The sequence below is a fragment of the Xyrauchen texanus genome, chromosome 14 (genome assembly GCF_025860055.1).
Source record: "Xyrauchen texanus isolate HMW12.3.18 chromosome 14, RBS_HiC_50CHRs, whole genome shotgun sequence".
Taxonomy (NCBI): Eukaryota; Metazoa; Chordata; class Actinopteri; order Cypriniformes; family Catostomidae; genus Xyrauchen; species Xyrauchen texanus.
This window is the reverse complement of record NC_068289.1, coordinates 41,358,412-41,502,590: the sequence shown is the minus strand read 5'-3', so window position 1 is coordinate 41,502,590 and position 144,179 is coordinate 41,358,412. Positions and strand designations below refer to the sequence as shown.

Here is a 144,179-nt window from a genome sequence, read left to right as displayed (position 1 = left end):
CTGATTCATTTGAGCCTTAAAGGTACAGTGCCAAAAGTTATTGTTTTCTTTTTTTTCTCCCCTTTTCTCCCCAATTTGGAATGCCCAAGTCCCCGTGGTGGTGAAGGACGAATCTCAGTTTCCTCCACATCTGAGACAGTCAATCTGCTCATTGTATCACGCGGCTTGTTGAGCACGTTACAGCGGAGACATAGTGTGTGTGGAGGCTTCACGCTATTCTCTGTGGCATCCACACACCACGCGCCCCACCGAGAGCAAGAACCACATTATAGTGACCACAAGGAGATCACCCTATGTGACTCTACCCTCCCTAGCAACCGGGCCAATTTGGTTGCTCAGGAGACCTGACTGGAGTCACTCAGCACGCCCTGAATTCAAGTTCGTGACTCCAGGATTGGTAGTCAGTGTCAATACTCGCCGAGATATGTTGTTCTTTAAATAGCTTCAATGTACTTTTTATTAGTAACTTGTGATGTAGTGAACAACAACTTTAAGTGATGAGTAGCTTGTCTTGAGTAGTTTTGAAATAGCTTCCACAACACTTTCCGAAACATATACTGCAAACAATTATTTTGTATTAATTCCCAGTTAAATTATTGAAAAATCCTTAAAACAAGATAAAAACTGCATAAGATATTATATTAAAGGAATATTTCTGTTCAATACAAGTTAAGATCAATAGACTGCATTTGTGGCAGTACATGTAATGCCATTACAATGCATTATAAATATGGGCTTAATAGAAAGTGTTTCCATAATTTGTGGTCATCAATATTATGCCTGAAATCCTGTCAAACTTATAGTGAACTCGGAATATTCCTTTTTAGACATATTTTATTAAATTAAGTTTATTGGGGGCCTGGGTATCTCAGCAAGTATTGATGCTGACTATCACACCTGGAGTCGTGAGTTTGAATCCAAGGCATGCTGAGTGACTCCAGCCAGGTCTCCTAAGCTACCAAATTGGGTTGGTTGCTAGGGAGTCACATGGGGTAACCTCTTTATTGTGCATGGATCATGGAGAGCAGCATGAGCCTCCACATGCTGTGAGTCTCCGCGGTGTCATGCACAGTGAGTCACGTGATAAGATGCGCAATTTGACTGTTTCAGAAGTGGAGGCGACTGAGACTTGTCCTCCGCCACCTGGATTGAGGTGAGTAACTGCGCCACCACAAGGACCTACTAAGTAGTGTGAATTGGGCATTTCAATTTGGGAGAAAGAAAAACAAGCTTATTTTTTCTAACCCCATAAATAATACACTGAGCTCAAATACTGAAATCAAAGAAAATCACATGCAGGATAACCTGTGATCAATGCATATAATACAACCATACAGAAGCAAATGGTTAACAAACTCCAGAAATATATCACAAATGTCCTTCACTTACCACTCCCCCTGTATTACTGAAGACAATTCACATTGGAATTGATCATCACACTAGTTTTGTGCAAACACATAGTGGAGTTAATTTCAGGTGACATTTCCATAGAGAATGGGTCGTGTGGAGCCAAAAACTGCCTAACTGGGGCCGTCTGTGCAATTCCGTCTCCAGTGCTCAGTCGCACAACTAAATGTAGATATCCAAGCATCTTCAAATGAACAAACACAATTTGGCAAATAGTACAAAATGAAATTGAGCGTTGTGTGCTTTTCAGATCCACTCAGCGGGCTCCCCGGAGGTTCCTCCCCAGGGCCCGCTGAACGGCCGCCGAGTCTGGCTCAATCCTCACAAACATTATCTGTGAGCGAGTGAACTCTATTTGGGAATTGGTAAAGCGCACAGTGAGAGACATGGACTCGGAATAGAACAGGCCGGCAAATTCCATTTCACATCTCAAGTGGCAGAGAGCTGCCGAGAGATCATTTGGTTTGGAGTGAGTAAACACTAAGAACTCCATCGCTCACAATGACTTATGTGCGTGTGCGTGTGTGCGTGTGTGTTTGTGTGTGGGAGAGAAAAAGAGTCTAGAAAACATCAGGAAGTACTTGAGCAGTGTGTGGAAACTCAACGTGGCATAAAACAGTGTTGTAGGCTCATAGATCCTTCACTCTATCACTATCTACCCTGTGTGAATGACTGTATTGCGTAAAGAATATTTTTTACATTGTTTGCAAGGCACCACTGTGTTGCTAACTGAAAAAAAGAATCATTTTTTTCTTCGTTTTATTCCTCAAATCAAAAGTCACCAACCCTACAGCAGTGTTTACAGAATGGAAGAGGTCAAACTCTTTTTTTGTTATATGTCACGGTTCATGCCAGGATGGCAGGTTTACAGGTGACAGGTGGGGCAAATAAACTAATAATAGGCAAATAAGTAGGCGGGGTATGATGCGAGACCAAGGGGCCATTTACACAACAACGTTTTCAACTAAAAACACAAAATGTTTTTATGCATTTTGGCTGTTCGTTTACATGACAACAGCATTTTGGGGCCTGAAAATGCTAACTTTTGAAAATGGGTTTCAAAGTGCAAGTTTTAGAAAACTATGCCGTTATCGTCACCGTGTAATCATACAAAAACGCGAATTTGTGAAAACGATGCCGTCATGCGCACGTGTTTTATGTGTTCAGTCTATAGGCATGAACTTCGAGAACTTCTTCCTTACCTCCAGGGCGAACAGACCAACATGAGATCACCAGTTGGAGTCCTTAAAAAGGTGGTGTGCTTTATAATCCAGGGTCACTTATAAATAAATAATTTATTATATTTATAAGTATATTATATTTATAAGTAATAAAGCAATCTCATCGTCCGTCCAGACAATCTTCATCGTTTTTTATTCACCGCTCTGAATAAAAAGAAGAACGCTTATGTGCGCTGGCACGTAGTGTTTCTTTAATAGTGACATCACCATCTACTGGCCTGGCATGCATAATATAGCGTTTTTAGTCATTTTCGTGAATCTGTGTGAACGGAGATAGTTTTGACAACGTTGTCATCTGTACGCAAAACTTTTCCAAAACCGCAAAGGAAAAACATTTCCGTTTTTAGTACATCCTTGTCGTGTAAACCTACCCTGAGAGACACGTGGCAATACAGAAACAAAATAAAGCCACGTGCTCTCACAAGACACAAACACCTGAATGGCATGAGCGCACATCGCCAAGACAAGAAGGCACTATACGCTCATACCAACCGACAGACAAGACGAGAGAATCCTTAGCAATGCCAAACAAAGCAATGCCACGCATTCCCACACTAGACAAAGCCTGAGCGCACATCGCGAGGCAAACGCCACGCGATACACGCAACAGGTGACAAAACGAGACAGGACACCTGTGAGAGAGTTCGGCTACACACAAACCCAAACCCTCAGACCGAACTGAACGAACCTTAGAACAACTTGAAGACAGATCGCGACCCGGACAGGCAACGCCGAAGCACGCCTGAGGTCACGAGAGACAGACACGAACCATTGACGCGAGTGCATGCTGCCAAGATGACAAAACGAGCAACGCACTCACGCCAATAACAGACAAGACATGAGAACGCATGACAATGCCAATAAGGCATGCATTCTCACACAAGACAGACTAGACAAGACACTGAACATGAATGACAGAGCTCAGCCGCAAAGAGGATAAAAACAGAACTAACCGAAGTGGCTAATAGTCCTTGCCATATTTTGTGCTTATTTTGCATATTTATGCACGTTTCTCAAAGGGATAATTGACCAAAAACTTCAACCAAAATTTGGTTGTCATTTACTCACCTTTTCATTTATACAAAGCAAAATCGGTCCCACTTTATATTAGGTGTCTTAAACTAGTATATATTGACATTACATACAATACAATGTATGTACATAAGTGCACTTTATCAAATGCTTAAGCACATAGTAGTTAAAGACATCTAATATAAAGTGGGTCCCCAAAATGTAATACCTAAACTTCCCTCAAACTTTAACACTACTGAGCCCCTTCAGTAAATGCAAATCTACTCTCCTTTTTTTTTTTTATGCGGATACTTTAAAAAGATTATTTGTAAGCAGTACACACACACACACACTTCCAAATCCTTTTCTCAGCCATACAGATCTATAATGCAAAATATCTGCAGAAGGAGACTCGCCTACTTTGTTGTTTTGACATTGAAAACATGCGTTTTCCATCAGCTCCCCCTCAGCACTCGAGTCAATATATTGAGCAAGTGTACATATGTGTAATAGAGGTATTAGTGGAAGGTGCTTTAGGTGAGCTATATAGCCTCTATTTATAGCCGTTTATTTGAATTAATATTTACACTGATCAATGGCGTGGTAAGTGTTTGCTCATGAGAGGCAGAACTGGAGGTACAGAAGTGTGAAGAATACATTTAGTTCTGCAGATGATGTGGAGTTGAAGCTTAGTTAATAACCGTGTCTATAATGGAGTGTGACGGAGAAATATGAGCTGATATCAACATTTACGTTCGGTTTTGTGCCTGATTACAAATTTAAAGTATATTTTGAAATAAGCAGATCTTTAGTGTCTTTGCTGTTCTGCCGTTTTAAAACAGAATTAGGCCACGAGAGGCTTTGCGATACTGTAATTTGACCATGGTTAAATGGGTGTACACTCAAAGCTTTGTGTGACCTGTTGTCCAAGAAATAGTCCAAAAAATATCATTAATTAATGATAAACCAACATATTTATTTTTTTCAGATAAAAATCAATATATTCATCTTTTTGTATAGTTACTGTGTTTATTTCATTTTATTTTATGAAGAAATTTGGCTGTGACTTTCTCTCTCTTTTTACATTTTAAAAGTTGCAGTGACATCACTCAGTTGTTTCTGATTGAATCTTCCTGCTCTGTTTGGAAGGAATCAGAGGCAAAGCTTTCACATCATTCAGCCGGTATAAAACGTCTCTATTGGCATATGCTAATGGCCCTAATTGAAACACCAGTGACTGATCTTCATTCTGGGAATAAAGTTATTTAATTAGACAACAAAACCGAATGACAGATTATCTTAGTGATACGTACAGACATTCAGTGTTGGGGAGTAAATTACTACTAAAAGCTGCGATGCGACTAACTTAACTGAGGAGTGACAGTTGTTCAGCAGTTTTCACAATAGAGTAGCTTTTCCAGCAACAAGCTACACAATAAAAAAACTATTTAACATAAAACGTGAGCTTTCTGTGGTGAAATCTAAATTTACTTGATTTATTTGTGTAAAACAATATTATGTAATACAGTGGCAAGATAGAGTAATTGAACCCTTGGTTCATCAGTTCACAAAGCTTTTTCCCAGGAGCACTGTGGAGTGTCAAATTGGTCTTTGGCAAACTTTAGGCACACAGCAATGTTTTTGTTGGAAAGCAGCGCCTTCCTTCGTGATGTCCTGCCATGAACACCATGCCTCTTTAATGTTTTCTGAATAGTAGAGTCATGAACAGAAATGTTTAACCAGTTCCAATGATTCCTTCAAGTCTTTAGCTGTCACTCTAGGGAGTCACTCTTTTAACTCACTGAGCAGGTTGGCTGGACGGCCACTTCTAGGGAGAGTAGCTACAGTACCAAATCATCTCCATTTCTATACAGTTTGTCTAATTGTGGGCAGATGAATATCTAAGCTTTTCCAGATAACTTTGTAACCCTTTCCAGCTTCATGCAAAGCAACAATTCTTGAGCGTAGGTCTTCTGAGATCTCTTTTTTTTTCCGAGGCATGGTCCAAGTCAGCAGATGCTTCTTGTGAATTGCAAACTCAGAATGTTTGTGTGCTTTTTATAAGTCAAAGTAGCTCTAACCCACACCTCCACTCTCATTTCATCAGATGAATGCCAGGTTTGCCAACTCCTGACTCTATTTAGATTTTGTTGACATCACACACATTTTCCAACCTGCACTGTGAATACTTGAATGATATATTCAATATGTAAAAGAACAATACAATAATGTGTGTGTTATTATTTAAAACAGACTGTGTTTGTTCATTATTGTAACTTTCAATCCAGATTTTAAGACACATTTACACATAAATGCAGGTAATCCCAAAGGGTTCACATACTTCTTCTTGCCACTGTATGTCTGTATCAACCTGATTAAATTAGGTTACACCAATAAAACACATTTTAAGGTACATATCCAAAGTCAGAAATCAATAAGGGCTCAGGGCAAAAATGCAACCAAAATTGACAAAAATGCCTGAAAATTTCAAAATGTGGGGGCCAGAAATGTTCCCAGTATTAAAACCTCTGCTTTTATTATTTATAACATCTGATGTAGTTCTTAATATTCTATTCTAGGCTTTGTTATTCATATTGTACCATAAATTATATACTGATGTTGATGTTAATTTTATGGGTAAGAGGTAATATATTCTCAATCTGATTATTCAGATAGAGAACAACTGAATGTTTATGAATTTATTCAATCGAGGTATTTGAATTGTAAAGGTGACTTCAGTACCGTATGAAGTCCAAAAAATCATATCCAGGCGGCAACTACTGCCCCTTTATGGAAAAGTTCATTTCTGGCACTGGTTATATAAGGTAGATTACAGGTTACAACTTTTTACAGTGTACTTTTTTCAACAAATAGTAGTGTAGTGTAACAAAACAGTAATCAAACACGCTTATCCCCCCTTTCATAAGGCGCGAGGAAGGCTGATTCAGTGAATCAGTTCAACCGAATGGTTCATTTGAGTCTTGGAACAAAAGCAAACTATTTTGCTAAATGCGGTGGTTCGTCACTGTTTTTGACTCCGTTATGTAAATGTAAGTGTTTCTAGTTGTATTTGTTATTTTTAGTGTAGGTTATCTGTTCAAGTTTAATACTGTTACTCTAATTAAACCCTTATGGCTTATTTGCCAGATTTTTGAAATTCAGTATATTATAGAAACTGATCGACATATACTACAGGTATATCGTCTTCTTAAATACTAGCTACAATGTAGTTAGCTACATTTTGTTATTATCTTAATGTGTTGCTAACTACATTTTCAGAAGGGTTGCTTTAGTTTTGCTAGTTTAAAGCCAACATGAAATGTCATTTGTAACCCATTTTATTTCCATAATCTGACATATTTCAGAGTGAAACAGGATATCTAATGAGGGGGAAAAATAGGACGGGACTTGAATTTATCAGACAGGAATTGACTGAATCGCGAAAACTGTGCATTGCATACCAAAATCGTGGTTTCCTAATCCTAGGATGGCAGGGGAAGAGTCATTCATGTTCATGAGGACAGCGACTTCCTGATTGGACGGCTCAGTAGTATTCATCAAGAAAGGCTTACCTGATTTGTCGAAGAATCTATTACCCAAGTCCAACCCTAATGCTTACAAATCAGATTGTGCTTTATTGATAAATATAAATGACTCTTCCCCTGCCATTCTACGTTTCTAAAATGACATGAAAAAGTCAAAGGGATTTGTGACATCAGCTGACATCTACTCATTTCAGAAGCTGGGCAAGTTATTACAATTTCAGTTTCCCCACTTTATATTAGGTGTCTTTAACTACTATGTTCTAACATTAAAATACATACAATACAACGTATTTATTGTGTAACTTCAGTATGTTGTTCTGCTAAATTCTCAAAAGATTCATATTTGCTCCTACTGAGTTTACTCGCAGGTTTAGTTTAGGATAGGGTTTAGGCTAAGGGTTGGGGTAGGGTTAGGTTTAGGATTAGGGGTTACATTAACAGTGTAACTACAGATGTTATTAAATGTGGGTACTTTAAATGTAAGTACAATGCAACAACAAGGCTGGACTGGTAATCTGGCATACCTGGCATTTTCCCGGTGGGCCGACGCACTTTGGGGCTGATCATGGGCGGACTGGCCATCGGGAGGACTGAGCAGGCTGGTGGGTCGGCCGCAGGGCTGGACTGGTAATCTGGCATACCGGGCATTTTCCCGGTGGGCCGACGCACTTTAGGGCCAATCATGGGCGGACTGGCCATTTGGAGAACCGAGTGGGCCGCAGGGCTGGACTGGTAATCTGGCATTCCAGGCATTTTCCTGATGGGCCGATACACTTCGGGGGCGATCATGGGCGGACAGGCCATCGGGAGAACTGAGCGGGCTGGTGGGTCGGCCGCAGGGCTGGACTGGTTATCTGGCATACCGGGCACTTTCCCGGTGGTCCGACGCACTTTAGGGCCGTTCATGGGTGCACTGTCCATTGGAAGAACCGAGTGGGTCAGTGGGTCATCCGCGGAACCTGCCGAATGGCCCGCGATAAGTTCAAATGAGCAACCACGTTATGCAGAACGGACCACAAAACGGCGCCACGATATGCAGAAAAGGACAGCGAAACCCCCCCTTTCAGATCACAACCCCCAAACCCCCCCCCCACCCCCAAACAAGGTATGGGCCAGTTGCCATGTAAAATCCTGGGCCAATTTCTCTTCCCAGTCCTGCCCTGATTGTATCAAATGCTTTAGGACATAATAGTTAAAGACACCATTTAGATTATATAAGATTATGAAGATAAACATATTTTTTTCTTTGGAATAATGTGCACTAAAAAAGTCTGCACAATAAGACCAAAAATCAATTATTACCATGTTGACTTTAAAGTATTATTAACTGATTTGCAATATCGAAACACACCCGACAAAGACATATGGATACAGTGTGAAGCTTATGAGATAATGTAGCACTGCTTTATTTTGTGATGTCCCTAAAGAAAAAGAGTTGCACATGTTTTAGTAATGAAGCATATTGAACTATTGTAATAATCTAAGGTATTTGCTGCTATAAACCCTCATCAAGAGTGTTTGATAAAGCAAGGTCGCTATACTCGTGTCTTACAACACAACCCAGAGTTTTAATGTTAGAATTGTTTAATATTCAATGGCATTTTTGGAATGAATTTAAGAATGTAAATGGCCTTGCCACAAATAGGAAACAAATCTCTTGAAGTTTGAATTAGAAACTCTACTTGCATTTAGTGTTATTATTTTTGAAGCATCTCAGGCCGTATGCTATTCACGCACTCATGCGGATTGTTCAACCCTTTCACAATATATCAGCCGTGTTTTTTTCCATGGAATATTCCAGCTGTGAAAAGCATGTTAGGCCACCACAACTATGGACGCAGCACTTTAGCACAATAGGTAGCGAGTCTCACTCTCTCGCTCTCTCTCAGACACACTCGCGGCCATCGCGAAAGAGAGAGGCGTTAATTGAACGACCTTGGCATGGGTGGGTTTTCAGGACTTCCACTTCAAAATTGAATGCACAGAGAAGAAGGACATTTTTTTTGTGTGGATATTTTAAAACCATATGCTTTGACCAGGTCTCGCTGAACAATGACCATTACTGCTGAAAATGACATTTTATGGATAACAGTTGTGACCTTCTTCAGAAAATCTCAAAGAGGCTTTTAAATACAATAGGCCACACTGATCATCATACAATATGTGAATGTGCAAACAAAAATGGTTAGGACTGAGTCTACACAATAACTTACTTCTTAAAACATAATTTTTTTGTGTGTGTTTTGACGTTTACATGATTTTGCCTAATTGGCACAAACACTTGTGTGTGGTGTTCACTACCTACACCTCACGTCTGCGTTCTGGCATTTGTTTCTTCCTCCCTCTCTCTGTCAGTGCATTAAATAAATAATAGCATGTTGGTCTGTATTCCAGATGAGTGCTGCTTGAGCCAGCTCAGGGGGATGTGTATCTGTGAGATATAGGATATATATTTTCTCTCTCAGATTAAGAGATGATCAGGCGGCCCGGGCTCCTGCTGTCGGATAGCGCAGGTCTGGAATGGCAGATCCATCAAAGCAGCAGAGCTTGTCTCACCTGGGGTGGACTCAGACCCGAGCGCTGCAACACAGCACACCGCGTGCTGCCAACCGTCTGCAGAGAGAGAGAGAGAGAGAGAGAGAGAGAGAGAGAGAGAGAGAGAGAGAGCATTTAGGTGTGTAAGGGAAAATGACCTGTGAATATGTGCATGTGTAACAGACAGACAGGGATGCAGGGAGAAAAAAAACAGAACAGAGAGAGAGAGAGAGAGAGAGAGAGAGAGATGTCCACTGGCTCAGAGCCAGACTCAACACCATTGTCCTTCACCTTCCTCAGCATCAACCTGACACACAATTACAATAACTTTACACTCTTCAATCTTTACCCATAAACAAGTAACAAATGGTCTTTTTGTTTCAGGACCAAAAAGTTATTCTTTTGTGAATTCCTTTGTATTTATCTGTTATATAACATTTGATACAATTCTAAATATCCTATTTTAGGTAGTGATGGACCTTTCTATTTTCCTTCTGTATTTCATCAGTATTGTATATGCCTGTGTAATGTATATAGGCCTAAAGAACTCGACATCATGAGCTTTTTATTTTTTGGTCCGGATCTATTACGTGATTCAGAAATACATAAAAAATGCCATTCACACAAAACAATTACTTGAATACACCTCTGCTATTATGATTTTTTTTTTTTTTACATTTTTACAGTGTGATATTTAAAAAAAAAATCTGACTTATAAAGTCTAAAATGTATAAGTGGTGTAACCATCTGAAGACAGGAAAAAGAAAATATTAATAATAAAAATAAAAGCTGTTTTGTTTTTAAAATAATAATATTTGTAACACAATCTGTACACAATCAAATCAAAGTCAGGTGGTTTAACCAACATGCAGGTTGCTGTTCTGTTGTCATGTGACAAGAAAACTATAAAAAAGAGAAAACAATGTTACCTTTAATTTTATGAAAATCATATTTTTTAAAAGTCGCATTTTGTTCAGGTCAAATGGCGTAACCTGGAGAAAAATTCTAGATACATTTTACTCTATTTATATTTATAATATATATATATATATATGTATGTATACCTTGAAATATACCTTTAAAAATGTTTTATATATGGATATATGCAAGTTTAAAATAATCAAGACATGTTTTCCACATATATCACATTAAAATTGTTTATATACCATTATATATATATATATATATATATATATATATATATATATATATATATATATATATATATATATATATACAAATTAGAGGTGTAACGATATTGGCTTGTGCTGATTTGATCATGAGTTGAAAGAAAATAATGCAGAACTTTTCCGTTTAAATGCTGAAATACACCGAGGACTCTTAATTTGAAATGTTTGCGCTTCACTGCTTCCAGCTGCTCAAACAGATAAGGGACATAACGTGCACTCCTACAATAATCTACAACATATTACAATATATACAATTAAAGTAAACTTGGTTATATTTCATCAACATTACATCATCATCATCAGCAGATGATCTTTAATGATAGCTTGTCATAAATATCCAATAATACGTAATGATTGTGAACTGCTCTGAAACAGCTGAAAACACTCACAAGCACCTGCATGTTTAGAGAAAATACACCAGTCACTGTTTCACTTTGAAGGACACAGCGCATACATTTATTTAATTAAATCATATTCTTTTGAAGTTTTATAATCACATTAGGTCATATAACGATTCCCATCTCTCCGCCCCAAATTTAAGACCTCTTTAAATGATAATTAAGACTTTTGTTATATCATTTAAAATATTTGAAAAACTGAATTTAAGACATTTTAAGACTTTACGGATCCGCGGGAACCCTGTATAAATGTTTTATCAAAAATGCATGAAACCATCATGGACACAAACATTATTTAAATGAAGTTGATGTGTATTTTTCACCTTTTTTTTTTTTTTTTTTCATCTCAGACAACATTATTTGTCAATGACCAATATACTTGCATTATATAAAGCCTATTTATTATTTATCCTAATTTAGTCAAACGTAAATAAATACTTGATTGAATGTATTTGTCCCATTATCTTAAAACCCTGTTTTTCTAAGGCTTTTTTGCTCAAATGCATAAAACTGTTTTGTATACATAAATACCAGACATTGTAGACATATAAATAGTGTTTATGTGTGAATGTATTTACTTTGTAATGGATAAGTTGGAAAGCATATAGTGAAGTAAAAGCAACAAACAAGTTCCCAGCACAAATGGGAACTCCTTAAATACTGTTTAACCCTTTAAGCTCTGATTTTCTTGTTTCAGTGGCATAACCAAACATAGGCGTATAACTTGACAAAATATACAAGGAGGGTTAAGTGTATGGTATCATTGTAAAGAGAACTTTTCACAATGGTATAGATTATGATGCATGCTGAGACTCTCAGACTAAGAAACTGAATTTACCAAAGATGTACTTTTTTCTTATTTACTTATATTTTCCCACACAACTTCATCTTAAGCACTGTTAGTGTAGCATCAGACATCCATTGTGTCATTTACATATTCTATATCCTCAATAAAGTGATGTCAGGTGACCTTTTGCATTAGCACAAAACCAGCATGAAGAGGGTCACGGAAGCATTGCACAATAAGCAAAAGTGACATAACTGTCCAGCCAATTGAATAAAAGACATTGCCATTGCTTTACTTTGGACGTACATACGATTTTACACTAAACACATTCTGTCACTCTGCTAAATGGACGTTAAAAAAAAGAAGCATTAGACAAAAGGTGTGTGGGGGGTGAGAATTGTTCCGCTGTATTTAACATTCACACACAATGCTGCGAGAAAGTGACAATTGCTTATCTCCATGGCGATCGATAATGGCTACGGGTTTAGTTCGCAGAGCGCGTCTCTAATGCGGAGAGGATGTCATTATTATTTTCTGTCTCCTAATGATGGTCATTATGCACAGCCGCTGATTGAATTCCATTTGTTACCTGCTTTTGAGGCTGAGTAGAATAATTACCATTTAAGTGTCTCCATTAAAATTCATACACGAAGACCTCCTGTTAAAAATAACTAAAGTATTCTTTGAATGTGAAATGAATTGCATTTCAGCCCAGCCCTGATTTAAATACTTGATTAAAGAACGGGGCCGTCTGCACGGATTGCGATTTCTTAGAAGATGCTCGATGAAACAAGTTGTAGCTCTTGTATCCTGCATTATTTAATATTTAATTAAAATGGATCTGCTGCTTGTAAAACACAATCAATATCCAGCTCTCTGTCCAAATTACATTTTCAACCTCTCGTGCCTCATTCAAAACAAACAATTCATTATGCCGAACATCGTCCACAAACCCTGTTTGTTCATGGTCAATTCTTTGTGCTGTTTCAATTTAATAAATGCATAAGTTTTAATGAGTGTAAATGACTGTGCTACTTCACATATGTATCTAATATGAATGAATACTCAATACATCACAACAAAGAATGTTTACTTCATTCAATGTTTACATCCTTCTGAAAGGAATGTTTACACCTGAACCCATTAATATAGAAATTAAGAGTTTATTACAAATTCCTTTCAAATAAGTTAATGTTGTATTGGTCCAAACTAAAGTGTTGCATTCATTTAACTGTAAGTGAAGTGTTTATTATGAAGTTTTATTACATAACGAAGTTCCAACACTTACTTTATGCTGACAAACTATATTACTTAGCAGAAGGCTATAAGACGACACATTTAAAGGTGAAGTGTGTAATTTATTCTCTGACAAAAGACTTCTTCAAATCCCATCTGAATATGCATAGACAACTATAAGTAAGTCATTCTTTGATTTCCTGGGAATTGTAAACATTGTGTTACTATCACAACATTGCTCTGGTTGTTAGAGCATACTGACCAGCCCGACTTTGACTCAGTTTTGAATGAGCTAGTGTCACAGAAATGACACACTTCTGCTTTATTGAATTATTGACCATTGTTGTCTTTTCACATATTGCTGTTGTCAACATTTTATAAAAGCAATAAACCTCTCAATAGGCACATGAAACATAAATAAAACATATTAAATTGCAGTAAAATCATTGGATTGAATTATCTGGTAAATGTATCACATCTGCTATTCACACATGCAACGGCTTTCCACAGCTGAAGGGTGTGTGATAATGAACAAGGAGAAAATACAAAATTATTTTGAATTCGTTGATAAAAAAAAACAAAAAAACATGGCTGTCGATTTAACGCTTTAATTCAGTGCGACTACCGCGATTAAAAAATTTACGCAATTAATCACGTCACTGTAATATGGAAGATTCCTGAGCAAATCAAGCTTGAAGTACCACTTGTTTTCTCCAGGGGGCAGTAAGCAAAACTTCAGCAGTATATGCAACGTGCAGCTTATACAGAGAACAAACCAACCCTTCAGCAGACAACACAACACAAGGAAGCATTCTTGCATTCAAAAACATGCTTGATGGAGCACAAATCTGAACTCGGTTATCTCAAGATGTGTTTTTCTAAGTATTAAACTACGATTAACTTGACACAGTGATCTAAACATTGTATGTTTATGGCGCAACGCAACCAAAGAGAGATACCACAAAAGCATCCGTCTGACGCAGGTACACATTGATGGGTCCTTAGACAAGCCCACTTAATAAATCTCATAATGACTGACCATGTCATGTTTAGATGTGATTTTGTTTTCAAAGTTCATGTTTATGTTTCAAGTTTATAGTATGTTGTATTCATGTTTATAGTTAGGGTTTATAGTTTTCACGTTTATTATTAAATTGCTTTTGGGTTCTTAATTTCGAATGACATCGTCATCGTCTTCGTCATTACCATTGCCAGCTACAGTACGGGTCAGACCAATCAAATTGCAACTATTTATAATTATTTAATCATTATACGTGCAATTAATTCATTTACTTAATTTCCACACCACGTAATTAATTCGATAACATTTTTTAATTGATTGACGGCTTTCAACATTTCAGCAGGTCGTACAGCATTGTGGCTAGAGGGACACAAAGTCTCGTTCCCTCCATCAGGGAACAGAGGTTACAACAGTAACCAAGACGTTCCCTTTCTGTCACTCACTCGAAGTTGTTTTGATGTAGTGACACTAGGGGTCCCTATACGAAGCGCCACAACTAGCTGAACTGTGTTACGTGGAATGCCGATGCAGGTGCAAGCAAGCTGCTGCATGCGTAGCCTCCCACAACGGCCCCAAAAAACGTTGTATAGTTCTACACATCCCTAAAGGGGGGAAGAAACATATAGAGTGTGGGAGCCGCTGCCTTTTCTCTCTATGTTTTCTCTCCACAGATTATTTTAGGTTTTCAGCTGGGGCCTTTTAATGCTATCTATTCGCTTTGGGGAAGGTGTTCTTTTCCTTCCCTATTCGTTCAGGAGGAAAAGACACTGCGGAGACCACATCCTGCCTGAAGGGGAGGTTAACATGTGGCAAATACGACACGTAGGCTCACCAGCCACACGTGGAAGAGGTGCGGTGGTAGGCCCTACCCAAAGGGGATGAGTTCTATAGACACAGTGACCGGGGGCAAAGAAAGCTTTGCCGAAGGGAGACGCAGGTCCACCGATAGGGAGAGTGCGTCCGACATCGCCAACGCACTCTCGAATGCTGCGATCGATACCTCATCCTGCTCGCGAGCATCAAAAGAGACGCTAAGCTGGCCACGAGAAGAGCTGCCTGTCTCATCCTAGAATTCAACCAGAGCAAATGAGCATACTGGGGAATGGGAGGTCCGTGGGGGGTTACCCGGAAGAGCGTCTCCTATTGGAGTCGCCAAATCGTCTCCAACACGAACCGACCTGGCCACGTATCGTAGGTAGAAGGCCCGGCGCTGGGGGCAGCTGGAGTGAATTTACCAAGAAGGAAGGAAAGCCACGACCACAACGTTGCCATGGTCATATTCTCGCAATGAGAACATGAACCATCCACAAATGCTGCCCCAACGTGACTATTGCCCAGACACGTGAGGCAGCAATCATGGCTGTCAGAAGCGGAGCGATAACGACTGCACCCAGGAAGTACACAGAGACGAAAAGGCATCTTTAAAAAGACGCTGTCCATCAGTGTGCGCTCTTTTAGTCCGAAAATATACTATTTTCTGGCTTATGAAATATACTCTTTCACTGTCGAAGCACCCAGGGGCGTACTCTGCATCAAACGCATAGAGGGAGAGAAAGCCGCTGAAATGCGCTGTATATCCAACAGCATACACTTCTTCCTTGCTTCAGTAATGTGAATGGAATGGCAGTGGAACTCTCTGCTCAACACCACTCGGCTCCAAAGAAAAAATCTGAATGAGTGGTTACGAGCCATCTCCTTTTATACCCGTATGTCCGGGGAAGTGGCATGCAAATTCCACTCTCCAATTCCCATTGGCCTTTTCTCAAAGATCAGAGGGGTTCGGGGCTCCCAAGAGTGACCCCTACACAACGTTGAGTGAGTGACAGAAGGGGAACTGTAGGGAACAAAATGCTATCGCTAGCATCAGAAAGCAGTAATGCTACCCGCCGATAAAAAGTCATTTTTACGTGTTAAATGGGCATGGAGTAAGGGCTGAAACGCACTCTACGCAAGTAAGTGAACAAGGACGCATCTTGCAACGGAAGCAGGATTTCACTTATCATTGTGTTCTGAAATGTGTCAGATGGCAATTCAGAACTTAACGCAACATGTTGCATTCTCAATGCTGCCACAAGGGCCGCTAGAGTGAGATTAGAGTGAATGGTCTGCTTCTACAGTGAGTTTTCTCTTATTAATCTCTAATTAATATTATGTCACAAATGCTGTTGCTTGAGCTTAACTTGTATTAAAGCCAGAATATTCCATGAAAGTCAATAATTTATATAAATTTACCTAAATAGTAACACATCCATTTTAATGGCACAGACGTTTGAAGGCAACTCTATCGCCCCCTTGAGTACTAATGTTTGTTCCTGCCAGGGAAACGCAAGAACCCACGTTAAGCATGTTCAACCGGACCACGTGTTGGCAATAGTGGCCAAGCACTTGCATCTGCATTCATGTACTTGCGAAGAGTATTTTTTGGCCTTAACTGTGTCATCTCCGTCAGAACTTAGTGATTTGCCCAAAGCAAACTTCTTAGGTCAGCGCATCCTAACCTCGTACGTGTCAGTAAAGTTACGGTTTTGTTTACACATAGCATCAAAACGGAACTTTACCAGTATTGTTCTCTGGGTAATTGCCAGAGCTTATTTACTAGTATTTCCCAATGGGTTTGGTTTCATATATTACCTTTAAACGAGAAAAATGGCTTTAGTGTTCTGGAAAAGTCTGTCTGTGTGAAAGCGATTAGTGCTGTGTGTTACAGTGATTTTTCGTCATCTGTTCCGAGCTATGCCTAAGAAGGCCATTTATCTGTGTATCTTATGGCTTTTTGCTCTCACAGACTTTAGGAACTTCTATGAATGTTTTTATTTTTTTGTAAACTGTGCCCATTCTGTCTCCTAAACAGCTGCCAGCTACAGTTCTATGAAGTCATGTTTCTTTTCCTCTTCAATAGATATCTCCAGCACCAACAAAAACATGTCACTTCTCGTTTGTTGTTTTCCTGGAGCCCACTCCTCTGTCCGTCTACCCAAGTGGAATTAACTGTGTTTGTGTTGCAGGTAAATAAGGCGTGCAGTGCCCTAATACAGCCATCGCTCGGGTAAAGGGCCCAGCTGCGGCCAAGTTCCTATCCCACAGAGCCAAGCGAAGCGGAGGAGGGGGAGCTATAGTGAGACCTAATCAATCAACGCCAGATTACCGCTAAAGCCACTTCCATACCCATTAAAGGAGGACAAATGCAGAATCGCAACTGAACAACTCCTAGTTTTAAGCCAACAGTGGGACTTCCTGGTTATTTATCAAAGTCAGTGCTGGTGAGCCAGTGCGACGGGCCGCACAATTGTCATTCTCAGCAGAGAGGGAGCGGTGTTGAAAAGAGCCTGTTTATGCCCTCAGCTGTGGCGCTGTCAGCCTACTGGAATTTACTGTAAATCGCATTGCTTTTATTGCGAGATTTAGTAGCTTATCCTCTGTGGGCTCCATCCACTGTGAGCTTGTCCCCATTAGGATGTTAGCTGGAGACCATGAAGGGCCTTGGCTACACATCATCATATAATGCGAAACCAAACCTCTCTCTTTTACTCTCGTTTGCCCCTTCCTTTCTTTCGTCTCTATCAGTTATCTCATCTTAAACCTAGCACAACCTATGATTGGCTGGGCCTCTTGGATTCTCACTATATGAGTGAATTTCTTTCATTTATATTTAAGGAATAGTTACCCCCAAATTCTGCCATTATTTACTCACCCACTCATGTCATTCCAAATATGTATGCTCTTTTTTTTTACCACAAAAAAACATTTGACTCGTCCCTCCTTTTCTTTAAAATAAGCAAAAACAAGTTACAATGAGCATTGCAATTGCTTGTTTTGATTATTGGGGTTAACCCCCCACCCCATCCACCCCGGAATTTACGCCCTTGTGTAAAGTTATTTAAATCATCCTTATTGCGTTGCGCCTTATGACGTGATGGCAGCGAAGTTATAAAATTGTATATGACTTTACACAGAAATGTTTAGCGAGCGATTTTGTCATGCTAACACGCTAACGTCGGTTAAAATTTAGAATCAAATGAATGATATGTCAGAGTTCAGCTACTTATGTTGATTATATTTTGTTGTCTTTGTGGCTGAGCTCTGACATTCTTGTTTAGTGTCTTATCTAGTCTATGTGAGAGTCCATGGCTCGTCTTTTGGCGCTGCCATGCATTCTCTAGTCTTGTTGGTTATTGGCAACAAGTACATTGCTCTTATGTCATTTTTGCAGCATGCACTTGTGTCAACTGTTTTGTGTTTGTCTCTCGCAACCTCGGGCACGCTTCTCGCTGCGCTCACTTTGTGCTGCGCGTCCGGGTCTTGTCTAAGGACCCATCAACATACATCTGCATCAGACGGATGCTTTTGTAGTGCCTCATTTTGGTTGCATTGCATCATAAACATAACGTTTTTAGGTCGCTGTGTCAAGTTAAACGTAGTTTAATACTTATAAAAACACGTCTTGAGATCCCTAAGTTCATATTTGCGCTCCATCAAGCTGTGTTTTAAAAGCAAGAATGCATCCTCGTGTTGTGTTGTCTGCTGAAGGGTAGTGATGGGTCGTTCATGAACAATTCATTAATTTTGAACAAATCTTTTTATGTGACTCAGAAGAACGAGTAGTCTAAGAGAGTGATTCGTTCATTTTGTGTTGGCCTCGCATGCACATTGCGCAACCTCCGTTCGTTTGTTACATGAAAACCGCATTGGCGCTGTACTGGAAACAGAAATGATTTAGTTCACCTTTCAACTTGTTTGGTATGAGTCGTTCGTTCTTTTGTCATGTGACAGCCGCATACGCATACAATGCATAGGCATTGCTCACACGGGAAACAGAAATGATTAGTTCACCTCTCGAGTCATCCGAGTGTCCGAGTGTTTCGTTCTTTTGTCCCGTGACAGCCATACACACTATGCACTCACAAGAAGATTCCAGAGGTGAACTAATCTTTCTGTTTCTATAATTTGTCCTTGGCTGCATTATAATTTTTCCTTATTGGGACTATAATCAAAGTTTGCTTAAGTAGACGTGTTGGGGGGGATTTGGCTATTGAAAATGGTACATTTTAATTTAATTCTTCTCAAATGAACTAAATCACTAGAATAAAGATTCGTTCATTTTGCTGAACGAGACTCAAAGATTCAAGTCAGTAAAATGATCCGATCTTCTCATCACTACTGAAGGGTTGGTTTGTTCTCTGTATAAGCTGCACGTTGCCTATACCGCTGAAGTTTTGCTTACTGCCCCCTGGAGAAAACAGGTGGTACTTCAAGCTTGATTTGCTCAGGAATCTTTCTAATTGTGTTAATTTGTTTTAAATGTAATTTTTATATTATTAATTGCACTGAATTAAGGCATTAAATCAACAGCCCTAGTCTTGTGGATATACTATTGAGCATGTTAATGTTTATGGATTGGCCCCATTCACTTCCATTGTAAGTGTCTCACTGTAGCCCAGATTTTTGCTATTTTTTTAAAGAAAAGGAGGGACTAGTCAAAATAAATTGTGGTAATCAACATTATGTCACAAATGCTGTCAATTTGTATTGATCTCGGTATATTCATTTAAGGGATAGTTTACCAAAACCAGGGCTGGACTGGTAATCTGGCATACTGGGCATTTTCTCGGTGGGCCGACGCACTTTGGAGCCGATCAGGGGCGAACTGGCCAACGGGAGAACCGAGCGGGCCGGTGGGTCGGCTACGAAACGGGCCGAATCGGCCGCGAAAAGCTAAAATAATCCGCCGCGTTATGCAGAACGTACCACAAAACGGCGCCGCGATATGCAGAAAATGCCCGCGAACTATTTATCAATAATTAATCAAACAGCTTTTTAGCGTGCAGCTTCGGTCTGGGTGCGTGTGTGTACGTCTCAGACTCTCTCTATCGGTTTGGCGTTCTGCCGGCCTTTTAAAGCCCACCAGGTGATGGCTCTTACCGCTTCCTCTCTCCCCACTGACAGACACATGACCATGTCCCCCTCCACACCAACAATACTTTTTCTCTTCTGTGGAACACAAAAGTAGATTTTAAGAAGAATGCTATGGACTGACAGCCTCAGTCACCATTCACTTTCATTGATGCATTTAAAGTAAACGGTGACTAACATCCCACCTAACATCTCCTCTTTTGTTGCATGGAAGAAAAAAAAGGTGTACAGATTTTGGATGACATGAGAGTAAATGAAAACAGAATTTGAATGTTTGGGTGAACTATCCGTTTTAAAAGGTTTAGATTAAACACATCGCTTCATGAGCTGAGCTTTCAAATCTGGTATTGTTTGGCTTTTTCTTTCATCGAGAAAGAAAGAGAGGGAAAAAAAAACTCATGAAATCTCTGCCAAGCCCAGTTGAAATGATGGAAACTGACAGCAAAGTCTGCAGGCAGGAGGTTAAAAAACAGCACATCACGTGACTGGACAAAACCCCTAACCCCGGTCCAAAGCAGACAGACAATTGCACTGTGTGTGTGGGTCTGAGAGTAAACTACCTAGAAACACATTCCTATCAAATTAGCCACTAATGCAGAGTCTACACTGCCCCGATCATTATTACTTAAATGGTTAATCAGTTGAAATCCATTTAGATAAATGGCTGTTGTTAATCACAGCAGGGATGTGGGACCGAAGTGAGGAAAAACACATTTAAGGTGTAATGTCACGCATTTAAGGACTGTTTCATCACCCTCTTTAATGAGTACTTATATAGCCCACACTGGAGCCAAACTTAACACGATGAGGTGTTAACCATTACAGTGATGGCTTGAGCATTTGATAATGGAGCATAATGAACTGATGTTTCTTTATGGACAATGAGAATGGGTTTGACAGATTTACATATTTACATTTGGACATGCATGCTTCAGAACCAAACAAACAGCAATAAAACAGCATTGAATACAATTTTGCACGAGTACAAAACAGAATTCATTGTTCCAACTCTATATTCTGATGAGCCACATCCAAAGCCATCGTAAAATTCCGATAAACTTGATGTTTCGAGCTACATGCTCTTCATCAGACATCAGTATAAAACTGAAATATACCCAAATTAATTGGAATAAAAACTGGAATTGATTTAGTAATCGAATCAAATTATGATATTGTGATATATTGCAATATATCAAATCGTGACGTGTGTTTCAATCAACACGTTTCGTATCATGAGGTGTCAGGTGATACCTAGCCCTAGTAATAAGAAATTTTCAGCCGGGTGCGTTTCACTCTCTCTCTAACTGGTGCCTCCGGCTTCCCTTTATCTCGCTCTCCCGCTGATCAGCTGATTCAGCGCTGGACATCCACCATCATGGCCCGGCCACACCCTCATCCTCGTCACAAGTTCTTATATCCATTATAAGTTCTCCCCTCCTAGCTCACCATGAGGGTTATTCACTGTGGCATACTCATGTCAGTCGCTGTCCCACAGGACTGCAGCATCATGTTCTTTCGAGCATTATGCTTCGGTATCCCTCTCTGGGATGGTTATGTCGTGTAGTACGGCATGATGGGACTCTGTTCCATGTGCGTCAGCATGACACAATGTCGAGTGAACTGTAATCGTAAGGGAGTGGTGGTGGCGTAGTGGTCTACAGCACATTATTACAGTCCCTGTAATAAGTGCACTGTAAGTCGCTTTGGATAAAAGCGTCTGCCAAATGCATAAATGTAAATGTAAGGGAATGTCTTGGTTGCGTATGTAACCTCGGTTCCCTGAGATGAAGGGAATGAGACAATGCGTAAGCTGGCCGCAGTACAGTACAGGTGCGAGCAATGTGCTCTTTGTTCCTCAATTGTATTTTCGTACCCGCTTATATACCGGATAGCTTCGCGCCTAATAGGCCGGGGCTTAAACACCATGGCCAATCTTATAATTGCCGTTATTGTTGAAGGGTTTCAACTAGGTTGTCTGAAAAGAAATTTCCCCTTTGCATGTCTTTATATTGTATTAATGGTTAGTAAACCCCAAAATGTATTCTTAAATAAACCATGTTGTTCCAAACACATATAACTTTCTTTTAAACATAAAAAGATGTTAGGCAGAATGTAAGACACAGTCACCATTCACCTTTATTATATTGAAAAAAGATGCAATGAAAGTGAATGGTGACTGAGGCTAACATTCTGGCTAACGGCTCTTTTTGTGTTCCACAGAGGAAAGAAAGTCATATGTGTTTGGAACAACATGATGGTGAATAAATGACATACATTTTTGGATGAACTATTTCTTTATGGTCTAATTTTTAAACCCATATTTTTATTGAATATTTAGCTGTTTGACACCAAGATATATCCCTCACAACATCATTCACGTCAGTTATTGATTCAACAAGTTAAAATGACTAAATATGCTATAAAATATAGTATACATATATATATATATATATACATATATATATAATTTCTTCTGTGTACTTGAACAAAATGTACCAATTTACTAACTAATCAATACAGTAACAGGGAACTCAAGCATTTTTTTCATCCTTAGCCAATGTTAGTGTGTTATGTGTGATGGTCTATGTGTGTATTAGTGTTTTAGTGGGTTTGTGGTGGATGTGAGGGCACGTCCACTATATGTGTGTGCGTGTGCCTGGATGATGTGTGTGTTGACGTGCCGTAGCAAGAGTTCAGAGAGGCAGCTGAGCAAAATAATTTAGAATGTCCTGCCTGCTGACACAAGGACAAAAGGCACAGAAAGAACTTTCTCATATGCGGCTGGGAGACAATGGCGGCCGCTCTGGCTGGAGTCTACACAGCGGTTGTTTTCTCGCTGACCTCTCGTCCTTAGAGTGATGGTGGAAGGCAGCAGACAGCCGGGCTCTCCTGTGCCTGTGTAGTGCGCAGGTAGAGCAACACCAATACTAATGGGCGGCTTTTCTTCAGCAGTTCTAACACTGACAACCTGGAGATTAATAACTGTCCTGATTGCATCTACAGTGCTGGCTGAGCTTACAGTGTCTTTCCCTCTCACTCATATTGTTCTATTTCAAATCCTAGTGAGCTGCTTACGTAGGCAGCATTTTAAGGGTTAAGATACCTCATTTTGGACAATTTCTCAGGCAGCATTGTTTGTATCCCTTGAGGGCAATCCCATTATGCATTGTGATGAGCACAGTGATATAATAAATGAAAGATGGTGGAGGAAGAGAGACAAATGTTGATTATACAGTAAATGTATCCATAATTCATTTCATATTCACATATAGGCTTCCAGGAATTATCACTGAATACTATCAAAAAATAGGTTTGGAGGACGAAACTTGCAACAATAATAAATAGACAAATAAATACAGAAATCTGCATTAATTAATAAATGCACCAATTAATGCCGAAATAATACAATATAAAACATGTATATACGGTTGGGGAAATGCAAAAGTAAAAATTGATTTTTAAGTCTATATTTCTATATTTCTTTAATCATTCATGTTGCCCGAAGGAAAAATAATTATGGAACAACATGCAGAAATAAGTGAATGACAAATATAGAAATATAGTCTTTCAATTTTGCATTTGCCTAATTTATTTGTCTTTTATATCGTATTATTTTTGCATTAATTGGTGCATTTATTTATTTATTTGTATATCTCCTGACAATTCAGACAGATTTATTTGATTTTTTTCACCCCAATTTTGAATGCCCAATTCCCAATGCTCTCTAAGTCCTCATGGTGGCATAGTGACTCGCCTCAATCCGGGTGGCGGAGGACGAATCTCAGTTGCCTCCGCATCAGAGACCATCAATCCGCGCATCTTATCACGTGGCTTGTTGAGAGCGTTACAGCGGATATATAGTGCTTGTGGAGGCCCACGCAATTCTCCGCGGCATCCACGCAACCCAACGAGAGCGAGAACCACACATTATAGCGACCATAAGGAGGTTACCCCATGTGACTCTACCTTCCCTAGCAACCGGGCCAGTTTGGTTGCTTAGGAGACCTGGCTTGAGTCACTCAACACGCCCTGGATTCAAAGTCATGACTCCAGGGGTGATAGTCAGCATCAAAACTATCTGAGATACCCAGGCCCCCGCACAGACCGATTTTAGCATTAAAGAAAGGTCAAGGTTGGATTTTGGCATGTTCTGTGCTGATTATAAGGGGAAAATCAATTGGAAAGGATTGAAAGCTGAAGTGTATAATTTCTTTGCCACCGAATGGAAGTGCAAAAATAAACATTCCGAATACGCCCACCATCTATCTGCTTTTGGTCTGAAGAACAAATATTCCCGCTCAACTGCTGCGTCAAGTCCTCCTGGGAAGTTTTTACTTATGTGGTCGAAAGTCGTAAATACGATGTGATATCACTATTTCATATTTCTTTCTTTTTCACTTACTGACAAATGAAGAAGCTGATGAACAAGAAGCTTTTTAGCACTAATGCAACAAAATGAATAGCTAAGAATATAAGGTGTGTAATTGAAGCGTTTATCATTCTCGACCCGCAACATATAATGATAAGAAATGTAGTTTTGTTGTACACGCCTGTCGCCTCATAAAGCAGCTGAATTAGACTTATTTTCTAGCAAGCTTTGTCGCTATTCTTCATTAACAGTATGATGAACAATGTATACAAACTAAACTGTATTGTCCAAATCCAACCAAGTTCTTACCAATACCAATGTGCTACCACCATGATTCTTTATTCGACACACCCCCAAGTCAAAGAAAAGAGATTTTCTAACTGGTAATTACGACATAATGTGTGCTCAACTTGTAAAGATGATCATTCCAACATGACTTGAATGCACCAAAATAAACAGGAATTTTTAGGGTTAGTTTAGGGTAATCTTGGTCCCTTAGAAGGCAGCTGCCTATGTACAGTAGGCAGTGAGGCAGCTCACTAGGTTTTGGAACAGAGACATTTATTTCTCTAGTCAGGTCCAGTTTACCATTTATGTCTGCAGCATTTTATCGGATGTTCTTTTTTTTTTTATTCTTCTAAACTGCACATTTCTTCTACCCTCATCACATCCATATTGTTCAAACACAATGAGGGCTGCAAGTGGTGGGACTCAATCACATACAAATTTGTGACGCAAAAAAAGAAAGAGAGACTCAATTGGTATCCACCGATCAGAGTCTGAAGTGGCACGGTAATTATTACCTTGGAGTGTGGACAGCGGTCGTTTGTTAGAAAGGATGAATGGAGTGGCGCCGGCTGCCGATGGGCAGAAATCTCCAAAGGCTTTGAGGCTGTGCTGGAAATGGCTTCCAAACTCATCGGGGAATGCTCAGGGCCAGATCGATGCATCAACCCAAGGCCCCAGCACACGAATCCAGGAGGTTATGCTGGGACTATGAGTTCCACAGTAGACATCATGTGTCTCAACTCCAGGTCCTCAGCTGGATCCCTCTGGATTGTCAAAAGAGCACTGGGACACGACAGAAAAGTGGCATGGAGTGGTTTTGTCAAGGTGTGATATACGGCAAGGTGTCAAACTAAAATATGATTCCTTTTAAGAAGACACATCAAGATTTGCCCTTCATTTTTAAATCCAAACTAGCTAAAAAGGATTTATTCACCATAAAGTTTTCATATCTAGAGTTTTACACAAAAAAAAAGTTTTGGGTGCTATAATATTAGACACATAGATAAGATATTTATAGCTTGATTTGGCCAAAAAGTGCAACTACTGTGGCAATCACGATATAGTACTGTTTGTTTGAGCTTCCATTTAACCAATGGCTTGACTTTGGGGCAGGACTATCTGGGGGAGGATTCGGAAGAAATCAGCACCCCCTTGTGATTTGGAGCTCATCAGGTTGGCTCAAGGTGACTTAAATATATTTCAAATAAGTTATTTAAAATTATCAAGTAATTTAAAATGATTAAAAACCACCAAGATAGTGGGTTGTCTTTGAGTCAAAAAACTTGAGAACCATTTTGCCATCAAGACATCACTTAAAAAGCAACAAAAAACTTCTTATTTGCACTAAGTGTAAATAGTGTTAGATACTATTTGCACCCCTAATTAAATACAAACAGGGTATCACTTCAATGTGTTTATTGGTTTTATTTAGAATCCTACAGACACCATACACCAACCCCTACCCATAAACCAAACCCTAACCTTCCCTTACAAGAAAATAACCATTGTTTTACTACAGTAACAGTTTCATAATAGTATTTTGTAGTAAAATCATAACCAAAAAAATAAACATGGTTACTATATTAACACTATATTACTGTGGTAACACCATGGTAAATTGCATTAAAACTATGGCTTCCGCCTAAAAACATGGTTACTACAACATTACTACACAGATGCCTTTAACGTTTGCGCAATGCCACCGTGTCAACAACCGTATCTCATACTGAAAGCACTTAAACACCCTCCTCCAATGAACATGGATGGGTAAAATGGGCCCCATTCCCATGAGCAGGGTCCCATGGGAGTTGTAAGCCCCTGGGTTTTTATGCCAATTTGAAGTGTAAGTTGTGCGAGTAGTATGTTAACACTGAAAGTTCAACAAAAGAAGTGTACTAAGAGTATCCGGATGATGTACTTCTTCAACTGTCAAAACAGAGTGTGAAATGTTGGACACTTCATGCATTCAGCAGCACACGTGGCTTGCCATACGTAGTGGAAGGGATGGAGTTACTCGGCTGCGTTGCTAGTCTGACAAAACAATTGTAAATAATAGAGAGAATGTAGCAACTAGCGAAAGTTCAATAAAGACAGAATCTAACAAATATAAGTTGAACGCTTTACCATCACCCCACGTTGTTTGAATATGCACATTATTTCAGAGACAAGTGTTGAACTGAGGTTGGCTAATGCGCTAAAGATAGCAACAACACGTCGCATGCATTTGAAATGTCAACTGTTAAACGGCAAATGCTTCCATGTAGTAAAACAAAACTGTTACGCGTTCAATTTGGGACAATACTACACTTTGAAAATGCATGCATTACATGGTTGAGTGCATAGGGTGCTTCTAATTTCTAAAACTGTGCATACTCGTTTCCTTTCCTTGCTTCCTTTCATTGCTTCCTAGCACCACCCTCTTTAAGAAATGAGGAAAAGATCCAAGGAAAGGAAACGAGGACGGAGGACTCAAAGACGGATGTTCTGCACACTTACGTGTCACTTCAGAGCTCATTTTGCACAGCTGTATTTCTTCGTTGCGCTTGCCGTTATGTTATTGAAACTTTATTTCGTAATATATATACATAATAAATCCAATTAATTGGGGGGCCTGGGCAGCTCAGCGAGTAAACCACCCCTTCAGTTGCGAGGTCGAATCCAGGGTGTGCTGAGTGACTCCAGCCAGGTCTCTTAAGCAACCAAATTGACCCGGTTGCTAGGGAGGGTAGAGTCACATGGGATAACCTCCTCGTGGTCACTATAATGTGGTTCTCGCTCTTGGTGGGGCACATGGTGAGTTGTGCGTGGATGCTGCGGAGAATAGCGTGAAGCCTCCACATGCACTTTGTCTCCGTGTTAACGCACTCAACAAGCCACATGATGAGGTTTGCGGATTGACTGTCTCAGACGCAGAGGCAACTGAGATTCATCACAACGCCACCATGAGGACATAGAGCGTATTGGGAATTGGGTTTTCCAAATTGGTGAGAAAAAATTAAAAATGCTAATAAATAAATCCAATTAATTGAAGATGCACTGTTGAAGAATGTGTCAATTATGGTTTATTTAAACGGCAAAGGTGATACAGTATATTAATTAAAACTATTGTGTCAGATTCAAAGGGGGAGGAGAATTAATACGTGCATCAGATGCTTTGACCAAAATGTCTTCCGGATAGGATGCTCCTATGTTTCCTCGATCCTTGCCTCCTCGCGGTGCATTTAGAGAATTGATACGTCCTTCATCATGGTGGACTTTGGTCGTTTTCTGAGTCACGGTCTGAAGGACGGAGGAAATGAAAATGCACAAATTTAGGAAACGTGAAGCACCCACAGTGTATATAAAGTGCAACAGTGCACGCCCAATTATTCAGCCATCTGGGTTCCGGAAGTATTTTTCCCATTCATTTTTAGACTTTTCATAAGTTGTAAGCCATGGACCAAACCAACCAGCTCCAAGGTAAAGCACAACAGCACAAACTTCACAAACAAGACAAAAAAGTATTTGAAAATCAGGCAAAATGACAAGGTACAAGACTGTGTACTTACCGTCTTTCACGAGGGCATGGACTGCAATCCCATGAAGCATTGTGAAATATGTCATTGAACAAAAAGACGATGGGAATATATAAAACTATAGATTTTAGGTGGTTAATTATAAGTATAGAAACAATATATTTTACGTTTATTGCAAAATATTCACATATGTACAAAAAGATAAGTAGTTTAAGTGTGAAGACTCAGACTTGATTAATTTACAGTGCATCATGGGAGTGGGCGGTCACTCTGAGGCACCTTTCATTGGTTTCATTGGCCACGGTTCTCTGATTGATGAAGTTGTCATGGGTAATGTAGTTGTTTACCATGAATTCTGCTATAAAACACGATTTTTAAACAATAAAGTTGAAATAACACAGACAGATGGCTTCAACGGAAGCATAAACCATCGATGAACAACCTCGTTTCTCATTGTAGGTCTGTTTTTAAAGGTTATCATTGAAAATCTATTTGTCCATGGAAGAAATTAAGGGGGTTTTTACTTCCGGAGCCAGACTGTTGCGCTCTATTGTAAGTGCATACTGCATAGTGCAGCATTTGGGACTAGGGATGGGCGGATTGATACTAAAGTATTGATACTTCCGATACCGATGTGGTATCAAGAATATCGATCCTCACATAAAAAATATCAATTCTATGTATGTTTTTTTTTTTACAAGTGATCTTATTATTTAGATTACATGATTACTAATGCTTCTCATAAGCTTTGAAGTGGGAATAAAATGTATTATATAAGCGAATTGTTGAATGGCACTGGAAAAAAACATTTCTTCCTCTAGAAATGCTAAAATAGCAGTCACAGACAGCGCTCACCCTTTCAGTCATAGCGCTCGTTCAAAGAGGGAGCGGTGCTTTCCTAAGATAATGACAGAAAAACAGCATCTGGAGTTATTCACACTAAGTAATGACAAACCTAGATGTGACATGGATTATAATGGGTTTGTTTGACAATTTTTACAGGTTCATTTAAATTTAGAGTTGTTAAAACATTGATAATGATCTTTAATCCTCGTTAATAAATGATACCCTTATGAAAACTTACCATGGATTTACTGCAGTAATATTATATTAACCATAACTGTAGTAACCATGTTTTATTTAAATGTTTTTGGGCAGTAATCAAGGTTTTGATATAGTTAACAATTGTTTTATTACAGTATTACTGTAGAATCCGTATGTTATCTTGGTTTTAGTAATAGCAACCATACAATGATATTTATGTTTTATTGTGCGGTTTTATATGTGGCTTACACTAACACATTTTTAAAGGGTAAAAAATCTGCCAAATACTTTTCTGTTTAGGCCCATTAATATATACAAAAATGTAAGTAATAATAAAGCTGCTAATTTTATCCAAAGAATTCGTGAAATGGAGTGGTGGTGGCGTAGTGGACTAAAGCACATCACTGGTAATCAGAAGGTCGCTGGTTCGATCCCCACAGCCACCACCATTGTGTCCTTGAGCAAGGCACTTAACTCCAAGTGGTTCTACGGATGGATTGTCCCTGTAATAAGTGCACTGAAAGTCGCTTTGGATAAAAGCGTCTGCCAAATGCATAAATGTAAATGTAAATGTAATTGGCGATATTGGCCTAAAAGTACTTGGTATCGCACCGAAAAGAAAATAAGTGGTACTGCCTATCCCTATTTGGGACACAGATAATAAAAATCATCATGGTCATTTTCTGCGGATTTTATTGTATGTAATGTATATAATATTACACATCACACAGGGCCCTTTCTAGGGTTAGGGTTAGGGTCTGGGAGGGTGACCTCTGCCAAACCCCCTTGAATGGTCTGAAAATGTTCTGACCTCATATATAATTATTTTAGTTTAGAAGTTATACACATAATTTGTAAGCTAATATAAGCTAATATTCATTCCAAAAACTAATAATTCCTTTACGTGTTCTCTAATAAGACAGTGTGATTTGCACAACTCTGAATCGCAAATCTGCCAAATCTTGACTTTAGCACTCCCGCAGGGATTTTTTATGTACTTACTTTACATTATTTTATTTAAATGTTATGTACAACACATTTACAGTGACAAAAAGGTCCTCATAGTGCCCGTAATCTAAAAAAAAAAAAACCTTTCAGTGTCCTCTGAGTGTTTAAGCAAATCTCTGACCTGCTTGAATTTGGCTCTCGCGCAGGACGCATGCGCAATCTGCGGCACGCTGTGCTTCAACAGAGCAGCTGTTTGGGGTTTGAAATTCCAATATGGCAGAGGCAGTGGTCAGTCTTCCCCACACTAACTTGGAATGGTTTCAAATCGCCAGCATCTGCGCTTAACCCGCTCACGCGTTCATCAGCGAGCCCGTCGGATCGATGCCGCTCTAACCCGTGTGCAAATCCTGTCACACAAACAGGTAAGAGTTAACACGGCGATATTAAGAATTTAAAAAGCAGCGGCGCTGGACTACAGGAGAGGAGCGCCTGCTTTGATCGCATTGCATGCCCTGTCCGTGCATCACATCAGACAGAAAATGAATCTTTCTCTGTCCGAATCTAAATCCAAGGGCTGGTTTTTGAATGCGAGACGTCTTTGGACATGCAGCGGGATTTAAAATCTCCAGATGGATGAAGTTTGACATTGGTCAGTAATAGTTGAATATGATTAATTATGACAGTATTTGGTCGTGCATTGGAAAGTGAGTGTGGGGTGGGGTTGGAATTGTTTCAAAGTAACTTTCCAGTGCACACTTCGAAAAATCGCCGCATTATACTACATGCATAAATTCCTTAAAAAAAGTTATTGCCCTTTAGCAAATGCGTATTTTCTGAGACGTAACTTTATTTAATAGGAAATGTGTTTTTAAAGTATAATGACATCATGTCATTTTTGAAGGCAATATATTGTGTTTTAAACCCATTATGGCATGAGCTTTCTGTCGTGGTCATGTGTTGTTGTTTTCTTTTTTTTCCTGTCTCTGTCTCTCTCTCCTCTCACATGTTGTCCAAACGCTTTTGTTGGTTTGCCTTCTTAATTATATGCATGTAGGTTAAATGAATACCTGACGAAAAGGCCCCTGGTTTTCACAGCAGTGTAATCCGATAGCGGAGAGGAAAAAAGTGGCTGTAAGAACCTTTGGAATTCACATTCGGCTTTTCCTCCCCTGTTTTCGCCTTTGAAAAAGATGATTACTAGCTCCAGTGTACATGGTACGTTGATTTTATTTATTTTTGGCATACTAGTGTGGTTGCTCATGCATTGTGTGTGTTTTAGTGATGAGATGCATGCTCGATTTTAATCACATAACCTGTTAGAATGCAGATAAACAATGCGTTCATCTGTTATTTTACACATTAGTGTCGCATTTAAGTGTTAAAAATAGATATTGCTTATTAAATATTAAAGTTGTGTAAATGGGCTCGGATTGATATATATAAGTATATATGTATAGATGTATGTATGTGCATGTATAGAAGGCGTGCAACACTGTCTGTCAGTTGTCATGATGTCAACAACATATTGTGAAATAATAATTACAGACTCAATCTAAACTTTTTTTTGTTTGTCTAGAAATACGAATGAAAGCTATATATATATATAGCTTTCATTATATACTAGACATATAAAAAGTTTAGATTGATATATATATATATTAGTATTTAATACGACTTTTGAGATTTTGTCTTTACAAAATTAGCAATTGTTTTGGTTTCACACAGCCTTGCCAGTTTGTGGCTATACATTGAAAGCTGTTGATTTATTTAGTTTAGTTTTTAATGTGTGCACCATTTTATTTAAATGCAAAACAATTAGTGATAATCCAAACATACGTTTATTAAGGCATAGTTGGCATGATATTCAGAATCTCTTTTATTTATTTTTTCCCTTCTTCTTCTCCCCAGTACTGGCCGAATGTTTTGTCAAATAACCTAAAAGTGTGCTTGATGTAGTAACACCTAAACAAACTGGATTTATGAGGTTGCACCAACAAAAGTAATTATAAGGGTCAGATTAGATCATTTGTGCATTAAGGTGACGACTTCATATATTTATTGTTTACACTATAAAACACGAAGCTGGCATAGAGAAGTTACCGGAACGAATTACTGTATGTGGCCACATGCATTTTTCACCCTGAATATGGGAATCCATCCACCAGTTACATAGACATTTGATGTAGTTCTTAAACACTATTTGCATGAATTTTTGACATGTGCCCTCCATCTGCTTGTGAATATTTAGGCTATTTTTTAAGCTCTGACTCGTAGTTCTGCCGATATTGTCAGATTCGAGAGTCGAGGTCAGAAACTATTGATTTGTTGGCAGTTACGTACCACTGTTTGTTTTTATCCGAGACAACTAAAATGTGGATTTATTTGAAAGAAATGACATTTTGTCATTTACAGTTCAGAAAACAAGCTCCAATCTCTTTCTCTCCAGTTCTCGGTCGTAGCGATGGTAAAGATTTCCTGTATGCCCCTTTTCATTAGCATTTTGTTCTTTAAAAAACACAATTAAAACTGCATGGCTAAGTCTGAAGTGTGTTTTTCAAACCTCTTCAGCTCTGGGGATCTATCAGTAGAGACATGCACTACATCACAGGCGTTTTCATTACTGTAGAGTGTTTTTCTCTGGTGTTTTTTAATCAAAGTGGACACTGAGCATGTGTTTTTTTCCCCTGTGAGGCAGTCTAATAAGCCATTAAATGTGTAATGTTCCGTTTTCACAGGTTTATATTAACACCACAGCCATCGGTGACCTTATTTAGGCATTATCTAACATAACATACCGCAGATATGAGTTTGAGGTGGAGTTATTATTAGGAAATCTTACTTAAAGCTTTTAATATGCTACTTTATTTTAACTAAGTGATGTGCTAGGTTGGTGCTTGAAGTGATACGGCTAGCAGCTGACGTGTGAAAAGGCTCTTATTGGTCCTGATTTAACCCCAAGCGTGTTAAACGACACGACGGCTTCACACACTCCTTATTGCGCAGCACGCCAGTTTGCATGAGCTCGTGCACATGTGTAGCTGTGTGTGTGCGTGAGTCTGTGGGATTGACATGAAACCTCATGTTGAGTTTGGTGGTGTGCGTGGTGACAGGCGCTGACCCCTCCCCTTTTCATCACCTTCTTTTCTTGATGTATCTGGTGTTGACATTCTAGCACAAGGCTACAGGCAGTCCTTTATACACACACACACACACACACACACACACACACACACACACACACACACACACACACAGACCAAAGACATCGAGGCTACGCACAAATGCGCCACTGATGTGGCAATTAGCAGACGCATGCACACAATTAGACTGCTTTCATTCTGGCAATATTTTGACAAGATGCAAACATATAGTGATTGTGCTTTCTGTAATGTTCCTAATATCCTTGCTTTTGGAATAAACTATCATTTGCATTTCGCTGTCTGTGTTATTCTCTTTATTGGCTTAAGCACACATTCGTTTTGCAAATGATTGCACAATGTGGTCATCTGTTACATACAGTAAACATAATATAAATCAACAAAAGGCATCATTTCTAATAGAAATATGAGTATGCTGAGCGGATAAACGGTAGTTGATGTGCACTTTTAAGCCATTTCAGGAATGCACTTCAGTGTACCATGCAGATTGAACAGAAGGTAAAACAGTGACCAGTTACAGGACCATAGATGTACACTTCACCTGTACGTTTCTGTACATTTTAACCTAAAATCCTGATGATGAATAACGGGAACCCTAAAGCAAGTGTCGAATTTCAGCTCCTTGAACACGGATTACAAATAAAACCTTTACTGTAGAGAGATTTGTGGTTATTTACTGGAACAAATTCACAAATCTTTCAAAAGAGATGTAGGATTTAATACACATGAACTCTATTTCATCGGACCAACATCAGGAATAACCAGTTAATAAGACGAAGAACGAGTTGAATGTTTCTTGTTGACTTCAAATTACCTTTGCTTGTTCATCTGGTGTGTTACAAATTGGCAGTGGTGAGGAAGCAGCATTGTTCATGAAGTAAATGACCCGTTGGATCTCGTCCAAATAGAATATCGTCACCTTCCTAAAATAATTGCCTAAGTCATTTTTTGACAAAAATGATTTTTTTGCATAAGTCATCTCCTCATGATGCTGGCCACCTTTGGTAAAATCGCCCACATCCTCAGTTGAACAGATCATGCAATTCTACCCCTATAGTATAATGGCCTATGTCAAGTGTGTGACTTAGGCCGTTTTATTTTGCCTAAGTCAAAAGGCAATGAGACAATTTTACAAGTTTTTTACCCCTACTGGTAAGTGATGAGGTTTACTATAATATAGACTATAAATATTGCATAAAAATATTGTGTTTTTGTCTTTTTATTTAGTCTTTTTAGTCAGCATTTTAGTCAAGAAAAATAGCTAAGTCAAGCTAGCATTAGGCTTTCTGTTAACTCTTTTCTGTATTTTTAAACAATATTTCATCTAGTTTTTGTCTAATTTTTTCCACATTACATGATCTAATTAAGAAAGATTTGAATAGGCTTACATATTGTAATCAAACATCTAGAAACGATTTATTTATCAATAAATATCATATATTCAATTATTGGTTCAGTTTTTTGTGTTTTCTGAGAAAAGTGAAAAAATGACTTAGGCAATTATTTTAGGAAGGTGACGATATTTTATATTATGTAGATTTAAATTTCATCCCGTTTAGCTTTTGTTAAAGTTTTCAAATTGCTCTTTTACATACTCATATTTGGCCATTAATGCTTGCATGCTTCAGATAAAATGTACTATAGTTTTGAAATGGACCGTCAGTCATGTGGACTATGAAATACTGTAACAATACTGTCATAGTGTATCAAAATAAAATTGGTTTTAAACATGTCTGTTAGCCTATATTATCTATAATGACTAAATCAACCTGAATATATTAGGTTGCGCCAACAAAAGTCATTTTTTAAGAGTCAGTGCTAACTGATCAGGTGTATTAGAGATCTGTATGCATAATTCTAGTGCTGTTTTGATGCACATATTCAACAGGTATATTATTTTTTAGCAAATGCATCATCAGGCTGTTATTTGTGGGACATGTTATCATGGAACAATGTTGGTTTTATAGTTTTGTACTATGGTTTTTTGGTTTTAATCGACAGTAGGTTTTAACCTTACTAATTTCTAATTTCCTTTCCAATTCCTTCTTGTGTGTCTATAAGAACAAAGCAGACTGCAAAATATTCCTGCAAAGATCCTAACAGACACTGAAAAGCAGAGAAATTCGTTTTGTTGTCTTTTTAACAAGTCAGATAAAGGTAATGGTGTAAATCACTATATAACAAATAAATGATAATTCTCGCATCGATGCATAAACAGCTTCGTGTTATGTAACGCTTGGAAAGAATTAATGAAATGGCACAATATGATAAAAGGATTGCTTTGAATCGAGGGCTGGGTATCACCAGCCACCTCACGATACGATACGTATTGCGATACACGTCACGATTCGATATATCGCAATGCATCACAATATCATGGTTCGATTTCAATTAATTTGGATGTAGTTCAGTTATAATGTCCATTTTACCTGCCAATGGTATGAAGTACATTCGCTTTCAGCTAATGCTGTTATTCATTATACAGGGGACCTTCTAACTTTTTAAATTATGGACACATCAATTTTACAAATTGTATTTTATTGTTAGTTTTTCATAATTTTGATGCAATTTATAATTTTTTAAAGTGTAGTCCATGTATTACGTCAATAAATATAATGTATTGAAACTGCATATATTATATTGCATATATACTGTATATGGTTACATGTTTGTTGTTTACATGCTTAATTTGTGCTATTTACTTCGATATGTAGAGCAAGTGCTAAAATGGTACTGTCTCTTTAAGACTTGTGGCAGGGACTTATTATTGTTTAGTCGAATGGCTTTACAGCATCCATGCTATGTGCGATTTATGGCTAATCTCAGAAATGTTTTGTAGCAAATGGGAAGTATTTACACACATCTGATTGTTGGGGATTGCAAATAGAAAGAAAGAGCGATCTTAGCATTTTAAGAATTGACATTGTGATTGTACAAATGAAGATTAAGTAGAAAATCTGTATTTTTGGCCGGCCTTAGATCCAAACGCATGAGAGAGGTCCAGCATGTCCGTGACGGAAACCGTGACTCGTGCTGAATCAGTTTCAGTCTCTTTCATACCTCATAGAAGCGTCTAGAACTGAACTGAAAATATCACGATAAATGGATCTAAGTAGCGGTACAATATCGTGAGAAAAAGAATCGCATCAATATTTGATTGTCTCGACACAGCCCTGTTTGATTCTAAATTCTGATTGGATTGGAAGTCACATTTAAAGCCTTTGTAAAACAGCTGATATACACACTTAAGTTGAATTCTGTTTTAATGCAGCATTTGTTTTTGTTTCTAACAACATCCCATAATAGCTAGTTCGGGACAGGTTAAGTTCTTCATTTTCACATAACGCATAAATAACGTAAAGCAATATTTCTAGAGAAAGCCATGCAAATATATCTAGCAAGTTTGGGACACTTTTTGATATGCATTGTTGCGTAACAACATCTGTTGGTTACTGAATTTAAATTACGTAAAGCAGTCTTTCACATCGATAGCCGTGCAAAAATATCTAGAAAGTTTGGGGCATATTTTGTACGCATATATATATATTATTAATCAAGTTTGGGACATATTTATTTCTGCATTTTTGCGTAACTCCACATTTGTTTGTGACAATGTAAATAACATAAAGCAGCCTTTCCAATCGAAAGCCGCGCAAATATTTTGGGACCTGATTTCTTATACATTGTCGCATCGCTCTATATCTTTAATCAATTCATGTAAATAATGTAAAGCAGTCTTTCCCACTGATTGGCGTACAAATATATCTATCAAGTTTGAGACCCGTTCTGCATTTTTGCGTAACTCTACATTTGTTTGTGACTGAATGTAAATAACGTAAACCAGTCTTTCCCTTCGTAAGCTGCGCAAATATATCTAGACAGTTTGGGGCATGTTACTTTTTCATTTTCGCGTAGCTCTAAATGTTTTCGTCACTGGATGTGCATATAACTTAAACCAGTCTTTCTTACCTAAAGCTGCAAAAAATTATATAGCAAGATTGGGGCTTATTTTGTTCTGCATTGTTAAATAACTTCAAAATTGTTCATTATTGAATGTAAATAATGTAAACCAGTCTTTCCAATTGATGACCGTGCAAAGATATCTAGCAAGTTTGGAAATATTTCATTCTGCTTTTTTACAGAACTTCAAATTTTTTTCGTCACTGAATTAGTATATAAATTAAAGCAGTCTTTCCCTCTGATAGACAGAAAAATTGATATAACAAGTTTGGGACATATTGTGTTCAGCATTTTCGCATAACTCGTCACTTTACAAATACAAATAAAGCAGATTTTCCCACCGATAGCCGTGCAAATATATCTAGAACGTTTGAGGCGTGTTTTGTTTTGCATTTTTGAATAACTCCACATTTTTTCATCACTTTATGTAAAAAATAAATAAATCCCACCGATAGCTGCGCAAATATATCAAGCAATTTTGGGACCTTTCGTTGTGCATTTTTGCATAACTACATTTTTTCCATCACTAAATGTGTATTAAACTATTAGCTGCGCAAATATTTATATATAACAATGACGAAATGTGAAGATATGCAAACATGCTGAATAAACTATGTCCCAAATTTGCTATATACTGCATATAAGTTTGTTCAGCATTTTTACGTAACTCCACATTTGTTGTCACTGAATGTAAATAACATAAAGCAGCCTTTGCCACTGATAGCTGCGCAAATATAACATTGCACAGTAATATATCGTCCAATGTACTTTGTATACAGGTATTTCTCTGAACAGATTTTGATGCTACGCACTTAGTGTTAGCACAAGACAATGCTGTTGATGCGTTAGCCGTGTAAGTGGCCCGGGCCTCTTGGGATTGTTTGTATAAATGAGAATGACAGGTTTTATCTCAATCTAATGGTGACAATTAAAGGAACCTTCCGACTAACTCAGCTCGCTGGCGGACGAGCACCTTGGGGGATCTCGGGGGCTGTTTTAAATTGATGAAACGCTCATCCGTACAGACGGAAACATTTGTCAGTCTGTGTAACAAATCTTATTCAGTACTCCTTGTCTTCATTTCAGACAAAAGCCTGACTTAAATGAAATCAGTACCGGCTTGTCATCTATAAGCAAATATGTTAAGCGTTGTCTCGCATGCTTTTCATCCGAGGACCCCATGGGAGAGACACTCGTGCAAATGCAACAAATTCCATTTCTATGCAACGCTCTCTCTCTCTCTCTCTCTCTCTCTCTCTCTCTCTCTCGTTCGTGGCAGCTGGCTGTGTTATCTTCATATGATTCGGTGTGTGCTGACAATTCTTACACTGATCTAAGTTAGAGTGCATTTGGAAGTGGTTGCAGCTGTCTGTTGCTATACTGCGAGATGTATTTGCTCTACTGCAAAGATGAAGGACCACGAATCCTTGACACCCCCCCCCCCCCACCAGCTCATTTAGACACTTTCTGTCTGTCTGTGCACCCTTTATTCCTTCCCTGTTTCTCTCCCTCCCACAATTCACACTGACAGCATATGGGATGTATGTTTTTTAAAATGCACATATGTCTATTATGGCGTGCTGTATGCCTGGATCGCTTCTCTGATGCCTGTTTGCATTCGCCGATATGAAATTATCCTCTTGAGTCGTGGAAGTGAGTAAAAACATCTGTGCATTTGTACAGCAGCCCCTAGGCTGATCCATACGGTCACTGCTGTATATATTTAGCAGGAAAACGCTGCAAATAACCATTATTGAAAAGTGGGTAGTTGATGCATAATGTGTCAATGGACCTCTTTTTTTTTTTTAATCAACAAAATTTTAGGCTCAAATGTTTTAATTTGAAATGGCTCTATGGTGCGACTATTATTATTTTTTTAATAATTATTATTTTTAAATACAAATGTTCCATGTAGCCTCTGAAATATGAGGACTTAAAAGCCTTGCATGCAAAATAATGAATAATAAAATATTGTTTTGTTCTTCTGACACCCTTGACATGTTTTCTTTGCTATTTTATAAAAAAAAAAAATGGATCTTAAACACTATAAACATGAATCTTGTATTGGCCTAGGTTTTTAGTTATTTTTAGTTTTTAATATTTTAAAACAAATAAACAACACACCCCAAAGTAGTTCGTGTGATCTTCCTTCTTAAACGCATTGAAATGCATTAAATGCTTTTTTTTGTTTTGTTTACCCCAGCCAACAGATGCTGACCGATCAATGTTACTGGTACTGCTTCAGTGTTTCCCACAGGATTTTGTGAGACTGTGGTGGGTGGACCTTGGACCCTATAGTGGGGTCTGGGGGCATACTCCCCCGTAAGAAAACTTTGTACATTTTAAAGTTAAATGCATCAATCTGGTGCACTTGGAGAGGACAGTTAAGAGGCTAGATCTATGAAGAACTTTATGCTCTTGTAAACGGTTTTGTGCTCGAGTAGTAATTTAATCATAAATGCAATGCTTGTATAGATATGAATGGTGATGACATGGCAAAAAATGGTCAAGCATGGTAAACGAGACCGAGTTTAACGCAGTTCACAAACAGTCAAAACACAAAATGGACCAGAGCATGCATTTGAGCCATCAAAGAAATGAAGCAAATGTGGTTGCCTGTGTTGAACTTGCTCCTCAGATGCAGACTGGAAGTGAGAGACGCTTTGCCGAAGCAACGGTGCAAAGCACAACCCTATAGATCTTTTTAGGTTATTATGAGAAGTGTAAAAATATTTTTGGTTCATTATTAAACTGTGGCAGGACAAATAAGATGGTGGCGGCTAGGTAATTAATGGTAAACACTGCATTATCGAACGATACATTTCATGGTTGTCCTGTTCATGGATTTGTAATGATCATATTGATTGTGGGGTTACGTGAAAGGATGCACTCTATTGTGCATCGTACCGTGAAAACATCAAATTCCTTGGCGTTCTGCTCCAGTAAATATACTGCCATTTGAGATATTGGACAAAGAGGCTGTCAGATTTCATGATGTAAAAGGTGTAGCGCTTCATTGTAAACATGAATAGAGGTGAAGTACCCTCATGTCTCGAGTTTATCGGCCTCTCTTGAGGGGAATCAACAAATGAGGACTTTAACTCGACACATTTATTGATTTGCAGAATACTTGACTTGATTCATTTAGCTTGCTGTGGGTTATTTTCAGTCAATGTTCATTTGTAAAAAAAAAAAAAAAAAAAGACTGAAAGGCGTTACGTTTATCTCCATATCTTTTTCCCATTGCATCCGAGTCACTGTAGTAAAAGGGTGCATGTAAATATGTGTTTTTAACATTTGGCTCCCGAGTTTGATCTGTACTTAGCCAGTGATGTGATATCATCAAGGGAGCGTCACGATGTAAGCGTGATTGACAGTTGAGCACTCGCCGTGGACTCCTGTTCATTATGATATGTCGGCTGGCAATGCACACATTGTCTGCACAATAGCAACAACCGAAACAAAGCAAAGTCTCACGATGACAAAGCCAGTGCTTTTTCATGTTTCAGGGGCAAACATGTTAATGCAGTGCCTGCATTTCAAACAAACGATGTCAATTAATAGAACAGAACATAAGTGAAGCTCTCATCCTTTCTCTTTTCCACCATTTCAAACAATAAGTCGAAGCTTTTGTTTTCTCCGTCCCTGGTCACTAAAGCTGTCTGGCTGCATAAAGCAAAGTGGCAGTGCGTTGCCTGCTGGGGATTGGTTACTAATACTCAATCCCCAGGTGGGAGAAACCCGTTTTAGCTGCAGAACTGTTAAACTAGGCAGCGCGCAGATACCCACATTTGCTTGAGTAATTATCATACCCCCAGTGGCAAGGAAAGAGACGTCGTCTTAAATCACTGATGTCTTCATTACTCTGTTTACATTTTAATTAGACATTCTAAACTTTTAGATTTTTAATGGGTCTCGCAGACAGAGACGCGTCCTCTTCTTTAGTTGAAGGGAATCGGAGGCGACGTGCTGAGGGCCTTGCACCTCGCCATGAAAGACAATCGGCACTTTTGTGAATATTTAAGCGATGACAATAATTATTTCCGCCCTGACCTTTTGATGCGAGGCTATCTTTTTGTATAGCGTACTTTTGATGCATTGCAGAGGGGTTGGGACACTCCTGCTAAATGTTCGAGGGTGATTTAATGGCTGGTCGTGGAATATGGCGAATGGAGTGCCAAAAACCAAAGATGTTTCGGCGATGAAAGGTTGACCGTTTTCAAAACGGGGCCTCTCTTAACCCTTGCCTTTTCTTCAGCACTCCATAATAACTGTTAATCACAAATATATGGAGGGGAAAAAAAACTTTAGGTCTTAGCAGGTGTATGCAAGAATTGTCCGTACCTTCCATCAAGCCTAGAAATGCTTCCTTTATTATTGAACAGCCTTGAAAAACGAGTGGAGCAATTTCAGTCCCACTTCAATATGCTCTGTTGTGATTTGTATGACTACTAAAAACAGATAAGAAATATTAGAGAAATAAATGTTATAAACTGTCTTTACATTGAAGTGAAAAGAAGGGTCTGGAAGGGAGGACAAATCCATTTTCTTGGGAGCCTCAAGAGGCTGTGTATGCAACAGGTTCACTATTGACTGTAGACTCGCACTCCAAGGCTTTATCTGACCCACAGTGCATCTGAGATTTGCTTTTTTTATTCCACGGACCATGTGCACTCGCATTGTATATATTATCCTTGAGTAGGCTCGCTGTGAAATTTTGGAGTGTTTTAATTGATGTAAATCTGAAAAGGATTTCATCTCTATTGTGGCCTTGACAAGGGCAAAAAGCGGCCGGTTCATTCTCGCAAGCATCCGTTTTCTTCATTGTAGGATGCTAAAATCCCTTTCTTTAATTCATTTATTTGATGTTTCGTGACATTTAAATTCATGTGAATTACCCTAAGCTGGGTAAGAACATGTCTGTTGAAGATCACAGTCATTTGATGCTCAGCTTGGAGAGGGAATTATATCATCTAATGAGAACATGCATTTGTAATTAATGTCTTGAAATTAGCCTGTGAGAAAAACGTCCATTGATATGCATGACAGGAAACATTCACGGACTTGAATATGAGTGCCAATATTTTGGCTGTTTCTTTTTTTTTTTTTCGTCTTCTGTGCCGGTAAATGGAAGAATGAAAAAAAATCCTTCAGGAATGATGAATTGAGTCATCACGTTTCAGCTACTAATTGTCTCAAATTGATATTTTGATGTACTACTAAAGATCACAGAAATGCAGTCAGATCTTAATTAGGCTGATGATCAGGGGGAGACGTGAGATATTGCGCGAAGCCACGCTCTGCACGCTAACTTCCCAGCTCTCTATTCGTCCTCGGCAGAGCGCGGTGGGCTGACAGGTTGGCGGTGTGCCAAGGATTGATAGGAGGAACCTTAAGTGTGGCGGAGAGGAGCCGTTTGGTGAAGGCAGATGGGGGGGAAGTGCCGGAGATGTTTAAAGCATCAGGCCTTCAGGAAGGATGCTGACTTGAGCAGCTGCAGCCATATGGATGAGGAAGTTTACCCCAAAAATTACAATTCTGTTATCATTTATTCACCCTCTTGCTGTTCCAAACCCATACTTACTTACTTTTATGGAACACAAAAATGGCGAATGTTAGGGACTGACAGCCTCAGTCACCATTTTTTCCCCTATATGTTCTGACTTTGTGTTTAATGGACGAAACAAAGGCATACAGGTTTGGAACAACATGAATGTGAATGTTGCAAGATTTCAAATTTTTGGCTGAACTATACTTATAAGATTAGGGGTGGGTGGTATGACCAAAATGTAGATAATGTTAATGGTGTATCACAAAAGTTGTATTTCTTTTTGCTGAAAATTCAATTAAAATATTTATATATTAAATGGTCCCCATTACCATACATAACGCTACTTTTTTGTTTGTTTGTGGGACTCGCTGATGCTTAGTCTGATACCTGTTGTTTTTTTTTTGTCAAGTTTTAGTTGACAAAGTCTGGGCATTTGAATGTAGTTTTAGTCAATGAAAACTGTAAAGAAATGTAGCCGTAAGAGTATTATTGATAAGCAATTCGTCTCCGTGTTAGAGTGCGCATCAGCCGGCGTAACTTTAAATCTCTCCTGGTCTTGACTCCCGCTCAGATTGTGTCTCTTCCGCGACTGGCTGAACTCTGACCGCACAGGGAATTACAGTTTTGGAGTTTGTGTTTATTTACATGGCACACTCCCGTATTATATGAACTTTAAATAAGGATGAAATAAAGATATATCGCCAAGCTGCGATCTGTGTGTATCAGACACTCGAGCTGCAGCGCTCCTCGTCTCGCGTGTCATCATTATAGTTTTATATGATCTCAAGTTACGTTAAATGACATCAAGCGACTATTCGACAATGGAATTTTTTTTATTATTATTGCCAAGATTTGCAGATACAAATGACAATCCACTGATTGCAACGTTTGTTAAAGTTTTCCATGAAGACACCCACCAGAGTTTTGTATACAGCAGGAGGCGGCACGAAATTCGACGGAGGCGGCCGCCTAGTAATTCTCTATGCAGGAAAAACCCTGCGGTTTTTACATTTTATTATCAAAATCATGCTTAAATAAATGCACACCTTATAAAAACGTTAATCAAATGAAAATATAACTAGTAATATCAAATGAAGTGTTTTTATACAGAACCGCACAGCACAATCCAACATACAACATTGGAGTAATTTTTGTCAAATAAAATACTGCATTGCAAAGCATCACAGATGTGAGATATTGCTTAAATAAAATACTACTACTATTGATTTATTATTATTAAAAGTAGTAGTAGTATTACAGTGAATATTACATAACTATTCAGTAGTGACCTATTTCTGTCGGATGTTTTTCCCGTTTAATTGAGCTTTTATTTTGGCAGAACTTTTATTTTGAAGTGTTTGTTATGACGGTAGCTTCTCAATCAGGAAAAGCTGGTCACTATGTGACTGAAAGTGATTATCAAACAGCAGAAGGCTGATATTTATTTAAATATGCAGTCTGTATGTGCCTCACACTACAAAGTGAATTAGCACTCTGCTCGCTGTCATCTGCTACAGAAAGGTGTTCAATGCTCGTAATGATGTTTTGCGTTTTTGCGTCAAGGATGTCTAAAAGGTATGAACATGTTGTGTCTTTTATTTTGTCCCAACACCGGTTCCAAACATTAATAAACACTAATATTTTAAGTGTGAAGCACATGCAAACTATATATTTATCTCATTAAATCGCAGCTTTTACAGTTAAATTATCTCACTCACTAATTATCCCATAACGTGATTTTAATTTGTACGCTGAATGTTTACAGAATGACATTCGTATGTCAGGTGGTCAAGTGTCAGTATTTTTACCAGCATGAGTAGATGAGCACTGTGTAGGACCCAGTTCCGATACCAGTATGGATATTTGGACATCCCTGATATTAAATAATAGGAGTGTATAGAATTACTTGTTTTGTCAGTGCATCAATTACTAATACTTCTGATTCATATGCATTGATTTTGAAATGTGATTTTTTTTTTTTTTAATAGAGGATCATTAGTGTAACGCTCATTGAAACTTTTACTGAGCAGCTTTCCGAGGCTTTTGACTCGAGCACATTATGTCTGATCTTTTCTCCGGATGGCCACATACTATCACATTAGCAAATGACAGCTCACAATGGCACTCTTGTCTCGAGTCAAATGTGCTTAAACCGTTTGAACCATTGGCCACTACTGAAATAAAATGATTTAACCCCTTCACACATACTATCATACTTGTGCAATCACACTACGCTGGGCTCAGAGGCGTATGAACAAACCGGTGCTATCTGCATTTGTGCTGCTGTTTAGAAGAATAGAGTAGATTTGTATTAGCCAGGTAATATTACTCTTACAATGAATTAGACTTTGCAGTAGCAGGACAAAGCAACGTGCAAAGCAATTGTGATTTCTTAGGCCTAGAAAGTCATGCAAAATATGTAAACAAAAAAAAATCACAGATTTTTTATAGTGAAATATGGAATTCTTTTGTAGTTATGCTCAGCTCTAAAAAAAAATTAAGAAAAGTGTATTGGCACTTTGAAATTTTTTTTTTGTATTCCAAGTAGCATGTATGTACAAAAATGTTATGTGTTTTCTTTCAAGTTACTTTCTTTCAAATAGTCAGTGCTAACAGTGCAATCAGTGCTAACAGGCAACAATTCAGTCAGTATTGTGTAAGCAAGCGGCACCCTCTAGCGGTCTGGACGGCATTTTCCATGATCCATTACACCACATTAAACCTTAAAATGCCGTTTTGTTCCTTTTGGTAACTTTTTGTTTTTCATGATGTGGTTGACCTTTCTTTGGAATTGCCCAATAAATGCATGATATGAATTTGTGATGTTCTATTATAAACAGTACAAACATGTAAAATGTGAGTTTTGTTGTTTTGAACTGAAATTTTTTTAATATTTTATTGTCGCTCTCGAACAGATCAAATCCATGTTCAATAGAAATGATTTATTGCTAGAAAAAGATTCTGTAGCTCTTTGTAAATTTTTAAGACAATTCCTGAACAAAACATTGATCTGATGACAAAATAAGGTAAGTGGAAAACTATTGGTATCAACAAATAGTGTTTTTGTTGTTGGTATTGGCCAAACATTTTCATAACGGTGCATCCGTAAGGAATATTTTAATTGCATTGAAAAAAAAACACAATCAAATTGTTAATCGAATTTAACTGTTATGAATTTGCCAAAAATCCTGCTTTTTTGTGTGGATAATCAAGTGAATTAAGTACTTTACAAACTAAAGTCGACTACTTAATATCATTACATTTATATTCTAATTTTATTTAAAACAAGATGAGTGCAATCCAAAAGATCATATTTATTATTAAGAAATGATTGATAAGTCTGACATTAATGTAAAATATTTTGTAATAAGTATTAATTTTATTTTAAAACTAAAATGAGGTAATAGTAATGTAGCAATTTGGCATTTGGCAATTAAAATGGCCAAGAAAGACTTATCAGAAAATGTCCCATTTGAACTTGTGGGCCTATTCATCATATAAATGTGTGTTTCTTCAACTTTAGCATGTCCCAATGGTTGATTTCTATTTAAAATAGATATTTTTTTGTACTTTTCAAATGTCTTTTTATGAATAGATTTGAGTGTTTTAGCCTTGTACCAGACCCAGACTTTCAATAAAAAAACTAAATTATAAAAATACTAATTAGTATGTTTAAAACTGATAATATAAACAAAGAGTGAAATAAACAATGATCATTTCTTTATGTATTGTGTGAAAATATTTCTATACATTTTTTAAAAGTAATGACTAGGGCTGCCCCTTGATAGTCGACCAAACGTAAGTCGACGAGAAGAGTCTTGGTCGACCAAGTTTAGATTGGTCGGTTGGTCGCAGAAAAAAACTCCACAGGAAATGGATGAACACCGGTATTAGCACTGGTCATACACTAGGTGGTACTATGGCTTCATTTTAACCACAAAACAAACAAATATATTCAAGTAATTAAATGATTATCATAAACGTGACAAGTCGACTAATGGCTTAAATAAATGGCTACTAGTCGACTATGAAAATCTTTGGTCGGGGACATCCTTAGTAATGACTGTCCCTCATTTCCACCTCAACAAACAATTTTACACCTAATAAGGTTTTTTCAAAAGTTATTGTGCTTGTTAACAAAGTCGAAAAAAGTGTCAGTGCATGCTTGAAATTAAATACTAGACAAGAATAATCAAGGTATATGAAATAATTTGTGAGTAGAATACTTAAATACATTTCCAGTTCAGATGTAATTTGGCCAAATTAAGCAAAATGTGTGAATATATATTATTTAATTGTGTGTATTTGGGATACATAACATGTTAGCTATGAAATTAGCTTAAGCAAGACAAAGAAGTCTGCCATTTTATTTGAGAAATTATAAAAATATCAACCATCATTATTTTCCACCACAAAATTCTATTAAACACGATACAGAATCTTCTGAGATGCATGTACAGACACTGTTGTGTTATTGAGAGTGTGAAAAATGATTTAATGAGACTTTACCTTCTAGAAATCCACAGTGCTTAAAGTTCCCAAAGTTAAAGAAACACCCACATACTGTCAAACTGTCTGACCCTAATAAAGGGGGAATTCAGATTGTGAGGCTATGGATTATTTGTATTTTTACCATGTTGTTAATTGACTTTACGGAGATGTTTTTTTCTATTGAATAAACTTGGATCACATATAGAGCTGGAAAACTGCATGAAGTGTTTCAATATACTCATGTTCTCCATTTGGAGTTGATTTCGGGTAGCAAACCCACCAAAATGCAAGGGCAGTCATCTTCAGCCAGGGTGTATGTGCGTGGCCTGCTGAGGTGGCAGGCTGGCTGTGCTAATGACGGGTGCTAATGTAATTAGCTCATCCCAGCAGTCCAGGGAACTGCGCTTTTCAGCTGTCGCGCTCACCAGCGCACCGCTGACCCTGAGTCACCCCAGCCTTTCACGGCCTACCCTTCTCTCACAGGCATTACCCTGCATTTAATAACCCGAAAGGGCTGACAGCCTCACCTTTTGTTGAGTTTTGGCTCGAAAACCTATTTGCGTTTCAACATGGAATCAAAATTGGCCCCAATTACTTTCTTAATGCATCCTACTGGTCTTATTGTGCACGATGAATTGTTTTGCCTTGAAACCAAGTTCTCTTTTTGTGATGTCATGAATCCCTCTTACTTTTCAACCCTTCCCATCCAACCACCTATTCTGATACTGTATGTATCGCCCACTTTTCACAATCCAACCAATTCCTAATAGATGGAGCAGTAGCACTTTACAAAAAGGTTTTATTCATTACCATTAGAAAATGCATTCGGTAAGAACTGAAAAATATTATAATACACCATGCATTCATCTTTGTTAATGTCAGTTTATGGAAATACAATTGTCCATTTTTAGGTCATGTTGGTTCATAATGATTGTGTTTGTTGAAATGCATTGTTCATGTTAACTAACGTTAACTAACGTACAACCTTATTGTAAGTGTTGGCGATAAAAGTCCCGCTGACGTTTTTCTCATTGAATATACAGTTTCACTGTGTTGCGAATATCTCTAATATTGACATTTAACCACTGATTTTAATATGCATTACATTAACCACAAAATATGGTGCATCTGCTGAATTTCCCATAAATTATTAACATGCAAATTTGCATAAAAGGACATCACTGAGTGTGTGAAGTGCCCTTCATTCATGCCCTTCAACAGAGATAATTATGGAATAGATGTAAATTTCTTGAATTTAATTGTAGGAATTGTATTGTATGCAAATGTATACATAAATATCGAGTTAAAGACACAAATGGAAACCTGTCCACCGTTCTAGTCTTCAAGTTAACGCGCTCAACATTGGCTTTGAAGATCAAATCAAAAGTATTTAGCTGGATAAATCCTTAATTTCCTTTGTTTTTAATTGTCTATACAGTGGTGTAATTGCTACCAAACAAAAGACTTCCCTTTAGTGTTTACTTGATTAATATGTGGAACGTTTCGTGTTTAGAGGCCTAGCAAGAGTGGATTATAATGATCATTCCCTTGGGCTTAGGCTCAGTTTTATTTTTTAGGATGTCTGAACAAACCCTACCCCCATCTTGTGCACCCCCACCCTTCCTTTTTCACCCCGTTCATCAGGCGTTAAGGATGACCCTGTTTCCTCACTCCTAAGTAGAACCAATTTGGTTTGGAATGAGCCTGAAGGTTTCTCTTAATGAGATTCTCATACGATCCGCCACATTTCCACGGAGAGTTTTGCAGCTCTTTTCTGCTATGACATTTGTTTGTGAAAAGCTGCCATTCTCGTCTCCATCTGTTTGGAGACGTACGTTGGAGATGTCCAGCACATGTTTGGTCCTCTACGTTTCTGTAATTTTACTCTGATGCTTCTTGTTAAATGTGATTAAGCTACTTGTTATCAACATTTTGTTTGGTTGAGAAAAAGGATGCATTTGACTGATATGATAGCCGACAATTAGATTTATTTAGTTTTGTTTGTAGTTTTTAAACAATGAAATCTCCGATCTTACACTTCTTTTTTTTGTCCAATACATACCATGCATCCCTATATGTGATGCACATAATTACACATAAATCAAAGCCCTGGTAGCGAAGGTAACTTGTAATACTTGTGCAAAGCAATACAAGTCATTATCATGACATGAGAAAAGTGTCTTCATTATTCAGAGATTTTATAATGCACAAAGAGGCCCCTTTAAGAGACGGATAGCTATGGAAAAGCTTGTTTAGGACCTGGCCTATTTGACGATCCCTTTAAATGTCCACATGGAATTGCGTTAATTTAAAAGAGAAAGAGTTCGTATTGAGTTCACAATCATCCTGGATCTATATGAGGGCTGGCACCTCTATTGTGTTCATTATTTTGAAATCACCTAAGGGAGGAATGTTGACCTTTTGAACTTCGAAACATTTTGCACCAATTGAAGTCCAGTGACAACTATACGCAAATGTATTTATATATTCATAAAAACGTTAATTGCGTTAATTTTTTTGGGGGGGGTTTCCAACCTCCCCCTTTTTTCCCCCAATTTGGAATACGCAATTGCCAATACCGCTCTAGGTCCTCGTTGTGGTGTAGTGACTCTCCTCAATCCGGGTGGCGGAGGACGGACCTCAGTTGCCTCCGTGTCCGAGGCCGTCACTCCACGCATCTTATCACATGGCTTGTTGAGCGCATTGCTGCGGAGACGTTGTGCGTGTGGAGGCTCACGCTATTCTCCTCGGCGTCTACACACAACGCACCATGCACCCCACCGAGAGCAAGAACCAAATTATAGTGACCACGAGGAGTTTGACCCAACGTCACTCTACCCACCCTAGCAACTGGGCCAATTGGTTACTTAGGAAGCCTGGCTGGAGTCACTCAGCACACCCTGGATTCGAACTTGCGACTCCAGGTGTGATAGTCAGCGTCTTTACCCACATGAAAATATTAATAGCTTTACTTTTTTTTTTTTTTTTACTTCAAAACATCTTGCACCAATCGAAGTCCAGTGACAACTATACGTGAAGGTATTTATGTATTCATGAAAACATTAATTGCATTACTTTTTTTAAATTTTTTTTGCTTCAAAGCATTTCGCACCAATCGAAGTCCACTAACATGTAATCGGATATCGATGATATCTTATAAAGATTCCGATGCAAATTGCGAACAGATGATGATGATGATGATGATGATGGACAGTATTGGGAAATGGCAATACCATGGATCTTGGAAGTCGGCAAATATATTAAACAGTGGCCAGAGTGTGAAATTTCCACCCGCCAAATGCGACAAGGGTGAATACAGTCCGCAAGCTCCTCGTCCAAATGTATTTCATGCACGGATAATTTTGCTCATCTACCTGCAACAGGCAGGCGACCTGTAAGACGTCTCGGAGTGACATATGACAAGAAATGCTGTAAGTCACAAAGGCACGTGTTTGAAAAATACACTTATTATATTTTTAAGAACAGACAACAGAAAAGCCGTCAGTGTTTGTGTCTGATTCGCAAGCCTGTCTCATGGAGCAGGGTTTCATTCATCTGAAAACTGTTTGCAAGAGAAATGTAATCTATGAAAATGCTGCAGATCATCTCAGGAGGTGCTGTGAGTTTAGTTCGCCTTTATTTCCACACTGTTAGCATATACGGTCGCCGGAAGTCGCAAGCTCTCATTGAAAATGAACGAGACAAGGTCGTTTTGTCGCTGCTTGACGCTGGCAGTGTGAACGCAGCTTTACTCTGTAGGCTATTAGTAATTTTCCACCGGGTGTCATTGATGGATACTTGTTTGATGGCAAATGGAGCTGTTGGAGAAGGTAAATGTTTGGATTTAAGTGGGGTGATTTAAATAAGATTTTTTGTTTAGTTTAAAGTGCATTTTGAGTTTTGAAATGTCTTTTTGTTTATATTTTTCATGTTTCAATAAATTTATGACATTTTTAAACCAAGATCAATAAATTCACCGACCATCGGCAGTGGGGTTGACGAACTAATCGGATATCACGATATTTTTTAAGGCAATTATCTCTAAAATATCTTTTACATATCGCACAACCCTGCAGTCATACACATCTGGGATGGCATCAGGGTACATGAATAATGAGAGAATTCAAATTTTTAAATGTATTGTTTTGTTGTTGAATTGTTCGCATTTATAAACCTTTTCAAATGTGCCAAAATGTGGCCTCATTTTTAATATTGGGATTTGTTGCCGTGGCATTTTATGTCATGACTTGTGGAATGATTGGTTAATGGTGGCGATCTATTTTCATCAAAACTGAACATCGCATCGCATTGCATTGTGGAGAATTTGAGATTGTATGCTAGTATTTCCTGTGCTGCTGCTAAATCGACAGCACTGCGGCAAATTGAAATGAAATGAGAGGGAGACTGAGCATCAAAGCTACCATCAAAGAATTAGGCAACACATCTTTCCATTGCGTTGTCCTCATTGGCTGCACGCAAAAACAAACATAGGACAACTGTTTTGACGAATTACTTAATTCACCCAAATTATTTTTATTATAAATGGCAATAAAAAAAATTGTAGTTAGGACTACATACTTGAAAATTGGGGGAAACACTGCCGTATGCACTGTATAGGCGTTCTTGCATTGAAAATGCACAACTGAATAAAACTGAAAGCAACGTCTTATTAGTTTTTAATAATTTAATTATTTTATTCTCAACAAGCAGTCTTAAAAACACAACACCCCTGCTACAGGATGCTGAGAAAACTGTGCGATGCTTATGCTTGTGCATTTCCATATTAACCAACAATTTAGTGTTGTACTCCGTTGATTTGTCAAGTACTCGGGTTGTTATATCTCTAGTGGTCTCCTCCACTTAAGTGCAAGCTCTGTTTAGATGCATTCATTTTTGCATTTGCTAAGGATCCAGTATTCATATTCTTTTTACTATGCATTTATATTTATTGGTTTAACATTTGAAGAACTTCTGAGCTAAAAGCTGTCGGTTAGGGCCTTACAAGTTGTATTTTGCTGCTTCTAGTTTGTCTGGCTCGTACAGGCATTTTTCATTTCATACCCTGATGACATTTCTTCCACATTTAAAAATTCCCAAAAGCCTTTGCCTCTGTGTCCATTATTCATTCCAAAAAAAAGTTCTGTATTTGGAGGCCGGGAGGGGTTGAAAAATAATTTTGTGTCTGATGAAATTTATTTGGAGCCAAGTCAGCGTTTTATGCGAGAAAACTGTGCTTTATGCAACTGTGGCGTTGTGTAGGAGGCCCGAGCATACTCTTGCATGCGTTGCAGGCTTGTGTGTGTCTGTGTGTGTGTGTGGGCCTATCATGCTGTCACCAAGGCCTAATGTCTCTTCCGAGGGGTACCTGGAGGAGAGTCGTACCCACCCAGTCAGCCTTAAGCTGGGGCGCGCAGTGACACTGCCTTCCCTCTGAGACTGAAGGTGTCACTGTGTGTATGTAAACCAGTGACAGATGACTGGAGACATGTGGACTAGAGAGACCAGTCACAAAGGGGGGAAAGAAATCTGCTTTTCCTTTCATCTGCTGTCCACAGCTGAGACAGGGATGAATAAAACAAAAACAGGGAAACATAACAGCCAAGCATTTGCATGTGATACACCCTCATGTTTGTCAAGAGTTAATGTGTCTCTTTAATAGCCTAAAAGGCTTTTTTTTTATCTTAATGTTGCTCACGGTTAAGAGAACTGATTTTTATTATAACTGGCTAAAATTAATAATAAAAAAATTCATTTTATCCCATTTTCTTCCAATTTGTAATGCCCAATTCCCACTACTTGATAGGTCCTCATGGTGGCGTGGGTACTCCCCTCCGGGTGGAGGAGGACAAGTCTGTTGCCTCCACTTCTGAGACCGGCAATCCACGCATCTTATCACGTAGCTTGTTGTGCTTGACACTGCGGAGACTCGCAGCATGTGGAGGCTCATGCTACTCTCCACGATCCACACACAAGTTACCACACGCCCCATTGAGAGCAAGAACCACTTATCATGACCATGAGGAGTTTACCTCATGTGACTCTACCCTCCCTAGCAACCGGGCCAATTTGGTTGCTTAGGAGACCTGGCTGGAGTCACTCAGCACACCTTGTTCGAACCTGATTTGAACTTGCGACTCCAGGGGTGGTAGTCATCATCAATACTCGCTGAGCTACCCAGGCCTCATTATTTTTATTTTTTTTAATTGCCAGAAGAGTTTTTAGCTTATGCGGCCCCTGGCCATGCCAGTCTTTTTTTTTTTTTTTTCTAAATCACAAGCTACAAAGAATTAAAGCAATCTCTTCCTCTGGCTTGATGTCTTATAATGAAAAGTAGCGCAGAAATGAATCTGATTGCTTTGGAAACTGTCTCTTAACATGTGCAGGTGCTCACGACCTCCCGAGTGTCAGAACTCGCACCGTGTATATCCGGCCTTGGTTAAAAAGAAATGTAAATCTTACCAAATATATAATTTTTTTTTGCAGTATTTTTATTTGATAGTTGGGACAAATTATTGAGGGGGAAGATATCTCAAACATATATTGCTAATGGAATCGTAAAGGAACAAGAATCATTAAAAAAAACCTTTCTCTTCCCATCCATGCTCATGGTTTGGTTTCAGGTAGTGTCTACGTCAGTAAAGGGCACGGGCGGTAATTGCAAACGAATGAGGATTTGGCTTGCTTGAGCCCTGGGTGGCTTTACTAGGTCAGAGGTCACTCCGGTCAGCGTTACACGCTGCAGCCTCACTTCAACCTTGTCTCTATGGAAATACAACCTGCAACGTCATGCGGCTTTTAGCGCATTGCAGCCTCCGAGGCACACACACATGCATGTGTAATCTTCGGCTCATGTCTTTAACACGAGTGTTTGGGAATGCACTCAGCTGCTGTAATTTCATGCCTTTCACAGATGGAAAAAGAGACTCTTGAGACGAAAGCATTGTACTTGTTCAGAGAGGTGTCTGAAAGACCAGCTGTGTTGATATCACACTTAGATTGAATGGCGGTAACGTTTTTGTGCTTCAATTTCCTCTTTAACATTCATCAGGGAAGCTCGCGGTCACATCTGGGCGTGAAACTGAGAGAAAACTGCACTAGCAACCGACCATTTTCAGCGAGCGTGTCCACAGCGCGAGTGCAGTTGCTGCTCACAGACTGATTAAAGGAGTAGTTCACACAACAATTAAAATTCTGTCTCAATTTACTCACCTTTGTTATTGTAAGCCCGTATGCTGTTATTCTTTCCATGGAACACAAAAGGAGAATTTTTGTAGAATCTTTATGCAGCACTAAGTTTTGAAACCAAGAACCGTCTCCCTTTCATAATCGGTTCAATATTTAAAAAAAAAAAATAACAAAACGGACTTTTCAGTTTTGTTCATGGCTTTTCATTTTCATACTAAACTACCTCTCTCTGCAGCACAATTCAATGCAGCTCTGCCCTACTACTGAATCTACAGCATGAAACTCGCAGTGTGACCAGTGTAGTCCGATTCCCCAACAATAGACTTAAAAAGCTGGCCCTTTTTACTGCATCAAAAGCAGCGTGACCAGTGTAGTTTGGTTCCTGAACAATTTGCTCTTAAGCGGACTCCTTTTAGTGAATCAAAAACAGACAGCTTGACCAGTATAATGTGGTTTCTGAACAATTGACTCTTTTGAGCTGACTCCTTTTAGTGAATCAAAAACAGACAGCGTGACCAGTGTAGTTTGGTTCCTGAACAATTGACTCGTTTAAGCTGACTGTTTTAGTGAATCAAAATCAGACAGCGTGACCAGTGTAGTTTGGTTCCTGAACAATTGACTCTTTTAAGCTGACTGTTTTAGTGAATCAAAAACAGACAGCGTGACCAGTGTAGTTTGGTTCCTGAACAATTCACTTTTAAGCTGACTCTCTTAGTGAATCAAAAACAGACAGCGTGACCAGTGTAGTTTGGTTCCTGAACAATTGACTCTTTTGAGCTGACTCCTTTTAGAGAATCAAAAACAGACAGCGTGACCAGTATAATGTGGTTCCTGAACAATTGACTCTTTTGAGCTGACTCTTTTAGTGAATCAAAAACAGACAGCGTGACCAGTGTAGTTTGGTTCCTGAACAATTGACTCTTTTGAGCTAGCTCTTTTTAGTGAATCAAAAACACTTGTACATCAATCAGATGATTCCCATCCCTATGAAGTTCTTTTCCATTCAACGACATAGGAGTGGGTTTTGTGACCAAACCTAACACAATGCTTCTAAAGGTGGCTACAGCGGAGGGAAAAATTCACAGTAAATAATGATTAAAAAAAATGTCGTTGTATCGCTTCAGAAGACTTTGAATGTAGTGTTGTTTGGACTACTTTTATGGTTCCTTTATGGCTTTCTGTTGTCCTGACATTACTGTTCAGACATTGAAGGGAGAATGTGTGAAGATTCAAAACTTATTTTTTGTTCCACAAAATATCAGCATACAGGTTTGGAACACATGAGGGTTAGTAAATGATGACTGAATTTTTAGGTGAAAGAAAGCATTAGCATTACGTTACTCTGAAAACATGCAGCCAAAATAGGTGAGTCAGCACTCACATGCAAGTTAAGTAGTTTTGAGATAAATTGTTGGTTTATAAAGCATATTTATATTTTCCTCGACAAGCTGCACTTTCTCAGGCAGGGGTGTCCGACGCTGGCACAGCAAAAACAGAGTGTTGTTTTACTGCACAGAGATGCTTTGGAAACCAAACTGCTGAACGTTCTTTAAGGACAACCAAACGTATCTTACAATAATACAGAATCAAGTAAACACAATGAAAAATATGTTTCATATAATTCTGAAAATGAAGGCAACATTTTATTCCACCAATAATAGGTGTATTCAAGTAGTGGGCTGTTCATAAAAGACACGTTCTTGTGTTCAAATACAGATAGACCGATAGAGTTCAGTTGAATTAAACAGAACGCAGGTCTCTTGAAGTTTGAGCTTGGCAGAGCTTCATAACTTCATGATCATCGCAAAGCAGCGAGTCGTGCCGCAATGACTGAAGACGCATGTTCAAAAACCGTTTAAAAAAAATAGCACAGACGGAATACAAGAACATGCCCTGCTTGGACTTATTTTTTCTCTTAATTTTTTTAATTTAACTTTAAAATGACTACTTTGTCAATTTTTTTTTTAGTTTAGTTGCTCTAATATGTTGTTCATACACTTTTTTTTTTTTTTTTTATTACAGTTTTTCTTCAAATTGACCCATTTATTTGTTCATTAATTCATAAATCAACGTTTAGGCCTGATCGGCCTCAAGGTGGCGCTATAGTGATCATGTTTACATTTTGGCCCATAAATCCTAAACCATTTGTCGCCCACTCAAGTGTCTTACATCGTTGGATTCTTTGGCTCAAGATGAACAAAACGTATATCACTAATTTAATTTCCGTCATGAAAATTTTCGCAGTAATTTGCATAATTTGAAAAACCTACTTCTTCGAACTCCTACGCTGTATGTCTGATTCACATTAAAATTGGCGTGTGTCTACTATGAAACCTCCTGACAAAAATGTATCAAAGGATATTTGATTCATCAAAGCGTTACGGAGATATAAGCCAACGAATTGTCTGGCGTCGTCCATGTTGTATGTATCTACCAAGCGAAAAGGCCAAATGTTTCGAAACGTGATTATCTTAGACAACAGAACATTTTGAGGATGCACGTAAAGTTGCAAAACGTTTCGCCTATAGGGGGCGCTACAACTAAAAAAATGCTCATAACTCTGCAACTGCATTATCAATGAAGTTAAAAATTAGTATGCTTCTTGTAGGGGCCAAAGGCTAACATATACTACAATATCGGTCGGACAAATAAAAAAACATGGCCAGCAGCCAATCTCATTTCAGCAAAATGGCTGTATAAATGGTGTGTAAATTATTGTATATTATCCAATGTTACCTCCTATTGTGAACTACATCTATGACTCCCTAGGTCAATAATTATCAAAGAGAAGTTTAACTTAAGTTATTTAGGGGTTTCATTTATCATGTGGGTTTGACCAAGTTTATCCAAAAGCCTATAATTCCTAAAATAAATATAAAAACAAAACCTTATTGGAGATTGAGTGCTTTGTGGCCTTATAACAGTTAAAAAATTAAAAAATGACCAACATAACAATTATCCTGTTTCAGAACCATTGAACACAAGACATCAGTCATATTTAACACCAGTTTGCAAATTCAGCAACTTACAAAGTACATATACAAATATATTCATTTTTTGCATACTTTTAAAGTTCTTAAAAGGCTTGAACCCCGTTAATTGCTGCTTGCAGCTATATTTATTATTATTATTAACAAATTATTAAAATACTCATCATTTTTACAATTTGACAATTTAATCTAATGTAGTAGTAGTATTATTATTATTATTACAACTTCCATTGTTTATACATTTTTATAAAAATAGAATTAAATGATATTTGGACAAATTCTGTATCTCGTACACATACCAGTTTATTTTCCTTTATTTAGAATTTATATGAACAGATAGTTGTACATGTTACAAATCCATATTTTTGCTCAGAACTTATGTTTCGGTCTGTAAAGTGGCCTGATATTTTTAGTTTTGCACTATGGCAAAACAAGTAAATCACATTTGAGCAGTGGCTGACCTCAGATTGTGTATATCGAGGAGTGGGATTTGTTGCTTAATAGAATTGTATCTAATTAATTAGCTTTTAATTGGAATAATACAGAACATGCAAATACAGCACATTTAGACGCAATCGTTACTTATCTGCATAAATAATTGTATAGTCATTGGCTGTTAATGGAAGGAGACTGCTCTTACAGACTTGTCATTTAACTGGTGACTGCTAATCAGAATTGTTCTTTCTCTTTCCTAAGCCAAAAACGCTCTCAATGCTCTTTGATGACTCGGAGTAATAAGTAGTGCTGATTTCAGTGGGATGGTGTGTAATGACAACGTATAAGCTTCCCAGGTCCACTTGAAGGAGCATTAGACTGTTTCTAACTGTTTTATTTAGCTTTTTTTTCCACTATATGCATTTAAAGAGAGACTCAATTATTTGTTCTCATCTTTGTAGTTTAGACAACCAATAACAAAACAAAAAGCGGCCTCCTGAAGGGTGCTTCATATGACATCATCAAAAAGTTATTTTGGTGAGAAAAATAAGCTTTTTATGTGAAAAAGATGTCAAGCATCTCTGTCTGTTGTTCCTGTCCTCTACCCCCTTTTCCTGCATCATGTCCTATTTCTTTTTATCCAAATCCCTGTAATTCCACTTTAAGCCCCATAGTCTGCAAGTGTTTTGAGTAACGTTTTATCATTTATTTTCCCCTCTGGTTGTTGATGAATGCCAGGGTTCCCACGGTCATTGAAAAACTGGAGGAATCATGTCCAGACCTTCAAGTCATGGAATTTTTTTATAGGAAATAAATCACTAACAATTTTTCAATAATATAAAATTCAAGTTATTTCGGGCTCCATAATATTGGTCAACAGAAACATCACTGAGGTTGATAAATCGGCTGATTATTCTAAATTGAATTATCAGCTGATACATTTTCCAATTTGGTCTATTTGTTTCTCAAGCCACAACGGTGCCAAGAATCACCTGCTTGCATGTAAATGACCAATTACAGTTCATGTTACCACAAAAATAGGCCCGTGTGCAATGGTCTCATTCAAACGGTCCTGCATATCAGAGCCGTGACGGATGCGTATGAGCTCATGATGTTTAACCCTTACCCTGATGATGTTTTGTTCTGGTCATTTTGACCTGGATGCCTTTTATTTATTTTTTTGTCCAATTAGAATAACATTCTTTGACTTTGTTCACATATGGAATCTGAAAACACACACAAAAAAATTTTTTTTTGTGGGGTTTTATTTCACTTTGTAACACCTTTGGTGTTCCCGGTCAAAAATGACCGGCCATTGGAAATGAATGAAATAGACCTCAAAATACAGAAATATTACTTGTTTAGGAACATCCCAATCCTTTAGATGAGCACATACATGGATGTGTGTGCACACTCAAAGTCCTCGGACACACACACACACACACACACACACACACACACACACAGACACACACACACACAGACAGGATGGTGTGGCTATCCTTATGAGGGACTCTCCATAGACATAATTATATTTTTACTGTATGTACTGTAGATTCTATCCCCTACCCCTAAACCTAACACTCATAAAAAAAACTTTATTTACATTTTTTTATTTTTTAAGTGATTTGAATTATGGGGACGCTATAAATGTCATCATAAACCACATTTATAGCATAATACCCTTTTAATTACCAATTTGTAACCTAAAAAAAAATGTCTTCATAAACCACCCAGACCTGCCCACACACACACACACACACACACACACACACACACACACACACACACACACACACACACACACACACACACAGTCCAAAAGCGCCCTTTTGGAATATTTCACAATCTACTAATCCTATTATGTTGTGTTTGGGCTCGTTTGAATCGGGATAGTCTGCTGTAAGTTGCAATATGTCATAGTCTACATTATATGTATGTTTCAGGAATTAATAAGGAAAAACGTGACAACCACACTCCTGTTTCTTACATTTATGTGTTTCTGTGGAAAATTCATACACTAAAACTAACTGAAGTTTGGCCTCTGAGTAAAAACAAATTTGCTCAAAAAAGGTTTCATTTTCTCTCTTCTCCAGTTTTCTGTAACTTTTAACTGTATTTTCTGGTGATACAAAGGCAAATATCAATAAAACTTCTATCATATATCATCTGCAAATATGCAGATCTGCAAACTCGTTTAAACCATTTTTAATTCACAAACCTCATGAACGTTGTGCAAATCCTACATCTTCCTGTAGAGTTGAGCACATTTTATAATAGCCTGGATCAAAACTGTGTCCCTCTGAATGTTGCGCAACCCTCAATCTGTGATACTCCAAGCAGACGATACAGGCCGATTTAACTGGAAGCGGTCAGTAGATTTCTGCTCGCTAGATTTGCACGAGAGAAATAGTCATTTCAAAATAAAAGTGCATAATGTGCTACAAAGTCAATGTCATATTCACTGTTCACTCTATGTGCAAAAGTGTGATTGCTAATGCACACATGCCGTCCGTGGTTGCTCGACCACTGTGTATACTATTATTATTTCCTGTTTCCTAATATATGACAATTTCTTTGTGCAAACAATGACTAAAATGCGAAGACTAAACCGAAACCAGGAGAAACTGCTATCTACCATCTAAAATGCACAATCTAATTTTGAAAGATTTTTTGGTAGCACTTTCTATGAAGCCCATATTTATAATGCATTGTATTATACTGAGTTCATAATGTCTCAAAACACACCTTTATAGTAAGTTATAACTTCTCATAAATAATTATAACTACAGTTATAATACATTATAAGACTTCCCCTATTCATAGTAATACTGTAGATTATAATGCATTATAACACAAGCAACATCCAATTTAAAATCAGCTGAAGTTAATAAAGTTATTGTTATACACTCACCTAAAGGATTATTAGGAACGCCTGTTCAATTTCTCATTAATGCAATTATCTAATCAACCAATCACATGGCAGTTGCTTCAATGCATTTAGGGGTGTGGTCCTGGTCAAGACAATCTCCTGAACTCCAAACTGAATGTCAGAATGGGAAAGAAAGGTGATTTAAGCAATTTTGAGCGTGGCATGGTTGTTGGTGCCAGACGGGCCGGTCTGAGTATTTCACAATCTGCTCAGTTACTGGGATTTTCACGCACAACCATTTCTAGGGTTTACAAAGAATGGTGTGAAAAGGGAAAAACATCCAGTATGCGGCAGTCCTGTGGGCTGAAAATGCCTTGTTGATGCTAGAGGTCAGAGGAGAATGGGCCGACTGATTCAAGCTGATAGAAGAGCAACTTTGCCTGAAATAACCACTCGTTACAACCGAGGTATGCAGCAAAGCATTTGTGAAGCCACAACACGCACAACCTTGAGGCGGATGGACTACAACAGCAGAAGACCCCACCGGGTACCACTCATCTCCACTACAAATAGGAAAAAGAGGCTACAATTTGCAAGAGCTCACCAAAATTGGACAGTTGAAGACTGGAAAAATGTTGCCTGGTCTGATGAGTCTCGATTTCTGTTGAGACATTCAGATGGTAGAGTCAGAATTTGGCATAAACAGAATGAGAACATGGATCCATCATGCCTTGTTACCACTGTGCAGGCTGGTGGTGGTGGTATAATGGTGTGGGGGATGTTTTCTTGGCACACTTTAGGCCCCTTAGTGCCAATTGGGCATCGTTTAAATGCCACGGCCTACCTGAGCATTGTTTCTGACCATGTCCATCCCTTTATGGCCACCATGTACCCATCCTCTGATGGCTACTTCCAGCAGGATAACGCACCATGTCACAAAGCTCGAATCATTTCAAATTGGTTTCTTGAACATGACAATGAGTTCACTGTACTAAAATGGCCCCCACAGTCACCAGATCTCAACCCAATAGAGCATCTTTGGGATGTGGTGGAACGGGAGCTTCGTGCCCTGGATGTGCATCCCACAAATCTCCATCAACTGCAAGATGCTATCCTATCAATATGGGCCAACATTTCTAAAGAATGCTTTCAGCACCTTGTTGAATCAATGCCAATTAGAATTAAGGCAGTTCTGAAGGCGAAAGGGGGTCAAACACAGTATTAGTATGGTGTTCCTAATAATCCTTTAGGTGAGTGTAAGTGCTATATAGTGTAAACAGTTAAAATACTTTATGACATCATCTTATTATAAGAGATCTTTACCTGCTGCAAGTAAAATTACAAAAGCAATATCTTAAACGTAACATAACATAAACGTATAACATACAAAACATCACAAGTCAAACTTATATAATGGAAGTTATTTATAAAATACTGTAAGTCTCCATATAAGGTGCACAAACATTAGTTTACTGAATAGAGTCCAGTATAAAATTTGTGTTTTATTCTTGCATTTGAGTACACCCAATAAGATTGGCTACATGTGTGATCAACATACTTAACATACAGAGAGAGTTTCTGATATATTTTAACCTTGTACCTTTACAAGTGTTTTTCATAACATCTCTTCTCGTCTTTCTACCTCTGTCCACTTTTTAAGATGCAGCCTCTTATCCACTCGCCTGTCCTTCAAATCTCCATTACCAGCTCATGTTTAAATTTCGCTGCCATTAAGATGACCAGCCATCCACTTGTAAATCTGCATCTCCGTGGTCACGGGATATTTGGCGGAGAAGAACAGCAGTAACGAGAGGCTTTATTTGCAATCCTTCACAGACTTGTAAAGAAAACTGCAGTTGATCACAGGCGAGCTGGAAACGTCAATTCAATATTCAGCCACTTAGATCCAAAGTATTCCTGTCAAACGGCTTTTACAGCTCGCTGCAGTGATCTGAGCGGCGCGCCAAACAAGCACTGAGGCTGCTTTATAGCTCTTAAATAGAGTTAAAAGTGGTGTGCAAATTAAAGCTATTCATATTTATTAACACGCTGATGCATAAGGTTAAAAGCGGCCTCTTTAATGTGTTGCGTTTGGTCGTTTGATTAATCACGGTGTTGACTGGCTTCACAGTCGTGACATAGAAGGTTACAGGCATCGATTATTGCCCTAACATGGTTCCATGAAAGAAACGTGTTACTTTCACGATTGTTGCTGCAAAAACAATTTTTCCTCATGTTTGATATTCAATATGTTTAATGCAGTTTTCCAGTGTTACATGTATATTGATATATTACACACAATATAGAGAATTCTCCACAGTTCTTCTATTTCTGCTGTCTCAATTGCTTCTGTCTCTTTTGGAGGCCATGACATCTGTTGCAGGGCTCCCTGTTCTTCTGTTCTAATCTTTTCTATTTGCAAAAGTAATGTTTGTGAGTCTAACATTTATATTTCCTATTAACACACTAAAGCTGAAGACAAATGCGTTTGAAACATCTTATGTGCCTTAGACTTTTGCACAGTACTGGACTTTGGTTGTACGTGTTGCTGATCGCTACGCACATTATATGCGATGCAGATTTTCAATACAATGAATGTAAATGTTCTGCACATATATAGCGCCTTTTTAACCTTATCGGTATTCAAAGCACTTTACCAAAGCACCCATTCACACACCAATGGCGGCAGAGCTGCTATGTAAGGTGCTAGCCTGCCATTGGGAGCAACTTGGGGTTCAGTGTGGGCTGGGATGTGAACCGCCAACCCTGCGATTAGTGGCCGACCCGCTCTACCAACTGAGCCAGAGCCACCCCAATGTGTATGGTGACTGATACTGTCATCCTATACAAGTTAAGATCAATGACTGCATTTGTGGCATAATGTTAATTACCACAAAAGTTTATTTAGACTCGTCCCTCCAAAGCAAAAAAATCTGTGTGACACAGTGAATGAATGGGGGCAATGTTAAAATACTCACTGTTTCTATAGTATAGCTACAAGATGTAAATAATATGTGTGTTAACATGATTTTACTGTTCTGAAACGTCATTTCCATGACAACATAACACTGTAATCCCGTTAATTTAGTAGTCCGCTGCAAAAACAATGATTTAAACCGCTCAAATAATAGACATGTTTTAACAGAAGAATTGAATCCAATTGACTTCCATTGTAAGTGCCTCACTGTAAATGTGAATTATTTTGGAAATGATTGATGTCTTTACACCTAGCACTCACTTTTAAGACGCTGAAAAGTAGTGATACTTGGCACAATGGTCAAAGACGGTCGGCCTTCACGTGTTTACATAGAAAAACTATTACAAAACCGTATATAAGAATCAAAAACGGGCATCTTCAATGAAGAATGTGATGTATTTTATGTGACTGTGCGTCATAGGACATGTATTGTTACCATTTTAAAAGTACATTTCAAAAAGTTTGATTAATATACTGCATTTTTGAATATATTTAAATGCTTATGAACTCGATAAGAAGTTGTTTCTGAATTCCTTAGTAATTCTTAATGCCTGTTTCTATGTTTGTACACATAAGAGATGACAAAATTCTCATTTTTGAGTGACCTGAATGTGTTAACACTCTATACATGCATTTTCTGACATTTTGACCGTGATACACTTGAAGAATTCATGTGATCTTTTCCGACCCAGACCAGAGCCGTCGGGGGGTTATCCCCACGCCCCCACCCACTGTTAATCTGAGTGTTTGTCAGTGGACAAACCCTTCCCATTTCATCCTTTTCCTTGCTTTTTTTTTTTTTTGCTTAGCAGAGCATTTGTCTTCACAATTGCATTAGCTGTGAGTTATACCTTTTGTCTCTCTTGTCAAATCAATACGCGCATGACAGCAGAACCCCGGCCGTGAGGTATCGCTCTGTCTATGAGACAGATCTGTCGGTGTCAGGGCCCCGGCAGAGAGCCGAGAATGCTGGGAAGGCGCTGCACAGTGGGGAAACTCAACACTGATGCAGACGGGGAGATTTGGTTTTGTTGAACCTGCCAAAAGTGTACTGAGTGCATCTCCTTTCGCTTTCTTCTGTCAGAATCTATAGAATGAATGGTTAGGATTGTGGGCACTGTGTGGCGCTTCTAGCGAGTAAAATGTTTTAAGGTTTTTAAGGTTAATGCTCCATTGAGCGTTAGTTAAATCACCAAAAATGACCCCCCCCCCCCCACTAGGGCTGTCAAATTTGAATATTCTTTGAATTTCAGGAAAAGAAAATGCACATTCAAATGCTAAAACTGTGCATTCGAATTTTGGATGTGTGCCAAGAACTGAAGATGACTGCAGATCGGCCACATGCGCTAAAAATAAGGCTAGACGTAGCGCAACAAATACTGTTTAACAGAAGGCAGGTGTCTCAAGATAATTAGACACAGCAACTAAAAAACAACGCTCCTAAACAGTGTTGAATAAACAAAAACAAAGCAAAACAAAGACGTTCATCTAGCGAGTGTTTAAATGAAAAAAACAAATGAATGGTTGCAAAAGTGTTCGGTGTGAACAGCCCCTTACTGTAGGTTGAGGTCTTTGGCCGTTGTGTCTTGCTCTTATAAGCGTTTCTCAGATTAAGCAATTCATTTTTTGAAATGCTTTGTCAGGAAAGATGTTCAAATTGGAAATCTGTCTCGAGATCCTCGTGTTCAGTTCCAGTCTGTTTTGTTCCATCTGTTTGAACAGCCACTGGCCTCATAGTCTGAGCCGATAACCCACCGAGTTCAGCCGGATATCCTATACCTACATTTTGCAAAAAGTTCTGAAAGTGATTTCAGCCTTTCTACTTAAACGAGACTGAACCGTTGAATTAGCCACGCCCCCTCTTTCCAGAGATAACAAATGAGCTTCATTGAGATCAACATCATGCTGAAACGGTTGTTTAAAACAACAGCAGCAAAATAGCGCCCTCAACTGATATTTGGTATAAACAACATGACTTAAAATTGTCAGTAAGCCCAAGTAATTTGCTGCAACTACAACACTATGAGCAGAGGTGGGTAGTAACATGCTACATTTACTCTGTTACATTTACTTGAGTAACTTTTTGCGGAAAAAATTTACTTTTAAGATTACGTTTAATTATTGGTGCTTTTAACACTTAAGTAAATTTCAAATGAAAAAAAGAATACTTCATTACAATTCTGCATCTGTGGGCTCTTTGAACCTCAGTTTATAATTATACATTTTTATATCAGTGCTGCTGTACCTCTGTATGTGTATCCATATTAACATCCGCTCTGTGTAAACTTAAGCCCAAAATGCTTCTTTCGCCAAAATATTGTAACTACCCTGAACTAAGAATCCATGCAGGACTTTAAAAAGCTGTGGAGTAGCAACAGTAGGCATTGATTAAGCATGATCTTGCTTCGTTTTATAATTGGGCCTGTGGAACATTGTTCACATTTTGTCACTGTAGTAATAACTAGAATCTTCTAATTGACAGATTCGTTTAAATCTGGCAATGGTTCTTAAAGTGATAGTTTAGCCATAAATTAATATTCTGTCATATTTTTCCACCTTCATGTTGTTCCAAACCCATTTGACGTTCTGTATTTTGTGGAACTCGAAAGATGTTTGACAGAATGTTAGAGACTGACAGTCTACTGCAATTTGCATATTTTTATTGAAGCACCTACCAGTACCTTTACAATTTAGACATACATATGTAAACAATTATTAAATGCCATAACTGATCATTTATATTTGCATCAACCATTAGACATACTGCATATATTTTAGAGAGAAAGAAAAATTACTTTTTGAATGAATCTGAAAAATATCTGTGAAGAAAGGTGTGAATTTGGTTAGTGTTTCAGTAATGAGAATATTGAGTAAATATAATTTTTAAAAAAAGCCTTACTTTGACATGAAAAGATGAATTAAATTACATGCATAATCACCTTCTTAGATTTTGGCCGGGGTTTTGGGTGTTGCTTAATGAGAAATATATATACTGGGTTGAGAGAGTTACTTTTGAAATGTATTTCACTACAGATTACAGATTACATGTTGTAAAATTTAGTTTGTAATGTATTCTGTTAGATTACTCAAGGTCAGTAATGTAATCTAAATACTTTGGATTACTTGTTCAGCACTGGTAGATTTTTTTCACTTGTTTTGACTATAAAAACTCTGCCAATACAGTAAGACAAAATACACATGTTAAAAATACATTCTCTGAAAACCGTAAATATCTTATGTAGTGTTGTATCTAAAACAAGATAAATCAAATTGATCTTGTTTTAAGGATTTTTAGATATTTTTACAGGAAAACAATACAAAAAGTATTCTCAAGAATAAATAATATCAAAGGTCTTACTAGAAAAAAAGAAATTATTATCCAACGTGAATTTATTGATAAAAAGCATGATCGTGTCTGGTAACGTGCATGTGAAACTGCTAGAATTAGCATTTTAGCTTAGCGTAAATCTGACAATTTACACAAGGTTTATTTATATTTCTTCTGCTCCAAACTTTTATAGTTTACTTATGTATAAATGTTTTCCATTTGAAAGGACTAAATATGAAAAAAAAAATGACAATAAAATGCAAAGTAATCTCTTCAGTAATCAAAATACATTTTGAATGTAACTTTATTCTAATAACCAATTATTTAAATTGTAGCTGTAGTGGAATACAGTTATTTTTATTTTGTATTTTAAAGACTTAATCCTATTACTTGTATTCCGTTACTCCCCAAACCTCTGTGTGTGTGTGTGTGTGTGTGTGTGTGTGTGTGTGTGTGTGTGTGTGTGTGTGTGTGTGTGTGTGTGTGTGTGTGTATGTATATATATATATTTCTCCCCAATTTGGAATGCCCAATTCCCAATGCACTCTAAATCCTTGTGGTGGCGTAGTGACTCGCTTCAATCCAGCTCCGCGTCTAAGACCGCCAATCTGTGCATTTTATCATCTTGTTGAGCGCATTACCGCAAGACATGGCGTGTGTGGAGGCTTCACACTATTCTCCGTGGCATCCACGCACAACTCACCACATGCCCCATTGAGAGCGAGAACCACTAACCGTGACCACGAGGAGGTTGCTCCATGCGACTCTACCCTCCCTAGCAACCAGGCCAATTTGGTTGCTTAGGAGACCTGACTGGAGTCACTCAACACGCCCTGGATTCAAACTCACCAATGCAGGGCTGATAGTCAACGTCAATGCTCGCTGAGCTACCCAGGCCCCTTAATGCGAAATATTTTTAAACATTTTTAAATATGTCTTGATTTATACTTTTTACAATAATTTCAGATTTCACTTTGTGTGTTCCTACTGAAATGAAATATTTAACGTAAAAAAGTGAGAGGAATCAAGTGATCTGAATAACCCTCTTGTTTAAACTATAATCAATAGCGATTTTGTTCTGTTTTGTGTCTTGGTAACTGAGGCATGTCAGACTTCATTGGGTGAGCCAATTTCCCCAGCAAGCTCCTATTCATTTGTAAAAGTTTGCTGTACAGCAAGGCTCTCTCACTTCAGTAACTTTTTGTAACAGTGTATAGCCCTGAGATTTCTATTTCAGACTAACCAAAGATTGCTTCGGTTGCCTCATTCCACCTTTTGTGCGGCCTGTATTCTGCGGATGACCTTTCTTAGTGGCTGCAGTCAATAGTGACTGCTAGTGCAGTGGGCCCTGGACACAGCAGTGCAATTTACATCAGGATGCTGCACTGTCTTTGTATTGTTTCTCTGTCTGTGCAGTTCATTTCTTAATTGAGATTCTTAATGGCTGGTTATTTGGTTTGTATGGAAAGAGACACCTTTGACTTTTTTTTTGTGTTTTTTTTTTGCCGTTCTTTTATACTGTATTTCTCTTTATATTTCTCTACTGTCTTGCTTGCCTCGGTCTGAATTAAATGAATTCTTTTTTTAAAGAAGTCTGCTTCTTGAAGATCACGTTCGGCCCAATGCAGGAGACCCACGGCGGCACTGACTGGACATTTGTACCAAACATTAGGGCTGGGGGAAAACAAAATCGATTCGGTTACAAATCGCAAATCTTGAGTCAAACGATTTTAAAATCGTTTCCCTGATGAGAAATCGATTTTTATTTAGTAAAAAAATTATTAATGGATAGCTATATTTGTGCTGAGTTCCAAATTTTTCCACGTTTTTCCCTCTGAAAAGTTGTCTTTTTAATTCTGCACGTTTAGTCCTTTTAATTCACTGCTGCAACAGCCATCAAATCGCCGTTTGTTCGCTGTCGTACAACAGAATCCTCTGCTGTGATGAATGTTCCCGTTATTACGCCTAATCCAAACGTTTATTTTGTATTTGCACAAAAATGGTTCACCGACAACAAAATCAAGGTTCTGCCATGGCCATCCCAGTCTCCTGACCTGAACCCCATAGAAAACTTTTGGGGTGAACTGAAGAGGAGAGTCCACCAGTGTGGACCTCTGTATTTGGAGGATCTGGAGAGATTCTGTATGGAGGTCTCAGATCACTCGCCATGTGTTCTCCAACCTCATTAGGCATTACAGAAGAAGACTCCGAGCTGTTATCTTGGCAAAGGGAGTTTGCACATATTATTGAATAAAAGAGTGCCAATAATTGTGGCCAAAGCATTTTATAGAAAAATATTTATTTAATAATGAGATTTTTTTCCCCCTGCTTCAATTGTTTTACTTCAATTAAAGGTTACATTTTTGTGATTTCTTTTTTAATGTAAGATCAAAATGATAATCGCAGCCAAAATATTTTTCACTGCCGCCTGTGCTTATATTTACCAAGGGTGACAGTACCCCTGTGTTGTGCATGATATGGTAGTTTGATTTCTGCAGAATGTTATCTGATTGTATTTTTGATAGTATTTGAGATTTAATCTAGATAAATAAATATGAAACCAAATGAGATCTGTTTACAAATGCCTCTTGCCCTTTTCTGAGAACTGACTTGGATTTACATTTATGCATTTGGCAGACGCTTTTATCCAAAGCGACTTACAGTGCATTTATTACAGGGACAATCCCCCCGGAGCAACCTGGAGTTAAGTGCCTTGCTCAAGGACACAATGGTGGTGGCTGTGGGGCTCGAACCAGCAACCTTCTGATTACCAGTTATGTGCTTTAGCCCACTACGCCGCCACCACTCCCAATTACTTTTAATTAACTTCAATAATTTTTAAAATTACTTTTTTAAAATATTTTGTACTGCTGTCAGTAGATTAAAAGAAGTAATCATGATTAATCACTTGATTTAAATAATTGCTATTAATGGCAGATTTTGAAAGTGCTGAAATTTGACTCCATATACTGTGTATTTATTTTCCTGTCAAATGCATTTAGTTAAGAAAAAGAATGAACCATATGTAACAACGTCTTAAAACAAAGCATTCCACAGTATAAAGATAAAAATGCACTAAAATGGCACCAATTCAAGAAACAATACAAGTTTACGAAAGTCTTATTGGGAGATCAACTAATTGAAATATCTAGTCCCAGCAGTTTGCTGTATTTTTTACACTTTGCTACAGCAATTGTGGAGCCGCATTTACATGATTTGCCACTTTGAACTCCATGTGAAAACACTTCTATTATATCAGCCATTGGCCACACATTCTTTCCAGATATTGACATTGGCCATTAAAAAATACAAATTGGTCAAATTATGAAGCAAAATATATAAAGCATATTTGCCATGTCGTTTGAAATGCAGCAGAGAGGATTTTATAATGAATTTCATCCATACTGAAACCTTTTGTCTCGTCCTTTTCACAGACTGTTTTACAGCTATCAATCTTCGATAGCTATGGGCCGCGTGATGTTTTAGAGCTCCGCTGTGGTGCTGAGGCCATTTGAATTCCATTCAGATATCCAAAAGCCACTTAGCTTTACATATTTCATAAGCTGGAGATGCTTTAGCCACCACATACTTCAGTTTTTATTAGTCTCCAAGAGCAAGAAACCAACTGTTAAGCAATCAAACTGGAGGGCCGTGGAGAGCCTTTAAAGAAAAACATATTTATGAATGACAAGACTCATCACAGATCGAGATTCTATACAATCACGTATATGTATAATTTAGAGTCTTCTTTTTAGTTTTGTTATGTAAGCTAATATTAATTGTTCATAATTAATTTTGTTTGTGTCTTTGGAAAATGTTGTAGCTTGTTTTTATATTTTAACACAGCACCACACTCTTAAGAAAAATGGTTCTAAACAGTACCAAAATGGGTTCTTCAGCAGAACCCTTTTTGGTGCTAAATAGAACCCTTTTTTTTAGCGATGTGTTCACACTTGGCAGATTTGGTTAGATTAAAATGAACTCTGGTGTGATTGCTGTATTAGTGCGGTTCATTAGAACAAGTGTGAACACTGCCACCCGAACCTTGGTGCCCACCAAACAAGCGGACCGGGACCACCTCAAAAGTGGGTCTCGGTCCGCTTCCAAATTAACTCAGGTTCGATTCATATATGAACGCAACTTGGACCAAAGATGTCTAAAAGGACCAACAACAGGAAGTAATTTGACTAATACTGACCTCAAGCATACCTGGTTCTTCTCATCATAGGAGCTATGTTGCCCATTACAGTTCGGTACTGGTGTTGGAAACGCCATCAGCCGTCCTTGCAGCATATCTTCATTTCTGTGTGCAACGGAGGAATTCCTGGTGCTGTTTTGACTCCTTTGAACATTTTATTAACTCTTCGTTTGTTCTCAGCAGGTAGAAATACCACCATATATACATATATAAATTAAACGAGCGCTTTTCGCCCAGCAGCCAGCATTGTTTTGGATGATCGGCAAGTTCTGTCAGAAAACATTCGTCGTAAAAGTTGTCCAAGCAGGCTGTGACTTTTTCCTGATGCCTTTGGTTTTGTATTGTTACGTTTGGAGTTAAAAATGTCAGTGTGAACGCTAAGCGAACCAGGACTAAATGTATCATTTTCTTTTTTGGTCCGCATCAAGTGGACCAATAGAACCGAACTACAAGTGTGAACACACCCTTAAAGGTTCCAGAAAGAACCTTCCTTTGAAAGTGCTATTTAGAACCTCAGTAGTGCTATAAAGAAGCTTTTTGATGAAAGGAGTATTTTCTACCCCTCTATATATCTGCTCCTATAAAATATTATAGCATAAATTATTATGGTTTTACATTAAATATAACCAAGCAAAGAAATAAACAATTAAAAGCAAGGCATGTGTGCCAATTAAGAACTTTTATTTTCTATTTAAATGAAAAATTGTAGAAAAAATAACAATGCTTTCACAGCAATCATTAGTTGAGTGCATTCATAAATTGTGATTAAATCATTCAAAATGCTGAAACCTATGATGCAAAGAAATTACATTGTATTCATTAATAACAGTGTAAAAATGAATTACAAAAAATAGATATGAAAAAGAAAGGGGCTTGTAGACCTGTTGTAAGGCAGGTTCTTACCAGACATCACTGGAAACAATGTCGCCTATGGGCACAAACCCACCTTCACTGGACCAGACAGGACTGGCAAAAAGTGTTCTTCACTGACGAGTCGCGGTTTTGTCTCAGGAGTGATGGTCGGACTCGTGTTATATTCTAAGGAATGAGTGTCACACCGAGGCCTGTACCCTAGAGTGGGATCGATTTGGATGTGGAGGGTCCGTCATGGTCTGTGGCGGTGTGTCACAGCATCATCGGACTGAACTTGTTGTCATTGCAGGCAATCTCAATGCTGTGTGTTACAGGGAACACATCCTCCTCCCTCACGTGGTACCCTTCCTGCAGACTCATCCTGACATGACCCTCCAGCATGACAATGCCATCAGCCATAATGCTCATTCTGTTCGTGATTTCCTGCAAGACAGGAATGTCAGTGGTCTTCCATGGCGAGCGAAGAGCACGGATCTCAATCCCAATGAGCACATCTGGGACCTGTTGTATCGGAGGGTGCGGGATAGGGCAATTCCCCCCAGAAATGTCCAGGAACTTGCAAGTGCCTTGGTGGAAGAGTGGGGTAACATCTCACAGCAAGAACTGGCAAATCTGGTCCAGTCCATGAGGAGGAGATGCACTGAAGTACTTAATGCAGCTGGTGGCCACACCAGATACTGACTGTTACGTTTGATTTTGACATTCACATTATTCCATTTCTGTTCGTTACATGTCTGTGACATGTTTATTCACATACAATGCGAATGGAGCGTTTCGCACAGCACGATTACATATGCGGCGTGAATGAAGCGAATGGCGCGAAGTGAAGATGTGAAATCGCTTCCATTCGCTTGCCGCGTTGTCGTGAAAGCCTATCAGCATTGAGATTGTCAGGTGTCGCTGACGTACTGGCATAGTAGCAGAAGTAATCAGGATAAATGGATGAGAAAATGGTTGTAGCGGTGTGTGGGCACCTGGAATTGTATGACACAACGTCAATGTATCTGGGACTTCCTCAACAGATAAAGAGCAGCAATCGTTGTGATATCGGCCATGGTTGATGGCGGAAAGATAGGTTGCCGTAGAAGCTCCTCCTCTTGTCCTTTTCCGGAAGAGAAGGGGGAATACACGCAGGTTCGCGTTATTCTCACGAACGCGAGTTTAAACACAAATTTAATCCAGTGGTCAAACTCGCACGAATGCAATGCGATGCAAGGCGAAATATTTTTTTCCGCGTTGTATGCTGAACTCACCATTAGTTGTTGAATCTTTTGATGTTCATACAAATATTTAAACATGTTAATTTTGCTGAAAATAAAAGCAGTTGAGAGTGAGAGGACGTTTCTTTTTTTGCTATGTTTGCTAAAGCTATGTTTTGTCATTTTTCGTTTTGGTTTGTGTTTTTAAGACACTTTTATAGTTTTTAGTTTTTGCTGTTTTGCAATCTCAACTTTTTGGTTTTTTAATAGTTTCATCAACAATATCAACCTTGGCGCCGATCCGAACATCTGTGCCTGAATATTATTTGTTGTCAAAGGGCCAGGCAATCCGATCTTCAACCATGTGGCCCTGTAGAGACTATCCTCCTTACTTAACTGCCCTACACCTGCACTGAGGGTTTCTTCCTGCTAAATTTAGACTGGCATTAGAATCCTACTTTACTGTCCAAGGACACTAGAGAGAGAAAGAGAGAAGTGTAGCATTTCAAAAGAGGGTGTTGAGCAGGATCTGTTGAGGACAAGAGAGAGACCGCTGACCACAGCTTATATTTCACTCATTATGTGTGATGATCGTGGCACATGGGTCAATAACGTGATGCCCATTCTTTTGTTATCCAAACATACATTAAATATAAAATGCACACAAAACATTTACTTTACTAAACCTCTGCTTTGATAAACATGTTTTCAATTCGTAGTTTAAAAGTCTGTAATCTTTTTTCTGGGGCTTAAAGTAAAATAAGTCTACTGTATGTGGTATAACTGTCCAGAGAAATTAATAAATAATATCAAAGTCTCATTAAATGCTGAAATGTCAGCCTAAGTAGTTTGGAATAATATTTAATTATTATTTCTTAAATCAGCAGTGTAGCAAATTTGTGTTACTATTAATATTTCATAGAATAGAAGCCTTTATTTTGATCTCGCATTATACACACATGATTTCCATATACAGTGAAATTATTTTTTCAAGCTGGGGTCAGAGTGCAGGGTCAGCCATGATATACGGCACCCCTGGAACAGATAGGGTCAAGGGCCTTGCTCGAGGGCCCAACAGTGGCATCTTGGTGGTGCGGGGGCTTGAACCCCCGACCTTCTGGTCAGTAACCCAGAGCCTCAACCACTGAGCCTGCTAATATTTGAGTCAGGTGGTATAACCAACATGCAGGTAGTTCTCATAAGACAAAAATAAACTTAGAAAATAAACTCATAAAACAGAAAGGATGCATTTAGACCCTCATGACCTTGTGTGAAGTTTCCAAAAACAAATATATAATAATTAGATGTTTTTGAAAAGGCACATTTTGATCAGGTCATATGGAGTAACTCTAAGAAAACGTCTTGATATTTGTAACTCAAAGCACGATTAAAAAAAAAAATTTTTTTGTAAGTATTAAGTTGTGTACACTCTCTTATTCAAGGTGCAAGTAATTGAACACCTTTTACTTGGTTACACCATTTGACATTTTCAAAGTCATTACATTTAAAAAAAAATTTTAACAAAAAAATAAATTTTTCTCAAAGATGTTTGAAACCTGTGGACGAATGTCTGTGGAGTTTCCAGTGTATGAGAAGTCGGATTGATGCATTTATTCAAAGTACACCGCTCTTCCACACAAAGATTGCAGCCTTTAGCAGTTTAATAAATCACACTAAATCACTTCACAATTTTTATTTGATTAATTGTCCATTTCTGTGTAAGGAGTAACAAAGCATTCGCTCAAAATGAGCATTTTAAAGCTGTCGTGTGTCAGTCATACTGCACGCTGGTACCCGACTGAGTTAGTGCTCTGTTTATTTATATATATATATATATATATATACATACAGTATATTGACATGTCAATGTTTTTAAGAGTGTGATTTTTGTTTTCAGTTTTTCATAGTGACCATAGTTTCCACTATAATCATTGTTACTACAGTTGTTACTACATAGCTGCTACTACTACTGTGGTACTTTAGGATTAGCCACAAATGTCATATATAAAAAGAGCTAGGTTTGCATTTCCTGATTGAAAACGGAAAGCTCCTTAAATGGTTTGAAGTAGATACCATATTCCTTTTTGTTAAATATTACACTAGAAACAACTGTAGTAACTATTGTTCTCTGTTAATTTTTGTATGGGTAATCGGAGTACAATGACCACTGTAATTTAATAGATTTTTTGTCAGGATTTTTGCTTCGAGGAAAGTCAGAACTTGCAATAAAGACTGCTTTCTCTGAGTGACTTTCACAATTTCCTCTGATATGCAGCGTGCGATGGCTCTCAGTGACACACTACTGTAAACAAAGAAACTTGCGCAAACATCAGAACACACAGCTGTTTAATAATTCCATCAACAGCATGTTAACAGCAATTTTGGGGGTTTTCAGTGGCTTTTATTCCTGTGTGTGTAATGAGGGGAGAGTGTGAGGTAATCACAGTCCCACTTTGGACCACTGTAATCTGTTCATTTGGGCCTCTTGGGTTCTGATTCAAATAACTGCCCACTGCTGCGATTACATTTGTAAAAGAGAAGTGGGTGAGCATAGCAGTTAAATGGCAACTGGCATAGCCGCTAGAAAATGCTTGGCACAATCTGTTCTTCCTTTCTCCCTTTTTTAGTGGCACACAGCGGAACATTCTTTTGGGGATGTTGTGCATGTTCAGGAGCAGTGTTTGAAATTGAGAAGTTACTTTTAAAGTATCTCGTTAGAATATTGCATTACTCCTTAAAGTAACTTAATTCATTAAAAAGTTATTTTTATGGAAAGTAAAGCATTACATTTGATTTACTTTTTTCTCACAGCCACTTTCTCTTCTGCTATGCTATTCATTCCATACAAATAAGCCATGCATTGCATACAAGAGACTTTACAGGTCATGCTAGTTACTGTATAACACTCATTTCAATATAACATAGTAAACAAACAGGTATTTAGAAAGTAGGTCTTCATGTCATATTTATAATAAAGAATCAATATTAACAAGGCAGCCAATATGAATAATGAAGAATAACCACTGGCTTACCTAAAGCAGTCCAGCACTTGAACCTGCATCATATACAGTATGTCATCATGTGCTGCCCATCGACAATGCCAGTGTCAACTTAAGATGTTCGTCAGAAGTCAGGGTCAAATTCAGTGGGGAATGCCAGCCTAACAAGTCTGATTTAATAAATTAATATTTTTTTACTCAAGTCATCTCAGTGCACACTTGTTTTGAGTTGATCCACGGTGAGTACAGACGCCGCGACTTCAAAGCCGCATGTTGATACAACTTGAATGGAATCGTTTTTAATGCTACCAAAAAATGCTTTGTTTCACGAATCAAACTACTTATTTATTATGAAACAAAAATGTAGAATCTTTTTCTTCTCTGAGTACATAATCAATGTAGAATGTTGCCCGAAGCCACTGATCCAGAGTCAGCTTTTCTCATCCCATTCTCCCAGTAAGGCGATTGGCTGTTTTACCTGCAAGGCGGGTCTTCCTTTCTACATACATTGACTGTTGGGTGCTAGAGCTTCTTGGTTGGCCATTTAAATAGAAGTGACTCATATCTCTCTGCTAAATAGTCTCCGATCTCTCACACTATAGAAATACAATGCCCATCATGCACTACGTCTCCTCCCTGAAGTTTGCACACTTTGACTTCTGATTTCTCCCAATACAGGGACAGTTGAGGTGTACCAAAGAAACGCGTTACTTTATTTAAAAAGTTACTCCGATATTATGGTCTAAAATAAAAAGAAAAATTGTTACTTGTTACTTGAAAAAGTAATCTGATTACATAATGTGCTTTACTTTTATCATGCTACCCCCAAAACTGTTCAGGAGGAAGTGGAATTTGGTCACTGAGGGTTTTTATAGCAAGGTCGCTGTCTTTGGATTGTCGCCTTGGAATTGTAAGTGATTTTTGGAGATGGAGTTGAAAACAAATTGAAGATTGAAAATAGTTAGTCTGTCTGGTTTCCATCTCCATAACTGGCTCCAGTTTACTCCAAAACTGCATGGACACGCATATCCCAACTTGTTGTAGTTTATAGAGGGGCTTGGCAGTATGCCGAAAATGTTTATTTATTTTTGTTATTTACGTTTTTCCCCTTTTTCTCCCAATTTGGAATGCCCAATTCCCAAAGTGCCTTTTTAAGTCCTTGTGGTGGCATAGTGATTCGCCTCAATCCGGGTGGCGGAGGTCAAATCCCAGCGGCCTCCGCGACTTAGACCGTCAACCCGCGCATCTTATCACGTGGCTTATTAAGCGCGTTTCCACGGAGACATAGCGCGTGTGGCGGATTCACACCATTCACCGCGGCATCCACGCTCAACTCACCACGTGAACGAACCACATTATAGCGACCACGAGGAGGTTACCTCATGTGACTCTACCCTCCCTAGCAACCGGGCCAATTTGGTTGCTTAGGAGACCTGGCTTGAGTCTCTCAGCATGCCATGGGATTCGAACTTGCGAACTCCAGGGGTGGTAGCCAGCGTCTTTACCACTAAGCTACATAGGCCCCCCAATTTTAACAATTTTTTTAACGTTTTAGTATTATGGTAACCGTATATGTCACAGTGTGTCAGTCCTACTATTTGATAGCTGGTCAAATATATCTGCCGCGATATAAACAATATAGCAAAATCTCTCATTTTTACTGCGTAACAGAAGTAATTGTATTATCACAGTAACAGACAACATCATATTGTATGTATATTGAGCTATTATCTTTGGCGCTTGTGGCATTGCAACTGTAATCAACTAAACATGTGTTATACTCTTTTATAACAAGTTCTTTGTTTTCTTGTTTAAGAGATCCCTATCTGTATTTTTATGTCACTCCATGATTTTTCATTGTGTGTAAATAATGTAAAGAAGTCCTGACTATGGACAGCCATGCACATATATTAATTGCATTATAATCAGTAAAGCAAAATCCAATTTCTACCGTAGAACTGCATAAACCATCATTCCGCCAAGCCATGCTTTTTAGATAATTTCACTCTTTTCTCTGTGAGTCCACGTTGACTGTGTTGATGTAATGCATTAGTTGTATGGATAACAGTATTTGGCTGGAATCTCTTTATTGCGGTGAAACATCTCTGGCCTGCAGCTCTGTTAGCGTTCTTTAAAGTAAAGTGATGGGCCCGGCTCTTTTGACCTCCGGTGGCGCGCCTTAATGAGCATTGCTTGGACAGAATAGCGACGCCCCACGTATGTGCAGGGCCCCGTAAATTATTGCTTTGCATAAGAAAATGCCAAATGTGAAACAGTTGTCTCTTTTCACGGTGGAACACTAGTCAGGCAGAACGCCATCATGGGCTATTAGGCCGCTCATATGCGCCGTCAACAGCCGCGACTCATGAGCTATAAAAACGTCTGTGATTATGTGAAAAGGTTGGAGCATTTAAATTTGCATTTGAATGATGATGCGGAAGTACGTTTAAGCATGCAATTGTGAATTTAGTCAGAGGTGCTGTAGATTGATTCACTTGCTCACTTAACACATTGCCTGAGGGCTTTTTTTTCCTCGCAGATGTTTGCCGTTCATGTTTAGTGAAGCATTTGAACGTTCTAACCAGTACAGGCTAATTGTTAAGCTTAGATTGTTGATAAATGGGACACGTTTGTTGGTTTTATTCAAGATTAATAGCTGTTCTGTATTGCTGCAAGCCCTGAACGCTGCCTAGTTATTGAAATATGAATATATTTTATGATGATTTGAGGAAAGAAATGGTGTTTGTGGTAGAGAAATGTAATGATGCATCCAATTTAAAAAGTAGTCAAAAGCGTTTTATCATTCAGCACTGGAGTCACATTTTCTTTTTCTGTCCGGAAAGCATTAAGGTGCTAGTCGAAGAGTTTTGTGTGAAGAGTGTTTTTGTTTTGTTTTGTTTTTCCTCAAATTCTGTCATTGTTGTTCCAGACCTGTATGACCTTTTCTATCTTCTGTGGCAGATTCTTAAGCAGATTGCCAAAGCTTTAGTTCATATGTTTTCTTTAAAGCCTTCTGAAGCCATATGTTAACTATGTGTAAGGAACCGATTGAAATTTAAGTTATTATTCACTGGAAATATCCGCCTTTTTAAAGTGCTTGACCGTCACGGTAACTATTGACTTTAATTGCCTTGTTTTCTAGTATAAATTACAGAATATCATAAGATGCATTTACCTGACGTGAAATTGTGTGTACAATAATATGACAATATTTTTGGAAAATATTCTTACCCCAAAGGTAATTAAATCAAAGCTTATTAGATTATGCTTAAAATAAGAAGAAAGCTATTTGCCAATGAGGCAAGAAAAATAAACTTGGAAAAACATTCTTTGGGGAAAAAGGGGCTTTTTTTTTTTTTTTATAAATTGTATATATTTGTATTTTATTCAGCCTTAAGGCATAAACAAGACATTTGAATAGAGTAAACAAATAGCTTTTTATTGAAATTAAATTAACACAGTTTGGGGGTGTTGTCATAAAATGCAAAACTCATCCAGAAGAACAGCTTAGAAATTCTGCTAAGTTTGGAGCAACATGAGGGTGAGTGAATGTTGACATAATTTGTCATTTTTGATTGACCTATTCCTTTAAGTATTGTAAGCTTTGTAATGTTTGGCAAGAGAGCACTTACAAACGTAACTTTAAATTCAAACTGGCATTATTTTTGTATTTATTTGTTTGCCATAGACAGCAAGTAATCATAGCCAAATGCAAACATCCTACAGTGAATAACGACCCTCTGGAGGTTTCTGGCTTAAATTTTTCTTTATCTTAACTTATGTCTTACATCTGTGTTTGGTTTTTTATCTAAATATATCCGCAATGAGAATAGTGTGTGTGTGTGTGTGTGTCAGTCAAAGCAGAGTCTGTGTATCATAGCTGGACTCAATTGAGTGTGAACATTTAAATCTGGTGCAGAAATTGCTGCAGAGGGCCTCTTGTGACACTGGGGATGCATTATTCAACACATGGACTGAGCAGAGTTTGAGTCAGGGCCAGCTTGCTTTCACATTCAGCAGCCGAACACAATCCGACTGCTCGCATCCGAGGACAAACTTGAAGAGGTGCTGAAACGCCTTGCTAGTCACGACAAGTTCAGCTCCAGCAAGACTTACAAACAACCAGTGCTAACACTGACTAGTGCCCACACACTAGGGCTAAGTAGCACAGCTAGAACAGTCATTATTTTTAATATATATATATATATATATATATATACACACACACACACACACACACACACACACACACACACACACACACACACACACACACTCACTCACTCACTCACTCACTCTACTGGTCAAAAGTTTTGAAACACTTACTCATTCTTTATTATAACATAAAGGTGCATTACAACATAAAGATGAGTAAATAATGACTTGATTTTCTATTCAGTTATAGCTGAAATATTTATCCATTTGCATAAGACATTAATTAATATGTTTTAGAGAAGCAATCACCAAGTTAAACCCTTTCAAAGAAAGGAAGTTTTTGACTAAATGAGTCCAACCCTTGTGTTAAATGTGATGTTGAAGGATGAGTGGTGTTATGCCAAAGTAATCTGCATAATGTGAATGATTTCTGTGATGCATCAGTGGTTTAGCAGAGGTGTTTTCTACATAGGTTGTTTAATGCTACGGCAGCTCGCAGAACTGTAGAGAATAATGCAGACACCTACTCTCTGCACCTATACAAACTTTGAAGTTGTTAGAAATGAGGTGAAATAGAAATGGACCAAACAGCAGCGTGGTTAAAAGTATATCTTTTTTTAAAAAATTTTTCTCTCTAACACATTATAAAATACAATTTTCATAGCATTTTTGTCTTGCTTTCTAGTGTAATTTAGGGGATTTTAATGAATGTTCGTCGATCATAAGTTTACCCATTAAGCTTATAGATCGTCGATTAATCAAGTTGTCATTAATGAACCTCAATATGTATCTTCTATACAAGTTATTATTAACATTAACGCATTACCAGTCAATTAAACAATTCACAAATGTATACTAAACACAGAATGAATGTATTAAACGCTACACCACTGAAATTAAATACATTAAGAGAAAAGTACCAATACATGCATTTATTTAGTGTATTTATTTAAATGTTATTTAAACATTAGGCTGCATACACATACTTACTTCCATGCTATTTTCACTTAATTTCACGTTTTGTATATGCAGTAAGGAATTTGTGTGCATTAGAATGGCTATTCAGTCCAAAAAAAAAACTTTTGTTTAACATATTGTTAATGTTTAATTGATTTTCCTTCATTATTCTATAAAATATCTGCATTTTTCACATTTACTTTGAAGCTACATTTTGTGTAGAATGTTTTCAGAAAATATATCTTAAATTAAGTTTCATTTTCATACCACAGTGACATGTTTTTCTTGTTTTTGGCATAAATGGGAACTAACATTTTTAAGGTTATGCTTAAACCAAGACTAAACTACATGCCAATGGGACAAGAAAAAAATGGCTAATCTCAACATCTTATTCAATTTTGCTTCTGAAGTTAATTAATCTTGTTTTAAGGATGTGTAAACATAGAAGTGGACACAGTGTCTTATTGGTTTAGAGAGTTGTTCAGGATAAATCTTTTGAGATCTGAAATAAATTAAAGGGAATTCTTGGGGAAAAAGGGGCTTTTTAACATTTTAGTCAGCTTTTATCTGTTGGTTTACAAGGTCATTTTTTATAAACTCCTCATTAGTCAAATGGAATTTAATTTGGTGCAATAAAAGTTATTACACCCCTTCAAAAATTATAATTTTTTTTTGCTCAACATTACGGCCCATTTATTGTCCTTGGACCGCATTCTTCCATTGTAAAACATGTTGATGGCTTTTTATCCCAGTTAAATTAAAGTTTTGGGGAGTTATGTCATAAAGTGCAAAACTCATCCAGTGCATTCAAAGGTTTCATAATACAGCAAAAGAAAAATTTCTGTAGTCATTAAACGGTTTTTCTAGAGTTACAAAAAGAGGCTTTGTGGTGGGCTTGAACACTCTTAAAAAAACTGTTCATCTGACCTGCATTCATCAAATCTGTTTCTGTGAATCTGTTTTTCCATTTTGTTACCTGAATTGTAACTAGATTTGCTTTTCAATTTTATTTATTTGTCTTAATTATTTTCAGTTGAGCTGTTTGTGCATTTTAAGATGTCAATTATCAAGGCCAGGCGTTAGCTTCTTATATCTCTAAGTATGTTTAATGCTGGTAGAACAGTAAAATAATGAGTGGTGTATAAATGCTGTTATTCAATATCTTGGTACATCTCAGAATTACACTTGTTGTGCTGCTTGATACTACTAGACAAATTATGTCAATATGTTTTTAGCTTTTTGGTTAAATTTGATGACATTGAATATATATAGTGTGTATTTGAATATATATTAAAGCAAATATTTAATCATTTTAATTTATATGCTCCAGCATAACAATACATGGTAATAACCAACAATATTTTCCCCAAAAAAATTATTATTACATAAATGCCACAGAGTTCCATGGACAATTTTGTGTGAAGAGATAAACTAATCGTTGAAATGAACAAAAATTGATTGAATCGATTCCTTGATACTGACTGTTTGAAATGGGTCTGTATGTTTGATTTCCTTTCTAATGCTGTTCCGAATGTTGTTCAATTTTATTTCACCAAATTCAGAAATTTCTGTTGTTTCCTTGCCCATTCTTTTCCATTCAAACGCATTCCGAATGCGGGAGATTGGAAATGCAAGATAATGAATATATTTTGCATTCCGTTGTGAACAAAAGTTCCAATTTGGTGAACTTAGACCTGTGAATTCCCATGAGAGAAGACGTTTGAAACGTTGCACACTGTCCTGCTGGTACAATACAAAGATATACATTATTCAAACATTTACAGTGTTGGTTGGAAGCATGTGAACCTCCAAGTTTAATTAGAGTCAGGAGTTGGCAAACTTATAAAAAGCTTTCAAACAGTTTGAGTTTGCTATTCACAAGAAGCCTCTGCTGATGTGGACCATGCCTTGCAAAAAACATATTTCAGAAGACCTATGATCAAGAAATGTTGCTTTGTATAAAGCTGGAAAGAGTTACAAAGTTATCTCGAAGAGCTTGGATATTCATTGTCTATAAATGGACATAATTTAGTACTATGGCTACTCCCCCTAGAAGTGGCCATCCAGCCAAGATATCTCAAAGGACACTGCAGAATGCTTAATGAGGTAAAAATAAACCCTAGTGTGATGGCTAAAGACTTGAAGATATCATTGGAACTGGTTAACATCTCTGTTTATCAGTCTGCTACTGTATGCGGAAAAACATTAAACAGGAATGGTGTCCATGGCAGGACATCATGAAGGAAGCCGCTGCTTTCCACCAGAAACATTACTGTGTGCCTAAAGTTGACCACATTGACACTCCACAACAATACTGGAAAAATGTTTGCGGACATGAAAACATCATCCCAACTGTGAAGTATGGTGGAGGGAGCATCATGATTTTATGAAGATATCCAACAGGATAATGTCAGGGTGTACGCCAGCTGAAGCGCAGTAGAAGTTAGGTGATGCAGCAGGACAATAAGCCTAAACATCCACTACAGAATCCACCTTTTGGAGTGGCCCAGTCAGAGCCCAGATTTTAACCCCATAGAGATGTATCAAAGTGATGCTTTGAATATGAGATCACATTTTATGACCAATTAATCCTGAAAAGCAGCTAATTCCAAAGGGTTCACATACTTTTCTTGCCACTGTATTCTGTATGTTGCGTTTGCCAAATAATTTTGCATGCTCGAAAAAGCAGTTATAATATGTTACCATATAATAACGTAATTGAAATAGATTGTGTATATATAGAAAATCCATACTGTATTATTTGGCATGATCAGCAACGTTTTAGACTCGTCTAAAGAGGAAGAGTAACCTCCCACAGGGTTTTATCGGTGTCTTCATTTAATGACCTTTAAAAAGCAATTTTGGGATTACGTAGGAAAGTCTTTGTCTGTAACGTGATGGACCACCCTTCACAAAACGAGACTCCTGAAAATTATTATTGCAAGCAATATAAGATAATGGGTGGTCATTACTCTAGCTGCCATCATGTCTGTGTATATTGTCTGCTCTTGAAATATGAGGCATCCACTGTACTTACAAGCTACTTAATATCAAAAAGCGTAGCATGTGTAATGATTTATCTTTGAGGCAATGTAATGTGCGTCGTGTCTGGGTTATGGGCTAAATAATTAGCTCACTGTAGTTAGACTGATGGATGACATTGAAGCAGATGAGATGAGTCTGTTGCCCTCTTAATGTCAATTTAAAAAGATGCAATCGAGCTGAAAATGGCTATATCATGCACTGCGGCTTCAGCCAGCTTTGCTACTTGGCTGTCAGATATCTGAATTAACTGTCTCAGAGGCTAATGTTGTTGAGTATGGCCAAGATGTTGCATCTGTGTTTGCGTACTTAATTAGAGTAAAGCTCTTTTTTGAAACCTATTGAGCTACCTTGTTGTCTACTGCCTAAATAGGCAGCTACTCTCTAAGGACACATCCACATTAATCCATTTTCAGTTTGAAAACATCATCATTACCCAAAGTATGCGAGTGTTTTCGCAATGTTCAATGCAGGAAAATGCCATTTTCTAGTGTGAAATGAGTGCCGTAAATGTAGCGAAATGAATGCATTTTCATAAGTGTGGATATTACCAAAGGCAGCATTCTAATTCAATTGCAACCTCATAAGTGACTGATTTGAAACGCTCTTCATGTGCAGTATCTCTGAGCACCATATTAATAGCGTGGCACAAACATCCATCCATCCATCCATCCATCCATCCATCCATCCATCCATCCATCCATCCATCCATCCATCCATCCATCCATCCATCCATCCATCCATCCATCCATCCATCCATCCATCCATCCATCCATCCATCCATCCATCCATCCATCCATCCATCCATCCATCCATCCATCCATCCATCCATCCATCCATCCATCCATCCATCCATCCATCCATCCATCCATCCATCCATCCATCCATCCATCCATCCATCCATCCATCCATCCATCCATCCATCCATCCATCCATCCATCCATCCATCCATCCATCCATCCATCCATCCATCCATCCATCCATCCATCCATCCATCCATGTTCAGCAACATGCCTATAATTGATATCTAGTTGGACAGCATACAACAGAGCCATTGTATTCTGCATGTTTGTCAGTCATGTTTTTGACGAAAGAGTAGATGGTAAAATCGAGGGGGAGAGAACACACGTCTGTATCGGTTGAACAGCCACAAGCTTTGAGAGGCATAATCGGTGTTTACCAGATTGAAATGATTACAGCTCTGTCACAACAGGCACTGTCTGCGCTACATCCTCCCTGACAATGGAATCGTGAATATTACACAGATTTACAAAGGGTGGCCTTGTCTCTGGAAATTGACTGCTTGAATGACAGGCCAACTACATTAAAGATAAGTACATGGTGTAAATTTATACCCAGCTCTGGCAGGTATGGGTAGATTTGAGTCTCGCAGCCGTCATTCTTGTTTTTCTGTATTGGAAACAACTGTTGGACTGTGTTATTTTGGTGCCTTTTGGAGAACTATTCTAAGTGCTTTAGCAGTGTACACTTTGTATTCCAGCTACAGAAGCTTTTAAAGGGATAGTTTACCCAAGAGAATGAGGCTACAGACGGCAAATAAAGCTGCTTTATGCTAACAGTGACATTGATACAATAGCAGATGGTACATTAGACAGAAATTATCACATTATCCTCCTCCAGTTTCTTCAGAACAGATCCGTTTCACTGACATGCAGGACTCGCAAACATATTGATGGATTGACCACTTCAGGTTGTTTGTATTTGTTTAGTGTGCTCAAATAAAACAACTGTTCTAATGTGAAATACATTTTGTTTATGGAACCTAGAAAATAGTAATGAGTAATCGGCTGACATTTGGTCTTTTTGAGATTATCCCATTGGTAGCATTGGGCATTGAGAACCGGTTACTTCATTGGGCAGCGTGACCAGTGAAGTCTGATTTTTTTTTTATTTTATTTTATTTTTTTTTTAACGAATGACTCCCATGAGCTGGTTCTTTTGAATCTACAGCATGACCAAACTAGCCCAATTCCCAAATAAATGACTCCAATGAGCCATAATTTTTATTTTTTTTTATCTGCAGTGTGAAACATACAACGCAACCACTGTAGTCAAATTCGCAATTAAATGACTTTCATCAGCCAGTTCTGCATATAATTCGAAAAATATGAAATTCTCACCATTGGTAACAGGCTGCTGTTGGCAGTAAATCCAATAAGTATTGCATTCCTTACTTCCAAATATTTATTTCTCAAAAGTACTAAAATAATCTTTAATGGAACCTTAATTCTTAAGTTCCTCATGATACCCATCCTATCTATTGGTCAATAATGTTCACCCTGCAAACCTATACAATTGTATACAAATTATATTTGTATAGGTCTTTTCAGAATACATATTTGTAATGTTTGAAAGCAGCTACTGATTGGCTGTAAATGCACTGCGTTGCGCAGCAGTTTTGCATTCAGTGTGAACAGGCTAATTGCATGGCACATGAATCGTTATTAATCCTGGTAAGGTATTTCAACATCAAAATATTATCTTCATCATCTTTAAATTGTATTATGTATCTGCTTTTGGCCAATGTGCTCTCAAGATATCGTTATCCTCATCAGCCATTGAAAACCCCATATTGAACGACCACTAGATGAGTCACTGAATATGGTCTGATTTTATGATTCCAAGTGAGCTTTTGATTTTCTCATCAGTACAGGTGGTCCTACTAACCTTGTTCTCATAAACATCTTGTATTGAAAAGTAACAGAGCTGTTGCTGTTTTTCAGCAATACAAGCTTCGAGTCAGATTCACAAATCTGCAGAGTTCTGCTAAAGAGAGTTCAGTCTGAAAATGGAAACAGACATGTTGGAAAAAGCCTGAAGGCCCCAATGTCAGTGAGAATGAACATTCTGTGCCGCTGCCACAGAAAAGAGTTTGTGCTTCAGCTATTCAGTCCAAGCGCAAGGCTCAATGTGACAGTATGAACTCTAAAACCACTTTGAGCTGAAATGCCACTGTGTCTTGTTCCCAACAAGATTCCAAAACCTAGCGAGAAGCCCATCTAGACAGTATTCATGCTTCACATTAGTGCTATTTGTATGATGTACAGGGTTGCTGCATGGTTTGATTGTTCCAAATGTTCACTTATGTTCCATTTTAGTTTGAATGCTGTCTTGGGGAGTACTCCGTATGTCTGGAGTAGATGACAAGTCAGCGCTATAGGGTTTGGAACGGGGCCCATTTGTAGTATCTCCCTGTCATGTTTATTCTTAGGAAAGGTTCACACAATTAACCAAATCACTAAATGATAAATTTCAGTCTCTGACATGCATTTAAGAGTAATTAATTGATTAATTGTGTTTATACAGCTTGATTAAATTATAGTACCCAGAAGGTAGCGTGACTCTGCAGGTGTGTTCTGTCGTTTGATGATGTTGGTCATTAACTAATCAGGAAAGACTGTGTGTTGATCGTAGGGCTGGGAAATGTAACTAAAAATAATAATAATGTCTCAATGTTTTTTGTTTAGCCTTTTGATGAAAATCTATATTTCAATATTTCTGTGTTTGCTCTGAGATGGCTTAAAAGGGTGTTTTTTTTTCCAAATCAGATGAACTAGTATTTTAACTGAATAGCCATTGTAACCAAATACAGTTGATTCACACTGTTTAATTATCTAGTTTATTGTAGATTTGTAATCATTTAGTTTCAGTGCTTTGAATCGATTCATTGAAACGGACAGTTTGAACTGCTTCTCGGATAAGAATCGCATCTGTCAACGCCCATTTTTGCTACTAAAGTTTAAATCAGATGTGCTATCACAACATCTCCCCTCTACCTCTACCCCTCCCCTTTTTCTCCCAATTTGGAATGCCCAATTCCCAATGCGCTCTAAGTCCTCGTGGTGGCGTAGTGACTCGGAGGACGAATCTCAGTTGCGGAGGACGAATCTCAGTTGCCTCCACGTCTGAGACCGTCAATCCACTCATCTTATCACGTGGCTTGTTGAGCGTATTACCGCGGAGATATAGCACTTGTGGAGGCTTCACGCCATCCACCACGGCATCCAATCACAACTCACCACGCACCCCACTGAGAGCGAACCACATTGAGGTTACTCCATGTGACTCTACCCTCCCTAGCAACCGGGCCAATTTGTTTGCTTAGAGCCACTCAGCACAACCTGGATTCGAACTAGCGAACCCCAGGGGTGGTAGCTAGCGTTTTTACCACTGAGCTACCCAGGCCCTTATTACAACATCTCTTAACGCTTTTTTACGAGTCTCAAGACAGTATTGTGAAACTAATGATGTAGCTAATTAAAATCCCTGCAGTAGTCACAGTGTTGCTTAATTTTGTAATGCAAGCAAAATCATTGTTCTCAAATCAATGCTCTCCTCCATCATGGCCAGTGTGCATGTGCGGTCAGTAATATTGTGCGGCAGTAAGAGGCCTTGACTAAATTTCATCAGTAAATTAGGGGCTAAATGATGACCTCTGGACTCTGAGAGCATTTGAACGACGACGACATTGATTTTCAAATTACCTTTTAAGTTGATATGTAAGATGAATTGCCCATAATGATTTCTAGTAGAGATTGAATTAGAACCACGTACCAGTCTTCCACTAACAGATGAGAGAAAATGCATGCACATTTCTGTAGCACCTTAAAACAAGAACAAGAGCTTGTTTTTAATTTATAAATGTAATTAATGTCTATCCACACTATTTGCATGCTTGTCATATGGAGTGCAGTGTTTGGGGCACATGAAACCAAGAGGCTGTTATAATTGTGTTTACATCCACAGATAAAAATCCCTCGGCTGTAATGATCAGTAATTATAAATATTTTCCCGGGCTTTGCAGGCCGCATCCATTGTGAGGCAGTGAAAGCTGGTTGCATAGCTTAATTATGACATTGCACAAGACTAAATGTAGCAGTCTGTGTGTTGTGTGGCTAAACACTTCCACTGGCATAATCACACTCCAAGCTGACTTTAAAGAGCTCATTATGGTTACCTTTCTAAAGAGCGCTTTATTAAGCACAGTTACCTAATAAGCATCTTTGGTGGTGCAAATTGCACAAAATGGTAATGAGTCTTGATTGGGGCACGTTTCAATTACGACAGCTTCCTCTTTGGGCAACTGCATCCATACGCCCGCACGAAATGCAAGAACTTGTAAAAGTTGGCCTTTAATGTGATTGATGTCTGCTAGACAGGATTGTATATTGACTCTAGGGATGGGCACAAGTAATCTAGTAGAGACACCAATAATCGATCATGAAAACACAATGTTTGCATGAAATTATTTCAACTTTACAAAATCATTTGTTCTACCAAGTTTTTGATTGGTTGCTGTGGTGTTTTTGTACTGTGCCTTGTGTTTTGATTGGTTAGAGTCGGGACAACAACTGTACATAGACATTGCGTTCAAAAACAGCCAGGGCATCACTGAGCGTTAACATCCAGACCAATATGCTCCATCCATCCATCCATCTTCAACCGCTTATCCGAAGTCGGGTCACAGGGGCAGCAGCTCCAGCAGGGGGTCCCAAACTTCCCTATCCCGAGCCACATTAACAGCTCTGACTGGGGGACCCCAAGGCTTTCCCAGGCCAGTGTGGAGATGTAATCTCTCCACCTAGTCCTGGGTCTTCGCCGAGGCCTCCTCCCAGCTGGACGTGCCTGAAACACCTCCCTAGGGAGGCGGCCAGGGGGCATCCTTACCAGATTCCCAAACCACCTCAACTGACTCCTTTCGACGCAAAGGAGCAACTGCATCCAATATGCTGATAAATAAAATCCGCTTATTCCAAAAAATTCAACATATGAGGAAAACCACATTTAAAAGAGATATGAAATCATCGGATTATTCTCTTTTTTTTTTGATAGCAAACGTAAACATCCAATGTGCGCAAGTGTTGTGTGCATAACTAAACTAAGAATGGCGGTAAAGGTGTTTACATATATATATCCAAATGTCTACAGATCCTTAACACAAGTCATATTATCTTACAAAAATGTGCTTCAAGTACATTTGTCTTGTTTAAGTTTATTTTTCTTAAGACGTGGTCATATTTACCCTCACACACAGAAATACACCTCACATACAGCAATTTCAATGGGAATCCGCACGATCGTGAATTTCGCGCAATGGAATTCTGGTGAAGAAGATTTTCCCCTTGTGGATTTTGAGTGGAGTTCGTTTGGTGAAATTTGATGGGTAAATTCGCCTTATTAACCAATAGGAAGTTGCAGTTTGGCTACACTGAATATTCACAATAGAAAAGGATATCATGTTAGCATTGTTTTTTGCTGGTTTCACACACGCACTCAATATCCGTCCACGAGTTCTTCCCCCATGGAATTTCGACGTGCAATGTAAATGTGACCGCGCCTTTAACCACATACTTTTCTTCTTGTTTAAAGCAGAAATCTCACAAAATGTAAACAACTATTTGCCAAAAGGGTGAGAAATTGTTCTTAATTCCAGATATATTCTTTGAAAACGGTTAAATTGATCTTGATTTTAAGAATATTTAGACATTTTTACTATAAAACAATACAAAAACTGATTAAGAGAACTATTTTTCAAACATGATTTGTGCCAATTATTTTTGCAGAGCGGCTGCTGAAACCATGAAACCATAAAAATTCAAGAGACATTTAAAAAGTAAAATTAGTGATGTGAAAGTACAGGGACTTTGATACCAAGTCGATAAAAAAATAACGATGTAACGATGCTAGTGTTTCTGCTGTACAAGCGTGCAGTATTATTGACACACAACTGCTTTAAAATGCTCATTATGAGCACGTGATCGCTTACTCCTTACAATGAAATGGACAATTAATCAAATTAAAATCGTGACATGTCCTAGTGTGATTTATTAAACCACTTAAGGCTGCAATCTTAGTGTGGGAGAGATGTGTGCTTTGAATGAATCTATAAATCCAGACACTGGATATGAATCCCGAGGTTGAGACAGGGAAACAAATAGAATAATGTTAGCGTAAATGCCATTCAATTGGACGCAGAGGTATAGATCATGATAGATGTTTCTGGTTCTGGCTGACCTAACTAAAGCAGCCTAATTGTGAGATTTTGATATTCTAGGACCTATTAACAGACCATTGCGAAATTCGAGAGACAGAAAGTAAAATGGTATATTTTCCTATTGAACCTGTTTCATGGAAATATAAATACATTTCAATGTTTTATATGAAGGATAATTTAGTTTTACAAGGAATTTTGGTGCTATGTTCAATGTAAAACCTGGGCTCTGAAGCAAAACCAGTTAAAAACCACTGCTCTAGGTGCTTTTAAAAAAAAAAAATTGAGCACCTCTCCACCACCTCATCGCTTCCTTTCAGTCGCACAGTAATGAATTGAGAATGGTGCGAGCGGCTGTCCAATTTACGCACTGGGAAATTGGACAGAGTGCAAGCTTGCCTCTGTTTGCTTAAAATCGGCCGAGGCTAGCCAGATTAATAGATTCGAAAAAGGTCAGCCTCTCTGTCTCATTGGCTATGATCACAGTGTCTGAAATTACACACTACAGTGTATCGCAGCTCTCTCGCTGTCTCCCCTACCCAACCCAAACCCGTTGTGTTGATCACTCTTCGAACTAACAGGGCCATTAGATGAGCACTGGTGATCGGAAATTACTCAGGTTTGTTGGAGAAGCTACAGCTTGTAATAGATGAGAAAGTATGGTGTATCTTCAAGGATAAAATTGGCACTTTTGAAATTTTGCTTGTTTTGGTCATTGTTTGGTTACATTTTTGCAGTAGTGAAGTATGTGCATAGTAATGTGTAAATCTGTGGTTTTCTGTTTTTGCATCAGAACCCAGATTTTACATTGGATATCAAGTGGTGACCCAACTAGAGATGCACACGGAACCATTTGCAATATTCTGATAACCTAGAGGGTTAACAAATAGTAATTCGTCGGGAGTTGGAAATAAAGTAATTTTATTGCAATGGATATGCATCAAACACTACTTAAAATAAAAGGAAATGAAGTTCAAAGTGAGCTATAAGCACAACACATAGAGCTTCAAATGATAAAATCACTTAGAAGTCAAACAAAATCAATCAAGCCATCACTGCATGCAACCAAAGTCTTTCTACACTGTAAATAAATACAGAAATAATGGCAGCTGTGGTTGCTAGAAATTCACCGTAAAAAAATACGGTAACCACGTTTCAGGCTTTACGGTCTGTATATATTAAGGTGCATTACTGTCATTTATGTTATTAAATAAAAAACGTGATATATTATAACCTTCTGAACTGTAAAAATCTGCTTTTCACTTTATAGTGTATTTTTAATCGCCGTAGTACTTACAGAAGAGCGCATGATGACATGAAGTCAATAATGGCTCTTCCACAAATGGTTTAGCATTTAACTTGTGGACTTATTGTCTGCAAACCTGAGCAAAAGGAAAAAAAAAAAAAACATTGGCTTACCGTTTTTCAAGTGCTGAAACTTTGTCGGGTGAATAACAATCTTAAATCATGTGTAACCGTCACATGAAGTCTTCTTTGCAAACTGATCGTCTTCAGAACGTCATATTTTTGCAATAACTGCGAGGAAAAAAATAAAAAACGCAAACGCAAGTGTCTCTAGATGTTTATAAACATTTAAGTTCTTCTTAACTTGAAACTGTGTCTATGCTCAACAACAGCCAAAAACGTCCATGCATGCGTTTAGATAAAAACAATTGAAATGTAATTGAAAAACTGCATGCAAAAACACGTGTGAACAGCCCCTAACTCACCCAATACCTGAGAAACTGACCAGCCCATATGCCAACGGTTTGTCTGATCCTGTAGGGCTCGGGTCGAATGGTGATTTTGGTATTGCAATATAGGTGATTCAACATTTAAATGATTAACAACTGTCCATGCACATCCCTAGACCAACACAGTACTGAGCATATAGTACTGTATGTCCCTGAATGCAAACTTTTAATTTTGTTAATATTACAATTAACTACGAAAGCCTAACAACATGCTAAATTTATTTGTATTTATTTTTATGTCTATAATAATAATAATAACTTTTTATATAGCCGCTTTTAGCAATTTAGCACAACATAAAATCAAAACGTACTAAGTATGCCTTAATAACGTTTACAAAACATTGGTTGTGTTAAGTGGTAATGTCTCTTGAATTTCAATGGTTTCATAAATTATGGTCGGCATAGATCGTGTTTATCCTATGTGGAAGTTATACCTATATTTAATGTATTATTTACATTAATGTAGAGTTGTATTTTTGTTTAGTTTTTATAGTTATGTTCATGGTTTTTGAGGGAGTGTCGTGTCATGCAACATGTCCATGTTGACATTTGGCTAATTTGTCTAGCTTCTACTAAATGACAGATAAATATGCACTAAAATATCATTGATAATTGGTTGCACTTTGTCCTTAATCCTATTTATTTTACTGTCTCAACTATGCAAGATTATATGGTTAGTTGCATTTTATAATTTGCATTTAGCATTGTTTTTTCCATGCTGTCCGCATCCCGGCCACGGGCTTTCTTGGCCACGACTCAACAGTTTAGAACCAGTGATCTTGTCCGCAAAGTTCTTTTGGTAAACGACCACATTAGCATCGGCTCATAAAGTCAATGCGCTTTCACAATATCTCTTGTAATGAAGTCCAGCTTGCGATCAATCTGTCCTGCCTGCTTTTGTTTGGCATCTCACCCAAATGGATGACAATGGTCAGTGTAATCTAAGATATTCCAGGCGTAAAGGAGACCTGCAGACAGTGGTAAATTAACAAAGGGGGTTTTACAAGAAGTCAATCAGGGAAAAGGGAGCTTTAGGAACCTAGATTGTCTACAAACATCTTTGTAATACAATACAAGTAATTGTATGACAATTCTGATTACATGGAGAGATGAATTTCTACCTGTTAGGACTCAATTAGTATTTTAACAAAAGACATTTGCTCAGTTCCAAAACCTAATGAGCTGCCTTGCTGTCTTCGGCCTTCTAAGGGGCTTTTCACACAGAACATGTTTTTGTTACATTGGTTGACCGATGTCTTTGATCGTTGAACTGCGTCTTGTGCAGCAGCACCATGTTTTTTTTTTTAGATGTCGTATCAAGTTAAAATTATTCAGCTTTAAAAATGCATCTCGAGACACCTGCATTCTGTTCTATTCGTTGAGTCCAGCTTTTGTTTTTTGGCGAAGAACATGTTCGGTCTCAATGGCCCCTAAGGCAGTTTTCTTAATGACATGGAACATTTAAAGTGACCCAAATGAAACGCTCTACATAGACAAGAAACTCTGATCGTCATTCAATTACCACAACTTGGCAAATTGAGTTTTGGGTTGGCAAACAATGCATTACTCTACAGTAAGTATAATATAAACAATATTGGCAAATGATATTGGAAAGTAGGCAGCTCACTAGGTTTTGGAAAGTAGCCATTTGTGTTTTTACTGCCTGTCAAAGACTAAAATATCAATAGAGGAGGTCCAGGATGTAAAACAATACCAGAATAGCAAGAAATACTCATTGATTAGAGGTTGTGCTAGATTGTGATTAATCAGTCTGTCACTGCTTGAAACCCATGTTCTATTGTACACCATTTAAGCTGTTTTGAAATGCAAGAACGCTCCTGTTTGAATGGCCCTTTAGGAACTATGACACAAGATGGTAAACTAGGGTATATTGGTTTAAGAACATCATTGCTGATCAAAGTGCTAGTCGACATCTTTCCCAAGAAGTTAGCGAGCCCACCGAAGACCGATTAGAGAGGCCTGAGTGACATTTTTATACCTCTAGTAGCGATAAGATGCCCATTTTATGTTATTTATGCTTTAGTCCCGGTGCTAACTGAAACTTGAACACAGTGTGAAGTGGAAGCATTGATTTAGTGGAGTATAAACTCTGACTACACATGATTAATCTTGTGCTTTTTCTCTCTCGCTCTGCCTCCCATTTTTATCCTCCTCCGTAGTTCGCTTTTACACTCAATTATTTTTTTCCAAGTCTCTTTCTCACATGGTGCCACTGTACAAAGCACCCAATTTATGTTGAAACAAGCTATACTGTTGGATCTACAGGGCTATATCTATCTAAAGGTTCAAATGAAGCATACTTCATAAAAATAGAAGCAATTTATAAATATTGACACATACATAAGGTGGATACTGAACGTGTTAAGAGCAACTGGTGCAATTCCCTTGTAAAATAAATCCTTCATGTCTCATTTCTGAAGGCTTTAATCCATATGAGAAGGGTTTTATTTTTGTAATGGCTCGAGGATAATGACGAGAAGTGAATTTGTCCTTTTTGTTCGAGTGTAGTGTGTTTCATAAAAACCATCAAACCGCGAGACAAGACCATTGTTTGAAGTCTCTTGTGTGCGCAGCAGCGAATTTCAACCTCTTGAAATGTCTTACTTTGTTGTAGAGCAAGTTAACACCCACATTCCTGTGAGAGAAACGATATATAAATATATATATTCCAAAGTGGAAGACGAAAGAAGAGTAATAAATGTATTAAGAAGTGGATGTACAGAGGCAGGGAGAAAACTGGACCTCTGAATTCCCAAGGTAATATTCCCAAGCACTACAGCCAAACGGTTTATGCCCAGTATAGAAATAGAAAGCTTGTCCTTGGATGACGGCAAATGTGCGTCCTATATTTACTAGGTTTTTAATGGGCATAAATCAACTTAAAGGGGAAAATAAATATGATTGTGATTGGTTTAGCTCTCAGTGCTTACACTATTCTTTAGGAGTAATTCAGGATATTTGAGAAATAAATGCAGAGTGGGAATTTATCAATTGAGTATTAATTGGATTGCAAGATTTGGGTGTTTTAGGGCTGGGCGATATGGTCAAAAATATTATTACGATATCGATATTTATCAAGATATGCATTCACATTTGCACATTTTGCTTGTCTGTATGGGGGCATAGAAGCCCTTGTGACTGAGGAATGATATTGTATGGGGGTTCTGGTGTATCCCCTGAGAGAACATTTTGAAAATGTAAAAGTCAGAATTTTTTTATTTTCAATAAAGTAAGAAAGACTAGGCTACAAACTAGTAATTTCATTGTTGCCGCTGTGGCTCAGGTGGTAGAGCGGGTCGGCTGCCAATCGCAGGGTTGGCGGTTCGATTCCCGGCCACATGACTCCACATGCTGAAGCGTCCTTGGGCAAGACACTGAACCCCAAGTTGCTCCCAATGACAGCTCTGACGTCACTGATGTATGAGTGTGTGTGAATGGGTGATTGGGACACAGTGCAAACCGCTTTGGAACCGCGTTAACGTATGCAGCACCTCATGTCTACTCAAATGCAGGGAAAAGAGGGGACAGGGCATAAATGAAGCGTGTTCGGTACTGGAGTAAAATATTCAAGAAAACCGTGCAGAAAAATCTGATCTGGTGTACACCGCACTGTTGTTATGTCGCGCTGCTCACTAGAGACGATGAGAGGGTGCAACTGTCGTCATGATGCGTTTTGGTCCAGATCCGGACCACGGTGACTGCCGTAGCCTAATCGCTAACAAGTCAGCTAACGTTAGCACCTTCATAAAGTCTGAGAAAGCCAAACTGCTTGTGTTTTTAGAGAGAGACGCCTGATTGTCTATATGTAGAACATAAATATAGAAAATTACTGAAGAGCTTATCATCGATATCGTGGATTTAGGGTGTTATATAACAGAATGAAGTCAGGTGGTTGGAGGGGGGAGGGGTTGAAAGAGTGATTTGTGATGTCATACATAAAGATAAGTTGTTTCAGAGGCGGAGCAGATAATTACATTTTAGTAAAAGATTCCAAAGCATTTTCTTGGGGGGACTGGAATTGGAGAAAGTACTTTAACATCCAAAAAAATGATTGGGTGTTAGAAGTCACATTGCGCCCAAATACTTTTTTACTTTAGCACAGAAATGTTCACCCTCAAGTGCTGTCAGAATTTGGTTAAGTTGTGGAAATCAAATATATTATTATAGTTATATTTATTGCAAACAAGTCCTAAACATAGGCGTTACGTTCCTGATCAGTTGATAGTAGTGCTAGAACTGACTTCTGTCTGGCTTTGCCAGGCTGGTTTTATCCATGCGATTATTAATGGGCTCGCTGGCATGTCTGCCATGTTCTTGCCAGATTTCTTTGTCTTGAGCCTTTCTTAGTCATTAACTCGCCGGCCTGACAGCCTTGCCAGCTAAAGCAGCGATCCCTTTGACTAAAACCTTGTAAATTAACACAATTAGCTCAGCATCATCCTGCTAATTAGCGCGTGTGCGTGCGTCCGTGTGTGTGTGGGGGGGGGCTGCTGGGGGATTCAGGCGAGGGAAAACCACATGCCTGTCCTTTATTTTGGGGAAAAAAAAGTGCTTTGATAAACACACACAGAACTGATACTTGGCGGGGGTATCAAAGGGGATTTATTTATAGAGAAGTAGTCGCTAGACATGGAAAATTCTAGATGTATGGCATGAATGCAGCTAGAGCTGACCGATATGTGAAATATTCACAATATATTTGTGGCAATTTTACATGATGATTTGAATGTTGTTTTTGGCCATTTACTGTAGTTTTCAACATCAAAAAAATGTTGACTAGTTTTGCAATTTCTTCTGTCTCTGATTTAAGCTTTAATAGCACAAATATTTGGTAAGTTCAATTAATTTCCATGTTTTTTTTTTTCAATCCGTCCATTTATTTAAATTAATTGAAAACTGATTTTGTGTTGTTTCCATCATAATTCCAAAATCTTCATGAGAGCTTAATTTAGTCATTTTTCATACATTTCATTCAAAGTGTTTTAATAAAAATATATGTAGGTGTATATGGCTATCTATTGTGATATTGATGCGGATAAATGAAAATGGCTAAATTGCATTAGTCCTTGTGCTATTTTAGTGAAAAATAGTGTTAGAAATATCCTTTAACTATTTTTAAATAATCTGTATTTTACTTGTATTAAAAAAATTTTAAGTGGTTGCTTGGCTACAATTATGGCTCAGACCAAATAGAGTGGTAGCTAGACACTTATCATCAAAGGCTTAAAAATATAAAGATAAAAAATATTTTGTTTTTCGGCTATATTTCCCAGTCCTTTTAGAATTTTTTGTGGGGTCTAATCCAAGTTTTAACTATTGTGTATTCTCACCGATAAAGGATTTCTTTTATTTATGATGCACATACAACAGGGAGTAATTATCTGTGTTATTCATGCCTTGAGAGGTGTGATTAGGTTTTTAAATGCTTGTTTGCTTAAGGCTGACATTCAGTAAAGGAAAAGGTTCTGTCAGTGGGTAATATTAGGGGATAGAGAGATCAAGGAATAGGTTTGCAATGGGATATGCACTAAAAGCTTATAAACAGCAACGTTTTCTGTGACATGTTCTTTGTGTGTGAATAGTGTTTGTGAGTGCTAAGGCGCAGTAAGCTCGGATAAGCCCAAGTGTGTGTGTTGGTACAATAACATGCCGGTTGGACACTGCAGCCGAGCGCTGTTGTCATCAGAAGTCTATCTTCAGATGGCGAGAGTGTGCGCGAGACCACCCCCGTCATCCTGTTGGCTCTCGAGTAAATGTCTCTTTGATAATCCCATGCTGTGTCTAAGATGACAGCGTACGTAACTGCTTGTGTTTGCAGATGGAGTTTGGGATTAAACTTGATGGTGGCTTTTGAGCCCTGGAGGCATTAAAAGACAGTGGATGCGGAGAGAATAGACAGTGAGAATGAGAGGGAGAACCCAGAGTGTCAGAGTAAAAGGAAGAGGGAAAACTAAAGGGAGGCAGGCATGTTTTTTCCACTGTTCCAGTTCCCAGTGCTCCGGGAGGCGGGCGGCAGACAGAAAGCTGTTGTAATTCATGCCGTGCTGTGAGTTTGTGTGATGAAAGCAGCGGAGCGCTGCCTGGGAGATTGCTTTGCTGCACTCCTCCAAGCAGATTTGAAACTGTCTGGGACTGCTTTAGATGAGAGTTGGATTATAGAGTGACCTGCGATGTCTGTGTCACTCGGCTGTGTGCAGGGTGCATTATACTGTGCTAACCAGGTGTTGGAGGCCCAAATCTGCACCATTCCTGCAATACCGACTGTCAGCAGTACCTGCGATATGAAGACAGGGCTTGTGGAGAGGTGAATAGTGGGAAATGGAAAGTAATATATTATTGCTGTTGTTTTGTTTATTTCCCTTTTCAATAGAAATTGGTTCATTTATCATTGATTTTTAAAGTGTCAAAAAATAGTAAATAAGATGTATACATAATGGTGAATTTAAATAAACACTTATTTACACAGTAGCTGCCTCAGAATATACAAAATGAATTGAAATATGCACTTTCCATTTGAAAAAGCTGTAGATTGTGGGACTGATACACAATCTGCTGCAGTTATGGGCCAATGCCAATAATCTAAAAAGGACAAATATCTACTGATCACATTCATGTAAAACCTGGAAATATTGTGGAACTTAAATAGTTTTTCAGGCCTTTCCTGAAGAAATTATGAAAATGAAAATATTCCCTAAAGTCTCAGAAAAAATTTGTATTCTTTCTATAAAGTTCTAAACATGTTTTACTCTTAAATATTTCATCAGCTAAATATTGAATGTTAAAACTTGCTTACAATTTAAAAATCCATTTACAGTACAACTGGATCCCGATAACTGAAAAGGCCATTGAAATGTCACAGAGATTCATTGGTCAAAAACTGTGGGAAATGACACCTTTTTCTGTGTTTGTTTGTTTAGGCTTAAAGATGCAGTGGACCCAAGAGCATGCGCAGTGGGCCGAGCAACATTTTGACATCTCATCCACTACACGTTCCCCCGCACATAACGCAGAAGCATACCGCGGACACCTGCAGCGGACCTACCAGTATGCTTGGGCCAATGACGATATATCTGCCCTGACGGCCTCCAATCTTCTGAAGAAGTATGCTGAGAAGTATTCTGGTATCCTGGAAGGTCCCAGCGAGCGGGCACTCCTTTGTTCATACTCTGAGAGTGCTCAAGGACTCTTGAATGGACACAAGTCGGAGAGTGAAGCTTGGCAGGAGGGGATCTACCCAATGAGCTGTTCAGCAGATGTGGTGTCTGCAAGTAAAACTGGCATGACGCCTACCCTGCCTCCACCAGATGTGACTGCAAGTGTTGGCAGCTCCACAGGAGTGGCGAGTAGCCTGACCAAGCCCAGCTACTCCAGCAGTAACTGTGTAAATCATACCCCTGGTACACTCCACTCTGGAATCCCATCTCAGGAATTTGCTAGCAGTTATAGCGGCTCATACTTGCATTCCACTTACAGCGGCGGACAGAGCACGCCAGCACTCCCATCCCCACACCCCTCACCTTTGCACAGCGCTGGGCTTCTTCAGCCTCCGCCTCCAACCCTGGTGCCCAGCTATAATGCAAGTTCCCCGAATCTATCCAGTTACAACTACCCTCCAGCAGGCTATCCCTCACAGACTGCAGTTGCCCCAGGCTACAGCCCAGGTGGAGCACCCCCACCTTCAGCTTACTTGCCCTCAGGCATTGCCGCCCCCACTCCCCTACCCCCTTCAACCCTCCCCGGGTACTCTTACCAATCCCACAGCCATGCACCAATTGCACCGACACCTTTAAATGGCTGCTCAGCCAACACACTGAAAAGAAAAGCATTCTACATGACGGGCCAGGGAGATATGGAATCCAGTTATGGAAATTTCAACTATAGCCAGCAACGTTCTGCCCAAAGCCCATTGTACAGAATGCCAGACAACAGTCTTGTTGACTCAACCAGAGGGAATGGATTTGACCGGAATGCTGACACATCATCGTTGGCGTTCAAGCCCACAAAGCAGTCAATGCCTTCGGATCAACAGCGAAAGTTCAGCAGCCAATCTGGCAGGGCGCTGACCCCTCCTTCTTACGGATCCTCCAAAGGCTCCTTAGGATCCCTTCGATCAGGCGAGTCCTTTGGGAAGTTTGGCTCCCCCGTTTTGAATGACCATGGTGATGACAACAGACAGCATTTCTCCCACTCCATTGGCACAGCACCTTCGTCCAGCCACCCCGCTGAGGAACAGTTGAAAAACAGCGACGCAAGTTTGGTCGATATGGTCACCACTGAGATTCTGCAGCAGACGCCTCCTGTGGACTGGAGTGATATTGCTGGACTAGAGATGGCAAAGGCCACTATAAAAGATGAGGTCCTGTGGCCTATCCTGAGGCCAGACTTGTTGAGTGGAATGGCCGCATTACCTCGCAGCATCCTTCTCTTTGGACCTCAGGGCACAGGACGGACTCTGCTTGGCCGTTGTATGGCCAGTCAGCTTGGCGCTGCTTTCCTCCTCCTTAGTGGCTCCGCATTGGTAACAAAATGGCTAGGCGAGGGTGAGAAGATTGTTCAGGCCTCATTCCTGGTCGCTCGCTGCCGGCAACCCTCTGTGGTTTTCATTAGCGATGTAGATCTGCTGTTGTCTGCCCAGTTGAGCGAAGAAAGTCCTGTTAACCGAATCAAGAGTGAGCTGTTCCTTCAACTCGATGGAGTTCTTAGCTCACCAGAGGAACATGTTATAGTGGTATGTTCCACCAGCAAACCGGAAGAGATTGACGAATCTCTACGAAGGTACTTTGTAAAGCGCTTGCTTGTTCCATTACCGGATGCCACTGCACGACACCAGATAATCAGCCAGCTCCTCTCACAGCACAACTACTGCCTCAGCGACAAGGAGGTTGCACTGCTCGTTCAGCGAACAGACGGTTTCTCTGGCCTGGATGTGGTCCGACTTTGCCAGGAGGCCATGGTTGGTACTCTCCACGGCATGTCGGGCGCAGACATTTCAGGAATGATGCCAGGTCAGATGAGACCGGTGTCATACCAAGACTTTGAGAATGTGTTTTGCAAAATTCAGCCAAGCATATCGCAGAAACAACTTGATACATACACTGAATGGAATAAGATGTTCGGGTGTAGTCAGTAAAAGTTAGGAAACTGAAAAATCTGTGGGGTGACCTCCCCTGCTCAATAGAGGGGATACAATTCAAAATTCTTTGGGTGACACATGCAGTTATAAAGTGTGGTTATTGCAAATGTATATGACCCCCTAAAGAACAACCCGAAGGACTGTAGATCTGAATGATGCATGGCTGTACTGAAGTCAAGGTCTGGCCCTTTGCACATGATCCAGACAGAGAAATACAGATTTTTTTTGGGGGGTCAAAACTGCAGAAGCAGAGCTCCACTTACCGAGAAACTCTTCAGAGAGGACAAACTCCTTTTGTGTGTAAATATCATTCTGCTGTTTTTGAGATTCTGTTGCTATGAAGTGCCTGAAGTGGTGCTTTCTTGTTTTTATTTGGATTTGTTTGCCTCACCATCTACACTGGTGGCATGTGCTAATATAGAGAGCTTTAACATGAAACTAAAACAGACATGTTCTGCGATTTTTTTTTTTTTTTTTTTTTTTTTTTCTTCCTTACCTTGTTTTCAACACGTCTATCAAAAGAACAACAGTATTCCTCAATCAAGTCTGACCTGTAGACCCTAGGAAGGGCAGCAGAAGGTCCACGTTGTACTTTGAATCTGGATCCTAATTTATAAAACTCTTATGTTTGATTTTCTTCAAAATCTCAGGAAAGCAGTTGTGATTTGTACAGTACCTCAAAAAGATTATGTGATAGCGCTACGTACTGCATTGGGACAACATTGGGTTTGGTTTCTAATTTGCATCTGCATCTAAAACTCTAGGTTTATCTCAACCAATTAAAATATTGAAAGGATATGACTATGAATGTAACCAGAAAATGTCTGGCTTGTTTGGAAGAAGAATTTGAGGAGTTTATTTTTTCTTTCATTATATAGTTTTAATTCCATTATGGGTATTGCTTTAAGTTTAGAAAGCAGAATTCTGAATTGTGTGCCAGTATTGTCTACACCTGTTTCCTCATTACATAGCACAGTAAACAGACTCTACAATGATTGCTTGAGTCAGAGATGGGTACTGTCTGTTGTGTAGATAAGGTTAATCTGAGACCACGTCCACACCAGAGTAGACGTCAACATTTTTGTGAAGTTCAATGTGCCGTGTTTGTCTCTTCAGAATAGACAGAAGAGTTGGGGTGAACCAACATTTTAACATCAGATGTAATCTTGAGGTGGAAATATAATTTTTGCATTATCGTTGCGCAGTTACGTAGGTTTTTTTTATTTGTTTTGGACGCTGTCCTGCTGCTGTGTGGTGTTGGGTTAAAGATTTCTGAAGGATCATATGAACCCTGAATTGTGTTCTACCTCAGTTTAGCAAATTTTTTCTGCAACTGGAACAGAAAGAAGATAGCTTGGTGTCTTAACCTCTTTAGATGTGTTCTGAAGCCTCCATAAGAACAAGCTGCCTTTTTTCAAGTTTCTCACACTACCTGTGCAATTCTTCTGAGTGCCCAGGTAATATTGAACACCCCTCTCGCACCTGCACAAAAACATGTTGTTGATGGTGTCTTTCTGGGTGTACTGTTGTCCCCAATCATCTGCATTATTGGGACTACAATGCCTAATGTCCGAAACATACTGTACGCAAGTACGTGAGTGCAAATGCTTCTAGCTACCCAAGCTAAATTTCATGCTACATTGTGTTCCAAAATGTGTCAGAACGCAATTCATATCTCAGTGCAATTGTTGCTGCAAAGTACTCCATAGTGGGTATTTCTGCCCTACAACGGCAAAATGCAGTAACTATGCCAACGGTGAAATTGACAACCTTCAAAGTTACTATGTTTTATTGCGAAATTTGACACTCGGTTTTCTCTGAATCTGAACATAGTTGAGTCAAACCTGTCAGTCACAGGACCGATCATAGTCTAAAAAGCCCTGGTTTTGGTCATAACTCAATTTTGACAGAATATTTAGTTTACCTTGTTTTGTTTGTACATTGCAAATTAGCATAACCTTTAAAGTCCTCGATGTTAGCTTAAATAAGCATGCTACGTTGACGGCCGTATCTGAGGTGAGCTGCCAGCAATACGTGAGAGGAACCACGTAATAGCATTTTGCAAAAATGTCGCCACAGTCATGTTATTTTTCTTGAGAACTGGCTGTATTCGTAGGTGTCTTATGTTAACATTTCAATGAATAATAATTATATCCACGCAATTTGATCGCACTAGAATAATCTTGTAAATATAGTTGGTTTCATAATGCAAATGTTTAAATGTACTGCCTAACATGTCATATGTTTATGTCATGTTTATGTGTTATAGCGCCTCTAATTCCATTTCAACTGGAAGCTGCCACGCTACGTACATCGAGGCACTTGAAAATCGTTTAGCAAACATTTAGGTAAAGTGATACCATGAGCCCAGGTTGTATGTTTAGGTGGTAAGTATAGCTAAGAACCTGAATAATAACGCTTTCGGTTTAATCGCACAGACATTTGAAGGTAACTCTTTCGCCCCCTTGAGTACTGAATTTTACTACCGACTCAAAACCACAAGAACGCGTGTTAGGATTGTCAATGGGATAGTGTGCTTGCAATTTGTTTGCGTACTTGTGTGGAATATGTTTGTAGGCTAAAGTTGCACAGAATGACATTGCGAGTTAGTGACAGTGGGGAAACCTTGTGTTTGAATGTATTTTTTGTTTGTTTCTCGATATGTTTTTGTTTACTTTCTCTAAGCATTTGAGTCAGCTTTTTTGGTCTAGCACTAGGGAGTTGAAGCGATTTGTTTCCTCAATTTCAGTCTCTCTCTTTTCTCTGCCTTTAAATCACACCTCTCAAATGTTGGAGAGGATTTTCTGCACACACTGTTTTCAATTTAAAAATGTTACATTGTCCACTGCAGAGTAATTTGTCACCATTTAAGGTGCTTATTTAATGGTTGGAGGCTCCAGATCTCCAATACATGTATATACTGTATAACGTATCCTGGAAGAAATATGTTTGCGTTTTTTTTTTTTTGTTTTTTTGACAGACATACAGATAGTCTTTTTTCCAGTTGCTGTGAGACACCAGTTACTTCACAATTTTCGTAAAGTGATACGTACACCCAAAGGACTACAATTTCTAGCCTTGGTTTGTTGTCTAAAGTGAAAAAACATTTTCTTTCCTTAAGCGATATTTTCATTATGCTTTCTTGTTTTGTGTTGTTTTGAAGAAAAGTTACTATTGTGCAATTAGTCAAATGCACTTGTAATGTTTTGTGTTAAAGCCTATCACACTTAATTGTCCTCCCTCAAAACCAAAGCGAACAAAACTCTTTTGCATAAAGATGAAATGGATTTGGATGAAATGCATTGATTCGGTGAAGGGAAATTTGTGCAAGACATAATGTACAGGTATATTAAACCTGTGATACAAGGTACGGTTCTCACTTTTGTTGAAAATGATCATATTGTATGGATTTCAAAGCCAAATAGCACTGCTTAACGATGCCCTCTTGAATTATTGAACAAAAACCCATTCTGACGTAAATACTGAATGGGCGTTTTTTGGAAAGCTCTTTATACTTGTTGTAAGGAATGTTCTGGGTTCAATGCTAGTTATGCTCTATCAACAGCGAAATGCAGATATGTATCGATAATCATAAGTTCATCCACTTAGAAAAGCATTCTCGACCTTTAAAAAAGATTATTTAAGTTGTACAGCTCAAATAAATGGAAGCGCAGCGTAGTTCTAGCGGGAAGACTAGCAGCTGTACATCATCACATCATTAGCTGGGTAATTCCTAGCCAATCGCATGTAAGCCATTACTTTATAAGTCTGCTCACAATCTATCACATTGCTGTTTCGGTGTGCTAACACTGCAACCTCCACTACCCCACCACCACCAGTTGAGCCCTGTCCCGCATGGGGGCAGGCTCCTCGCCCCTGCCTCCTATCTCTGGCAGGACATGACGGTTCCGGGCACAACTCCCTCGGACCGCCGGACGGGGCCTACGCCAAAGAGAGAGACATTACTTTCTGTTTTACATTTATCAAATAAATGGCATCTTAAACTTCACTCAAGTCTGCGTGTCTTCCCGATAGAATGGTATTTACTGAAAACGTAATGTACTTTAATAACCATATGAGCTTAATTTCTGCTTTTGAACTATGGAAATCTGGCCCATAGACTTCCATTGTACAGTAAGTGTTTTACTTTAACTGTGATTATTTTCTGCTGCAAATGTGGTCGATACAGCTTAACTTGTATTGAACTCGGAACATTCAGTTAATTGATTGGGAAAGAGTGGAAAGGAACATGGAAATGTTGGGACATTACAATACAGAAAGTTTGAAAGCACATCTCCTGTGTAGAAATGCATAAAAAAAAATCACTTTAATATTTTTCTTCTCTTGTTTGTGTCTGTTAATTTGCTTCGCTTCAATGCTGTAATAGATGTTTTTCATCAGTTTTGGTTTTTCGACCATTCTCCTTTATGACCATTTCTACCTCATTGCTACATATTAACATGTAGTACCTATGTTCTGTCTATTTTGAATGTCACACATTTGTATAAAATAAAATAATAAATAAAAAAAATTAAAAAAATAATAAAAAAAATTAAAAAAAACGATGTAAATGAACAAAAAAAAATAAAGGCTTGTTCTTGAACCTGAGCAGTCTACCTCATAAAGACTGTCCGTACACTGAGCTGTTGTGTAGATGCACATATTAAAAAGACACGCAAGGCCGCGACAAATGCACACTGACCACGCAAACTCTTGTGTTCTGGGATATTGTGGACTGTATGTCTTCTCCAAGGTCTCTACATGCAAACTATTTTCATTTTTCAATTGAAGTAAATTGCTTTTCCCCTCTTTGTGAATTGTAGTGTGCATGTGGATGTGTGTGCACTTATTATGGAGTGTGTAAGTGTGCATTTTTATATATGAAAATCCTATATGAAATGTAGTTACATTTCATATACCATACTTGTACATTAGATACACTTGCACATTTGTGTACTTAATGTACATTTGTTATTAGTATAACATTTTGAAATGCACCACATACACGTTAATATGTGTAAGTAAAATATTGCCATAATTACATTCAACGTTAATGTATTTTCATGTATGCATAGGAGCAAAGGACAATAAAAGATCGTTCAAATGCTTTTAAAACGTGTTTTTTTTTTTTTTTTTTTCTTTTGCATTTCAGGTGCATCACAGTTACTCATTGTGTCCAAATGAGTATGAACAGCTGTGATGAGATGCACATCTAATGTGCAGTTATTGCTTTTAATGGAGTTGCATGAAAATTAAATGCATTTATTCAAGACCTATACATTGCACAGTATAGCAAACACACATTACGTGTTTTAATGTGCATTTGCATAGTGACATAAAACATCTGACTACATCATAAGTGGGCACCAACATATCCAATCAAATCACATTCATTACATGTATATATTTACTCAGTACTTTATTTTATATTTTTAGTATATATGTAATGCTGAAGTAATGGATTTTTTAAATTAATATTTAGTATATACCTTTTAACTTCCTAAAATTATTGGATATTTGTATCATTTTTGCATAATCAAAAAAACTAAATTAATATACCAAGACTAAATTAAATATATGATTTTTGTATATAATAAAATGCAACACCGAGACCTCTGTGAACTATTCTGAATAAAGATGAAAATGAATCTTCACTTGAGTAAGTGTCTGACAATTTCTTTTTTTTTTTTTTGGTCGAGTTTTTTGGCACCAGGTTTTTAAAACGGAGTACTTCTCCATTAACAAATCGAATGTTTCCAACCCACAATACCTGGAGTTTAAGCAAGACATTACCATTGTATGTGCCTTAAAGAGCGCAACCCAGTAATAACACTCCTGAAAGATTACCATTAGCATCCATTTCCAAAACCATTCGCAGCATTTCTTAAAAACAGTTTCCACTGTTTGTGATATTACATTATTCTTCATTTTGAAGACATTCCATTAATGCCCTGGAAAAAATATCTTTTTTTTTTTGATGGCATAATTATGTATGCGTGGTCTTTGCGTGGGAAGCTACAGTACAATTAACATTGGGAAGTTGGTGCATTTGGTGCCCATGGCTGTTTCATTTGTTTAAGAGCTGTGTGTCATTTTCATGGCTGTACATGTTCAAATACTCTCTCTTAATGGATGCAATTCAAACAAGGTCCTCCACAAAAACACGTGGAACTGGCCAAAATACAAGATGTATTTTTTTTTTCAACATGGTGTCTCCTTGTGTGCATATTTGTAATCTTTGTCTATTATACTTAAATACAAGAGAAGAGCAGCAGACCACAAATATACATTTCTTGAATCCAAAATTGGCATGCAATAGTGTACAGTGACATTAATGCACTGCAAAATATAATTCGACCTGATTCATAAAACATGAGTAGAACAAATTTGTGTAAATCGCTCATGAATTCATTCTTATGTACATATTGTCAGTGAACTCAATGGGGAAAAGTATGCAAGAATGGTTTTACTAACAATTTTCACAAAAATGTGCTCCGCTCTTGTTACACAAATAATGCAAGATAAATGTACTCGAGAAGCAAAATTGTGTTGGATAATAAGGGCTGTCAATCGATTACAATTTTCAATTAATTTAATTACATATCATGCTAGTTAATCAAATTAATTGCATATATTAATATTTGCTGTGAAAGGTCCCCAAATAAAGCTAATATAAATAATACATAATAATTCAAATATACACTGGTGGCCAAAAGTTTGGAATAATGTACAGATTTTGGTCTTATAGAAAGAAATTGGTACTTTTATTCACCAAAGTGGCATTCAACTGATCATAATGTGTAGTCAGGACATTAATAACATGACAAACCTTTTCAGAACCTTACAGTCTAGCTGATCTAGCAAAGGCTCAATGGGGTTCAGATCCGTAACACTCTTTTCCAATTATCTGTTGTCCAATGTCTGTGTTTCTTTGCCCACTCAAACCTTTTCTTTTTGATTTTCTGTTTCAAAAGTGGCTTTTTCTTTGCAGTTCTTCCCATAAGTCCTCCTGAGTCTTCTCTTTACTGTTGTAATTGAAACTGGTGTTGAGCAGGTAGAATTCAATGAAGCTGTCAGCGGAGGACATGTGAGGCATCTATTTCTCAAACTAGAGACTCTGATGTACTTATCCTCTTGTTTAGTTGTACATCTGGTCTTCCACATCTCTTTCTGTCTTTGAAGACTGTAGCATACACCTTTGTATGAAATCTAATTTTTTTGGCAATTTCAAGCATTGTATAACCTTCATTCTACAAAACAATGATTGACTGATGAGTTTCTAGAGAAAGCCGTTTCTTTTTTGCCATTTTTGACCTAATATAGAACTTAATACATGCCACTCTATTGCATACTGTGGCTACTCAAAAACATACACAAAGACAATGTTAAGCAATGTTAAGACTCCATTCAGGCTTCCTAAGCAACCAGTTGGCCGGGTTGCTAGGGTGGGTAGAGTCACGTTGGTTTATCCTCCTTGTGGTCACTAAAATGTGTGGTTCTCGCTCTCGGTGGGGCACGTGGTGAGTTGTGCGTGGATGCTTCGGATAATAGCGTGAAGCATCCACATGTGCTAGGTCTCTGAGATCGCCTAGAGATGAACTAGGCAACTGAGATTCGGCCTCCGCCACCAGGATTGAGGCGAGTCACTATCCCGCCGCGAGGACTTAGAGCGCATTGGGAATTGGGCATTTCAAATTTTTTCAAATAGTGATGGTGCTGTTTTTTTACATCAGTAATGTCCTGACTATTCTTTGTGATCAGTTGAATGCCACTTTGGTGAATGAAAGTACCAATTTTCTTCTGAAACAGCAAAATCTGTACATTATTCCAAACTTTTGGTCACCATTGTGTATATATATATATATATATATATAGCTTTCAATTGCTGAACAGTTCACAGCAATCCATTTGGCAATTTAATTTGTCAATCAGTTTGAGATTTATTATGAGGGCTTTTCTAAGGACCTGTCAATGAACACCTGCACCAGACGGATACTTTTGGAGCATCTCACTTTGGCTGCGTCACATCATAAATGTACCATTTTTAGGTCGCTGTGTCAAGGTAAGCGTAGTTTAATACTTAGAAAACCATGTCTGGAGATTCGGATATGCGCTCCATCAAGCATGTTTTTGAATGCAAGGACTCTTCCTCGTGTTGTGTTGTCTGCTGAAGGGTTGGTTTGTTCTCTGTATAAGCTGCATGTTGCCTACACAGCTGAAGTTTTGCTTACTGCCCCCTGGAGAAAACAAGTGGTACTTCAAGCTTGAATTGCTCAGGATTCTTCTGTATTACAGTCCGAGGACATGATTAATTGCGTAAAAATTTGAACACAATTAATTGCGTACATTTAAAAAAAATTATACAATTAATTGCACTGAATTAACATGTTAAATTAACAGCCATAATATATATATATATATATATATATATATATATATATATATATATATATATATATATATATATATATATATATACATGCATTGCATTGTTGCAGCAGACGAGTAAAGCATTGATTAGACAATCCAAAAAAAGTGGCTTTTGAAGTTAATGTATTGTATGTTTTGTTCCAATATCATTGAATATAAGCCTACAGTCGAAAGCAATCCATTTTGCATATCGAGTTCATCAAACTTTCTTGTTCTCACAGGAAGCGTTCTAGCATTCCAACTGCACTAATTTTAATGGTTATGTTCATATCTGTCAGACGCTTTTAGAGCATCTTATTTGTTTTAAGCATCATAAAAAACAAGTTTTAGGACCCTGTGTCATGATTCTGTTGAGCTTCATCCACCTGCCAAGAACGGGTCCTGTGTGAGCAAGTCTATGATTCTGTGGCTGCGCTGCTTTTGAGGTTTTTTGGGCGCACTGACTGTCCCATTCAGACGTGGCACGTAAAGATACAAAATGACATTTACTTAATTTGAATTGCTCATGTGGTAGAAAAATACTTTATTACGGAATTTACATACGGGTCAGAAGGCATACATTTTTCAATGCTTTATTTTTTATATAGTTAATCACGCTAAATTAACCGTGTCTTTAGAGAATATACTACATCTTTCATTTCCAACTGAATTTGAAAAATGTAAAAATGTTGTTGTTTGTTTTAGGGTTTTGTTCTCTCTTCGTTTTAAGCATAAACCTCTCTAAATTTTGTCAAATTTATGCTGAAAACAAGACCAAAAAATAAATAAATCACTATTAATGTTAGAAAAATAAACTTAATTCAAGACATACACTGAAGACAATAGTCTTAAAGTGTTATTATCTAATGTGTAATGACTTTGCAATGTGGGAGATGTGTTGTAATTTATTTCCCATTTGACTGTACCTTTCCTTTTAATCTCTAATACCTGGAAGGTTGTTCATTAAAATGCAATTAATTCTGCAACTCTGCTGTTGAAAGCATGGTGTCTCCGAGTCTCCTTCACTTCAATACAGGTCACAGCGTGGCAGCAGATATTGCCGTGTGTTGCTGAGTCATGCATTGACTGATGTTAGCTTCTAATCAAGAGGCTTTAGCATGATCAAAAATCTCCATTTTTATTTCCTTAATCTTGTCCATGTCACTGATGAGTGCACACTTATAGTTTTTGCTTAGTACTGTGTTTAATACAGTAGTGTTTAAAATTGTATTTAATCAAATGATTATGTTCTACAAATGAACATGGGGTTCAAAAAAAGTCCCATTCAAGGCAAGTTAGTCCACTCGGCGGCCATCTTCAGAAATCTCCTGGGCAGTTATTTTCTATTGGTTCAAGTGGCATAAATGTATATCTCCTAAAAAGATCCACTTATCCTAGCATTAGCTTCCTCATTAGCACTATTAAAGTGGCAAGTCTGTGAACTTAATTCTGTTGTATTTCAAGATCGATTGACCAAAAAAAGTAAATAAGAAAATGGGAAAGTTGTGTAAAACAAATCACACTCTGGTTATTAAGATCTATTTTGTAAATACCAAAGATCCACTTGTTCTAGCATTAGCTTTCTCTTTAGCATTCACATGAAATTGGACAATTGTGAACTTTATTCTGTTGTATTTCTAGACAAATCCAATTAACCAAACACAAAAAATAACAAAAGTGGTGATAAAATAGTAAAGTTGTGTAAAACAATCCACTTATTAGGGCCTATTTTGTAACTATCAAAGATCCACTTATCCTAGCATTAGCTTCCTCATTAGCATTCTGATGAAAGTGGAGTGGAAAGTCTGTGAACTTTATTCTGTATTACAAAACCAATTGACCAAACACAAAATAATATTAGTAATAATATTAATGTGGTGATAAAATGGTTAAGTTGTGTAATACACTATTATACTTAGTAGGGCTTTCCTTACAAAAACAAAAATGGAAGCAAAATTTGCCGCTTGTTATTTTCACATGCAAATTAGCTTTTTATTTGATGCAAATGTTTGTCAGGGGTTTGCAGCTCTTCACCGGTAGTGGTGAACTTCTGGCAAACCATTGGCAACAATGGACAATTTGCCGCAAGTTTGCCGCAAAGCTAATTTGTGTGTGAAAATGATCAGTGGCGAATTTGCTGCAAGTTTGCTGCAAATTTGCCATGAACTCTCGATTTTAGGAAGGGATAATTTTGTAAATATGAAAGATCCACTTGCGCTAGTGTTAGCTTCCTCATTAGTATTCGGGTGACAGTGGAATCTGTGAACTTTATTCTGTTGTATTTCTATGCAAAACTAAATGAACAAACAGACACACACACACATCAAATAAATGTGGTGATAAATTAGTAAAGTTATGTAAAACACTACTTATTAGGGCCTATTTTGTCAATATGAAAGGTCTTTTCTTAGCGTTAGCTTCCTCATTAGCATGATGAAAGGGGAACTTTATTCTATTGCATTTTGTTTGATCAAACACAAAAAATATCAAATAAATGTGCTGATAAAATGGTTGTGTATAACACCACTTATTAGGGCTTATTTTGTACCAAAGTTCATCTTAACCTAGTGTTAGCTTCCTCATTAGCATTTGGATGACAGTGGAGTAGAACATCTGTGAACATTATTCTGGTGTATTTCTAGACAAAACTAACTGACCAAACACACAAACCATATAAATAAATAAAAAATCAAACAAAAGTGGTGATAAAATAATAAAGCTATGTAAAACACTAATTATTAGGGCCTATTTTGTAAATATGAAAGATCCACTTGTATCCACCAGCATTAGCTTCCTCATTAGCATTCTGATGACAGTGGAGTGGAAAGCCTGTGAACTCTATTTTGCTTTATTTCTAGACAAAACTAATTCACCAAACACAAAAAAATATCAAACCCATGTGGTGATAAAATAGTAAAGTTGTGTAAAACACTCCAATTAATAGGGCCTGTTTTGTAAATATGAAAGATCCACTTGTTCTAGCATTAGCTTCCTCATTAGCATGATGAAAGTTGAAAGCCTGTGAACTTTATTCTGTTTTATTTCTACACAAAACCAATAGACCAAAGAAGGAAATAAAAATCTGTGGTGATAAGAAAACAGGAAAATAGAGTTGTGTAAAACAAATTACACACCAGTTATTAGGGCCTATTTTGTAAATATCAAAGATCCACTTGTTTTAGCGTTAGCTTCCTCATTAGCATTCTGATGAAAGTGGAGTGGAAAGTCTGTGAACTCAGGGGTTATCTGGGACGCTGCAGCGCCGGGCGCCACGTGTCTCGCTCTCTCAAGCACACACACACACGCACACACACATGCACACAGCTCAAGAGGATAAGGCACAAACCTCTCTCAAATCACTTCCTTCATAACAATTAAAATATGCAAAGTGATAATTTTCTTTAAGTAGCCTTAAATGTGCAATCGATTTAAATGTGAGGGAAATTGCCTAAAGCTTGGTGTGAGGAGGCGGGGGGGTGGGAGAAGAATAAATTATGCAAATCACAGAAAGGACTCTTGAAAGCCTAATTTTTCTGTAATAAGCATACTGTTTCATTTAATTTTTTGCCTCTTATTAAAAGTGACAGTTCTTTTGCGCCGTCTGATGGCTATATCTGACACGAGCCCTCGGAAATGACTGCCCGACTAAATGCTAAAGCGTTTTTGCTAGCTTTTAGATGATGGTTACATTCACAAAGTAATTATGTGCCGGAGAGTCCAGAAATAAGCTTTAATTACATAGTAATCGCCTCTGATGGACACTGCAAAGTGTGAGAGATGCCAGACTGCAATCCATCAATGCCAAACCCCTGGCCACTTTTAATTCTCCTTCATTTGCATCATAACCTCGGCACCAAGTTGCACAAATGCTGTTAAATGTTAATAGGGCCTGTCTCTCTACTCAGAATGAATGCTTAAGCCGTTTTCATCTCTCTCCCAAGCTTGCTCTCTCTTTCTCTGCTTTTCTTCCACTATCACTCTCTCTCAGCCTTTGCGCGCGCACACACACACACACACACACACACATGTCGGCATGCTCTGTCTCTAGCGTGTGCCATCAAGAGAGAGCGTGTTAGTCAGAGACAGTGCATGGTCACTGCTGCACTAATTGGGAGCACTATGCTAAGTTTTATCTCCTCATTTCTAACAAGCCATACACACAATCCTGTGTGTGTGTTCTAGCAACAAAAAAAAAAGCAAAGGATATGTTAATGGTTTGTATGTGTGTAAGTACATGATATTGAAAAAAAAGTGTTTTTAATGCATACTTTGCATTAAATAGTTACCATATTGGAATAGTTTAGTATTAAAATCAGACAATATGCCATAACGCATGTCCAAATGCCAACATTTTTGCAACATACACTCACTTTTTCTATCACTGATTTTATTTTGCTCATTCAAAACACAGTCATAACATAACAATTTATAAAAAAAAAAAAAACTGCAAATAAAATAAATAATCATATAAAAATCTAAATTCTGACAGGACCAGCAGTGTTCGAAACAGTTGCCGATTAACACACTATTGTGCAGGCACATTTTATATTAATGAACCTAGCCCACATTTAGGCTAATTAAATATATTGCTTGGCGTAAGAATTACTTATTATAATTATGATATATTATCAATGTAAATATTTATTTACTAAGATTATTCATGATGATGATGATGATATATAAACTGGCAGCCAACATTTGGAATAATGTACAGATTTTGCTCTTATGGAAAGAAATTTGTACTTTTATTCACCAAAGTGTTATTCAACTGATCCCAATGTATAGTCAGGACATTAATAATGTGAAAAAATTCAGAACTTCTTAAACTTCTTCAAAGAGTTCTCATCAAAAGATCTTCCACGTGCAGCAATGACAACTTTGCAGATCCTTGGTATTCTCACACACCTTACAGTCTAGCTGATCCCACAAAAGCTCAATGGGGTTAAGATCCGTAACACTCTTTTCCAATTGTCTGTTGTCCAATGTCTGTGTTTCTTTGCCCACTCGAACCTTTTCTTTTTCAATTTCTGTTTCAAAAGTGTCTTTTTCTTTGCAGTTCTTCCCATAAGTCCTCCTGAGTCTTCTCTTTACTGTTGTACATTAAACTGGTGTTGAGCGGGTAGAATTCAATGAAGCTGTCAGCTGAGGACATGTGAGGCGTCTATTTCTCAAACTAGAGACTCTGATGTACTTATCCTCTTGTTTGGTTGCACATCTGGTCTTCCACATCTCTTTCTGTCCTTGTTAGAGCCAGTTGTCCTTTGTCTTTGAAGACTGTAGTGTACACCTTTGTATGAAATCTGCAGTTTTTGGGCAATTTCAAGCATTGTATAGCCTTTATTCCTCAAAACAATGATTGACTGACGAGTTTCTAGAGAAAGTTTCTTTTTTGCCATTTCTGACCTAATATTGACCTTAAGACATGCCAGACTATTGCATACTGTGCAACTCAAAAACAAACACAAAGACAATATTAAGCTTCATTTAATGAACCAAATATCTTTCAACAGTGTTTGATATAATAGGAACTGATTTTCTAGTACCAAAATATCAATTTAGCATGATTGCTCAAGAATAAGGTGTTGGAGTGATGCTGCTTTCTAGATTTGTTAAAGGGGTCATGACATGGTTTTTTTTATTGTATTATTATGTTCCCTTAGGTGCAATTATAGTATTAATATATTTTTTTTTAAGAAAAACTTTTAAAATCTAGTGATTTATGACCTTTTCCCACCCTGTTTCTCATCCTCTGATTCAAACAGTCTGTTTTGGGGGCGTTTTCCATTTAAGACTTCAGTGTTAACGCCCACTGTTATGATTGGCTAACGTCAGTGCCTATGTATCAATTATTGACGCCCCCAGCCAGAACAATATGCAAGTAAACTAAGTAAAAACACTGTGATTATTCATAATGAATGAAATTGCGCTTTAAAAAGTAGTTTAAAGTTTAAAATAGATTACTTACAGTTTGCGTCGTCGTTGTTCCCAGAATAGTCGGCACGGACTTATCTTTGAGCAACAGTTTTCTGGCAAAGCCAGCATCATATTGAGATTTGTTCTCAAAACAGTCATCCTTAAAATGACTGGGACGTCCACAAAAAATAAACTTCATCCATTTTTCCCTGACGTCTGGATCTTTCGGCAGCTTATTCAGAGGTTTTGTTTGACCACAGCCAGGAACAGCACATCTGTGTGGCATCGTAATTTTCCTGTGCACAAGTAGTCTCTGTCAGAGCTCGCTGTCCATCGACTGAACACTTGTGAGGCGCACGGCGATACTGAAATGAGCGTAGTTGTCTTGCGGCTTAAAGCGTAGTTATCTTGTGCTGGAGGCGGTCATATGCAAACGCTGTTACGTCACTTCTAACCGACACGTCACTTCTAACCATGAATCCAGAACGAGCTGTATTTTGAGCTTGATTAAATAAATGATTCGTTTAGAATGGGGAGGACGTCTTAAAATATTAAACTTGCAGGACGTTTTAATGATACAAAGACCTCTTATATACCAAAAGATCAAGGCAAATTTGGTTTCTCATGTCATGACCCCTTTAAAAAATGACTTTTCATTTTTCAAATTGTGATGGTGATATTTTTTACATCAGTAATGTCCTGACTATACAGTGTGATCAGTTGAATGCCACTTTGGTGAATTAAATACCAATTTCCTTCTGAAACAGAAAAATCTGTACATTATTCCAAACTTTTGGCTGCCAGTGTGTGTGTATATATATATATATATATATATAGATATATAGATATATATATATATATATATATATATATATATATATATATATATATATATAGATATATATAGATATAGATGGATGGATGAATGGATGGATGGAATTAAAGATAGGTGAAACCTCAATAGAATATAAAAATTATATAAAAATGATACAAATAAGAAATTATATTTTACATTTAGAAAATAAATCCTATTTTTAGAGGCGTTAAGATTTGTATTATTTTTTTTTAGACAATTACAGACATTTTACCTCCCAATTCTCATTACAGTAATGCGGAAAAAAAAGGTTATTATGATATTTTCATTACTGCAACGTGAAATTATATATTATTTAAATTGTATAGTAGTTATACATCATAGTAGTACTCCCTTGGCACTGCTTTCCATTTTTGCTTATTTGAATGTAAAATAAATAATTGTACACCAGTATGTTGTTTTACAATAATAAAAAAAATGTGTTACGGTTACAAAAATCATCATTAAAAACAATGAGAATAATAAAAGCCAAATGTGCCCAAGTGTCCTGCAAATGTCACATTGCAAAAAGTACTGTATGTCAATACAGTATATATCCTAAATGTTTGTCAATGAATTACTTTTTATATACCCTATTTTTTATATTTTTTTAAATTCAGTAATTAATCTGTGCTTATTATGTTTATTTTGTTCATTCTTTATATAGTCTACTGTTTTCCAAAAATATACTGATACATAAAAAATTACAAATTAAAAAGAGTTATTTTTTTCCCCCCATTTTTTTATGAAATACTGCCACCAAATGTACAAATCACATTCATTTAGCAGATGCTAAAGCAACTTACACAACTTTCAGAGTACATTTTATCAGTATGTGTGTTTCCTGGGACCCATGGCTTTGGTGTTGCCAATTTTCTTGCCCCTGAAGTCCATAGTAATATATTTAGAAATGTAAGAGTTTAAACAAATAACATTTTCAATTTGTAAAAACATTTATTTTTTTAACTGTTTACAATTGTTATACCCCTAACAGTTTAACACAACTTACTTTAAAAGTATAACACAATATACATGAACATTATATTTTTAGCATATATTGGCCAGAAATATTTGGAGCTGAAAATGTAATATATTCAAATGTATTTTATGTTTTTTTCAAGTGAGAATATATTTTACAGAATATTTTCTGTTATAGTTATAAAAGCTACAAAAACAAAGAAAGCAGAGTGGACCGTAGAGACAAACAGACAGAGTGCTAACATTTGTGCATTTTATAAATGCATTTAAAAAACCTTCCAAACAATCAATATGGAATAGCTACTCGCAGATACTCCTCAGCGATTCGAGAGAGATGTTAGACCACTGAGATTGCTGTCTCACTGCAGGCACAACTGACTGTTAGCAAAAGTGTAAGTGCATGCAGAAATGCGAGAGTTGCGTGTGTGTGTGTGTTTGTGTGTGTGTGTGTGTGTGTGTGTAAAGGTAGAGGGAGCAGTACCTGTGGCCTGCAGTCAAATCACCAAACTGCCCACCGCCAATTAACACTTGACTTGGATGCATAGCGTTAAAATCGCACAACCTTCACTCCTACATCATGAAGGAGAAGAGGTGTCTCGGTAAGGGTCGTAAGGCCAACCTGGTATATTTTCAAGAGAGCTCGGATGCATTGGCTGCAATGTGTATAGGTGTGTTTGACATCAACTGCAGCGCTTTGCCAATCAGCCAGAAATAGCTGGTTGCATTGGAGAGGAGATTACAGTACACCAAAAGAGATTGCATAGTTATGCTGCATGGAAAACATGAAATATCAGATTAGAAGTTGCTATGAAATAAAAATAGAAAATGACACACACCGTCTTATAATTACATCAATGTAGTCTATGTTAGTTTGTAGCTGGTCATGGAAAACATTTAAAAAGGCTGGAAAAAGTCATAAAACTCATCTGTATTGTGAGAAATGTCCCAAAACAATTCTGTAATGCTCTAGCAACCCCCTAGCAAACACCAAAACTCATTCCTATAAACAAGTATCATAATATATATATATACATATACAGTATACACTGCCAAAAAAATTTGTTTCAGAAGGTAATTGGTACTTTAATTGACCAAAGTGGCATTCAACTGATCACATAGTACAGTCAGGACATTACTGATGTAAAAAATATCACTATTTGAAAAAAAGTCATGTTTGATCAAATCTAGAGAGCAGCATCACTCCAACACCTTATCCTTGATTAATAATGTTAAATTGCTAATTTAGTACTAGAAAATCACTTGCCATTATATCAAACACTGTTGAAAGCTATTTGGTTTGATAAATGAAGCTTTACATTGTATTTGTGTTTGTTTTTGAGTTGCCACAGTATGCAATAGACTGGCATGTCTTAAGGTCAAAAATGGCAAAAAAGAAACAGCTTTCTCTAGAAACTGGTCAGTCAATCATTGTTTTGAGGAATGCTTGAAATTGCCAAAAAAACTGAAGATTTCGTACAAAGGTGTACATACAGTCTTCAAAGACAAAGGACAACTGTCTCTAACAAGGACAGAAAGAGATGTGACCAGATGTGCAACTAAACAAGACGATAAGTACATCAGAGTCTCTAGTTTGAGAAATAGACGCCTCACAAGTCCTCCGCTGACAGCTTCATTGAATTCTACCCGCTCAACACCAGTTTCATGTACAACAGTAAAGAGAAGACTCAGGAGGACTTATGGGAAGAACTGCAAAGAAAAAGCCACTTTTGAAACAGAAAATCAAAAAGAAAAGGTTTGAGTGGGCAAAGAAACACAGAGATTGGACAACAGATAATTGGAAAAGAGTGTTACGGATCTGAACTGCTTTTGTGGGATCAGGTAGACTGAAAGATTGCTATTCTGAGATGCAGGTTGGCGCTGTTTTGGCAGCACGAGGGGGACCTACACAATATTAGGCAGGTGGTTTTAATGTTGTGGCTGATCTGTGTATATATATTTACACCCATCTCTGAAGACGAGGAGAGTCGTATTAAAATGGAACATTCCAGATCATCATACCATCATTTTCACTGAGTGGCCAAAGTGTCATGTATTTCCCCTTTAGCGTGTTGAGAACGGCAGCTGAGGAAGAACTTAATGATGTGCTGATCGCAGCTGATACCTGTTCCACTAGTCGCTGTGCAATAAATATCCTCATTAATGTCAAGAAACCAAAGAGTGGCCCATTATTTAAAAGTTGTCTTCATAATCCTTCTTTTTCTTGATCTGAAGAGTGACACAATTTCTGTTCTAATTCTGTGGCAATTATCTCTTTCTTTTTTTATAAGGAGTCACATATTCAAGTAACATTTTAATTACAACAGTAAATAAAGTTGTTAGAGTATTTAGGCTCAAACTCGGACAGTGTAGATTCTTATTCATATCTTAATTACTACTTGGAAATCCCTAATTGTCTGTAATACTTAACATTTCTTTTGATTGTAGGTCATTTTGAATATAGAGATTTGTGTAACAGAGCAAATGAAGTTCTAGTCTGCAACCATTTTTTTTTCTGCTGTTAATCATTTGCTACTGTTGGGTTCCAGAAGTAAAAATCCCATTAAGTTTCTCAATAATTATTTATCGATAAACTATAAACATTTTGAGGCAAACCTACCATGAGCTCTTAGGTTAAGCAATGGTAAGTCAGCTCCTGCGAACTGCAGTTTTTAATGATTTTAACAAAAAAAAATTTAACAAAAAAATACACATTTAATAGCCAATTTTTCAGTGAATAACTGCATTATCCACAATTTTTACAAATTACTCCACCAATCATATAGGTTGCTATTACCTTGGAAATGGAGCATTATGAACAATCAAACTGGTCTCCTTACACTCAAGGCCACGTTTCTGCCACCGAAAGAATTTGTGTGGACTGATACAATATATTTGTATATATTTGAATGTTTTGGACCAATCTTTGATCTCCTGTGTATGCTTTCATGATAGGGCACGAGAGCAACAGTTCACACAGCCACCTCGCATCAAGGGGCGTTCAAGTGAAAACTTGTTTGTTTATATAAAAACAGGTCCACCAGTGACAGTGACAACAGAACACAACACAGCTGCACATAAAACAGCAACAGAACTTACTAAACATGTCTGAAGAGTTTGTAGTTGAAGAAGAAATGCATTGCTATGCCCAGCCTTATTTTTGAGTCCTCAGTCATACAGAAAGAGATGGAATAGGAGGGAATGCCTGTCACTTCTTCTCCATTCTGAACCGATGAGTATTTGTGACAGACATGAAGAGAGTGAGACCTCCGAAAAACCTTTCGGTAGGTGTAACATTCTTATCCAAAATCAAGTTGTTTTTAACTTGCTCAAGAGATGCTGGCTTTAATATATTATAATGAGAACGTTTTTTGACCAGCGCCAGTTCACAGAGGCACAGTTACACGATAGAATGCACCATTGCTTGTCACAGCTGGTTAGGATAAAAACTCTGATGAACATAGGAACGATATCTTATATCACGTGTCATTTGCCATCAGGACACAGTGTGACTGTGGCTGCTTGTAGACTCCTCTATGTTTCTGCTTGATTTCTGAGTACTCAAAAAAATAAGGCTGGGCATAGGAATGCATCAATTCTTCGACTACAAACTTCTGACATGTTCAGTAAGTTCTGTTCTTTGTTTTGTGTCCAGCGATGTTGTGTTCTGTTGTAATTATTGCTGTGGAGGACCTGTTTTTAGATAAACAAAACACGTTTTTGCTTGAACGCTCCAATGTCGCGAGTGAGCTCCTTGTTACTGTTGCTTTCGTGCACTATCATGAACGTGCACAGGAGATCAATGGTCAGTCCACAGTTTCATTACATAATACATTAGATTTTGGTTTGGTTTTCACCAAATTTTATTGTATGCTTTCATAAAAATCTCATGGAATAATTTATTAGACTTCTGAATTATACTTCTGTGTTCTTTTGAAGCTTGAAAAGTGATCACTATAAACTGCCATTTTATGACATCACAGAGCACAATTTTTTTTCTCACAATTTCTCCCTTTGTTCTAAGAAAAAGTTGTATAGGGTTAAAACAACACAGGGGTGAATAAACAATGACTGAATTTTCAATTTTGGGAACTATCCCTTTAAATATATTGTTTTTATTCTTGTTATCAAAGACTAATATGATTCGATAACTTCTTTTGCAATGCTTTATTTTTAAGAGTATTTTACAATTTAATGGATCCTTTGTATTTTTTCTCTGCCCAATTTGGATTGCCTAATTCCCAATGTCCTCTAAGTCCTCGTGGTGGCATAGTGACTCGACTCAATCCGGGAGGTGGAGGAGGAATCTCAGTTGCCTCCACGTCTGAGACCGTCAATCCGTGCATCTGGTCACATGTTGAGCATGTTACCACGGAGACGTAGTGTGCGTGGAGGCCCATGTTATTCTCTCATCCACGCACAACACACCACGCGCCCCACCGAGAGTGAGAATGACACATTATAGCGACCACGAGGAGGTTACCCCATATGACTCTACCCTCCTTAGCAATCGGGTCAATTTTGGTTGCTTAGGAGACCTGGCTTTTTTGTTTTGTAGTTTTGTATTTTGCTACATTTACGCCTCTCTTTCCCACTGGAACAGCATTTTGAAAACACCATCTAGTTAAGCATACTTTGGAAAACGATGAGGTATCAGAAACGGAAACTTGAATTTTCAACCGAAAATGAATTACTGTGGATGTGCCTCAAACTGAAATACTGATTCAGTATATTTGAATATTTCGCTATAAACTGAAATATATTTTTATACTTAGAACCAATGACTAATATGATAAGTGTAAATTTGCAATGCTTCATGGAACGACTATTTAAGTGTTTTGCCATATTTTCACTTTTTAAAGAAAACATAGTTTTTGGGTGAAAAAGTATTTGCTCCACTGAATCGAAGACCCTTTCTACACCAAATGTGAACGTTGGTTTGCGTAAAAAGCAATAGAACCCCATTATAATCAGTTATGCTGTTTATGCTGTACTCGCTGTAAACGCCCTACTTAAAACGCATAAGTGTGGACGTACCTCAAACTGAAATACTGACATATTTGTATATATTTCAATATTTTGCTATACATTTAACTTAATTTATACTTATAATCAATTACTAATGATTTGATTTGTCTTGTCCATTTGTACTTTTTTGCTTCAAATCAAAGTTTGTAATGTTGTGATTCTTCGAGCTGGTTGCTTTGGTTAAAATTTCAAAACGTCTTACTGAATAATTTTTTTAAATCCCTGTGGAGAAAATGAATGGTAAAAAATACTTACGGAAGCAAGGCCACTGAAACAAAAGACTGTCACTGTTGCGCAATAGGGGTATGAAATTGCAATGGCTGACATGTTCCTCTCTTAGTTCTAATGCATCTTTTCCTGTGAGTCTTAACCTGGAGCAAAGAACAAGAGAAGCTAATAGGTTGCACTATGCTAGTGCGTCCAATAACTGCGTGCACACACACACACATAAACGCACACTGCTCACAGGGCAATCATTTGAAACATATAGCATCAGTCTTTCAATTTGATCTCCTCTCCCCTCCGCAAACCTCTCCCGTAACATCATTATTGATGGCGGATGTGAATCGTCCTCTGACAGCGGCGTGTTATCCGGACTCGGGGGAAATGCAAATTGTTCCAGATCTGGTGGCATTTTTTGAGGGCCTGAGCATATTACGCTCTCTGTCGTTTTAGGCCCGACTGCAAGAATCACAGGTAAATGTCAGTCTCATCTCCCTCGGTGAGTGTTTCTCACAACGATTGGAACGTAAACAAGAATGTTTGATATGGGAAGAATCACACGCAGCTGTTTATCACACATGAAAATCAGATAATGACGCTTTGATTGAGTGATTGACAACTCAAGCCAAATTATAGTTAATATAGTCTCCATAGTTACACACACACACACACACACACACACACACACACACATAAACTTGAAATTAAAATATATGAATAAAAATAATAGATATATCAATTACTGGTACATAACTTTGATTTTGTAAATATGTACCACTAAATAAAATTTGTATTTTTTTTTTCTGAGAAAAATTTTACAAGCCCGAGAATATTATTACTGTGATAGAAAACTTGTATTTTTCGAAAAATTGGTCAAGCAGTTGGGATTTGGCGAACAAGTGTTGTGTTAGGCACGGATGGGGGGCGCCAAAAGCGAGCTGGTTTCAGCTGTACAGGCTGTAATTGAGTGAAGAAAAATGCATATTTTATAAACTGAACCCTTCGATCCAAACCTGAACCTAAACCTAACCACGAGTGGTGTAAATATGTAATGTTAGAGGGAAATAGGCAAACTCTGCGAACGTGATTACTTCCAAGTTTCAATGCGGGATGTGAACCCGGGTCTCCCATGCTGCTGACACAATGTGCTTCTGGTCGCACCTTAGAGGAAGGTAAACACACTGAGCCAATGCAAAACTGTGTCACAGGAGATGGTGCTTGTCGGTGAGTCAGCATAATGTGGCCTATCCGAGTGCCGGAACTCTTGGAAGCATCATGCCGACTTCTTGAGTGATCGTGTTGTAACAGTGCAGATGGAAGCAAAAATGCCTGAAAATTAAAAAGCAAGAATGGTGAAATAAAGTGGAAATAGATGGGTGAAAATGACTGTCAAATTGGATTGGAAGGTTTGTCAAAATGTGGTGATATAAGGAATCTGAGCACTATTATTGCACTGAGCTGGAGGTGGAGGGAAACATTTTAAAAGTACAAGGAAAAAGGAAAAGAGGAAAAAAAGAGAAAACGCATGAGGTGCCAGCTCTTTGCCAGTTCTGACTGCTTCAAGGGTTTTTTCTTTGTTGCCTCTCTTATACACTTCTCTCTGTCTTTATAGCCTTTCTTTCTTCCTTCCATAGAAAAAAAATCTCATTAATATCTCAATTTCTCCAAGACTAGGTTCTCAATTGGTTGGTCGCACTTCTATTCTGATAGGATCACATACAAAGGGGAAAAACAATGATAAATGCAAAAAACGCTACGCTAAATATACTATTAAAATTATGCATAGTTAGGACAGCAAAATACAATGTTGTTCAACAGTGCTGGGTGTAATCTGATTACAAGTAATTCGTTACTGTAATTTAATTACTTTTAAGTCAAAAAAGTAGTGTAATACATGACATTTTTAATTCTTGTAATCAGATTACATTCTGTACAACCTGAATTTCTATTAAGGTAATTACTTTTAAGTACATTAAAGATTACACATTTCTAAAATCATATTATTCATGTAGAATACATTTAAAATATGAATGTATATGTTCCTATGGGGGGGGGGGGTGGTTTGGGGTTGCTTTCCTTTTCTGCATAACACGGCGTCGTTTTGTGGTCCGTTCTGCATAACGCGGCGTCATTTTGTGGTCCGTTCTGCATAACGCGGCGGCTCATTTTAGCTTATCGCAGCCCATTCGGCCCGTTCCGTGGCCCACCCACCAGCCCATTACTCGGTTCTCCCGATGGCCAGTCCGCCCTTGATCAGCCCCAAAGTGTGTCGGCCCACCGGGAAAATGTCCGGTATGCCAGATTACCAGTCTAGCCCTGCTCAGTCTAGCTCTATACTCTCTAACAATTGTCTCATTTGTTCCTATTTTTTGTGATTTTAGGAGAAACTTCCAAGGCAAAGACAAAAACATAAGCTGAGAATTCCATGAAATCCCCTGAGCAATGAAAGAGCAACCTCTCAGCAATACTCGCTTCCTCTCTCTCTTGCTCTGCTCTCACAGACACAAACATACACACGCATGGACGGCTGCCAGATGAAGAGTAGCAGCATATCTGGATGTAATGTCATTATGAACGCTTCCCTTAAAGCTCAATCATAACTGCATTATGAGCGATACACTTCTCTTTATATGACGCAAATAAAGTCGTACATCTTCCCCTGGATTGAGTCATCAATTTCCCCTGGCGATAAGGCTCGTTTGCAGTACCTAATCATCTGTCAGCTCTGCGCTGTCCCGCAGGCTGATCGGATAGCGCTTTTGAATACTGCTACAACAAGCATGACAATCGACAGCATCCATTAAGATTGAAAGGCCTCTATTATGGTGCCTGCCTGTGGGGGGAAGTAAGCTTTTCTTTGTGTGTGAAACACGGAGCCGCGTAAATCATTCGCTCAGCTGCGTGTTTATTGATTATAGCCACTTGTGCGTTGAATTCCGTGGCGAATAAAGGAGAAAAAATGGTGGGGGGGTTATTTTCCTCATTGTCAGACCGCTGCTGCACTGGCAGACTCGCTCAGGTGAGTTACAGACAGGGTCAGTGCTATGGAGGGTCCTAGGGGGCCATGCCCCCCCTCCCCCCCCACACACACACACACACACACTTAACAACTAAAGTGATCAAATAAACAGACATTTGTGTGATCCTCATGTAGGTTGCGATCGTCTTTGTGATATACTAATTCGGAGGTGAGTATTCATCAGAGATGAGCTTTGGAGCAAATGCAGAAAGTGGAGTACATTTAACATTTTTGTTTCATTATTACTGATTTATTAATTAATATAAGCAGAAGCCATAGAGCAACATCTTGTTGGTGATGTTCCTTGTGGGTTTCGAAGTAATTCTGCATGCTTAAAGCCTAATGTGACGCACCTTAGGAGTGAGATTTCTATGCAAGCGCACACACCTGCTCTTGTGTAATGTGATAGCAACCCTGCTGGGCCATTGATTTCTTTGATGCTCTGTAATGAAGCAATGTTGAGACATAAATTATGTATTAACCAGCAGACAGACAATGACCTCTGATTCATTCACAACCTGTTTTGTATATACAGTCACAGCTACCATTCACTTCCATTCTGCCATTCTGCTGAGTGAGCCACTTTGGGTCACACATTTTCTGGCCATCATTTCCCACGGTCTCATTTAAGAATCAAGATTAAATAGCAGGAACATAGAAATCAAATCTGACCCAATTTGCTTTCTTAATGGATATTCCTTGCACTCGTGCATGATTCTGCAGTGCATGTCATCCCAAATGACTTACTTTCCTTTAAAGATGATGCCACCAATCCTCTTACTTTTTGCTGCAGCGCTCCTAATTAACACAACAAAACGTGTATGAATGTGACATCCAGCCGTTGCAAGATCATTTCTCAGTTATTTGAAGGGGGCGTAACTTGTAATGGGTGTGACTTACATGTCATGTAGCAATCTTGCAGGACACAGACAGACCTTTCCTTGACAAATGTGGCATTTTGTGAAGCTGACTTGCTGGAAAGTGTAGCTCGTAACTGGATAAGCTTCACTATTGTGAAACTAGCGGAGCTGCTGTCACACTCCTGAAAACTTTATTCAAGTTAGTAGCATCGCTAGTTTTAGTTAACTAGTCCACAACACTGGACGTTTGTGGCACAGAAATGAAATGCTTTTAAACACCATTAAATGTAGTTAGCTTGGTGGTAATTTGCAGTGAAGCTAACTAGTTTCCATACTTTTAACTGTGAGTAGAGAACATTACTTGAAAGACTCTCAACAGGGCCACAAACTCACTCCTACAGAATTTAAGAGAGTGAAGCTTTTCAGCGCACTGCTCTCAGAACTCCCCAAACTGTAAATCTGTGGTGAAATCTCTCTGTTTATGGTCCAACCTCCCCGGAGTCCAGTGTCCAGTGCTCTGCAGGGATTCTCACAGGCTGTGAAGTGCTTTCTGAGTAATTGTTACTCGCCATTTTGGAACAGCGCTGGCTAGCAGCATGTTGACATTTTCTCCATCCGTTTCATTAATTGAGTATTGATGGAGATTGGAGAGTCATTACACCTCATTGATCATCTTAGTTCTGCGGCATATTGTTGCCAAACCGGAGGGTGTAAAGCTTGAGGGAATTAGCTACAAGTGTATAATTCAACTTCATTTCATAACCAGCATCCCAGTCTGATTGCCTTCAGAGGTATATGAACAAACATCATGCCCCTTGAGCAGGGTTTGATTTAATATTTCACCCCAAAAAAAAAAAGAAAAATCTGCAATTACTTACCCACTCTCAAGTCGTTCTAAACCTTTTTTCTGTGTAAAACAAAAGGGTAAACTTATAGGGATATTGTATGCAAAATATTCCAAACAATAGCACTTACTTAAAATGAAAACATACTCTTTTCCATTTATATTCTGAGAACTTCTTCCGTTCTGTAGACTTAAAGTTGAAATGTTTTCAATGTTTGATGTCTGTAATACAGAGTCAACGATAAGCATAATCTTTGTGTAGCATCCCAACCACTTAAACATGTTAACATTGGCTCAATCAATGGTGCGCGTATGGTGAGCTATATTTTTGTCCCGCCAATAGCAGAACGCAATGGCATTGACAGACCAATAGCAGATCATTATTTTAGCAATGGAGCGCAACAGTGCCCGCCCACTTTTTCAGCCACCCTTGTTCCGGAAGAGTTTTCCCCATTTATTTTTTTCCATAGGGACTTCATTAAAGTCTTCATAAAAGTGTTGGAAGGCATAAACAGGATTGGGGAGCAATGGAATACATGTAATGGGATTACATATTTAAAATACAAAATATAAGTAACTCTATTCCACTACAGTTACAATTTAAATCATTGGTAATCAGAGTACAGTTACATTCAAAACATATTTGGATTACAGAAGAGATTACTTTGCATTTTATTGTCATTTGTTCCATTTAATATTTAGTGTATTCAGTTGGAAAACATTTATTAATATAAATGATGTGATTAAAATTGTGTTTGAACAGCGGTGAAACACTTTCTTATTATGTGTTACATTCACACGAGCAGACAGAGAAGTCAGTGTAAGTTTGGAGCAGCAGAAATAGACATAAACCTTGTGTAAATTGTCATGTAAACATTTAGCTTCATGCTAATATAAAATGCTATTTTGCTATCTATAAGTAGTTTGAGAGTGTAGGGAGACTGCGTCATTAACAGTACGTCATGGAAGTGAGCAGTCGCTGCACAGCTCTTTTGGCGCACTTTGTTTGCAGCGACTCTCTGATTAGCGGATCTTTCTCTTCAGGATCATAGGTAGTGTATTTCTTCACCAGAAATTCCACTAAACACAATATATATATTTTTTTATTAAATTGAAATAAAGTGGACTGATGGCTTCAACAGAAGCTTATACCATCGAGTAACAACCTTGGAGCTCATGGTAAGTCTGTCTTTAAAAGTTTACAAGTTATTGTTAAAAATCAATTAGTCTATGGAGAAATTGACTGGGATTTTTAGTTTCGGATCCAGACTGTTGTGCTCTATTGGAGATGCTAGTGACACAGACATACTTCTAAGTGTAAAAAGTCTAGGTAAATTCTCTTTCATCTCTGTAGCAGTACTTGCATTGTGAAAAAACAACAACTGCTATCCACATCTGCTAAGAACAAAGGTCACTGACAGAAATGTTAGCAGTAGACATTTCAGTTGCATGCTAAACGTACCGCTGTTGTTGATTCATGCTAGTTGCGTCCTTGACATTTTTATCCAATGTTTCTCCCTAAAACTTAGGTCAGAGTTTACAGTGATATATATAGGCCAGAAAGTTCAGGGGTTTTGAGAGAACTTCCATGGCCTCTTGTGAACTTATTGTAATATTTCAGACTTGGTAATAAAAAAAAATTATATTTCACAGTATATATATTCACAACTTAGAGAAAATGCAAGAGCATTAGGAACAAACCAAATCACTCCTGTGTGGATTGGAAAACAAATTGGCATTTCACTCCATAAATGTAAATAACACACTCCTCATCTGTGATGATAATTTACAATTTTTTGTGTAGGTTGGTGTTAGCAGAGAGAGAGAGAGAGAGAGAAATAAGATCTTTCTGCTAGTGGGTAAAGTCTATTGATTGAGAATTCCTACAGTTTAAAAGTGATAAATATTCATTGCGGAATCTGATTGTAAAATGGCGATCAGCATTTGGATGGATCGCTTTCCTTGCCTCAAGATCAGTGGATGTAATTGTTTGACCACAGCTGCTACTGCGTGAGCTCACCCACAGCTTTATATTCACACAGGAAGACCACACGTGCGAACATTTTTTAATAAATGTACAGAATAGTTAAAGGAATAGTTAAGCCAAAAATGGAAATTCTGTAATTATTTACTCACCCTTGTATCATTTTAAACCCATTTGCTGCTATTTCAAAACTAAATTATTGTTTATACATTTTTCAAAACAAGTGTCAATTTAAAAAATGTATATATTTTGATGAAAATATCCTTTAAATATATTCAATTATTTAATAATGTCATATTCATACATTTTAACCAGTTTTAGCCAAAATAGCATATAATTTTGGTCAACAAAAATAACAATGTAGTAGTTAACAATACTGTGCATAATTACAAAAACATGTATCAAACTACAGACCAAACTTTAACCAAACATTCAAATCTTTGATATACTGTATATAAATTTATTGTATAAACTATCTACTTACAATTATTTAAACATGTACCAAACATATTACAAAATATGTTTAATATGTAAAATTAAACAACATGAGAAAAACTGTCCTAAAAATACAAGCTCTAAGCATTTAATAATAGCAAATAATGATTATACTGAAATTTTAGCTACTTTTGAAGTTAATCTGTTGTGAATTCCTCACGTTTGGACAGTTTGAGATATTGCGTTACGTGTATTGCGATTGAAAGGAAACGGCATATTCACAACGCTAGTTACGCATTCTGACAAGCGCGTAATTAAGTTCAAGATCCCCAGTTCATTCACTTTCATACATTCGCATACGTTTATGTTGTGTAAATATACCACTGATCCCTGTCACATATATAGGATGCCTTTGAGTGAGTTAATTAACCTGTTAGTAAAGTTAATTGTACAGGTGTTCAGCTCTTTCAGAGAAATCTCCAACATATTTTGATTGGATTATTAGTATGTTTTTCTGTATTTAAAATGTAAATGGGTAACACTTTATTTTGATGGTCCCAAGTAGATATTTAACTGACTATAAGTGACGTATCGACTGACTTGCTATAGCTAGTAAACAGTGTTTCAACAAACATTCAGTAGACTATCAATAGCCTGTATAACAGCAGCAAAATAACAGCTTATCGACTGACATGATATAGCTAGTAAACAGTGTTTCAACAAACATTCAGTAGACTATCAATATCCTGTATAACAGCAGCAAAATAACAGCTTATTGACTGACATGCTATAGCTAGTAAACAGTGTTTCAACAAACATTCAGTAGACTATCAATATCCTGTATAACAGCAGCAAAATAACAGCTTATTGACTGACATGCTATAGCTAGTAAACAGTGTTTCAACAAACATTCAGTAGACTATCAATATCCTGTATAACAACAGCAAAATAACAGCTTATCGACTGACATGATATAGCTAGTAAACAGTGTTTCAACAAACATTCAGTAGACTATCAATATCCTGTATAACAGCAGCAAAATAACAGCTTATTGACTGACATGCTATAGCTAGTAAACAGTGTTTCAACAAACATTCAGTAGACTATCAATATCCTGTATAACAGCAGCAAAATAACAGCTTATTGACTGACATGCTATAGCTAGTAAACAGTGTTTCAACAAACATTCAGTAGACTATCAATATCCTGTATAACAGCAGCAAAATAACAGCTTATCGACTGACTTGCTATAGCTAGTAAACAGTGTTTCAACAAACATTCAGTAGACTATCAATAGCCTGTATAACAGCAGCAAAATAACATCTTATCGACTGACTTGCTATAGCTAGTAAACAGTGTTTCAACAAACATTCAGTAGACTATCAATATCCTGTATAACAGCAGCAAAATAACAGCTTATCGACTGACTTGCTATAGCTAGTAAACAGTGTTTCAACAAACATTCAGTAGACTATCAATAGCCTGTATAACAGCAGCAAAATAACATCTTATCGACTGACTTGCTATAGCTAGTAAACAGTGTTTCAACAAACATTCAGTAGACTATCAATATCCTGTATAACAGCAGCAAAATAACAGCTTATCGACTGACTTGCTATAGCTAGTAAACAGTGTTTCAACAAACATTCAGTAGACTATCAATAGCTTGTATAACAGCAGCAAAATAACATCTTATCGACTGACTTGCTATAGCTAGTAAACAGTGTTTCAACAAACATTCAGTAGACTATCAATATCCTGTATAACAGCAGCAAAATAACAGCTTATTGACTGACATGCTATAGCTAGTAAACAGTGTTTCAACAAACATTCAGTAGACTATCAATATCCTGTATAACAGCAGCAAAATAACAGCTTATTGACTGACATGCTATAGCTAGTAAACAGTGTTTCAACAAACATTCAGTAGACTATCAATATCCTGTATAACAGCAGCAAAATAACAGCTTATTGACTGACATGCTATAGCTAGTAAACAGTGTTTCAACAAACATTCAGTAGACTATCAATATCCTGTATAACAGCAGCAAAATAACAGCTTATTGACTGACTTGCTATAGCTAGTAAACAGTGTTTCAACAAACATTCAGTAGACTATCAATATCCTGTATAACAGCAGCAAAATAACAGCTTATTGACTGACTTGCTATAGCTAGTAAACAGTGTTTCAACAAACATTCAGTAGACTATCAATATCCTGTATAACAGCAGCAAAATAACAGCTTATTGACTGACATGCTATAGCTAGTAAACAGTGTTTCAACAAACATTCAGTAGACTATCAATATCCTGTATAACAGCAGCAAAATAACATCTTATCGACTGACTTGCTATAGCTAGTAAACAGTGTTTCATCAAACATTCAGTAGACTTTCAGTAGCCTGTATATAGAGTAGCCAGTAGCCTCTATTAATGATCTACTTACATTATTGAGAACATCAGTTCATTAAAAGGTCATTAATAAAGATCTATATACAGGTTACTGAAAGTCTGCTGAATGTTTGTTAAAACACTGTTTAATAGCTATAGCAAGTCCATTGATAAGCTGTTATTTTGCTGCTGTTATAAAGGCTATTGATAGTCTACTGAATGTTTGTTGAAACACTATGTACTAGCTATAACAAGACAGTTGATAAGTCACTTATAGTCAGTTGAATATCTATTTGGGACCATCAAAATAAAGTGTTACCTTTAAATCTACTGTATACATAAATACATTGTTAATATCTTGCGGTATTCTTTTTTTTCTTCATATTTTTGGCCATAGTTTGTTGGTTAAAACCATTTGATTATTGTCATGATGTGACATTTTCATCTTTGTTATCACCGACAAAATCAGCAGTGAATAGATCACAGCAAATATTATTACCACTTACTCATTTGCTCCAAGAGCAAAAGAAAAATCCACTGTTATGTTTGAACAGTGTTGGGTAAGTTACTCTAAAAATGTAATTCATTACTAACTACTAATTACATTTTTAAATTCACTATTGTTTTATATAGAATTGTTCTATAGTCTGTACAGTATTTAACACAATTACATCAGAAGTAACTGTAATTAAATTACTGAAAAATTAAGAGTAATCCTTTACTTTTTACAATGAAAAAGTAATTTAATTACAGTAAATAATTACTTATTAATGCATTCACCCAACACTGCATTTTAATGACTTTCCACAAGAGGAACAAATAGAAAGCGTTGGATTAATACAATATACAATACAATATAATGTCACTCTATCAGCAGCTGTAATATAAACCTCCTCGCAGCTGTGGTAGTACGTTTATTAAAAACGAATTCCAGGGTAATATAACAATAAGCATAGTGTTATAAATGTATACTCAACTAAGTATACGAAATACTAAACTATACTAAATAAGGTGGAAACGTTTCATTACAGTCTGTGAAAAAGATCTTTAAACTGTTCTCGGCTCTTTATATAGTTTTCTCTATATATCCTATATTACCCTGCAACCTAATGTGCACTGGCCAAAGTGCATTTTTAAGATTACTGTTGGCAAGCATATACATTCGTGGCAGTTTTATTAATATAATAGTAAAAATGACTTACCATGATGTGTTTTTCAAGTTTGAAGGCAACTTCTTGAAAGCCGATACCGTCATCGTTAATACATTTGGCAACGCTATACCTGAACGGTAACCCTCGTTCTGCAGAAACTCTCGCGAGACCGCATTTGTTGCTTTGTTACAGTTATAGACTCACAGGAACAAGACCTACTACTCTATTTTAATTTAACGCTATTTATTCATTTATTTGGGAGGAACGGCACATTTATTTTTAAATGTAGAGTAAAAAGTACAATATTTTGCTTTTGAATGTAGTGAAGTAAAAGTTTCCTAAAATAAAAATACTCTGATAAAGTGCAGATACCTGAAAAATGTACTTAAGTACAGTAGCAAAGTGAAAATACTATGTTACTGTCCACCACTGTCCTTTTGTATTTCACAGAAGGACAATGGCATACAAGTTTGGAAAGACACGAGCAGTGAGTGAATAATGTCAGAATTAAATTTTTTGTGTGAACTGTTCCTTTAAAACCTCTCTGACTCTTGACTTCAGGACATCTCATGACAGATCCTTAATAAGATTCGTCTCTCCTTACAAAGATTCAAAGAGAAAGATTCCCTCGATCCATTACAGGCACATTCAAAGGCAGGGGACTCTGCCCGAACTCCCTCGTCTTCATTATCATTCTCAGGTTATCCGCCGGCGAGCGAATCTGGAGCGCGAATGAATTAGTGAGAATTAGGTGCCTCTGTGGTGTGAACCCTCTCCAAATCTCTGCTAAGATGAAAGGTACACATCTACCATCTCATGCATCTAAGCTCAGAGGGATCAAGATCCTTCACGAGTCTCCTACTCCTCTTGCCCTCTTCTCTGAAATAGCAACGGCGCAGCCGGTTAATGTAGCTGAATGCCTGCTGACTGCGGGCTGGGCCGCTTGGGAGCGGGTACCTGCGGACCGCACCTCCGATCACTGCCGATTAATTACAGACTGAGACGATCTTCTTTCTCCAGACTGGCCATCCTCTCATCTGAGGCCCTCACAGGAAATCAAAGACCACGGCGCCAGCCGGAGAGCTCAGCGGCAGTCTGTTCGCCTGGTTGTCATGGAAGAAAGCTCAATGGTGGCATTTATCCGCGACATTTGAGCGGAAATTCACAGGAAGCTTCTGTACAACCTGCTGAAATGCTTCTTATAGACACAACAACGAAAAAACGAAAAAGTTTAGAAGTGCTATAATATGATACTCTGTACTGTAGGTAGCAGTGTCAACAATTACACATTATTATATTAAAGGAATGTTCCAGGTTCAAAACGAATGAAACTATCAACAGCATTTGTGGCATAATCGAGCACAGCGTTCTGGTTTCAAAAGATCACAAAAGAAGATATTTGGCAGAATGTTAGCCTCAGTCACCATTCACTTTCATTGTATCTTTTTTCCAATGGTAGGCTGTCATTCTGCCATAATGACAAAAACTGTCAAATTGGGTTTGGAGCAACATGAGGGTGAGTGATTGATAAAATAATTTTCATTTGTTCATTTACTCTTTCTTAAATGTATTTAATCTTGTATAACTGTAAAGTGTTACCAATTTTTTCTTTTATTTTTCGTTGGAAATACAGATGATTCTTAACACCTTATTTTTGTGTCTGTCAGACAGAATTTTAAAGAAGATCCCAAAATAAATATATAAATATATAAAAGAACCACAAACGTGCACAAAAGTCTATTTGTATTTTGCTTTGTGCCCATCCATCTCGCCCTCCATCCAACCCAGTTTTTCAGCAGACAGTTCTGCTTTTCTCATCGCCCGGCGCTTTCTCCATCTCACACTGCCCTTGTGCTGGACATCAAATGATCACTCAACCCCCCGAGGAGCGCTCAAGTTCCCACCTCCTCATTTGAGCGACTCGCTCCGCACGGGGACGCACGACATCTGCCTGGCTGAGAGCGGGGGCTGTTTGCAGGCCCCTCCGTCCGTCTGTCAGCGGATCATATTGGCCTGTCACGTCACCAACCACTTATTATTCAGCACAGGGAGAGAGTGAGAGAAAGAAATAAAGAGTTGGGGGAAATAAGGGAGTAGGGCTTCAAATTTATACAATAATGATAATGTTCATTTATTACCCCTAATACTGTCATCCCAATTATTCAGATTGATGAACAGAATTTATATTAAAGCACCCAAATCAAGACAGCGCCCAAACAGTCAACTTCACATTTAGAATGAATCAAACATAGAAAGTAATGAAAATACTGGGACACTCCCATCCCATTTCATCTCTGTGCATCAGACTGCTTAAAACTAGCTCAAGAGTATTGGTTGTTGTTAATAATGGGCCTTTATGTTCGTTTTAAATGTCTCTGATTTGCCATTGCATTCATGTGAACAGTGGACATGTGAAGAGAAAAATAAACGAACCAACAATGTTATAATGGTTTGCCTGTCTGCTTTCCTCAACCTGAATTTCTTTTTGCATGGATGACTTAAACATCTTCAATGACTCCACCTGTGACTCGTGATATGTTTCATGTTTTCTAAATTCATAGGATAGTTTTGTGTGGATAACAGACCTATAGGCTGAAATTGCACATGTTGTCAGCCACTGACTGTGTCTTGTGAGACACAATGATTTATTCTTGCAGGGGCGCTTGACGCTCTGAAAACCGAATCCTTCATGCATCCACATTTAAATCTCAGAACGTTGTATATACCTTTTGAGACATTTTACACAGGACAGTTATTTTTTGTAATAAAAACTGATAGTTGCCAAGATTCATACCTGTGAATGTAAATCAGCCTCAGCATTTTCTACAAAATTCTCATCCAGTAATAATAAACGACCATCCTGGCCACAACCGTCATGGAGATTTCGCAACACTAGTTGGGCGATACAACTCGTACAATATAGGGGGATTTCAGTTTTTTTGCCTGATTATGACAGACAAAAAAAATTGTAAAATGGTCTGCACTTATATAGCACCTTTTTAAGCCTTAACAGTATTCAAAGCACTTTACACTGCGTCTCATTCACCCATTCACACACCAATGGCAGCAGAGCTGCTATGTAAGGTGCTAGCCTGCCATTGGGAGCAACTTGGGGTTCAATGTCTTGCCCAAGCAACTTGGGGTTCAATGTCTTGCCCAAGGACACTTCGGCATGTGGAGTCATGTGGGCCAGGATTTGAACCACCAACACTGTGATTAGTGGCCGACCTGCTCTATCAACTGAGCCACAGCCGCCCCAAGGTATTTAATACTAAATTTTTTTCAACATTAATACAAAATATATATATATATATATATATATATATATATATATATATATATATATATATATATATATATATATATATATATATATATATATTGTCATGTTTACAATGCCAACATGATCACACGGGAATGTTCCAGTTCCCTGATATGTTCCAGAACCAGGTTCTCGTCCCGTGATAAAACGAAAAAATAAGCGGCTAATAAAATGTGCATTACTATTCACTGTATTATATCCTTTACGGCTAAAAACAACTCACTTTACAACTCGCTTTTGGCGCCCCTCTGTGGAAATTTTAACCGAAAATTGGAGCTCACTTGTACCATTGAAAAACACTTCCTGCTTCGGCCACTGAGGGCAGTGCTTCACATTTTGGTAAGCACAGAACGAGTTTAGCTTAAGAAATTTCCGCCTAATTTTTCTGAATTCACTGTGAGATCATTCTGTACAATTCTCAACTGCTGCAAATTAAATAGAAAGTTTTGATGTAACGGAAGTAGATTTAATCAGAATGCGGTCACTGCCTTTTTTTTTAGCTGTAATAATTTTTTTTTCTCGATTAATTGTGTAAGCCTATGAAAGAGCGAGAGAAAGAGTGACAAGTGCAGAAAACTGTTTCATGGATTTTAGATGCTTTCTTGTTTGTGCCAGATTGCCCCACAGATACATGTAACGGGTTTTATTCACCAATGTTTACGCTGTAATCATTATCACATAATCTAATTACTGCGGCTTTCCACAAACCCTCAGTCCATCAATGAGAGGCGCTGCGATCGATAGGGTGGAATTTGCATAAAAATCTATTTGGCAGCTTTGGCGAATGGCGGGTATGATGAAGAAGTGAGCTGGAGGGATGAAGACGTCACTGGTCCACCATAACCCCCCAACAAACAGAGGTGAACGTCTCTTTACTTCACAAAGGTATCTGGATGAAATTAATCACACTTTATACATTTTATGTTTATGGCACTAAATGAGATGTGGTTATTAAAAGGTAATTTTTGTTAAGGCTCATTAGGGCTGGGCAATACATGGAATAATCATATAAATTAGCAAAATTATGCAACATTAAACGTTTACAGATTGGCCTCATTCACTTCCATTGTAAGTGTCTCACTGTGGCCCAGAATTTTGCTTTATTTAAAGAATAGTCAAAATACATTATTTTTGTGGTAAGCAACATTATGCCACAAACGCAGTCAATTGAGTTTAACTTGTATTGAACACAAAATATTCCTTTAAGGAAAGCAAGCCCTCTTGATTCATTAATAGTTCTTTAAGTCATCACAGGAAAACAAGAAATCAACATAATATTGCTGTGCTGTTAACTCACAAGTCAGATACTCAGCAACAAAAGCTCTCACCCCTATCCTGTGTTTTGGTTGGTCTGTGTTGCAAGCTGTGGTAAGTGCTCTTGCAGGACTGACTTTTGGCTCAGATCCATGTGTATGTTTCACTGGCTGGGCCTTCAGCCTCCTGCTCCGAGTGTGGGGTGAAGGAGAAACTATCACACTCTCCTTGTCAGCTGCAAGGGTAATTACTGCTGGCTGAAATTACTCAACATTTGTTTATTAGTTCCCCAGAGCACACTGTAAATAGATTGTCCGTTACAGTCCGATCGCATTAGAGAGCACGTAGAGCCCCTCAGAAGCCCCAAAGCCTCCTGTTTGCCATGCGTCTGCTCCTCACAGATCAAGCCGTGTTCCAGCAGAGCGTTCTCCATTAGCAATGCTGTGCTATGTCGAAAACGACACTCCACCCAACGTAATTGCTGAATTCTGTCATATAGCCTTAGCTTCATTACCAGCACCGAGGGGATAAAAAAAGAGAGGAGCCAAGACATCAAAAACAAAACTAGATTTGCACTTATGAGCTTTAAGAAAGTGTAGTTTAAACCTCCCGAGACCCGAGCGTGACTGCTGTGTGGATTTTCCATTTCCATTTTCAATTTTGATTTGTAACTAGTAGCCCCTAAGAATATATATATATATATTAGACCAAATAGTTTTCTTAAAAATCTATGTCCACATATGTGGACAGTGGGACTTTAAACTTTTATATTATACCAAACTATAGAAAGTTATACTGTATATTTTTTAATCAAATCGTTTATTGTGTTTCCAGCAGTGTTGGTTATTCATGTTTGTGATGTTAGAGACATCACATCAGAAATTAGCATAATTAATTCTAAATAAAAGTAATGGCCAGCATCATCCAATCACTGTCAACCATGTTAAAATAAAATGATACATTATAAATTCTGAATCTATGTACTGATTATGATTGTCCCATGTCTGCCAAACATGTTGCGTGATCCAAACATCATCTGCAGCCTGAAACTGAACATTAAATAGGAAGTTTGGAGTGAATGCATTTGGCTGCATAGAGACTTATAGGATTCTCCCTTGCTTCCTATTTAATGAATGACTTAACCTCCAGTGTGCTGTCTGTCTGCACTGGTCTCAGTACAGTTTGTAATGCACATTATGTTCATCCTGACTCCATATAAAGCCTCTGAAAGCTACATTTTCCAGTTTTTGGATGCATCCATTGATTCTCAATGTAATAATGCAGAGTGAATATAGAATATTTTAAATGAAACTGGGCATACAGTCCACATACGTGATCATTGTGTTTAACAGCATGCCGTTTCATGATATATCACTCAAATGAAAAACATAGCATATAGTTTTAAACTAGATAATCTTATCTTCTGACTCAAACTAGTTTCAGCGGTGTAGGAAACATTGGCCCAAAGTCTCCTGAAATGAGATCAGTTGGTTAAAATGAAATGAAATTATATGTTGGTGGAGTGGTGGTGGCGTAGTGGGCAAAAGCACATAACTGGTAATCAGATGGTCGCTGGTTCGATCCCCTCAGCCACCACCACTTTGTCCCTGAGCATGGCACTTAACTCCAGGTTGATCCGGGGGAACTGTCCCTGTAATAAGTGCACTGTAAGTCACTTTGGATAAAAGCGTCTGCCAAAATGCATAAATAAATGTAAATGTTGTGAATAGTGAAGCCAAAATACAATGTCCACGCACGTGGACACAGGGTCATCCAAGGTTAAAGATGCACTCGGTAACGTTTGAACGTTTAAAATTATAAACACTTGCATGAGATAAAGAATTTAGTCATCTATGCGGGGGCCTGGGTTGCTCAGCAAGTATTGATGCTGACTACCACCCCTGGTGTCGTGAGTTTGAATCCAGGGCGTGCTGATTGACTCCAGCCAGGTCTCCTAAGCAACCAAATTGGCCCGGTTGCTAGGGAGGGTAGAGTCACATGGGGTAACCGCCTCGTGGTCACGATTAGTGGTTCTTGCTCTCAATGGGGCGTGTGGTAAGTTGTGCGTGGATCGCGAAGAATAGTATGAGCCTCCCCATGCTGTGAGTCTCCGCGGTGTCATGCACAACGAGTCACATGATAAGATGCGCAAATTGACTGTTTCATAAGTGGAGGCAACTGAGACTAGTAAGGACCTAGTAAGTAGTGGGAATTGGGCATTTCAATTTGGGGAGAAAAGGGGATAACAAATTAAAAAAAAGAATCTAGTCACATCAGTTTTAACTCTGCTTATGGTGCTGGATGCACATTCATGAGAACAGTTAACCCTACCCTAACTCTAACTCTTAAACCTAACCCTAACCTGAGATTTACTGACAGGCAGAATATTACTCCTTTTATCTCAACAATCCCCTGTAATTAGACAAATCAAAAGTAATAGTCAGTATCTGGTGTGGCCAACAGCTGCATTAAGTACTTCAGTGCATCTCCTCCTCATGGACTGGACCAGATTTGCCCGTTCTTGCTGTGAGATGTTCCACCAAGGCATTTGCAAGTTCCCGGACATTTTCAGGGGGAATTGCCCTCGCTCTTACCCTCCTATCCAACAGGTCCCAGATGTGCTCAATGGGATTGAGATCCGTGCTCTTCACTGGCCATGGAAGAACACTGACATTCCTGTCTTGCAGGAAATCACGAACAGAATGAGCATTATGGCTGGTGGCATTGTCATGCTGGAGGGTCATGTCAGGATGAGTCTGCAGGAAGGGTACCACGTGAGGGAGGAGGATGTGTTCCCTGTAATGCACAGTGTTGAGATTGCCTGCAATGACAACAAGCTCAGTCTGATGATGCTGTGACACACCGCCCCAGACCATGACGGACCCTCCACCTCCAAATCGATCCCGCTCCAGAGTACAGGCCTCTATGTTATTCTCATTCCCTCGACCATCACCCCTGGTGAGACAAAACTGCGACTCGACAGTGAAGAGCACTTTTTGGCAGACCTGTCTGGTCCAGTGAAGGTGGGTTTGTGCCCATAGGTGACGCTGTTGCCGGTGATGTCTGGTAAGGACCTGCCTTACAACAGGCCTATAAGGCCTATAGATGTACCGATCCTGTGCAGATGTTGTTACACGTGGTCTGTCACTGCAAGGACGATCAGTTGTCCTCCCTGTCTCACAGTACGGACATTGCAATGTATTGCCCTGGCCACATCTGCAGTCCTCATGCCTCCATGCAGCATGCCTTTGGTGTTTTTCAGAGTCAGTAGAAAGGTCTCTTTAATGTCCTAAGTTTTCATAACTGTGACCTTAATTGCCTACCGTCTGTAAGCTGTTAGTGTCTTAATGACCGTTCCACAGGTGCATGTTCATTCATTGTTTATGCTTCATTGAACAAGCATGGAAAACATTGTTTAAACCCTTTACAATAAAGATCTGTAAAGTTATAGTTATTATCTTTAAAATAAAGTGTCCTGAAAAGGGGACGTTTCTTTTTGCTGAGTTAATCAATTATTAATAAAAGGAAATAAAGCATCTGGGAAATATACAGTGCCCACGTACCCTGCTGATTTACCACATGTGCCCTGTATGCATGCACTAGCGTATGCATAAAAACAGAAATATACTTTGGGCTTAATGGTCAAAAGTTATGTGAATAGATCAAGAAAAACTAACAGTGTAGATGCTATTTTGATTGAAAAGAACATTTTCAAAATAGAAAGCTACTTGAAAGGAAGTTCTCCACAAACTTGTTCAACGTGCAGCCACATTGTCACTTACACAAAAGCGAGGTTGAAATATGTCAACCTCTCACATATAAATTCTTACTGCTTTCCAGTATTTTATTGTAGTTATTTTCTGCATGGTCCCCACCATCGAATGGACATCCTAGTAGCAGAGGCCTTGTGTTTGTGTATTCTGTGATGGGAGAATGAGGCGAGCCAAGGTCTGTCCCTGTATTCATCGTGTTGGATGGTTCCTGTCAAAGATGACATTCTGAAACACTTGACCCACAAAAATGAATTCTCGGCCAGAGCCCGGTAACAGCGATTGGCAATTCATTGTCCTAAAATGTGAGGAGATAAAAAGCAAGAGAACGCAATAGCGCTGTCAAAGGGTGGGGGGTTGGGTGGGTGGGAGCAAAGCCAGGGAGTAAATCTATGTTTGAGAATGTGGAAACCATACATAAAAAGTGTTTCACGGGGAAATGGCTTTAGTTTGAGATGCCTTTATGGGACAAAATACCTCCCTTTCACAGTCGGTCTCAAATGGTTTCGCTTAATGAACCAGATTTAATGTTAGACGTTAAGTGACGACCCAGCCCAAATTGTTTATCGATAAAAGGAAAACACAAATAGTCTGAATAAGAAAATAAACTAATTTGTTAATTAGTTTAACTATCTACAGATATTTTTGTACAAGCCAAGTTGAACAATATCTTTTCATTTCGCCATCTTGTACAAATTATTACGAGTTTTCATGAGACTATGTTGTTTCCTCCATTTTTAAATTTAAGATAAGCATATCTTATCTTAACTATGCACGATTATACGGCTAGTTGCATTGTTTTTCCCCCCTGCTGTATCAGAACAGACCTGCGGCACACCGGTTGAGATCCACAGCTCTAAAGCATGGTGTCATTGGTGATGGGTTGCACCCACCTCTGTGGACAGCAGACTAATAAAAACACATCCGTTCATTCTTCTCTGCCTCCAGCAGTAGCTTAATAACAGCGTGTGTGCAAATAAGGCCCTAGAGCCACTGGACATCTATCATGGCTCT

The 144,179-nt window shown here is 38.0% G+C and overlaps 1 protein-coding gene across 1 annotated transcript; it reads left to right on the top strand.

The window, feature by feature from the left end:
• The first annotated feature begins 30,740 nt into the window (after window positions 1-30,740).
• Window positions 30,741-102,923, top strand: fign (fidgetin). The gene is made up of 2 exons (XM_052143014.1): window positions 30,741-30,867; window positions 100,520-102,923. Exon 2 carries the CDS (start codon window positions 100,528-100,530, stop codon window positions 102,730-102,732), a length of 2,205 nt encoding a protein of 734 aa, XP_051998974.1. The 5' UTR covers window positions 30,741-30,867; window positions 100,520-100,527; the 3' UTR covers window positions 102,733-102,923.
• Window positions 102,924-144,179: the final 41,256 nt, after the last annotated feature.

Excerpts from the sequence above, each read along its gene's own strand:
- fign (XM_052143014.1), top strand. The coding sequence starts at position 100,528 with ATGCAGTGGACCCAAGAGCATGCGCAGTGGGCCGAGCAACATTTTGAC.